Below are 144,179 nucleotides of genomic sequence, written 5' to 3' on the forward strand. Positions count from 1 at the left end.
ATGAGAGATTGTTTTTTACCCTTATAGTAGTAGCTCGCAATTTAGTGAAAGCAGGTGTTTTGTAGTAGTTGATCATTTAAAAACACAAAAAAAAATTTCAGCCAACTTAAAACATGCAAAATGAGAGTGTAAGAAGTTATGAGCATTTTAAAATTGAAATTTACCCTTCTTTTTCCCCCTTTTAGGTTTTCATACCACTGAAAACCCTGCGCATGCCACTGCATCTGTTAAAGATAATGCCAATCAAGGCTGGGAACAAAGTTTTTTCCTACATATTGAGAAAACACCAATATTACCAAGCAAGGGGGAACTACGTTACCTAGAAAGGAAATAGGGTAAATAATTTTAGGATTTTTAAGTGCGTAAGTATTTCTACCCAAGGATCTAAAAGGATAAGACAATGGCCAATAGATTTATGTACATTCCCAATGATGATACACATAATTACCCTTCCTGTAGATTACTATTGGTGGCTGAAACGTTCAGAAACTTACTTTGATTAACCAAATAATCAGCATTTAATAAAAGTCCCCAAACTTGTTAAGGCAATAAATAAATTAAACTTTTGAGACTAGTGTAAGAAACAGTCCAATGTTCCCTCCCTCCTTGATTTTTACCCCCTGCCAATGATGCATGCCATTTTTACGCATTTGTTTTAAGTAAACATTAAGGATAATTATGTCCATAAGTAGAGCAGCAATTAAAACTTAACAAGAGGAAAAAAAGAACAATAAAATGATATACAGCAAAAATCTTTATTATTTAGAAAGGTATAGGAACATGATAAGACAATGAAAGATTATTATATTTGTAATCCCAATAAGGATAATCAAAATTACATCTTCTGTAGATTAAACTTATTGGTTGAAAAGTCTAGACACTACTATTATGAACCTATCAAAGTACCCAAAATTTTAATGCCAAAAATTGAAAAATATGTTTATAAAACTTTAGGTATCGGTATTATTTATTGTCCGATGTTCTCTTCCTTTATGCAAAACAAATGAACGGACGGACATAATTTGCAAATTATATAAGAGCTTGGCTCCCTAAAAGCATGCGTATTTTGCACAAAAATAGTATTGATCAAATATTTATTTTCATTTTTTATGGGAAATTGAAAAAAAATAACATATTCAACAAAATAAAATTCTATAAAATGACGCATTAAAAAATTACTCTAAATAAAGAAGTATTCTATAATTCAAAATTGGCTAAAACCAGCCGCAAAATATAAGTCTTTGTATGGTTTTAGGCTATTTTTCTGCCCATCCCCTTCGTTTAAGAAGCCACTAGATTATAGAGGTGCAGCTTCTAAGTGCATGATAAGCTACCATTAATAAAAGTGGATATTTAATTATGTTCTAAAGATAAATATACTTATGATTAATGAGCTAAAATTAACAGATAGATAAATGGATAGGTATGATGATAGAAAAATGGATAGATATATAATAAATGGAATATAGATTAAAAGATAGATAGAAAGATTAACTACCATAAACAGATTTAATTATGTTCTACCTAAATACTTATGATTAATGAGACAAAATTAACAAATAGATAGATAGATACTGATAGGTATAATGAAAGAAAGATAGATAGATTCATAAATAACATGAATAGATAGACAGATACATGAATAGATTAATAGATAGATAGAAAGATTAACCACCATTAATAGATTTAATTATGTTCTATCTAAATACAAATGATTAATGAGTCAAAATTAACAGATAGATAGATAGATAGTCATACACTTGGATAGATAGATAGATAGACAAACACTTGGATAGATAGATAGATAACTGAAGGTGTGTAAAGGAAATCCCCTAATACGCTGAAATTGTTGTTGTTGTTGTTTCAAAAGCTCTCCCACCAAAGTGAAGGGTGTGTGTGTGTGTGTGTGATGTTGCTAAGGCCCTATATTGCTCCACATCCCACCCCCTGTAATTTTCTCCACTATAAATGGTTGGGAAAGGACTGGGCTGTTGTTTGTATATATGTACGCAAGTCTGAAGTCCTGCTTTCAGATTTTACTTTGAATGTATATCTAAAGAAAGAAAAATAGATAGATATTTAGATAGAAACAGTTTTTGGTAGTTAGTTACATAGATATTTAGATACTTATAGTTATATTAGATATTTAGAAAGATAGTTAGATAGTCAGATAGATATTTATGAAGATAGGCCGTTGATAGATAGATAGTCAGAAGGAAAGTCGGATACAAAGTTAGAGAGATAGTTAAATAGATATTAGATAGATAGTTAGATAGATAGTTAGATAGATATTTAGATAAATAGTTAGATAGAAGATAGTAAAAAGGTAGATAGGTAAAGAATTAAGTGGATATTTCAAAGAAAGATAGTTAAAATATAGATCGATAGTTAGATAGAAAGTTATTTAGATATTTAGAATTATATTTAAGTAAGAAAGATATAGGTTAGATAGATAGATAGTTAGATATATAGTTAGATAGATAGTTAGACCAGATATCTTAAAGATAAGACAATGGACGCTAACTTGACAAACACACATGCAAATGTGGTAAAGTCACCCTTTACCACAATATGTACCTCCTTAAGATATCCCATGAACTAGGGAACCTTATTATCACTAGGTAGGTACTTGGAAGATGTAGGCTGGGAGGACTTCTGGGATGGAAGGTCATCTTGGTGAGGGTTCTTCAGGCAGGAAGGTCTTCTTGATGGACTGCTACTTCCTTGTTATATTACAAAGATAATATTTGTTAAATAACAAAGATTTCTTTGGAGTTATATATTTATTTTGACTGTTAACAGTTTCAAAGCAAATACAGAACTGATTTATTACAATAAATATCTCAGCTTTTATACCCGTCAATTCAAATCAGCTGACAAAATATTGCCTTCATTTTTAAAATGGCTGCTTCCATGATTCAAAATGGCTGCCTTCATATTCAAAATGGCTGCCTTTTGTTACCAAAATTTGAATTGACAATAAGAAGATCAGAACATCAATATAGACATTATATACATCATATACATATCATTTATATACATAAAATTTATGATACTAGTAATCAATCTATTGTGTTGTACTCATTTTCAATGCTAGGATATCAGAAAATGCAGTATGTGTGTATCAGAGTTCATGCATATTGATTTTTATTGAACTTTGCACTTTTTACAATAGAGAATGTGAAGAGTATTAAGGTTATATTGCACCTTTATACATAGTTTTGTAATCACACAAGTTTTATTAAGTTCTTCAATCACAAAGATAAGTCTTTAACCATAAAGGTCACTTCAATTGACCGCTAAGGTCTTTGCACAAAACCACAAAGGTTTGTCCTTGACCACAAAGGTCCCTTGATCAACCACTAAGATTCATCCTTGACCACAAAGGTCCAGTCTATCACAAAGGTCCAATATATATGTCCTGGACCACAAAGGTCCCTTGATCAACCACTAAGATTCATCCTTGACCACAAAGGTCCAGTCTATCACAAAGATCCAATATATATGTCTTGGACCACAAAGGTCCCTTAATCAACCACTAAGATTCAGCCTTGACCACAAAGGTATTACTTAATCAATCTCTATAATATAGTTAACCACCAAGGTTTATTTTATCACAAAACCACCAAGGGTAAATATTAACATAGTATTCAAGCTTGGCAAATATAACTAACTTTTTATATTGCCTTGCTTAATACTCCACTATATAATTTCAATTGTTTAAAATCTTGATAACAGAAATTTGTTTATTTATATGTGTCATGACTCGTAGTTTCTATACAAGGATGCTTTACTACACAAATATGATAGACAAAATTACCAATTATTGCTAGAAAAGTTTCAAGACTGATAGTTTGTATCAACCAATCAAATTGTAGCAAAAGTTGCCAAAATTTATAAGCCTATCCAACGAATAAGGGAACGTATTAAATTAATACAACTTTGGTTAGCAGTCCAATGTTAAGACTTTCATATAGACAAACAGATGGACAAATGGAGACAGACTGACAGATCACTTTTACAGAGATAAAAGCCTAACAAAAGATTTAATTAGAAGCTTCGCTTCTAAAAGAATCTGACGGACTAAAAAGCAATCTGGAGTAGACAAATTGTTGACAAAAAAAACTGACAGACCATTTTGTATTTACAAATGTCTGTCTGTAACGCTAATTTTCTAACAACACTAAAATTGAAATATTTTAAACAACAGACATTTAAGATAATTCTTTCTATTACATCCTACTGTGTTATGGACGTATTTGGCCTTGTTGTCATCAGGAAATGATTGAAAGGGGGGGGGGGGGGGTTGGCAATGCTTGGACAGTAAATTAAACTGGTCATCAAAGTTTTAAAAACACATTATTTTATTGGTTGATTGGTTTAAACCAACAGTAACTAAACCTTTAAAACAATAGTTTAAGTTTCATATACCTGTCATATACACATTAGACAGATGTGGTAATTTTGTTTGTCATCATTGGAAACATCTATTTATCGTCCATTGTCTTATTTCTAGGCTTTAAAGGCATAATTTAGCAAAAATTTGCATATATTGATGTACAGTAGAGTACATGCATGCATGAATATATTTTGATTGTAATTTGTAATATAAAGGAGTCTGATCTATTGATCTTATATCTTAAAATTGGTTACAACTTACAACCAAACTAGAGACGGGAGAATGAATAGAGATACTATAACATGAAATTAGAGGGGCAGGGCGAGGTAAATGAAAGACTATTATACATGGTGGACATTTATACCATTGAAAGAGAAGTGGCTTTTTGCAAATCTTATATTTTCCCTTTGAAATAAATATTTTTCTACCACCCCCCTCCCCCCCTATTAAAATAAAGCCCCTGTCCCTTTATATTGAGTGACATACCAGTATACCGGCTGTGGGAGTAAGAGTACGACCCCCTCCCTTTTTTCTCTCTGTCTCTCTATCTCTTACTCGGCTGTTGCAGATTTTAGGGCTGAAAAGTTTGCAAATATCTACAGAGAGAGAGAGAAATGAGAGGGATGCGTCAGATGGGAGGTGGGCTTTAGAAAGGTGGACGTGCCGGGGAATGGAGAAATTATTTGGAAGGGGGGGGGGGGGGAGACATAACATACGCTTTTATGAAAGGAGGGAAGGCAATTTGTGCAAAGTTGCTTGTTTAGTTAGTTCATGTAATTGGCGCAAGGGGTCTCTCTCACCCCGTGTCTCTCTCTCTAAGTTCTATGTTATATATACACACTACTGAGCGTACACAGACACACACACACACCAACGCACAGACAACTGCGTACACACACACACGCATACACTCTGACAGTTGCCATTCGGTTGTCTGAGTCTGGCATCAAGAAGGGAGAGAGAAAGAGAGAGAGAAAGACTCACAGAGTATGAGGGAGGGAGGGGGATACTTTGGAGAGAGACTACGAAGCCGGCACACACACAGACACCTTACATGCAGCGCTATCAAGTTAAAATTTGGCAGATATGCGTTTTTAAATCTAGAAATCATGTTTTGTATTGCATCTCCAATATAGAAACGAAATTTGGTTAAATTTCAACAAATTCATTTAAATAAATAAGAACGACAGGTAATATATAAGTTTTACAACTTTTAGTAAGAAAAAAATCTACTTTTTACGTTGTTTGCCTAAATCATGATCATTCTGAAAATGTTTTCATTTAAATTAATTCAAAAAATGACATAATACTAATTAATTTTGATAAAATTTATTTATAATATGTTTTTTTGTCGCATAATATTTAAAGCATTACATCGCTTGACAGAACACGACATCCCTGTCCAATGCCCACTGAAGGAGAGAGAGAGAGAGAGAGAGCGGCACTTCTCTGACAGTTGGCATTCTGTTGTCAGAGCAGAACTTCAAGTGACAGCAAGAGTTAAGTCAGTGACGTTAACAAATTTCAAAACCACTCGACAAGTGCAGTGCATTATATCAACGATCTATATGCGTAAAGACTTTTCCAAATTAATCCAATCAGCTGATCTATAACCCCCAAAAATCAGCTGATTTCCATAATATTTGACAATTGTGAATTTTGCGCATTTTTTTCCTACTGTTGCAAATTTTATAAATTCGCACATCCACACACACACACTATATACAGTGAGAAGAGAGAAATTTTGTCTCCGGACAAATCTCCCGGAGACTATAGATTATATTATAGTGAAAATAACTTGATAACGGAGTAAATGTGATTATAAAAAACAGTGATTTTTTATATAAAAATCTTGATTTATTAAAAAGATTTAAAAATAACTTATTTGTGTGAGATTATTTATTATGGAAAAAAGATAGCTATATAACGTTAAATTAAAGCTTAATCTTTAAAAAAAAACAGTGAATTATTGTCATTTTTTGCTAAAAAACTAAATTTATTGAAGAACTTCTTAAAAAGTAAGTATTTTTTATTATTTATTGATTATTGGAATTGAATTTATTTAGTTTACATAATTTAAGTTTCGAGTTATGATTTTGGGATCCAAAATTTTCATATTGGATTAAGATTAAGCTCTGGAATCATTTGAGGTTTAGGGATTCGAACCTGGATTCAAATTAAGTTTAAAGAAGAAAGCGTTTTTTTTTTAAAATTATTAATCTTATAATGTTCTAAACCACTTTTAAGGAGGTATTCCTGTTAAAAGTCTTCAATGAGTTTCGCTATTTAGAATTATTTCTAAAAACCTTTTTATTTCTCGAATATACTTGTTAAACTTGCTTTTTTTCATTTTTAGTTAAAGTTAATATTAACGAATTACTTAGGTACCTAAGCTTTATTTAATTCTAATGTTTCTTTTTTATGATTAACATATTTTTTGGTAATTTAAAAGTGTTCATTATTTAATACCTAGGTATTTTTATTTTTATCTTTATAATTTAAATATTCTTTTATTCAATTATTATAATTACTTTCAGGATAATTATCAATAATTTATCATCTAAGATTATTAAAAAAAGAAAAAAGATTAAAAATTCAACATGTTATATTAAACTTCAATTAAAAAACTGTAAATGATTTCCAAAGTACATTTGAAATTAAAACAATGAGAAAACTATTCATAAGAAGGGAAACAAAAACAAAAGAAATAAGTTTAAAACATGAAAATTAAGACGTAGTTCATTCATGGTACATTTACATAAGTAGCTATTACGGACAGACGGACGGACAGACCATAATTGTAGAGAAGTAAAATTCAAATCTCGGACTTAATTATTTTGTAGAGAAAAAAACAATTAAGATTTTATTATGACTTTTTAGTTCAAACCTGCGAAATTTAAAACCAAAAAATGTTGTGCTTCACTGATATTCAAATAATTGATGTAGACAGACCGACTGACAGACAGACAGACAGACATACATACACCCACACACATACACAAACACAAATTAACATAATTTCTTTGCTCTTTGTAAGAAATTAGAATCCTGTAAACAAACCAAAGTACACGTCATTTGTGGCCAAATTTTGTCTTGGCTTTTTAAACTTTGTTTTCCGGTTGTCTGCAGGCTTATTTGGGTGTTATTAATTGGATCATTTATTTGTTTTTTATTATTTTGAATTGCAAATAACCTTTTTTTAAAAGCCTACCTAACTGTTTTAAAAATAAAATAATCATCATCTTTAAAATCTTTAGCTAGTTAGCAGTAAGTTACCTATTTATTATTTAATCCTTTTATTTAAAGAAGTAAAGGGGCCAATAATTTTATTTTATTATTCGCGGAAAACTGTCCATAATACAATGCGATAAATAATTTTAGTAACATTTTAATTAGCAATTTTATTTTTCAGATTTTGTGAGAGGAGAGGTTTGGTGAATTTTAGTTGGTGAGGTTCTACGCAGCAGCTATAACTAAATATATTCTGACGTACAAACTAAACAGCTTCATTATGTGTAAGTGATTTTTAAATAATTTTTACAGGGAAGGAGGGGACAATAGTGGTTGAATTAATATACATCCCTTTTTTCCCTCATTAACACAGATTATTATAGATTTCTACCCCCCAAACATAAGTATTAAGAATTGAAAGAACAATAAATTCATTTCCCATTGTCTTATCCCTTCAAACCTGTTTTTTACAATTTAGTTTTTTGTACATTATTATCAATTTGTATAATTTACTTTGATTTGCGTATTTTTGTTATAATAAAACTTAATATTTTTGTTTGCTTTAAATAGGAGCTTTTACTTTTTGTAATTCTTATATAGGGTTTTAAACTTAATAGGTAGGTACCAATTATTGAACTGGGTGTAACTTTTAATTTAGAAAATAAGTGGGCAATTCGCACCCCTTTAATATGCACACACCCCCTATTATAAACGATATTGTTTATTTAATATTAGAATTGATTATTTCTATCATAGATCATTTTTAAGAATAACATAATTTTTACCTAAGTAGTTTAATAATACTTAAAAGTGATAACAAATCATTAAAAAAGAACAGTTAATTCTAATACATGGAATTTTAATGGACAATCTCGTATTTTGTGTATGTAATCTTAAGTATATAAAGTAGTAAGTTTTTTTTTGTCTGTAGCTTAAGATTTAATAACTACTCAATGGATATAGATGATGTATGTGTATATATTAACAGGGGAAATTTTTCGTCAACTTAGCTTGTTAATATGTACCTCATTTACGGCTAGTTTCGTTCATCCGATAAGAGGGTGGATGGGATGTATCGTTATTTTAGCCAGCTGCGAGCATCACTTTAGCATCAGAGTACATGAAAATCTTGTGCAACATCCAATTAATAATATATCGATTTGCCACTCGTACTTTGCGTAATGCTTAATCCGCTTACAGCTAGTTGACGACACAATAAGACTCTCATAACTTATTTACATATAGTCAACGAAATATCTTCTGAAGACAAATGGGATGGCAATATACATCAATTAATATCCAATCAATTTAATTTTTAAAAGTATTTGTGATGCTTTTTTTAGGAGACAAAGGCCATAGCTAACAAAACTGTTAGTAATTTTATGATTTTTATTCTAATATTCGTGGAAAATTGTCAAAAATACGGTGGTAAACATGACTTTTCAGTATGGCTGAGAACCGGTTTTAATCCAGCGGATATTAATCAGTTTCGAAGCCATACTGGAAAAAAATTCTTTCATTCTCCAGTCCACAGTTCTTAGTTCTTTTGTTTTACAAACATAACATGATTAAAATGATTAAATATTTGCTTTTATCCCCTTCAAATCCACATTTAAAAGTACAAAACACACTCACACACACTCAAAAATATTTAAAGACACAACAAAAAATAAAGTGGAAAATCTATAAGGGATATAATTAAAAAAAATTTATTTACTATACATTCTTACCCATTGTTAATAAACAAAATTTAGATAAGAATCATTGTTTGATTTAAATCAACAAATCCAGATATAGTAAAAGTAATTTAAGATTTTTTAGCCACCGAATGAGAGAACGTTTTAAAAAACTTTTGGTACCAGTATAATTTACAGTCCAATATTTCCCTTGTCTCCTCGAGAAAAAAATATTCCACAATAAATATTGTAATGAAAATCTAACCCAAATCTCCAATAACCATTAAAGATGAAAAGAGAATAAGGGCTTAACCAATGGTGGCAGAGGATGTTAAGCTCCTCAATGATCAAATTATGATAATTGCTCATCAGAAATCAGTCTAGATGCTCCCACTTCCCCTTTTCTTTTTTCCCCGTATGTTCCTATACTGTTTCCAAAAATATGTATCAATATTTTGTAGTGAAAAATAATTTTACTGGCAAATATTAGGTAAGCAATACAAATTAAGAATTGGAAATTCAATGATGTTTAAATAAATGGCATCCATAAGAAAAACCTCAAATTTTCCATTAAACCAAAATTGAAGTTTAACTCACAAAATGTCTAAAAGTTTAGGTGACTTTAAGTGTATTTAAATTCATAAGATACAATGCATGAATTGTCCCCTTTATAACACTAAAAATTGTCAATATTGAGGGGACAGTGAAAAAAAATGATATATATCACCACACTACATGTTGATTATACATTAATATTCACACCCTTTAACCTTACACACCCCCCAGACCCCCATAAATATTAACACACACATACACACACGCACACACACACACAAACACACACACAGATTATAGTAACTAAAAATCAATAATTCGTATTGAACCTTAATCTGACAAATAAGTTTTTTACTGAACGAGATAAGTCTATATATATATGTAGCTTATATTGCTATGGGAAGTGGGGTTATTTAAATTCACATATACATATGAGGTTTTTTGTTATAGACCATTTTTATTGAGGGGGGGGGGGGTAGTGAATTAGTATAGTAAGATTAAATGTTCGCCTTACTGATTAAATGTGGAATAGGATTTTAAAAGTACACACAAGAAAGTTTTTCTTGGCTAAAATTCTGTCTATCTCCCTGTTTTTTTTATGTTTATAAAATCAATGATAAAATGAAAGGGGTGGGTTTTAATTTGTGTCGAACAGTACGAATCGAATGCATTTAGAAGGGCGATGGCAGATTGAGTAAGGGTCCTATTTTGTACACTATATATTCTGTACTTATGTTTTTTTCTAGCTTTACAAATATATTTTTTAGAGGTTTGTATAGTGAAATGTACAAAACAAAGATTTTTTATAATTAGATATTAATTTATTTTTTAGAAACAGTATTTTTGTGGTTATTTGTCATTGTACTTTAAAACTTGTGTATATTATCGAACTACTGAGTAACTTTTAACAAAGGGCGCATTTTATGTTATTTAAACATTTGTTGGAATCTAATCTTTTAATGGGCGATATACCCCACATTTTTACTGTTTTTTGTTATGATGAGTTTTACAATTTTAATCTTTCTAAGTACCTTCACATAAACTATAGTTTTCATTTCTTATAAAAGTACATTTGGAGCAAGTCGAAAATAATAAAAAGGTCTAAAAAAAAATAAAACGGCTGATTGATTACACAGCTTAGTTTTGCATATCATGAGAACCTACACTATCACGAGGTCTACAAAAATTGCAACGCGAGCGCACGTTGGACATAAACGCGAGAAAAAGACCGGGTTAACGCGCATTTGTACTAGTCACGCGCTGCTTGAATGCAAGCAGCCTTCCTTCGTTTTCCTGACTTGATCCGTACATTTTTCGTAGATACGTAAATATAGAATTTCTTTTTATGTCAAGATTTCTCTTAGTTTTTAGGATAACTTTTACAGCTGCGAGTGTGGGAGGTTATTAGTCACTTAATGATTCAAACCACTTTAATTTAAGAGACTTTTTTCTAAAAACTCATATGATGGATGAACATCTTACTATGCTCATATGTTTCCCCTTTAGGGTACTTAGCCTTTTTAAATCGATTTTTAGATATAATGTACCGAAAAAAAATAATAAAAAAATATTATCAAATAAAGAACTAGGTACCGACTTAAAAAATTCCTATACTTAAAAGATTAAAATATTGAAGTGTTTTTGAATTAAGAGTGTCTGTCTGGTGGGTGGGGGTGGTTAGGCTGGAATAAAATCAATATTTTAGTCCCCACGGGGTACAAAATACAAAATCAGTTCATTGTTTTAATTTAATCAATAATGAAAATAACAATTATATACATAATAGATTCCTTATTTTGCTATATAAACAATCGGATTAGATATTGTTTTGTTAAAAGGTTAGCTCTACAAAAAGGCTTTTATACATTTAAAAAGAATTCTTCTTTTTTACCATATAGTCTTCAAAATTTGAATATTTTTAATGTTTTTTTATGATTTTGACAACGTTTGCTTTTAATTAGTAAAATGCTATACTCCTTACATAGAAATATCCCTTTAATATATCACACTGTTTATACTATAACATAAAGTAGTATATTCTTTTTGCCTGAAGCCTAAGATCTCAAAAATCGCTGGTCTTTATGGGTTGTACTCTTTCAGGAAGGGTTCTAAATGTCTTAAAGTTTATGGCTATTTTTCTGAACAACCCCGCCATCCTATATTGGCTAGGGGTGGAGCAGCTAATAAACATTAATTTAAAAGTTAACAACAATACCTGTAAAAAAATGTAAGAATTTCGCTGACTGAAGGAACGCGTTGTTAAAAAGTTGCATAGGGAAAATAATGTGTGAGGCTATTTATTTACTGGGATTTAAACCCATTAGCTGGAGGAGAATCGGGATTTAAACCCCCTTAAATTTGTAACTATAACAGTAGATTTTCAGTTATTTAGAGCCTGAAAGTTTGCTGTAATTATTTTATAAATATTAACCGCAGAAACGTACTTTAGGACACAGTTAACTTGTGTTCACATGAAAATATATCATGATTATGGATTCTAAGTCTCCAAATTTATCGTTGCAAGAACAAAATTGTTCATAAGAGCAGAGACATATGTTATAATACCAAAAACTGTAATTCCAAGTAATCATTTTAAATAAAATTTTTAAAACAGATGCGAGCACAGAGTTTTGTCAACGGGGTGTACTCATAGAGGAGATAAAAAAAGAAGGCAGACCTTATCAAACTAAATTTTAAGGCGGCGTTGTTGAGACCTCTACTACACCCTCTTATTGGAAACATGAATCATGTAAGAACTTTTGTCCCTAAATGATATTTGTAAACAATTAGGTAGAAAAAATGATTTTATTAGTATTTAATCATTCTTTCCCTCTGAAGTTTACCAGCTACAAAAGACAGAATTTCTCACAAAGACCTAAAGGGGAGAAGGAGATTTTTTAACGACCATTTGCATTTCCCTAAAGATCTATACATGATTTGTAATTTAAGGTAATTTAAGGTATTTTTTGATATTAAAAAAGTGTCTTTAAGGGAAAACGCCAGAATATGTGAAGGTCTTAATGAATTAGAGAGTTGCTGAGAATCTATTAATAAAGAATAGACTGTTCTCTCTCTCTAATAACATTTCACCACAAATCTTTCCTTTCTTCTTTAGAAAGATTTAGAGTCCTGCTATGTTGACTTAACACCCTCTAATGGCCTGCTTGCAGGTGTCCCAGCAATGTTGGCAAATATTAGCAGCCTGAAATAGCTAATTTTGTGATTTATGACCTCTATTTTCATGCTTAATATGGAAGTACTTAAGTAGGTATTATAAGTCGTATTTATTAAGTAGCTACGCTTTTGACTTTTTGCTTTAATATTGATCAAAGTTTGAAACTAATAGAAAGATTAAATCATTTTAAAATAAAAGTTTAAAATTGATGTAGAGATTTTCACATGACATAATTTTTGCTGTTGAGACGGGCAAGCCATAGAAGTAGAAAAGAATTGATTCTGTAAATCAAAGTTTTTTTTAAGGATTTTAGGAACACTTATTAGAAGAGAGGGAGGGGAGGGCTTAGCTTCCTTTTATACTAAACATAATCAACCCTTTCTTTAGGAGACCATTAGTTTTAAGTAAAAATTCCTAAGTACCTCCCCCCACCCCTCCCTAAAAAGTTTCTCAAGGGGTTAAAAAGTTATATAACAAATGTGACAGGACAGCCAGATTTAAAGGGGGTTGGAAGGGTTGTGATTAATTTCCAAATGCCCCCCCCCCCCTAAAAAAACGAAGGATGGAATTTAAATCCTTTTTTATTGTAGCGCAACTGCTCCAAGATTTTGGTCTGTTCGTCTGTGTGTATAAAAATATCTTATTTTGTTATTGTCAGCTTCACCACAAGGGTGACGAGAGAATGAGGGTCTTACCTCACCCAAAATAGTTATACACCTTCCCTGGACCTATTAAAAGCTTTACTGCAACGGAGAACCATATCGGTTCAGTGGTTATTGAGATCATTCACAACACACACATATATATCCTTATTCTTTATTTTAAGTATTTTTTTTCTGTAAATTATTAATATTATTAGTTTGTTATTGCTGCGCTACCTATGAAAATTATTAATGTTGTTATCCCTCTCAAATTTTGATATTAAAGTTAGCAGGAGAAATTTTTGTTGAGTGCACTATCACTTTCACACATCTATATAATATAATATTTTCAAATATGGTTTCGAAACCGATTAATATCCGCTGTATAAGAACTAGTTCTCTACTGAAATATCATGTATAGCATCGTATTACAGACAATTATCCGCAAAAACTTGGCCATCGGCCCCTCGGGTCTAACAAAACTGGTTACAATCTTTAATAATTTTTATTTTTATATCAGCGGAAAGCTGGCTTTAACACTATGCGATAAATAACTATTCATCTGCTTTATACTTATCACTAGCGGCTTCGCCCCTAGCCTCTAGGGGCTTTGCCCCAAGAAAAAAAATAATTTTCTGCACCAGCACCAGCAGCACCAGCTGCACCAGCTGCACCAGCAGCACCAGCTGCACCACCAGCACCAGGAGAATTTTTTGGGAGGGGGGTAAATTTTCATTTTTGGGGGGGTTGGGGGTGTCCCACCCCCCAAGAAAATAGCTTAAAACCACCACAGGACCGATAGGTATATACCCTGAAGAGTAGAATCCAATCGGTTCAGTGGTTACAGAGATCTTAAGCTTCAGACAGACAGACGGACAGACGGACAGACATCAAGCTACTTTGTATTATAGATAGAAGGACATCTCAATTTATTTGTATTTTTGCGCATAAAAAAAACACTATGCGGATGACTTGATATTATGCGGAAACGAATGCACACCACATTCTTGAACTGGTTGAAAATTATAAAATTAGTATCTGTCTCTGGTAACCCATTCTTACCCCTCAACATTTCCGTTGTGTCATTATTTTTAGTAGCGAGGCAAATCTACAATTTTAAATGACCATCCGCCTGTCTGTCTGAAACATTTTGTAGGAAAATTTAATATAGTATTTTTTTCGATGATTCCCCATACCAATGTGCATCTATTATAAACCTTACTTGGACCGTTGTCATGCTACAATAGACAAATTTACACATATCTAAAACGGTTTCGTGATTTTCTACGATTTTTGCTCTTGAACTCACTTTGTATGCCCATCTATGGTTTTCTTGTGCTTTGCTGCTTATGGATGTTGTCATCCTTGTGTCTTAACTTTTTGGGTCAAATGAAAATCTAAATTTAAAAATTAGAGGTTTTCATATTAAATAACACAGATTCTTAAAGTCAAAAACAAGGATATTTGTAATATAAGCTAACGATAATTTTTTAAAGTAAATCTGATGATAACGTGATTGATTTTTAACAATTTGCATATTTTTAAATCCTTAAAATCAGCTAACAAGTAAGGGACTTATTGGTGACTGACATATTCAAGATATAGAGTAGCTCTGTTTTTTTTTCAAAAATATATCTGGCTTTAAATAGAAAAAAAGCATTAACTTACAATATATTCCAATTGATTCTGTTTTTTTAAACGTTTGTATGGGTTTGGAAAAATCACTCCTATGAAGAACTTTTCCCAAAAATTGTTTTTATTTTTAAGTGTCAGAAATTAAGAGATACCTAAATATTTCAATGACTTTAGTTTAAAAATCTATAGGGTTTAGTTTTGTTAAGGTGTATAGGTGTATAGGTGTTTAGTTGTCTATAGGAGTAACATTTCCAGTATAGCTTCTAAACTGAATAATATCCTCTGTATTAGAATATCAGAATCTTTAATATCCGCGGAAAGCTGTCTATTATACGATGCGATAATTAACTATTACTATGTAAAGCTGAATAATCTAAAAAATAGCAAAGATAATTTCTTTTATTTAATTTCTAAATATTTAAAATCAGTGTCAATTGAGAACCGTGCATAGAACAATCCCTTTTCCCCTGATTTTTGGACAGCTTTTTCTAGCCATCTTCTTTTCTCTCCTTTAAGATGAACATGTGTCAAATTTTCTAGTTTTGGATTTGGGTCTGAATATTGAAATTTTTAAGATAAGGATCTTGAAAGAGGTTTTTTTTGGAATTGGGAGATGATGGTTCGAGAGGGGGGGGGGGGTGGGTTAGAGATTTTTTAAAGAAATAGAATTGGGAGGGGCATTAAAAAGTTAGCACGATACATTCCCATGCTCTAGCCATACAGAAGAATTCATCTATCTATTTGTATATCTCTCTAGAGGCAGGGATCTTAAGGGATAAGCCAAGGGCCGATGTACATCCCAAATGATTATTACTCTGTAAAATAAAATTATTGGTTGAAAAGTTTGGTCACTACTAGTTTGAAACCAAACCACCAAAAATCAATTAAAGTACCCAAAGTTTTTAGCACAACTTGATTTTAAAACTTTTGGTACCTCAATTGTTTACAGTCAATTGTCTCCTACCTCCCTGAGCTGGAGGGCTTTCATCTTTTGTACTTTTAGACAAAATGAATCCAAAAACAGTTTCTTGATTTCATATTTAAAAGTTTGTATTAAGGGTTAGGACAGTTAAAAATAGAGTAATTCCCCCTTAATTGAAAATAATTGGGGTGGGGAGGGGATTGGTTAGTTTCTGATATTATTGTTAAAACTTAGTACCAGAAGTTTTTGAAAATCTTCAAATGAGAAGTTAATTTCAAAAGTACATATTACAAGGTCAATCAATGTTTTTTTTTCTGTCAGGGAATTTTTGCTGAGATCTTTTGCAACAAATATTGTTAGAATTTAAGAGTTAACAAGACACAACATAATTTGTAAAAAAAGCTATGTATGAAGTGAATAAATAAGCACCGTTTTCATTTCAGCCAAAAAACTTGTTGTTTAAAAGATCGTGAATTTGTTGTAAAATTTTCAAGTTGAAATACAAGATAGATAGATTGTCTGTCTGTCTGTATGCAGTGTTTTGGCTAGACTTTCTCACCCTCCCCCCCCCCTGCTACTCTTTTCTATATCTCTTTCCTTTCCCTTCTTTCTGTTTCGTCTTTCCCCTCTCCTAGTTTTGAAGTGAAGATAATCTAACAATTGGATACCGTCTGATGCAAAAACTGTTTTTGTGTAAATATATTTGTGCGTGTGAGCGTGTGAGTGTGTGTGCGTGTGAATGTGTGTGTAGTATTATATACTACATATATAATCGTTTTTTAAGTCTATCTCTAGGCTTCACAGACTTATGTCAACGATATACTAACTTTAACAAGTGAATATGTTTCTTTAAAAACACTTAAAACATTTAATAGCAAAACCGTAGCAAAATCGTTTAAAAATCTTATTAGTACCTAGCGAAGCAACAACAAGAAAACAACATTTTTTATTATAAAAGAAAAAGCATTAATTAATAATTCACTTTTTCGTAGTAACGGACGTTCATACTTTACTTATAGAGTAGCTGTGCTATTTTAATAGAAAAGTTTCCTACTCGAAGGAACACCCCCATGTCTTGTATACTTGTACAAAATGTACATACACCTACATAGATAAATGTGTGCGAATTTAAATGACCAACATTAAGCACTAACTATTTCAATATTTATTTTTATTGTTTGTCTTTTTTTCTTAGTGTAATAAATTACCAAAGTCTGGACTTGAGATTTTTGAAATTAAGTGTACAAAACATTCAGCGTTAGGTATTGGTCATCGGATATGTTTGCAAATTAAAATTTTGCCAGGCTAGTCTAGAACATGTGATTCAATACATACATTTAGTCTCAATATATAGATTAGTGTTGCTATACATTAGCAGATATTTCTTTCTTATTTGTTATCAGATTTGTAATTCTGTTTTGTCTAAATCACATCCAATTTAAAGTATTACCACTAAAAACCTATATCTACTCATTGCTATCCTAATTATAACATTATAAGGCTAGATTTATGTTGGAATAATAAAAAAGTTTTTTAAAACAATTTGTTTTATTGAAAAAACATGCAACAGACTTTGTTTCTTTTGCACTAAATATGTGAGTATACTAATAATGATTGACTTAACAGTTGGATAACACGATCAATTTCCTTGGATATAGATCATATGATTAATTTAAGTTTAACTCGGGAATTATTATTCATAGAAATCGCAGAAATAACAAGCTAATAGAAAATTAAAAGTTGATAAATATTCATTCTATGATTGTAGATTTAAAAATCTGCCTTTAAAGAAGAAGTATATCCTAATAGATTTTCTAAACTTATGGAAATTGATCATTTAATTTGTTTTGCATGTCTTTTGACACTATTTAGCCCAACATTCAGTCTATGGCTAATTTGTATGTTAAGATAAAAAGTACAAAAATGTCTAAAACTGAACACTAAAAAAATAATTATCATACTGGGCAAGCTAAATAGATCAATGTGCTTTGTAATAATTGAAAATTAGTCAAATGTTGTTACTGATTTCCTGACTATCAAGTTATTCTGTAAATGAAAAAAATACAGACTTTAGCTGCTTGGATAAAACACCTTCATTTTAAATTATCGAATACACATAAAATTCCAATGACATAGTTTTAGCCTGGACTTTAAGGTATCAAAGCTGCTCTAAAATAAGAAATGTTTGTAGGAACATTTTGGGTTACGTAAATTCCTTTGCTATCAATTAAAGATATTATGACCACTGCTCTATAACTCACTTTATCTGTTAGACACTGACAATTTTTAGTTTTTTATTCTGTTCTAATGGATGTTGTCATCCTTGTTAATTGTTTTCCTTGCATTAAAAATTATACTTTTTTTGCCCAATAGAAATATTTTATCCCTATCTCCATCTCTCCAAGGACATTTATACAACTTGGCTTTTATGTATTTTGTCAATTAAGATAGTTGTGATTAGATTCTTTATTAGAGTCGAAGTTCAATTTTTCCCTTTGGAATTTCTAAACAACTTTGCTTTTATAAAATGAGATTTGACACTATCAAACGCCTTTCTCAAGTCTAAGTGAATATTTTTCACAGAAAGCATTTAAATTTTCCTACTTTCCTGTGTAGGTATTTAAGTTACTTTTCAATCCTTTTTAAGTTTGATTTGGTCCAGTTGGAGTAAGCAATGCGCCTATTTTTTATTTGATTTCCACGTAAATATTTTAACTTTTTTTTCTTTTGATTAACAGATAACATTCTGTACAGAATTTGAGGCCAATGCCCTCAAGAAAAAGCATAATTTTTTTAATATTTGTTTTTAAGAAGAATTTACATGTTTTCAAAGCAGTTATCTTTTAAATGATTGCTTATTTCAAAATCATGTATTCATAATAGATCCTTAATTTTTCTGCAGTCAAATTTTGTAGAAAGGGGTTGGAAAGGAGAAAAACCTTTAAAAAAAATTCTGTGTAAATCATCTTGACAGTTAAGTTTTGAAAACTGATGTTTGAATGATGCTGTAACTCTTTAATAGGTGTGGCACCATAACAGCAGAATATACTATTATTATTAAGACATCTAAAAAGAGAGTTTTTAGAAGGCTATTTGTAGAGATTAAAATTGTCGCATATTCATGTTTTTGTCTTAATTCTGTCAGATATTTAAAGCATTTTTTTTTTTTTTTACGTAATTTTATTAAGTATAGGTATTACTAATTTAAGTATTATTGAATAAACATCCAAGGTTTATAGTGAAGCCTTACCATGTAAGCTGCGAATTGAGAAACTGCCACCAAAAAAAATTCAGATGCGAAACATCTTTACAAGTTCTTATGTCTGATTTATGGTAAACCTAATTTTCCGTCGATTTTGTTTGCTTCAACTTTATGTATTTTATTTTTTAAGGAACTCTATCCCTTTAACGAAAGTTTTGAATCCTTACTCTGCATTTAGGGCCGTCAAGGGGGAAGGGTGCTAAACTTTTAATTTTCAATTTTTGCCCCCCCCCCCTAAAAAAAAAATAATAAAAAAGCTTGGACGTCTTTGTCTTTATCTTTGATTTTTGTCATTTTTTCTAAAACCCCCTTGAAAAAATGGAGCCCCTAGTTTTATATAACACGCCCCCGCCCCCCCCCCCCCTCCTGCAGAAATGTTTTTTCCTGTCATGACATTTCCTTGGCTATAATACTCAACATTAGATTTAATTTTTATGGATATATTGGTAATAGAATGAATGGGATTGTAAATTAAATGTATTATATGTAATATGTATACATAACTAACATAATCTAATCTGTAAAACCTCTAAGGGGTCACCTTTTAAGTATCTAAACTCACCAAATACATTCGATGGGACAATTTGAATGTAATAATGTTTTATCCATGCTTATTATTTCCCGCAATTTTTCCCCTATGTATATGTTAGTGCCACCACTTGCCTCTTTTCTAAAGTGTCATGCAATAATTTTACAACGTGTAAGTCATCTTTTCAAAAAAGGCGGTTCTTATTGCTATTAATTTGACAGAATTACAGTAAATATTTGCCTGGTATAGCCGGTCTAATGATGTTATTGTGCTATTAAAAGTGGGCTAAAGGAACTACTTTTATATCAAGTTGGTAGGGTTCAAAGCTAACATCAAAGGGGTGATATATGGGGTGACAACAATGTTTACATCCATAAATGACGCAGCAAACTTAAATATAAATGCTAGACGAGTATATTTTATAAGTAGAAAAAATATTTTATCTAAAATTCATTATTTTTCTGGTTTTTAAGTGTCAAAAAATACCAAGTAATAATCTAAATATGTTTTTTAATATGTAAAAATGACTAAATAATAAACATGAATTTAGATTTGTTCATCTCATGTTAATGAATATTCTAAATATATTATGTCACATTTTTAAACATATTTAAGACAAGAGATATAGGGATATGATAATAGAAATAAAATAACACTTACTATTGGGGGAACAAGCTAATGCAACTATTATTACTTTAGCTTATTTTTATATATCTGGGAGTAAAAAAATGCCGCTTTTTATTACGTACAATAGCAGACAATACATGAAGAACTGTAAAATCCATAGATTTTAAGGGATTACAGTAGCCATCGAATGGTAAATGATATTTTTTTTGCAAATCTAATGTGTGAATTACTGCCTTAGGTAAATGGTTAACTTCTGAGGCAATAAAGGATTGTAAATTGATTAAACCTACATTAAATAAAAAAGTATTACTTTTGATTTTTCAAAACTAATTCTTCTTGATTACCTGTTGTTCCATCCCTTAATCCATGAATTTAAGAGAAACATTTTAACACCCACATGATGAATTAATAAGCCTTAAGTACTTAACAAAAATTTACACGAAAAATAATTCATTTAAGACGTAAAGAAAAACAAATATACACTAATTTTACTCTTGAAAATTAATTAAACAAAAATTATGAAGGCTAATTAAAATTGGTCTAATTAAACTTCTAAGTATATTTTTTTACAAAGTTAAAATTTGAGATTTTAAGTTTTTAATTTGATTTTAAGCCTTTTTAAATGTTGATAAAAGTAAAAAGGGATAGTTTCTTAAGATAATTTTGTTTGCATTAAATATGGTCTATTTTCACAGATTTAGCATTTGAACAATGTTATTGTTAGTGGAGCCTAATTTTTTAAGCGTTTTTTTTTTAAAACTATAATCTATATACCTATCTTTCAATTAATAATCTTTCCAGTATTGCTTCGAAACCGATAAATATCTGCTGGATTAGAACCGGTTCTCAGCCATACTGAAAAATCATGTAAAGCATCGTTTTATAGACAATCCCATGAATATTAAAATGAAAAAAATAATCCAAAAACAGCTTTCTGCGGATATTAAAATTTAAAATAGAAGATTAAAACCAGTATTTTTTTATTTAATTATCCGAGGAAAGCTGTACCAGACAAACCTATGTAATGGAACAACCTCTTATATTTTCAATGCAAAAACTCACATATAAAATACATGTATTGCATTATAAATGAATGAAATATTCATGAATTTTGTCAGTATTAATTAGACTGCTGCTGTGCAGAATTTAGGCAAACAAAATCATTGGGCTTTATACATTTCAACCAATAAAAAGGCCACTGATATAAAATTTGAGTAGTAGTACCTAGTAATGAACATATAAAGCCCTAAGTTTTTATCAAATTATTATAAATGTCTACATATTGAATTCCTTCTAACTAATTAACTAAAATCTAATTTAGGGGTTAAAGAAAAATAAGTTCTATCTAAAAATTTGCATTTTTGTGAAAACCCCAGCAAAATTTCACATTTGAAATGGCTACAATTACAATTTTTTCGTCTCTCTTTTTACATTGAAAAAAGTAACTGCGCTTGTCAATTGTGCACTTTTAGAAACCTTGCAATGATAAACAAGGTTGGTGGGTTTGGGCAGCAAAAAATTTAAATTAAACATTGACACTGGGTATAAAATATACGTGGATGTAATGACAGAGGATTAACTGTCATCAATTTTGCTTGCTAACATGGAACTTATTGGTTTGAGGGGATTGGATTGGGTAAAGGGGGTATCGTTAGTTTAGTCCGTTGCAAGTTTCACTTTATTAGAGAACATAAAAATCTGGTGTAACATCCAAGTAATAATAAATCGATTACCAGAACAGATAAGATTTAATATTCAAGTAAACATAAATTGGAAGATCATTGAAATATTTTGATTTTTTAGTAGCGAAGCTACTCTATAATTCGAAATGTCCGTCCGTCCGTCTGTCCGTCCGTCTGTCCGTGTAAGACAGAATAGGGGAAACGTGATTTTCTCGGCTCCTATTAAAGATAGACAGCTGAAATTTTTTGACAGCATTCCCATTATTAAGGAGCACATTTAACAATAAAACATCAAGGGCGGTCGGACCCCCTTTTAGCAGGTTTTAGGCTATTTTTGTATGTTTCACATTTTTCTCCATATCTTCAGTGTTAATGGTCCGATTTTCAAAATTTTTTCAGTTATTGATATCAAAATTAAATTTCCTGTCGTTTACAGAAAACAACCATGACGGTCACACTGCCATTTTGCAGGTTTTAGGCTATTTTTGTATTTTTCACATTTCCACCATATCTTCAGTGTTTATGGTCCAATTTTCAAAATTTTTTCAGTTATAGATATGAGAATTAAATTTCCTGTCGTTTAAAGAAAACATCCATGACGGCCAGACTGCCTTTTTGCAGGTTTTAGGCTATTTTTGTATTTATCACATTATTCTCCATATCTTCAGTGTTTATGGTCCGATTTTCAAAATTTTTTCAGTTATAGATATCAAAATTAAATTTCCCGTCGTTTAAAGAAAACAACCATGGCGGTCAGACTGCCTTTTATCAGGTTTTTGGCTATTTTTATATGTTTTAAATATTTCCCCATATATTTGGTGTTTTTGGTCCAATTTTCAAACTTTTTTGGGATAAATACACTTTAAATCTACTTTTACGTATTTCCATCCACGATTTTTTGTGCTTCGCTACTTATGGATGTTGTCATCCTTGTTTCTCATTAAGTTTCCCCCCAATTTTAGTGGCTTTTTCTATTTTGCTTCTTTGGAACCACAATTGAAAATTTAAATATGCATATCCTTTTCATGTATTTTTAATGCTACATATCTATAAATTTTAGGGCTGGTAAGAAGTTAAAATCTTTTATTTTTTTCTATAGGGAGAGATATTGGTCTAAAATAATACCCTTAACCAATAATGAATCTTAATGGTTGTATAGACGTGCAATGGTAGGGTTAAAGGGGGTATTTATCCCCGCAAACGTTGAAACCCCTCAAATAAAAAGCTTGGCTGCCTTACAAACTAGCAATGTCGAAACTTTAGCACCAATAATTTTGATCTATAGAATAATAATTTTGTCCAGAGTTCATTTTCTTATCCCTTATTATCCCTGATTATTTGGGTCTGCTCAGAAAGCACATTGTCTTCCTTGTTTATTGTTGAATTTCTATCAAACAAATTCACAATTTTAATTAAATATGTATAAGAAAAATCTAAATTTTAAATCTTTTTTAATAAGGGGGTTGTTTTTAGGAGTTTTTTTTTCTTTATATTTATTAAATAAATGTTTATTGCTATTAATTTAATCAGCAACTCCTATAATTGCTGCGCTTCTAATAGATTGATTGTCCTTTTTTGTATGTGCAATGTGCATTTAATCCAAAACTGTTACAAAGCTTTATCCATAAATTTAATCCTATTATAATAAAAAAATGTATGTATATTCATACTTATGGATAGAGCGTTATTTAAAGAGGTAGATTTATTGAAAGTCTGTAAAAATTTAATGATTTACCATCTAGGTATCAAAATACACTTTTGTTATTCAATGAACACTTAATGTAACTCAAAAAAATTATTGTTAAAAGAGGAAAAGAGGGAACATTGGGCTTTATATACTACATTGGTACCCATAGTTTTATACCTAACCATTTTATCCATTGGCTTAATACTTTTGGGCACTTTATTTGAAATTTATGATGGTTCCATACATTTCAACCAATGATTTTGTTTATCATCATTGGGGATATAACTATAATCGTCCTTGTTATAATCTCTGATTCATGTTTTGTGTCCTTCTAATGAATTACTAGAAAAAATGTAAATGAAAATTATCTTATTTTCTCTACAAAACACATTTAGTTGCAAAAATAGGGATTTAACTTCTGAAGAAAAGTTTAGTTAAAATGATTAAGTAACAAAAGTGGTAGTTGCTTAAATGGGCTGAATTGCGTCAATATCATAAGAATTTATAATACATTTCTTTAGTAACCAGTTAACGCTATTATCATGACGAATGAAAATATGGCAAGCGCACCAGGAGGGAGGGGACATTGGACTGTTTATTACACTAGTAAGTTTTATAATAACGTTTTCTTATTCGTTGGCTCAACAACTTTAGGGATTTTTATTGCATTGTTTTGGTTGGTTCATTATGTTGAGTGCCCAAACGTGTCAACCAATAATTGTAATCTACAGGAGAAATTTTGTGCATCATCAACGAGGACGTATGTACATCATATTATCGGCCATTGTCTTATCCCTTTACTAGCGGCTACGCCCCTAGAGGCCTCTAGTGGCACTTTAAATGTTTTTGTTTGTTAAAGTTAATTTTTTATGTACGATACCACCTTATTTGACGTTGAAGTCTCCCCTAAATTTTTAAAAATTTCGATTTTTTTGTCATTTCTCTTGGGAGGGTGGTGGTACCCTCCCCCAAAATAGTTATAAACCTTCCCGGGACTTATGAGAAGCTACCCTGTTAAGGAGAACCCGATCGGTTCAGCGGTTAGCGAGATCCTTCGGTACAGACACACAGATACACACCTAGACATCCTGTTACTTTAGTATAAGGATATCCCTGCTGCAAGGGCATCAAGCAGTTTTGTTTTTGCTTGGTGAAAAGTTTGAGAATGTTTATGCCACTCCGCGAGAACTCGAGTCACTTTTAACTGGGATAAAAAATGTAAAATGTTAAAATGAATGCACCCTCAGGGATTCAGGGATAAGACAATGGTGGAGTAACTAATCTCCTTCCCTCTTTCCCCATTTCAAGTTAGATTAAGTTCTTGATTTTATAGATTAAGCATATTGAGGGAAGATTGGTAGGAATATCAACTTCCAGAGGCATAACATCATAAATGATAATTGTCTTATCTCCTGTCTCCCTGTTCCTGCATACCCTGAATCCTGTGCACACCCTGCTGCATAACCTTCCACCCCCTTTTTTGGCCCACATTATCTGCCTAATTTATCTTTCTATCTCTACCCTTTATTTTGTTATTACACGGAACAACAAATTATGAGTATACAAACAGCCACAATCCTGCCTTGTAAAAGTACAAGCCACGCCCGTTAAGTCACCTATGAACAAAGGGAGAAACACATACAACTTCTTAAGAGCTTGTTGTTGCTGTATTTATTGGTTGTATGAAAGAAACACCGGCTCATGTTCTACTCTTTATACTCCCTTTACACTTTTTTCTCTCTCTTGTTGCAATTCAAATTGGTGTCCCTACCTAACCGTCAATAAATTCAAATATCGTTGGAAAAATAAGAGGCGAATTAGGTTTCTTAAAAGTATTTTTATCATATATAAATTACTGAAATTAGTTGTCTAATTATAGCTTAAATAAAATCACGAGTGGATTTAAACATGAAACCATTAAATTAGATATGAAATGTGCTAAAAATTATGTTGGTGAGAAGTGTATGAACACTTTTGCATTCAAAACAATATGCATTCTCTCTTTCTGTGGCTCTCTACTGGCTGTTTCTATTATTGTTTAATATAGTATAATAACATTACAATATAAGCCTTAGGTAAGCTTGTTATTTTGCTGTTTTGAATTAAAATTAATGGTTGAAAGAACCTGGCAAATACACTATCTGGTGACTTTTTCATGGCTAATTAGAAGCCTATGGGTCAAGGGAGTTGCTCAGTTTACATTTACTGCTTCAACTATCTTTTTTTTTCTGATTATAAGATTAATAGGAATTTGCTTCTGCATAACCCAGTTTCCTATACCTTTAACTGTAAATGGGACTAAATATCCTCACCCCTTCCACAAAAAAAAATATTTTCATCATCAAGATAGCGTTATATGATAATCATAATTTTAACTTTTCATAAGTTATGAACTAGTTGGACTCAATGCCGACTATAAAAAGCCTTAATAATGTAATTAATATTATCATTACTTCGACTTAAAAAAAAACTAGTTTCCTCACCCCTAGCATCAGGGGGGGAAAAAAACTGTTACTTCATATTATAGGATAGCATTTGTTTATAATCCACTTAAATCATTAAACAAATAAACCCTCTTAAAAGGATCGGGGGTTATAAAATTGGCATATGGGAAACAAAATGGATACCAACCCGCTTTATTGTCCCCCTAAATGTCGCGGTGCATTATTGCACTGCATATGTGAGTGTGTGTGTGTTAGCGCATAGCGGATCTAGTTTATTATGCACATAGACAGGAAAGGTTACTATATAAAAACAATTTTTTTTTCTCGTTTAGTAGTTTTTAAAATTATTATTTTAGAAATTAACTAACTTTGTAAATTGATGCACATTTTACACCCCAAAATATGATGGACAATATTGCCCATTCAAAACATTAGATTCTTGGTGGAAAAGTTTAGACACTTCTAGTTTGTACAACCCAGTAAATATTTAACCATGTATACAGTTTTTATATCCAACTAATAAAGAAAAGTTTTTATAGAAAAAAACTTTAGGTGGAAAAATGTAAATTCACTTTAACAAAAACTGTTTTAAAAAATAAGTATTATAAACTTAACTAAAAAATATAAGAAATTATCCTTAAAATTAATGGGTATCCAAAACCATTACATACCTTTTATGGAACTTTTCTTTTTGCATTTTTTCTTCAATTCTTTGCAATTTTACCATAAAAAGTCCTTGGCTATTGAAACTACTCAAAAATGCCAAAAGCTGTTTTTGAATTGGTCCAAAGCAAAGCAAAGTATAGTTACCTACTCAGTACATTACATATGTGGGTAGAATATTGCAATGGTTACCCCACAATGTACAATATTATTCGTGTTATAAATATAGCGAATGATAAATTTATGTCCGTCTGTTCATACTTTTGTAAGTCCTTGGAAGTTAAAATCATAGACTGAAACATTGGTAGAAACTTTTCGATTTCTTTTGTTACATAAAATGTTGACTTCCAGTTATTGCTGCGCTACTGATGTGTTTAAACCATGGGCGATATTGCGGAAACGTCAAGTATATGTAGGTATGGGCATTAAAGCATTGTGTGTGAATATACAGGGTCCGATATAAGTTGTACTATTTTTAAAACAGTGAAATATGCTTGAAATAAAGAAAAACTTGATTTTAAAAATCTATTAATAATCTTTACCTAATATCTTTATTCAAAGGTGATACATAAAACATTTAAATACATTTAATACTACAGCCTCAATTAAAGGGACTTATTATCAAGAACATCTATTTTTAAAATATGTTATAGTAAAAAATGAAAGAAAATGAGCCACCTAAACTAGCATTCTCTGCTACTGGTCAATCCATGTAATTCTGATATATATTTAAGGCATATTTTATTATTTACATATTAATGTTTTAAAAATGGGACAAAGTTTTAAGACACCCTGTAACTATACACTCATATACACCTTTCAAAACTTACATGCACTTCTGTCCAACACATCTGGTTTAACCATTCTCACATAAACAGGGGCATACACGTACTTTTTAAGTTGGTGGGGGTGGGAAGCGCAGTAATATTTATTTTTATTCGGATTTTTTCAAATCTTATTGAGACTTTTGGCCAACAAATACCTATAAATAAATTGTAATCAGGGCAAAACCTATTAAAACGTTGGACTCTGATTTAGTAGAGGGTGTCCGAGGGATGGGTGGTGGGGTCATACAACCTCCCCCAAATACGCCTAGCAAAGAACCATATACAAGCACCAGGAGGCGATAAAGAAATCCTGATTTAATGCACTAAAACTTTGCAGTTTAGCCCCCAAACTTTAATTCCTTTTTTTCAGTAGCGCATCTGTTTCATAACTAGGGTATGTACAGTGTACATACACATACACATATACAGACTAGTATACACATACAAACAGATTCTTCAATTCCAGGTTTAAAATCAAATGGTTAATGCTTGACTAGGAGTCATTTCAATCAACTTGTAAGGCAATTATCTTTATTTTTTCTGTATTACTCTTTACTGTTCTTTTTTTATATAGTATAACCCTTCATTGAACTTGCTTCGCAGTTTTTTTGCTTAAATGCTTATATAATAGTTTGCATCTTAGTATATTGATTTATTTCATTAATTTTAGCTGACTATAAAAATAGAAATTAATGTTTTAATTAGCGCAGCAATATTTCTTCTGCAGAAGTTATTAGCTTGAAATGAATGACGTAAGTTTTGTCATGTTTTGTAAGGATATTTTGCAATTTTTTTATGTTTTGCGAACAATGAACATATTTTGATAATAAACTTACTAAATATATATAGATTTCAGCTAAAAATTAAAAAAAAGTCTCCGCTAGTTGTCGGGAAGGGAATTGGGCTAAATACCTGTTTCTACATCTACTATGTCAGGTGCTTGTTGCCTAGGGAGTCTCTATTCAAAGATTGAAAAGATAGCTTAAATCCATCCCTAGACTTGAATCTAAAAATAAAATAGCCTAAAACCATTCCGGCACCTACGTTAAGCTTCCCTAAAATGAAGAACTCGATCAAAATCTGAAGCTACAGTAAAAAAAAACTTACTACTTTATAGGATAGGATATCGTATAGTTACCCCAAAGTGATAATAAATATATTTTTCCTACTTTTGTTTTGTTCTCGCAAGATGGTGCGAATATATAGGTTCGGTGTTTTAACCTTACTGCTCATTAATAGTTGATGGAATAGCTAATTTAAGAGAAAAACCTGTTCTACTATTTCAAAAGAGGGAGAGTATTAAGCATTATTGACATTGTTTTTGAGAAGATTTTGGCCATATGAGTAGGAGCTATTATCTTAATACAGATAAAAGGGAACAATGGGCTGTTTATTTCATTAGTCCCCAAAGTTTTATAATAACGTTTTATTATTCGTTTGCTTACCAGCTTTGAGGACTTAAATGAATTTTGATTGGTTGATTGATAAAGTTAAATAATCCAAAGTTTCAACCATTAATTGTAATCTACAGAAGGGGTAATTTTTTGTTTCATCATATGGGGTGTACATCAATTTATCGGCCATTGTCTTATCCTTTTAGATTCCTGATCTTAACGCGTGACTGGCTAATTCAGGGAAATTTAAAAGTATGTTTTGAATGAACACCAAATATATATTTGTTGAAACTTGTCAATTTGTCAGCATGATGAATTTTCACCTGTCTTACACAAAACTTTGCCAGCATCCCCAGGGATACAGGAATATTGCGCTGAGAAAAATTTCACACTGCACTAGATTAAAATGAAATAATTTTTCATGATTAATATGGACATTAAGGTTATGTAAGTAAGGGATATTTATCAGGGATTAAAAGGGATATGGTGACAAAATGATGTACACACAAAATTACCCCTTCTGTAGATTACACCTAGTCGTTAAAATGTTTGGACACCTAACATAATAAACCTACCATTCGATTCTAAAACCAATAAAAGTCCCCAAAGTTATTAAGACAACGATGAAGAAAATGTTATTATATAATTTAGAGGACAATTAAAATGAACAGCCCAATGCCCCCCTTCCCTTATTGTGGATCTTAATGCCTAAATTGGGGACAAAATATTTTCTCTTGAGTCTTCGAGTGCTATATCCCTTAGCTTACCTAGGTATATAGTGATCTAATCTATTTAAATCATGTGATGTTTGAAATTCTCTAATTTTCTAATGCCACCATTCAATGGGGATGGGGGATAGTAGCTGAGATTGAAAGAAAAACATTTCAAAGCGTTCACATTGCCAAAAAAAAAAATCATGTTTTAACTAACTTTTTTATCTATTATTTCCTATTTTAGGTAAGTTGATTTTACGTGTTTTAAATGTTCATTGGTTGTATAGCCTGTTATTGCTGCACTATTTAAGGACATTGTACACCCTTGTTAAGAAAAAATCACGTCTAATGTCCTAGCCTATTGCATAATAGAAAAAATACACAAGATAGATAAGACAGTATACGTACATTTTGCACGATAAACATAAATAGGAACTAGTTTTCAGTAATATGAATCATGGAGGGTTTGTGCTTATTTCTAGTATAAATGCTTTTTAGATGGTTTTAGGCTACTTATTACCCACCTTTTCACTCTCCCCTACATCCTTAAGCGGATTTACATAGTGTATTATCAAAGTACACGGGAGAGAGACAGTAAAAGTAGTCTAGAACCCTTTTTTTCTCCCAATGATTAAGTTATTAGGAGAAAGATTATATTATCATCCATTGTCCAATCTCTGATTTTGCACACTACATGTACAAATGGCCACAAAAAGTAGTTGACAAAAATATTTTCACAGTTTAAATGAATATTAAGAGGAAATTCTATGGCTTAGACATGTAATATGGCAAACATTGGACACCTGCCATTTGCATGCTAATAGTATTGACACACAATCTCATTTGGTTATGTCGATCATCAAAAATTTAAAAAAAAACGGTAATAATTGGCATTATTAGCATGTTTCACTGTAAAGAAGAACCATATCGGTATAAGGGAAATGAATCTAGCCCCCGCAGCTATTCCATAACTGAAATAAAGACTATAGACGTATGTTGATACATGAACAGCATCCTTTCAAAGGCGCAAACATGTGTGTGTGTGTGTGTGTGACAAGTCGCGTGTACAGATTATATACTCATCAAGTCTGACCTATATATAAAGTAACACGAAATCTGCTAAAAGAAAAGAGGCTCAACGTTTTTTCAAAGCATCAAAGAAAAATGCGTAAAATCTTGCCTAAACATCTCATCTCAGCAATGATAATTTTTATCTTTGGTGTTTCTCAGGCTAAATATAATAAACTACACAACCCTTCAATTAAAGTATACTTCTTTGAAAAGTAGCTGTTTTAAAAGTTTAGCCAAAATGTATGAACACATTAAAAACAGAAAATGAGCTTATTTTGGGTTGCTGTGTGTCTTAGTTAGGATAAATAGACTTTGCTGAGACCTTTTTGTTCTCATGTCCAGGGTTACAGGGATAGGTCATTAGGAAACAAGAAAGATTTTTATTTTCTCTAAATTAAGAAACGAATGTCAATATATGCATATGGGAAACAATTATCTTTTAAAGCAATTTCATGAAGTAGATAAATATATAGAAAAAAAAGGTGAATTATAGAGTAGGGAATCTTCACAAGAAATTTCAGACGTCTATCTTTAATACTTTAAAAGAGGAGATCAATTTGTCTTACACTTACCTATCCTTACAACCTTTCAGCCTAACTTGAGAGTTAGCAAAAATAATAAATAGATTTTAAACTCTTTATAACACTTCTTAATGATGATTTTTTCATCATTTAAAAAAGAAAAACAAAGATATATTACCTATACTTTCAAAATATATTTTAAGATGGCTTTAAAGTATAAGTTATGGTTAAGCCATTATTTGTCTTATGAACAAGGATGACAACATTTAAAAAACAAGGATTTTTAACTGTGAAAAGTACCTTGTATTTATTTGACTCACTATATTGAGATTTTATATCCCACCCCCCAAAAAAGCACGTTTTCTCATTCGTTGGCTAATACACAAACTAGCAGTGTCCAAATTTCAACAAACAACTTTTATTTTAATAGAAATGTTAATTTTGTTCATAATCATTGGGGGTGTATATCAATTAATCGTTTCTTTAGACCCCTTTTTATTTCAATAATAATTTCCAATGGATTGAAAACAGAATGTTATAGCTGCTACGCTCCTAATAAAATACAGGCATGACAATATAAATGATTAGCCTGTCTGTCCGTAGTGCCCAACAAGACTAAGCAATCACTGTAATTATACAATTCAAATCTGATGCGCTTAAAAAGTTTACCTTATATGGGTGGACATGATAAAAAGGCTTAGAATATATGAATTTTTAGTAGAATTTCTCCCCCTCCCACCTCTTTCCAAGCCTTTTCCCTTTTTAGTTAAACTATCGATCTTTTTTACCTTTTATGAAATAAGTCTAGTATAAAGGCATTTTTAATCATAATCAAGCACCTGAGACTTTTTAATACAATTACAAAGATATTTTTATTTATTAATAAACAAGGAAATTACAGTCATTCTTGCTACCGAACATAACAAAATTTTTCTCTATTCAAACTGTCTGACAGTAAAATGTTCTTTTTAAAAATCTTTCGTCAGCTAAGTGTTGCTACGCTAATTTTTATTGACTTTTTATGGCAAAAGAATTCTTAATTTACAACTATTTTGCATGCCTTTCATTACTGAATTATGATCCTAGTTATTCTATATGAAACACGGGTCAAAAAGGTTCTCTACATAGATTTTGTTGACTGTGCATATAAAACTGTAGAAAATTTTTTTGATAGCAAGGATTCTTAGAATTCTGACTTGTAGGAGAGGAATAAAGGGATGTAGATTTATAAACATAATAGAAATAGAAATTATGCTTTTGCTCCTAACATTTCTGCTATTTCCAGTATTTTTGTTGATTAAATTAAGCTTGTTTGAGTCAAAAAGATATAATTTAATTTGAGAGAAAATTGTTGAAAACTGAAGAAATTTTAGAATCAAAATAGTATCAAGCCATGGTAGCATATTTTGAAAATTCTGCTATTTTCTGACAATTCTTTTTGTTTTGTATTGTGTGAACACTTTTTTAGCTTGCAGCCATCACTCTACATGAATATATTTTCTCCAATAATTATATACTTTTACAGTCTTGCAATTCATTCAAACTCTGACTTTAGCTTGGAGGATAGAGATATGTCTACTCAAGATTAATTTATGAGCCTTATTTTTTTATATCATGTAGGGAAGGGACATTGTGCTGTTTAAAATACACTGATCCCAAAATTTTATAATACCGTTTTTTTATTCGTTTGCTGTACTAATTTGTAGACTTAAAAAAAAAAAAAATTTCTTCAGTTGAGTGTCCTAACGCTTCAGCCAATTATAGTAATCTACAGAAGTAGTATCATCATTTGGGATGTTAAGGACTAAGGTATGTTTCAAAGCATTGCATAGTACTTGTTGAAGGATTTAAAAAGAAAGGATTAAAAGTATAAGTATAAAATCACAGAATCAAATCTTTTTCATAGAACAACCCTTTTACATTAGGTAGGTACCGTATACTTGATTTTTAGAACACTTATTATCAGCCAATTTTTATATGAGTTAATGTACATATAATTATAATGTCTTAACATGTTAGGATTAGTTAAAAAACAAGGGTGACCATGAATACTTTCTAAAAGTAGCGCAACACTTTTTAAATTTAGTAAGGTTACTAATAGACTGGAAGTATCAGAAAAGGGTTAAATAGAAACTTTTTAGCTTTTGAATGAAATTTTTTGCTATGCACTAAGCACTTTTGTATAATGAATGAAAGAGATATAGAAAAGTAAGGAAATAGAAAGAGAAAGAAAGGAAAAGAGAGAGAGAGAGATAAATAGATAATATGATGAGTAACGGGAAATGCTTGAATGCAATGCTTATTCATATTTTGATGTATTTAATATTTATATATATATAATATCTATATTTATGTGTGTCTGTGTGTGTGTGTGTGTGTGTGTGTGTTTATTTATGTTTATAACATATCAGATTGAAAAGTTAGATTTAAATAAAAAACTTACTTTATAAATTTTGGGGTTTAAAATGATAGGTATCCAATCTAAAGAACAAATACTATATCATACTCTTTTTGAAAGGCCAATTAAGATATTCTAGGTTAGTTAATATTAAGATAAATTTAAAGGGTTGATTTCAATTAGGCACAATGTTTAAAAATGGAAAGGCAATTCCCTATTTCAAAACATCCCCCATTCTAAGTAATTTTAGGTAATATTGTCCATTTTATATTCTTATGCTTTTAAAATAAGTCATGGTATTTGAATGAGTTGGCAAAAAATTTAATTTTTTTAAATAGCAAAAGATATACAGGGATTTTTATTAATTTTAATCTTGTTTTTGTTCCTTACTTTGATTTCAATGAAATTAATTGTTTTGGAAAAAAAATTATTTCCAATGAACAGAGTAATGTTTTTTTTATTGTATCAATATAAAGTGAATTATATAAAAATGTTCTGTAAGCCACAATATTACCCGAAGTAAAAAAAGAGCTTTTGCTCTGGTCAAAATGCCTACAGCAACACTAAAATTAATTTTTAAATCCCCCCAAAAAAGTTTATCGGGGACTTAATTCAAATTTGGGCTCTGCAGTCTGATTCTATAGGTGTCCTAGTATATTTTTGACCCCATATTCAAAAATAGGTTAAAAACATCTTTAAAACTGTTTTGTCATTAGTAATTCATTTAAGCTTAATAGCTTAAAACCTGTAAGTTCTTACTAGACATACTTACAGCTGAACTTACAATGTATTACTTCAGCATTTACAAGTGGATACGCCCGCAGGATTTAGAGGCTCTCTATTTGAAGAGGAAGGGAGTTGAGAAATAGCCTAAAACTATCCCAGGACCTATTCATACCTATCCAAACTTGAAGATCTTAATCAACAAAAAAATCCTTACTACTTTTTGCCATAAAACAATTTTGGTGGTATGGCAAAAACACTGAAAAATATTCCCTCATTAAAAATGAAACTTTTACTGTATTGTATGATAGGGTTACAGAATAAAACAGAGTTCTTTCAGTTTTAACTTGATGTACCAGCAAATTTTAATTGTATTTATGTGACATAATATAATCAGACAAGTTATAGTTACCTAGTGTTTATAACATTATGCAAGGGGACAATGGACTTTTACTTGTTTTGGTACCCAATGTTTTTCACAATATCTCATTGGTTGCGTGAAAAACTTTGGGTATTTTTGTTTATGAGTTGTATACACCATGGTTGTCCAAATTTTTCCTCTAAAAATATAAATCTACAGAATGGTTAAATTTATCATAATTGGTGGTGTTCAACAAATTATCTCTTAAGATATCTAGCTAAAAAGGTAGAATTCTATTAATGTAAATATCCTTTTCAATTTTTTTTATAAATAAGTACTTTACAATCTTAACTTTGAAAAAAAATGTGAAAAAGTACATGTAGTGAACTGGAATAATAAGAAGTAGATTTAGTTTTAAAGGCGGATATGTAACCATAAAATTAGTTTGAAAAAGAATAAAAACAACATACCTACCCACATAAGTAACAGAACAGGCAGACAGGACAGAACTATTGAATAATTTTATACATCTATATTTGTTAGCAGCATAGATAATCATAATCATAGAAAATCTCATGAGCAAAGAATAATCGCATGCCCGCTCCTTGGTCATGGGAATATTCACGAAAAATGAGAAAGAAATTCCTTTTTAGCTAAGAAAATTGTTTTCCTCCCTGAAGTGAGCATACTCACAGACGCACAGAAGAACTTTTAAAACTAAAAGGTTATTCGCTTCCTGAATTATCCGTAGTACTTCAAAAAAATATTCAGAGAATCTCTCCATATCCTTTATTGGAGTGATGGTCTCATAAAATATTCCTTTAGGGATGAAAACTCCAACATAAATCAAAATTCTCATACGACTGTATGTGTGACTTTTTATTCAAACATACGTTGGTAGACTTTTTAAAAGATCTAGTGGCATCGCCCCAAACATTTTCGGACCTTTTGTTGCCTTCTTATTCATTGGCTTAACAACTTTGGGGACTTTTAATGAATTTTGATTGGTTGGGACATTAAGTTGATTGTCCACACGTTTCAAGTTTAATCTATAAAAAGGGGTTATTTTATGTAACATTGTATGGAAAGTGCATCAATTATCGGTCATTGTCTTATCCCTTGTTAATGAATATTGGGATAATGGAAGGGGGGGGGGGGGTGGTTGCTCACTTTTTGCATTTACTATTACTGAAAAAAATAGCCAAAAAAACTTGCCAATATATTTGATTTTTAAGTTGGAAAGGTTTTGTGAAGTTCTTGTGACAGTATGAAATCAAAAAATTATTTTGTCAAAAAAAAATTGCGTCAAACTCAAAACACAAACGCACACACACACATTCGTAAAAGATGAAAAGAAGAGAATCTAAAATTAGACAAGAGAGAGAAAGAGGAATATTTTGAATGGTAGATTCCCTTATCATGCAATTGGACCCGATCCTTCCTTTGTAGATCTTTTTCCTACAGGGCTTGCCTAACCTTATTTAAATTTTTTAAACGAGCAGCTGTGTTTTGTATTCAGATACCCTATATTTGAAGGGGATGGAAAAATAGCACTAAACCATTTCAAGACATAAAATATAAAAATATAAAAGCATCACTAATAATCCAAGGACCAATATAAAGCTTCCCTAAACTGAATGATTTAAGATATTATAACCGCAATGAACATAAAATACTTTGTATAATATGATAAGTAATTTAAGGGGAGATATTTTGGATGTTTCAGTTTCAAATATGGGATTTTTTTCCTTCTTGACTTCAAAGTAACATTCTCGTACAGTCAGTAAAAACAATGGATTTATTATTACTTGGATGTTGCACCATATTTCTATGTACTTTGATATAGTGATGCCCTCAGCTTGCTAAAATAACGATACCCAACATCTATCACCTTTAACAAATCCTCTTCCCTCCTTCAGGATGAACGAACTGACCATTAAATGATGAGGAAAGTTGCAACCCAAATTGACGACGATTTTTCCCCAGTCAATATATCCACGTATTCTATATCCATTCTAGAGATTGACATGTCGACAGGGAAATGACACCTCAAAATAACTTGTTTAACGCTATTATTTTTTGTTCAAAATTGCAGTTTATTAATAAAAATGTTTTCTTCTTGAATGGCCGAAAAATTAAAGTGGTGTTTTTGGCGGTTTCTTTTAAAGTGCCTTATCCACCACAGAAACTTTCCTCTCATTTTTTGTGCACTGGGTAGCCCCGCATGGTTAGGGTCCCGCAGCTATACGCCATCAAAATTAGGGCCCCACAAGTGGTTCAAAAAATACCCCGTTTTTTTTATTTTCAAGTTATTTAAAAAAATAACATGGCGCTATGTTGAACTGGCACTTGTAGGGAAAGCACAGGTGTTCGCATTCTTTAGTTTCTACAGTTTGAGGTACTATTTAAAAAGAAAAAAATGTACATTTCTTAAAAAAAACACAAATTAGTAGGTAGGTCACAAAACTGTACAGTTCCATTATAAACAACTAAAAAGTAACACTTTGTTATAGGTGTCACAGTCGTTTTGCACCTTTATAGACTATTTTCTAAATAAAGATAGTTAAATAAGTACAAATTTTAAGATTATTAAAATGAAAAGAAATGAACTTCTTTATAACCAATTAAAAGTTTTAGATTTGTGAATATGCAGAAAAAGATAAAAAAAAACATTAAACAAGGATGATAACATTCAATAGATTATTTACTGAAATAACAGTAAGACTGACAAATGGAGTTATATATTCTGGTCAGGAGAATCTTCTTAAAAATATTTAATTATGGCTTCAAAACCGTTTCAGATCCGCTGGATTAGAACCGGTTCTCAGCTGTGCTGAAAAATCATGTATAGCATTGTATGACAGACAATTTTCCACGATATTATAATAAAAATTATAAAATTTTACCAGTTTTGCTAGCCTCGGGCTTCGGTCCCTTGGAGCTAACAAAAATGGTTTTAATCATTTTTCATTTTATTATCCTCGGAAAGCTGTCTATAATACGATGCAATAAACAACTATTATTTCCCAAAAAGACATCCATTTCCTTAAGAATGAAGAAAAAAATCTTTGGTTTTGAAAAATTGCACAAGAAATTTAAGAAGTCTATCTCATATACCTAGAAATTGTGTAGCTAGTTCATTCGGACAAAGTAAGTTGTGGAAAAGATACGCTACTTAAAACTTATGATGTAAGTTTACGCTTATAAAAATGTGTTTATAGTTGGGTTTAAAAACTCTTTTCTTTACTTAACCTGCACACATGTTGGAAATGCAAAATAATGCCAGGAAAATGGGGGGGGGGGGGAGCTTTGTTGACTAACACCGTAATCACTGAGCTGTGTTTACCCCTTTATAAATGTTATAGTATGTGTGTTTCTATGTTAGTTTTCATATAAGCTACTTATTTTTAACTTTTCAAGTAAAGATACCTATAGAAAAATCACCTAGATTTTTAATAATACCCCCCCCCCCCCACACCATCATAAAAAAGGATAGTAAAGCTCCCCAGCCCCCTTCTCTTAAACCTTAGTACCTTTATTGAATAAGGTAGAGCTTTCTTATATTTTCTTTATATTTCTTGACTGGCATAAGTGTCTGAAGGTACCAACCCCCCCCCCCCCCCTAAGCAAAAAAAACTCTGTTTACGAGTTAACACATCAACCTCCTTCCTTTTCTATCGTGCATCATGTGTCTAAACGTGTGTGCGTGCTTTTTGTGTGTAAATTTTCTTTAAAGGAGTGAAAAGAGTGTAGTAACATTTTTATGGTTAGGTACACGAAATCAACATGGTCTACTAAAGGACTTGGCGTCTATTCCTTAGTTTTCATACCTTACTGGTTATGTCCCCCCCCCCCTAGTGTTAAGTTTTTTTTTATAATTTGTTATTAAATGAGCTGTATATATTATTAAAGTGTAGGAATTGTCCCCTCTCTGAGTAAAGTGAAATGAGTTCGTGGACCTAGCTGCGTATTATGGGCGTTTTTGTGCTTGTGTTAAAAGGAATAAAGTTACTTCTCCGAAACAAAAACATTGTAAATCCGCAGTATTAGTAAGATGAAAAGCTCCTCCCCTTAATTCTGAATAATCCCCTTCTTTTTCTAGAAGCGCAGCTACTCTAAAAATTATGCGTTCTTGTCGGTCTCACTTCTTTCCTTATTCTTTCTTCCATTCCCTTTATTTGTTTACCTCCAGTTTTCTTTTTACTTTTGCTCTCTCCTTTTCTTTTTACTTAAATGTTTCTTCCTTTTCTTTTTCCATTTTCTAAAAATAATGATATTTAAATTTCAATTTGTCCTGTACTGTTATATTTTGAAAAGCTCCGCTTTATTTGATACACAAATGTTCTTGTGCAAAATACCCACCCCCTTTAAACGCCCGTCCATACATAAGATGTAAAAATGTCCCATTCTTTTCTGCTTATACATAGATGACAGTTGCCATCAAAAATTCCCCTTTAACTTAAAGCACAGCTCTTACTTAGTTTTAACAAGGTGAATAAGCAGGGGTTGAGGGATAGGGCAATCGACTATTAAAAATTATCATCCTATCTTATATGTGTGATTTCTAGTATGCCAAGTATATGGCAAAAAGTATGGGGAATGCCTTTGCTCATAAACAGCAGCAACTCATTTCCATGCACAGTTAAAAACTATTAGACAAAGGTCGTGCAATCAAAAATTAAAATAGCCGCGGTTGTCTTATCTCTTTCTGAATAATATGCAGGCATATACATACTTATTATATAGATGCACCTGATAGGAGCTTAAAACTCCTTCCCCTTTTACAATACAAGTGTTGATACAATGGAGAAAATATGAAAAGTAGCCAAAAGCTGCAAAAAAAATAATCTTAAAAGTTCCACGATTGAAATTCAACAAGTTAGGTAAAAAAATGTAACCTAAAGATTAATTTTGGTTTATGTTAGATTAGAGGCTTAGACGTTGTTGTAGAAAAATAAAATTCTTAATTTGATAAATAAGGCTCATTTAAAAATTAAAAGTTACGTAGGTATGTATGGAAGTATTTTGAATCGGTTTTATTAGCCGAAGTATCAGGCTAACAAAACTGATATTAATCTTTTTATTTTTATTTTAATATTCTTGGAAAATTGTCTTTGATACGTTGCTATATAAGATTTTTCAGTATGACTGAGAACCGGTTCTAATCCATTTGGATATTTTTCGTTCTCAAAGCCATGCTGGAAATTGATTTAATCTTTTCTGTAATATTCTATATGTATTTTTGACATTTTATGAACAACTAAGAAAGTATTCCCACTTTATGACTGTTTAACATTAAGAATTGTTTATTTAATTGTTCTAGTACCTACATGTAAGTACATCTATACATTTCAACCAGGGAGAAAAGGGATCGTCATTTTGGGGTCAAAATGTATTGTTTAAAATATTGAATTTTTTTTGGAACTATTCGAAGATATAAAGATGAAAGGTTTTTTAGATTATTTGCTGGTCGAAATGGGTTGTTCTTTTCAGGGAAGCTTTATTAATATCTTGGGGTGAAATCATGACCTCCAATACTCTTCCCTAGGAAACAACATGTTATTTTTGACTGATTATGCAAATGTAAAAGTTAAAATTTTTACGACAGTTTTGAAATTTGAATCTTGTAATATTTGTGGTACATTATTACACATTACCTTATCCCTGTATCCTTGCTATAACATATATAACAATAATGTAATAGAACACTAAACATAACATGTTAGAATATAACCTTGGAATATAGTTAGGGTTAGGTCAGAATTAAAACCTAATTAAACAATGACAATTAAGTTCAAAGTACGGCAGAAAAAAAACAGACGTAAAAACATTCAAAAAGCAGTCTAACTTCTAATGCTTTTTATACTTCTATGGCAATGGGAATCTACACACAAAATTTCAAACGTCAATCATACTCTACAACTAAGAAATTCAATTTCGTGTGAATGCTGATGAAACAAACATATAGATTACATTTAGTGGTTAAAAAATTTGGACATTGAACTCAATGAACCAACCATTCAAAGTTCAATAAAAGTCCTCAAAGTTGTTGAGCCAAAGAAAATGCTGTAATAAAACTTTGGAGACTAGTGTAATAAAAGGCCCAATGTCTTCTCATTTCGAATATTCAATCTAATCCTAAAGAAAGGTGTACAGTTCACTTGGGGATAGTTAAGCAAATATTCTTAGCTTCAACACAACAATAATACAAAATTTCTCTTCACCCCTAGGGATACACAGGGGTAGTACAATGAAAGATATATTAAACTTCTTCCCATTCAATTTGAAGTGTGGAAATCTGTTGGTAAATATTGGGAGAATAAAGAATTGTAGATTGAAATTTAATTGATTTATTTAATTTGAATCATATAAAGTTTTTTTTTACACCGATTCCAATATTTGAGCACTTTTATTACCCTTAATGCTTAAATCTTTTACAAACATTGTACACCTATTAATATTAATGAATTTTCCCCTAAATTCGCCCTTTTTTCATTCTATTATAAAAAGTGCTCCTTTTTTTGAGCTAAAATGTAATGATAAAATAGCAAAAAAAGTACATACATTGAAAAGGGGGACTGCCATTTACACATCCAGCAAATTTACAGTGGATGTGTTTTCGCCAGTGCAATGGATGTATTTATGACAAACTGAATTTTTACTGTATAAGTGACAGTAAAATCGATTCTCATGTCATAAATACATCCAACACTGGCAAAAATACATCCAATATTTTCATACATATGTCAAAAATACATCCGACACTGGCATTTACACATCCATACTTTTTCAATTATATGTCATAAATACATCCGACACTGGCATGCTTAAAGCTAAACCTAATAAAGAACAATAATTCAATATAACTCCAAGTTGTTCATTTTGTTGTTATAACTGAAAAGGAAAGAAGTATTGAAGTTTTGTAGGGAGCATCTTGAGAAAAAGGGAAGTAAATAGGGGGAGAGTAACTAAAATTGGACAAAAAATTAAAAACCTATACATACTGTACAAAATCTAATTAATTGTAAATAAATATTCTTATAAAGTAATCTAGATGTATATTTGCCAGTGTTGGATGTATTTATGACATATAATTGAAAAAGTATGGATGTGTAAATGCCAGTGTCAGATGTATTTTTGACATATGTATAAAAACATTGGAAGTATTTTTGCCAGTGTTGGATGTATTTATGGCATGAAAAAAAGGAAGAAAACATTTTGCCAAAAATACATCAACTGTAAATTTGCTGGATGTGTAAGTGCTATAACCCCATTGAAAATGATGCTTTAAGGCACTTTTTTGATAAATTATCTTGATATTATAATTTAAAATGTTGTCAATTTTTTTCTGCAAAATACTCTACTGATTTTTTTATCCTAATATTGTTACTTGTTCTAGCTGCACTATTCGTGGACCTACATTTCTGTTGTGTCACATAAACACTAAATATATTACATAAAGTTAAGTGAATCTGCAAACAAAAAATGAAATGAATTAACAAGAACGTGTTTGTTCACTTCCAGTGTACAATAAACCAAGAACAATCATGTGCACAAGTAGCGCTGCAATAACAAGCATAAAACACTAGTGCAGTTAGAGCTCTGTAATGTGAATCTTACTTAAAATGGTGAAATTATTAGGTTTTCGAAATCTTATGCTACGTACATAAAAACTTTCCACTTTTTATATGTACAAAATAAATTATAGAGTAGCTTCGGTAAACACTAACATTCACATAATTCAACAAAGGCTCTTTCTAAAGACTATAACACCAAAAAAACACAACAGTAGACTGATTTTCTGCTGTTTATTAATATTGATAATGGGAATCACGCCTACTTTAATAAATTTTGCAATAATTGGTATTAATAATGATTATTGTATTAAACCAGTACACCATTAAAATAGTGGACACTTATAATATGTTCCAAATTACCCATTTTAACTTAATTCATATTGTTTTAAAAAAGGATATTTTTGTCTCAGAAAAACTTTGCAATAGCTACCCAATTATCTATAATTTTGATACAGTTTTGTAGGTATTGTAAATAAATCACTAATCTTGACTCATGTGTTTGATATCATTGATATTTTAAAGCATTTTAAGATCAAAGTATTTAAAATACTCTAAATTATGAACTTTTTAAATCTTAAAGTAAAAACCATCGACGATAAATTACAATACACCCTTGTTAAAATACCCCTTTTGTAGTTTTAAATAACTAGTCTAAAAGACTTAAATCTGCTAGTTTGTATAACCCAATTAAGATTTGACAAAAGCCACCTAATGTTTTATAGCCAACGAATGAGAGTTTGTGAGAGTATAACATTTTAGACCAGTATAGTTTATAGTTTTATGACTCAGTAAAACAGTTAATGTGTTAATGAGAGGCTAGTCCTTAAAAAAATAACCTGTTAACTTATTAGTTTTATGTTTAAAAATTGACCTCCTTGTTTCACGCCTTTTACAATAATTGAAAGTTAATTATTTTCCACAGGAAGTTGGGAAATATAGATTAATCAGTGGGGCGTTTGATTGCACTTTTGTTTACCTGTGCGGATAGTAGCGGAGCTACTGTATAATTAGGGTATTCTGTCCGTAAGTTCGTCACACCGTATATTCAGTAAATTGGCTGTATTCTATTAAGAAAGTTGGGAAATAAAGATTAATCAGTGGGGCGTTTGATTGGACTTTTGTTTACCTGTGCGGATAGTAGTGTAGCTAATCTATAGCTGGGGAAATCTGTTCGTAAGCCCGTCACAACTAATGTTCAGTAACTTGGCTGGATCCTCCTTATTAATTGACACATTTTAGAAATTCATATGTAGGTTAAAAAAAGAATATAATTTTTAGCGAATTATTTACCTTACATATCATTAATGTAAATTTAGTCTTACAATTAAGGCTTCACATAAATTCTGGCATGGTTTTAGACTATTTCTTTCCCCTATACGCTTTGAATTCAGAGCTTCTATATGCTAGGGTCGCATCTACTAGTTAGAAATAGCAGATAACACTAGTTGTCATCTCAAATGCCATACTGTTAATCGTCTATAACAAGCATATATAGAAAATTGGAGTCTAGAGAAATAATTTTAAAATCTTAGGCAACTGGCAATCAATTGTTGAAGAAACTTCTGTGCTAATATCTTAGCCACACTGAAAAATCATATATAGCATCGTATTACAGACAATTTACCAAGAATGTTGAAATAAATTCATTTTTATTTTTCATTTTAATATCAGCGAAAAGCTGTCTAGAATAAGATGCGAAGATAAATAACAATTAATGTATTTGAATTAAGTAATATTTTATTATCTTAAACCTTAAAATCTATGATGTTTTCAATAATGCTACTAATGTAAAAAGGTCAATCTAAAGTTGTATTTTATTTTCTTTTTTTCTTCTCATTTTTCTCTCTTTATTCTCTCTGCTAAGATAATTTTGTTCAACATTTATGTAAAAGTTTCAGAGCTTCCTTTTAAGGCCAATATATACGTACTCTACTAAAACCAATATTATGAGAATATAGTAATCATTTATGTGTGACTATTTATCAAAGGATAGGCAAATGTACGTTAATTTAGTCTTAACCCTAATTATCTAATGTAAAATTTGCGCATAATATTAATCATTGGGGAAATCAAAGGGTCGTAAATTATTTTTATCGCAATTGCCCTCTACCTCCCTGATATTTGTACTTCAATGTATTATAAATGTACTCTAGAGTACACAAAAGTACAGGTTAAAGTAAAAATAATCATAGAATTTTTCCAGTATGGCCTCGATTATAATTCATTGGATTAGAACCGATTCTCAGCCATACTGAAAATCATGTATAGCATCGTAGTACAGACAATTTTCTATAGATTAAAAATAAAAATGCTGTCTATAATGCGATGCGCTAAATAACTACTACTATGTACAACTTGTATCTGGTTCCAAATTAACAAGAACACTATTTCAGATGGTGAGCGGGAGAGGTACCCAAGCTCCAGTACAGATGATCATTCCAGCAGTGAGGAGACACCCAGGAGGAGCATACCCAGACGAAGGAGGGGGAATCTACCCAAGGATTCTATAAAGGTAGGTCAATGATTATGCAGGATAAGACAATGGACGATAATTTGATATACATATCCCAAATAAACAAAATGACACTATTAGTTTAGAACCAACCAATCACAATTTAACAAACGGGGGAGGCAGGTTGTGCTAAATTTCCGTAAATGTGTGAGTTTTAAGGCTTTAAAATATGATTAGAACTCTAAAATTTGTATGGCAGTTTCTCTAATATAGTACAATATAGTACATATCCACCTTATACCCCAATAAAGCAACTGCCATTCCAAATTTTAGAGCTCTACTTTTATTTTAAATTCTTAAAACTCATACATTTACGGGATTTTATCACATCCTACCTCCCCCTTTATTAATTTTGTTTGTTATCATTGGAGAATGAGATACACATCAATTATTCGACCTGGCATTGTCTTATCACCAAAGATCCCTGAGCTAAACTATCAACTTGTTGTTATGTTTAAAAAAGGAAATCGCATTAGTTTTGGATTGTTTATTTGGTAAAAATAAGGTACCTAGTTTCTGGGTAGTTTGAACTCTAGTTTCTGGGTAGTTTGAACTCTAGTTTCTGGGTAGTTTGAACTCTAGTTTCTGGGTAGTTTGAACTCTAGTTTCTGGGTAGTTTGAACTCTAGTTTCTGGGTAGTTTGAACTCTAGTTTCTGGGTAGTTTGAACTCTAGTTTCTGGGTAGTTTGAACTCTAGTTTCTGGGTAGTTTGAACTCTAGTTTCTGGGTAGTTTGAACTGGTTAAAATAAGCCTAAACTTGATAACATCATGCTCCTTAAATTCTGTTTCACTATAAATCCTATTTTATTTTTTATTTTAGTTCATTGACACGTTTAAGTAGCGTAGCTGTTTAATAATAGTCCATTCAGATTGGGCATTTTAATTTTATTATCTACCTATCTGTTATTTTTTTAGCATCCCTCCCTAGGCATAAACTTAAATTAAAATAGCTTAATACTACTGCACTGGGGCCTATGTGAAGTTACCCTAAAATCGGTCCAGTGGTTAGTAATAGGTATCTCAACGAACAAACAAACAAAAATCTTATTATCTTTATAAAATAGGATTGTTTATTTTTCTTTCATGTGTGTTTTTACTGCGCTTTCAATGGTAATTGTTTTCTCGTATTTATTCGAATCCGGTGGATAGGAACCGGTTCTCATTAATACGAAAAAACTATGTCTAGCATTGATTATATCCAGCTTTCTACGAAGATAAAAATGTACAATAATAAGATTAAAACCAGTTTATTTAGCCCGTGCCTTCGGCACCTCGGGGCTAAAAAACTGGTTTTAATCTTTTAATTGTACATTCTATATCCGCGGAAAGCCGTTTATAATACGATGAAAGAAATAACTATTCCTTGTTTTGATACTAGTCTTTGGAACTTTTAGATTTGTAAACTATCATTTTTACCAATAAAACAGATTGTTTTTATTACAGCACAGGGTTACTAATATTTATATACATAAAATAGCTACTAAAATGCATAATATAATTAAGCCACTAAAAATGATTTTATAGTATTAAAATATTCTTATCTGAGAATGAATCTTAATTAAAAAATGCAATATTATATGAATATTTCATTAGTGAAATTGCACTTATTTCAAATGAATAGCACACTCGCTATTGCCAGGGATCTAAAGGGATAAGACAATCGATGATAAATTAACATGATGATAAATAAAATTACCCTTTTTGTAGATTAAAATCATTGTTGAAACTACCAGTTTTGAACCAACTAATTAAATTTCAATAAAAGTATCATAGGTTACGTAGTTATAAAATTTGTAATGTACACTGGTACAATCAAACAACCCTTTCTTCCCTTGGTATTGTCATGCCTTGGCTAAGACATATGATGTTAACACAAAACATCTACAAAAAATATAAGTGCATATGAAACTTTACTTTTCAGAAATTCTTATTATCGTATCGGAATATTTTTAATTCTTTTGATGTATTAACTTTCGTTGAAAACATTACTTAATAGTTACTTGATAAACATGATAGTTATGCTATTTTTAAGAATCATTTTGTACCTGTTTTGATTGAACACCTTGTGGGGTCATGACACAAATGTAATATTAGTGCAGAAAAAGAAATTGGCTATAATATTAACTGGAATGTAACTAGTATTCCCTCAAAACAACACAAAAATAAATTGGCTATAATATTAACTGGAATGTAACTAGTATTCCCTCAAAACAACACAAAAAGAAATTGGCTATAATATTACTGGAATGTAACTAGTATTCCCTCAAAACAACACAGAAAGAAATTGGCTATAATATAATATTAACTTGAATGTAATTAGTATTCCCTCAAAACAACAGAAAAAGAAATTGGCTATAATATTAACTGGAATGTAACTAGTATTTCCTCAAAACAACACAAAAAAAAATTTGCTATAATATCAACTGGAATGTAACTAGTTTTCCCTCAAACAACACAAAAAGAAATTGGCTTTAATATTAACTGGAATGTAACTAGTATTCCCTCAAAACCACAGAAAGAGAAATTGGCTATGATATTTACTGGAATGTAACTAGTATTCCCACAAAACAACATAATAAATTGGTTAAAAAATTAGTAGTGTACTATTTTGATTAAAGCACACCAATAGTATCGTTAAGCGTATTTTTTTTGCTATATTTTAGGGTTTTTTTTGCTTAAATGAACGACCACCAATATAAAACTATTCCTAAGAGACAATTGGTGCAAAACGAGCGCATACTTATTATGTAAAGCCTATTAACAAAAATCTGTATAATTAACCAGGGCCGGGAGGGAGAGAACAATGGAGGTTAAACTATCCATGGAAAAAACTTTTCTTATACAGGGAGGGACGGGACATTTCACTATAAATTGTGGTGGTTCACAAAGTTTAATAAACACGATAAATCATACTTTAGCTTTAAAACGTCGGTGACTTCAATAAATCTCGATTAATTGGGTTGTACACACTTTTTCACCAATGATTTTAATCTACATAAGGACTAATTTAGTAACATTTACTGAAATACTCATGTTTCATGAAAGTTTTTAATTTCAAACTTTGGCATCTTAAAAAATAAAAGCCCCATAAAAGTCGTAGAGACATATTTAGGGGGCCCTAAAGAGAAATTCGTGTTCATTTAAGCTGAACCTTTTATAGCGATGCAATTTTGTTTTTATTATATATTATATTATATACTTAATATATATAAATGTTGTTTTTATTAGTTTTAACAATTGTCATTTCCTAATGAGCACTTTCCCAAGACTTTGATGACGGTCCTACAAACTCGATAATTTTTTTGCTGTTTTTTTTATTTATTGCAACATTCGTCGTTTATAATTTTTTAGCAAGTAGTGACCTAACAAATCAAAGTATAAATCAATAATGCTATTTTATACTAAAGTACCTAATTAGGTACTTCCAGTCTTTTTATTTTGAGGTTGGTTAAATGAGGGGTTTCAAAGGTTTGAAGAGGGTAATCTAATGTGTTTTTTAAAAATCATGGGTAAAATGAGGAATTTCAAAGTTTGAAGTAAGTAGACACCACTCCACCCTTGGACGTCTATATACCCAATAAACATGGGATTTTAAAAAGATTATCTGGAGAAATTTTATTATCATTAATTTGTAACACCCCCATTTGTTGTTATTTGTGTTGGCCAACTGGCAAATAAGAATTGATGAGTAGGTACTTATCCAGGGTAGAGGATCCATTATAATAAACATGTGTTACTATATAAGTTATTTGCTAGTCCTTATATAAAGTAGTAAGGTATTTTTGTCTGAAGCTTAAGATTTCGATAACTTCTTAACTGATTGAGTTTCTCTTGAGGAAAGTTTCACATAGGTCCGGGGATGGTTTTAGGCTATTTTATTTTTAGATTATAGATACTAGGGGCACAGATGCTAGATTAAAATGATGTCCTTTATTACAATTTATGTACTTAAAATGTAATAACCACATAAAAGTTTTACGAGGTGTATTCTAAATGCTTCGGCTCCGTAACTCTGGCACCTATCTATACACAGAAGTATAATTTCAGTCTTATCATTTTTAAGCACTTAGATAGTCAGACAATGTTTCAAAAATGGCTTAAAACCATTAGAGGACCAATAAAAATGCAATTTCCTTTTGGTAAGCCGTTTTATTTATCTTATGGACAAATAAGAGAGATAACTTTAATTTCTTTAATAAAACCATCCTTCGTTTTGAGTACAAAATCAGAAATCTTTTATTATTTTTGACTGATTTTTATTTTCCCAATTTTTATTGAACACCTAGTTTCGTAGCTACCATATGCTTCTAGGCCTCTTAGCTTTTGCATTACGCTCAAGTATTTTCAGGGATGAGGGATAAGACAATCGAGGAAAAAATTAATGTATCATATGATTATAGGGGATTGATAATGCATATGATAACAAACAAAATTACCCCAACTGTTATAACTTATTACACTTTGGGTACCAGTTTAAATTTCGCTCCAATGTACCTTACCTTTGTGTGCGCGTGTGTGTGTGTGTGTGTGTGTATGAGAGTGTGAAGAACCTTTGGGCATGATGATTTCAATTGTTGTTGTTTACGTTATTGCAGACTTCATGTAAGCTCTGCTAATTTTATACTAATGGTGTTTATACGTTATTGCTTAGTTCCCATGAAAACAGCAAATACAAATGATAGTAAGAACAAAGATAGAGAGGGGGGACAATGGGCTGTTTTTTACTTAGTCCCAAAAATTTTATAATAACGTTTTCTTATTCGTTGGCTCAACAACTTTGGGGATTCTAGTTAATTTTTATATTTGATTGGTTGGATCATTAAGTTGATTGTTCTAACGTTTCGATAACTAATTTTAATCTACTTAAGGGGTAGTTTTGTGTACCATCATTTGGGATGTGCATCAATTTATCGGCCATTGTCTTATCCCTTTAGATCCCCATGAGAAAATGCCTTTCTCCTATCAATTTTTGGTGTTTTACAAAATATTAAAGGAATGATATAATAGATTTATTTTAACTGTTATTATTCATTTGTTTAGCTGTTTCTATGAAACACTACATTTCCATCTGCTATTACTCCTCTTTATAGACACTTACTTAGATCATTGAAATTTCAACTGTTATTGGATGGGCAGGACAGACAAAGTAACGTTGATTGATAATTAGCAGCGCAGCTACGAATACTAACAGCAGTGTTTAGGAAATAATGCTTAAAAATTCACCAAAAATGGTTCTTTTAGCCAAAAAAGATGAGCAAAGTATTAAGCGGTTGCGCCTCTAGTATTAAGGAAAGGAATGGCCGGGACCTATATAAAGATTTCTTTCAATAGAGAACTTAGTTAGCAAGATATAAAAGAACAAACAAAAAACCTTACTATGTATACTATATTAATTGTGTTATTTTCTGAAATATTTAAGAATTTAAAAGAATATTTTATTATTGTTGTGCTTGATACATAATGTGACCATCCAATTTTACACTTATAATGACACATTCAAACCCTTATTTAGCCCAAAATAATTAAAATAATAATAATAATGGAATACTAGCAGCCTGCTTTATCCATGACTTTTTATTCTAACATATAATAGATTATTATGTTTTTTTTGGCGATATCACCAAAAGTGACTTTTTGTAGCTAAACATACGGTTATAAATTTGCAAGTTATTATTAAATGACAAAGACATAAAATTTATTTATATATTCTTGAAAAGGGGTAAATTCAGGGAACAAACGGATAAGACATTCCCAATTACAATAAACAAAATTACGTCTTTTGTAGATTAAAAGTATAACCATTGGTGGAAAAGTTTGATCACTGAAGGATTGTACATCCAAATAAGTATTTGATAAGATTCACTACAGTTTTTTTAAGGCAACCGATGAGAGATCGTAGTTATAAAGTTTTAGGGACTAATCGAATTTAAAATAATATCTTCATTCATTTTTTTGTTTATATTAAAAACTTAATTTCCTAGGTGTTTAGATTTTATTTTTAAAATTAAAAAAAAAAATTATATGACATCGTTTTATCTTCATCTAAAAAAATGCTGAGTATTGTCAAAAAATTAGGACAAAAAATGTCGCAAGCAACAAGACAAGTAAATTAATGGATAAAGTAAACGTGGACATATTGTTGGGAGAAACTTGGTCCTCAATTTAGATTGCTAATATGGAACTCATTTTTTGGTCAGTTCATCCAGTAAGAGGGGAGGGGATGGGATTATCGTTATTTTAGCGATTAATAAGATTACATGAAAATCTGATGCGACATCCAAGTACTAATATATCGATTATTAAATAAGTGTAACTAAGCCCGCTTAAAGATAACTATTACAAGGATAGGTATTTACAAATAAGTACAGCAATAACTACAAATGAAAAGTCATTTCCTTGAAATATAATTTTTTTTCTCTTCAAGTTAGATTATATACTTTTAAGTAACCTTAAACATGTAAAAAATAAGGAAACTATGACAATAAAAACGTACCTTTTAAAGATATGTTATTAGGGATAATATTATTTTTCGTTTTCCATGGAATTGTAGAGTAGCTTCGCTGTTCGACGTTTAATTTTTGTTTAGTTCTGCTGTCATAGTTTAATCATTCATTTGCGCTGAAAGGACTTACAAAAACTGCTCTCATTTCACCAATTAATGTTCATTTGCAGCAGCAAAAATAACTGCTACTTCTAACAGCAATTACTGCTTATTAGCAGCTGGTAAAATAACTTATTTTTTGCTATATACTTTTTTGTCGTTTGTCCAATAAGATCTCTGGAAAGGTTATGCAATATAGAATATTATTTCCATGCAGACTAAACTATACAGTGACCACGTAGTCTGTACAGTTTCTCTTTGTATACAAATGTTTATGTATTTTACTTTATTATGGTTAATCTAAAATATTGTTGATTTAAAGTTTCTAGGCTAGTTATAAAGAAAATCTGTATTATTAAGTGCTTTTAATTGATTTTGGTTATACAATGTGTGGGTTTAGGTGAATTGTAGAAACCTCATGGAAATTTTAGCAACTGAAGTGAGAAATGCTATCCTTTGCATTTTTAACTTTTTCTTGTCTTATTTAAAACAAAGCTACTCTGTGCACAAAAATTTCTTTGGTAACATGACAGTTTGTTTAAAATTAGAATAGAAAAACATCTAAATATTTTCTGTAAACGATGAATCATTGTACATACCCAATGATGATTAATAAATAATGTAGATTATAGCTATTGCTTGAATTGTTAGGAGACTGCTAGTGCAACTCCATCAAGATTAAATAATACTTTGGTACCAGTCATATACGACCAAACCATGGGTGGGCGTAAAGAGGAGTTTAGCCCACTTAAACTTTAAATCTCCTCATTCCCCCCCCCCCCCCTCAAAATTAAATAGCTTTGACGTCCCTAGTACCAATATAATCTATAGCCCGATGTCCCCGCCCTCCATGGGTAATATACCTTTTTTGTTGATTCTATCGCTAACATGGTTGTTGTCCTTGTCACTATTTTAACACATAGGTGCATATTTAAAACTAAGAGTTTGCAAGTTGTACTAAGTAGATATCAACAGTTGACTTACAAAACTGTTAAAAAAATATTCTAAAAATTAGCGAAATATATCGCTGTTAACTCGACCGAAAAGAACTGTTTTGCCTTTAATCTATCAGCCTGTCAAAATTAACAACTATTTTTTTATTTATGACAGCATAGTATTGTACAATAAATGACCAAATTAATCTACTTATTCGCTAAATTTTATAACATACAAAATTAGTGGTTTTATGAAAACAAGGACATAACGTCATCTATAGAAGTTGACTCCCAATATAAACACTGAACTACCTACTGTCCAAACACTTTTAGTGGTTTCAGAAAATAATTTTAATTAGTAATAAAACAGTATGTTAGAAGGTTATTTAACTGTTAAATAGTTGTTAAAAATGACTCTAAAACTAGCAAGAAATATTTAAAAGTGACTAAATCATGCTCGCGTCATTAAGTAGCTAAGAATGATAATCTGTCGTATTATCCAGAGAGGAAAGTAACTTGGGACTTTAAATTACAATGGTATCCAAAGTTTTATAACCACAATATCTTTTCCGTTGGCTCAAAAAGTTTGGATACTTTTTATTGGTGAGTTACAGACTAGCAGTGACCAATCATAGCAACCTATACTTTTAATCTACAGGAGGGGTATTTTTATTTATTGTCAATGTCTCCTTTTTCCCTGAGCACTATAACATTAAGTTTAAATTTAGAAGGATTAAGTATATTAATAAATCCATATTTTCTTCTTGATTTAGTTAGTAATAGTTGCTACGCCCATAGAGGCCTCTAGGGGGCACTTGAGGGATGAGAGATGGGTGAATGAACCCTTGACTTTCAATTATAGTATGAAGAATATCATAAGAGATTGGAGAAACCGTCCCCCAAAATAGTTAAAAACTTTCCCTGTACCTACAGACTATTCACTCTAGTTTTGACTTGTTTAAACTACCATTGTCCAAACTCTTCAACCGATTGTTTTAATCTACAGAAGGGATAAATTAGTTTCTTATCCATTAATATCCCTGAAATTTAGAAAGTAATATGTAAAAAGTTTTATTATCTATTCAAAAATTTCTTTTGCTACGCATTTATTTTGTTCTTAGAAATTTCCAACTCACTGACTTACTGTATTAAAACTATTTTAATTTCTTTAAAAGCAAAGCTTTTGAAAAATATTATTTAGTTGTTTATCACATCGTATTATAGACAGTTTTCTGTGGATATTAGATTTTCTGTATTGCGATGCTATACATGATTTTTAAGTATGACAAAGAACTGGTTATAATCCAGCGAATATTAATTGGTTTCGAAGCCATACTGGAAAGTAAATTCTTGAATAAGTATTTTTAAATAACCCTTTAGAAGAATTTAAAGAAAAAAAATAAAACAACGCAGCAACCCCTAATTTACAAAGTAACATATTCAGCCTCGCTTTCACAGATATTATCATCCTTGTTTACCTGTCTTCAAATTATAACTTCAATTAACAAATTAAAGGAATGATTATGGAGATTTGTTAATACTTACAAACTTTTTATTTGCGGCGAAGCTAATCTAAATTAGGTTCTTTCTGTACGTCCGTCAGTCTCGCAAAGTTATATACGCTCATTACTGCAAATTGAAGTCACAATTTTTTGTCATTAATGTTAATTTATTATTTAAACGGAGTACTGACTTTTTTGAACTTTTTTTTATTTTGTTCTAATTTTATTATTGGTTTGCTACTTATGGATATGGCTTTGATTGTTAAGATTTTGGAAATAAGTTAAAACGGTTGTACTTATATACGTATTTATATATTGTACAGATTATTCTATAAAATCTAAAGATAAAATTCTGTATAAAAATCTATATTTCTCAAATAAACCCCCCATCATATCAGTAAACGAGTGGTTAACATTTAAAGGGGCTCAAACCATGCACGTGAGGTTTGATCAATTGACGACAAATTTATTCACTACCCCAATTATGATAAACCAAAATAGACCTTCTGTTGAAATTATCGGATGGAATTTGGACACTGAATTGTAAATTTCACTGGCACCCAATGTTTTAACAATTTCGATGTCTCATTTGTTGGCACAAAAACTTTGGGTACTTTATTAAACTATGATTGTGCCAACATCAGTTTCCAAACCTTTCACAAATGATTTTAATCTACAGAAGGGGTAATTTTGTTTCGGGGTGGGAAATTTCTGTCCACTTGCTAAACATGTGGGGTATTGTCCATCAAAGTCTGTAGGTGTAACCTGAGCCAATAAGAAAGATAATATTCCCAAATCTTCTGAGGTATTCAGAGTAGTTAATGTCGTATATACAACAAGGATTAGACTTATACAGAGCACCTGCAAAACTGCTCAAATTTTATCCACATATTTAGCTACATAAAAGTAAAAGCCATAGAAATATTTGACTATATTATTACTTGGATGTTGCACCCAAATTTTCATTAACTCCAATAAAGTTATACTTGCAGCTGGCTAAAAAACAATAAACCCCCACCATCCCATTTACCCTATCCCCTTACTTCCTACTATACCGGAAGAATGAGTTGACCAATGAATGAGGTCCTTAATAGTAACCTAAATTGACTTAAAATTTTTCCCTGCCAATATCTCCACGTATTCTATATTTATTCTTAAATAAGAACTACATTAAAATTCTTAAGTTACTTTCACGAACGAAATTTGTTAGTTTGTGGCAACACTAAAATTTAGATATTACAAGTATTTTTTCCACAAAAAAAGGGTTTTAAAATATTTTTTTGGTTAAAACTTCTCCGATATCAAACTAATATTTTTAAATCTCAGCACCTTTTCAGCCTAAATGGTCGGATAATGGGTATTTAGCAGGGTTACTAAGGGATAAGACAATATATGATGTATTTTGTACAATCCCAACATTTTTATCCCTTCTTTAGATTAAATTTATTTGTACATAAATTTAGACATTGCTATTTATATTGTAACAGGATTGCATTATTTGATTAAAGTCACAAAAGTTTTTAGTCTATAGAAAAGCTTTGGGTACCAGTGTAATTTATAATAGTGGTCCCTCCCTCCCTGGTATTTAGGTAGAATTTTGAGTACAAAAGGGTAACTTTATACCCCTTTTAAAACATTTTAAATATTATTTAAGGTTCATTTTATAGGATTTACACTTTCTATGGGGTCAAAGTTTTCATATTTTCTTAGGTTTGGGTAGGAAAGTCAAAGGTTCGACACATCTAAATTTTTCCTTCTATTTCTCATATATCTGAAAGGTTGTAACCTTGTCATTACTGCTCTACTTATGAACAATAACATATTTGTTCCTGTTGTTTAACCTTCTTTATGTTTTATCTTTATCTGAAAAAATTTGGTAAGAAAGGGTAATGTTTGTATATTTAAGTCTAGTTGGTATCCAGTTGTTTTTGTTTTATGTTACTGATATACATGCTTTTTCTTTACCCAGAGTACCTATAGGATATCTTTTTAGTAGAGCAGCTACTTCTTAATTCACACATTTATAGCATGAGAAATTAGTGGCAGAAAAGTTAGGACGCAAATCTTGATCACAGTTATGTGGGAGGAAGGGGATATTGGACTGTACATCATAAAGATTTATGAACCCTTCACTCTCATTCGTTGGTTTAAAAAAATTTAGGTTGTCTAATTTTGTCAACCAACAGTTTTAATCATCAGAGCGGGTAATAATTGGTAATTGGGGATGTACATAAATTTATCGTCCATTGTCTTGTCCCTCTTGGTCAGGTTGGGCTATGCAGTTTATATGGAAATAAACGTGCTTGTTATGTTTACTTGTAAATCTTGTTGCTATGATTATTTAAACAAAGACTTTTTGGTGCTCATAAAATGTAGCTAATTTTCTTAATTTAACTTATTTAAAAAGGAATAATTAAAGATCATTAAGCAATACTTAGATCTAATTTACATTTAAAATTTAAATTGAAAATAAGTATTTTTTTGCATTATTACATAAACATAAAAATGTTAATAAGCATATCTCTAAAATATTCAAAATATAATGAGTTAAAGATAAGAATAAAGTTGATTCTTTAGGTCATGTTTATTGCCATATTACATTAAGACATTAGACTACTGAAGGCTTTATTTCTAATGTTATTTTATGTCATGAAATATCTCTAAAACTAAACTTAATAAGTGGACCAATATTGCGCAAATTTTAATGTTTGTTTATCAGGCAAAGAAAAAAAGTTTATGAAAAAGGTAAATAATACTATGTTGTAATAGAAACCTTTTTCCCGCTTTCTTTTATGTACATTTTTTATTACACTTTTCCGCACTTTTAACCAACAGTTTTTATTTTTATTTCTGTCAACAAAAAATTGTTTGTAATAGATTTAAGGAGCATTTTTTTGTGAAGAAAAAACAAAACAAGACATTGTTTTTAATTGGTTTAAAAGTTAAAATATCCTTACATCCCCTTTTAAATTTAGGATGACCACTAACTAAAAACCTCAATTTCAATTTTGGTTTTGGGGGAAGAAAGGGTTGTGTTACTAGATTAAACTAATCAATATTAAATATATTTTTAAGGAAAATAATACATTCTATCCCTTGTTCTAACTAATTTGTATTAGAAACTTGTTTGAATAATTAGTTTTCTTCTCCATTGTCCAATGCATCTGATTCCTTATCAATTGCCATTAAAGCGTTAGAAATATTTTTCTCCATTACATACCCTGGTTTTTAAGAGTTAGCTACATATGATATTTATCCTCAATTGTTGAATCCCTATATCCCAGGTTTCTAACTGGTTGCTATTAAGAAAGAGAAGAACTTCGCCTGTAGAATTCAAATATACTACGCCTGTGGTTTTTGCAAAATTTGCGTGGGGAGGGGAGGGGGGTGTTGAAACTCCCCCACCCTCCATCTCGCAATCTCTAAGGAATGGGACAAAATTACTTCTTCTTACCTAAATGCATCTGTTGGACCCAAAAACAGGGAATGGATGAGAAAAAAAAATAATTTTCACCCTCTCCCCCCCCCCCCTCATTAATATGGTTAAATTTTGCCTTTGGTTGTCGGTAAGCATTTTGGGGAGGGGAATTCAAAATATATTTAACCGTTAATTTTTCTTTACCTTCCTGGTTGGACTGATAGTGGTTTCTGAGGAGGGGGGGGGGGGGTATTTGCACCCACACCTTCTTCCCCAGAGGTGTTCTGATTGAAGAATTATAGTGGTTTAACTTTGGTAGAGGGTGAGGGGGAGGAATCTTTAGGTGATATAATAGCTTTAGGAAAGGAGGGAGGGGGTGAATCCAGAGGTGATATTATGGCTCTAGGGAAAGGTGTGTAAGTGAATTGGATTTACTGATGCAAGCACAGATTGGGAGTGGCCACAACACAGCAAAAAAATTGTTGGTTGTAGCTAACTATTAAATCTGGTAAATCCTGAATACTTATCCTAAAGAATTACATTACTTTTGTAGTATTTTGTTGATTTAAAAATACCAACATTTTCTTCATATGTAATGACTGATTTAATATTTTTTTTCAGGTATGTATGAACATCTGCAAAATTGCACCTCCGAACCAACGGAGGAAGACCCCCCACCTCCCCCTGTTTCTCTAGATAGGTCATAGGATTGCAATTCGGTGCTCTTACAATTTGTTCAATATTTTTAAAAAGCTAATTACATGTCTCTGCTTTGAACTTTTAAAAGATAGCGTTTTAAAAGGGAGTTTCTACTAAGGGTATTAAACCGTTTTAGCAATAAGTCCTTTTTAACAGTTTTGTCGGAGCACTTTTGCAATTCTTACCCCCCAACCTTCCATTCTCTCGTTAGAATGCAATTTCTCCCCCCTCAATTTGTTGGTTTGCTTCTTTCTCTTTTTTTCCCTCTCTCTTTCTCCTTTTATCTCTCTCTCTCTTTCTCTCTCTGTATTGGGTTGCTTTTAGTTGCTAAGGATAAAAGTTATATCAGGATAAATAGGTCACATAGAATATGTTTGCATTTAAAGTGTTCCCGCATTTCCAACAATTCTTATTGAAATTATAATTAGCCAGGGGAATACAGATAGGTCAGTGAAAGATAATTATGAATTTACTGACAGTCAGGGATGTAAGGGATAAGACGAAGAATTATATATTGATGTGGAAAGGTTAGGACACGGCTGGTTTGTACAGTCTAATCAAGATCAAATAAATGACCTTAAAAATTTTGGATACTAGGTAGTATGATTTAAAATTACAGTCTAGTGTCCCTTCCCTTACCTCACTACTTTTAAATTGAATTGCTATTCCCTCGGTTTATATGTATTTGCTTCATTATAAGAACATATGATTTTACTTAGCTCTTTTACCCCCCCCCCCCTCCTTCTTACCCCCCTAAATTTTCCTATAATATGAAACATGCAAAAATAAAATTCAAGATTTAAATATTTTTTTTATTAGTTTTTGCTCTTAATACATCTTATAGCCGTTAATGTATTATCAGAATTGCGTTATTTAATGCTTAAGGTTGAACTAAATGTGGACATAAGAATTACAATTTCTTTTAAAGCGATTTTTATGACAAAAAAAAGTTTATATTTTGATAAATATTGAAATTTCTCAAATTTAGTGTGTTTATGTTAAAGTCATGTATCAAACTAGTTTTAAACATTGCGGGCTCATGTGTTTTTAGTAGCAAAGCTTTTCTTTAATATACTTTGTCTGTCTATTCAATATTCATTTCTCAGATGTTTTTTACTGAGGTTATGGGTTGAGTTTATTTAATGGATAAGACAATGAACGATATTTTGATGCATGTCTTTAATGTTTATAAACAAAATTATGGGTTGAAAAGTTAGGATACTGTTTGTTAGAATTAACCAAAGCACTCAAAGTTTTTAAGCTAATGTATGAGATGTACTTGATTTAAAACTTTGGGCACCAGTATAATTTAAAGTCCAATCTCCATTACATTTATATTTTTTCTTGGATACTTATGGATGCTGTCATCCTTGCAGAATATTTTTGTTTATATTAAGTATTTATATTGATAAATGGGGTACAATTAATAATATCTCGTTACTTAACTTGAAAATGTACTTTTAATACTGAAAACTTATATTTTATAAACATGAATTTAATAATATTGAACTATTACTCTAAGGATTTTACTCCAATGGACAAGACAATGGACGATAAATTTATGTAACCTCCATTACGATGAACAAAGATACCCCTTTAGTTAATTAAAACTATGGTTGGAAAAGTTTGTAAACTAAAGATTTTTAAAAACCACATTAAGAACAATAAATAAAAGATACCAATGTATTTTTAAAACTTTGGGGACTATTTTAACATATTAATGGATGCAATTTTTCTTAAAGTTTTTAAGTTCATCTATTTTTTTCCTCCAGTATGCATTCCCTTCTGCAAATATATCCCATAATCGAATAAAAAAATGTATTAAGTACAGATGTATATTGCATAACTCAGACAACTGCTTGGGTCCAGATTTAGGGACCTCATTTTGTCTGCTAGCAAATTGCTCTCTGCGATTTTGTAGCGACTTGGCTGGATGTTTGGTTGATATTTAAAGACCCAATTGAAAGTCGGTACAGGGTCTACAGGGAGGGGACATACAGTTATTTACCCCCCCCCCCTATTGTTTTATTCTAATAAGTAATTATAAAAACAGCATAAATAGTTCCCTTCCTTCCGCCTTGCTTTATTAGCATAAATAAACACTCACGCCGCCTCTAATGTTTGTTATTTTGTCTCTTTGAAAAATATGCATTAATTCGCGGAAATTATTGCACACTGTATTATAGCTGTTGTGAAAACTTTTAATTGAAGTACTAAACTGATTCTGAGATAGTGTCACAGCAAAACAGTCAAGAAAACTCGCGGTTACTCTATAATATGTCCGTAGGTACATTCCTAGACTAGTAAAATCAAACAGATACTAACCTTAAAGCATATTTGAACAAAAATTATATTGGTCTCAAAAATGTTGAAAAACATTCTCTCATTCGGCGGCTTAAAAATTTAGGGTAATTTTATCAATCATAATTGGGTTTGACAAACGAACAGTGTTCAAACTTTTTTTTTACTAATAATTTTAATTAGAAAAGGGATAATTTTGCTTAGGTATCCTAATTGGGTTTGTTCATCAATAAATAGTACATCACATCTTCTCCCTAAATTAAGAATTCTTTGAGTTTCTGTTTTAAAAGGTTAGGCTAGTCGTGTGAAATCGATTTTTATCGACATTTAATAAACACTAAAATGTTAGAAGAGACTTGTTGTAAAAGCGGTGACTACGACACCACAAGGAGTTGTAACCCTGCATTTTACCCCAGGGAGAGGGAGGGGACATTGGAATTGGAGTTACACTAGTACCCAAAGTTTTATAAACTCCTTATAAACTTTTGGTGATATTGATTGATTGGTTCCGAATTATCATTATTAAAAACTTTCAACCAATAATTTTAATACCTAGATGGGGTGATTTTGTGTATCATCATTAGGGAATTTTATCAATTTATCGCCCATTACCTATCCCCAGGTTAAACCTTAGTTATACAGTTGACATACAATTACTTGTCGACTATACGTGGCAATTTATTTCACAAGGGATACGACAATGGCCATTGAATTAAGGTACATTTCCAATGATTATAAAAACTGCCACTGTAGAATAAGGTTATTGATGGAAAAACTTTTCTCGTATTCATTCGAATCCGGTGGATAGGAACCGGTTCTCATCCATACGAAAAAAACTATGTCTAGCATCGTATTATATCCAGCTTTCTACGAATATAGAAATGTACAATCATAAGATTAAAACTAGTTTTTTTAGCCCCGAGGTGCGGAAAGCCGTTTATAATACGATACGAGAAATAACTATTACAAAACTTTGGGTACCAGTATAATTTACAGTCCAATATTCTGTTAAAAATTAACTCGACAACATGTTGAGCAAAAAAGTACAAATACCTTTTAAAATTACATTAATATTATGTAATATTTAATTATAATTTTTATAATTGAATAATTGTATAAATGCGTACATAGCAACTGAATAATTATACACTTTTATGATCTTTAACTTTTCATTCTTATAATAACAAGGATGATAAGTACATTAAAGCGAAGCTAAGTATACCAGAAAAATTGGCCAAACGGACATGAAACAATATGAACTCAAGATGGACATACATAACTTTTAGACTTAAATATTAAGATACCACGCTTATATCAACCTAATATCATACCTAATTTCCTTATATATCACTACTGGATGCTATGCCCTTGGCTTCCAGGGGCTTTGTATTAAAAGGGGCAGAGATGTCGTAGAAAAAAACCCTTCTCAAGACTTATGTCTAAAAATAAAATGGCCTAAAACCAGCATAGAACCTTTCTTATATATCTTAGACAACAAATACCTTTATAGTTTATATAATTGGATATCACAGATCAAATCAGTGGTAACATATCATGTCTAATTGATGTATCAAGTATGGACGTACGGACATTTCCTAGGTTATAAAGAGGAGCTTCGCAGATGAAAATATAAAATTCCCATCGAGTAATAATACATACTTTTGTGTGAAAAGTATTAGATAATGTGGGTGCTACGCGGAAACTGCCAAAAATTATATATTTTCAATGGTATTGATATTTTTGTTTGTCGAGTCTACTTTATAATTATTTATAGGTATGTCTGGTCACGACCGTCTTATTCGTGATTTGTTGGAAATAACAGCCAAAATTAGACTATAAAGATGACACTTTAAACCTTTTTATTGAATCAATAATGTTTGTGTAAATGCTTTGCTGTATAATACTTCACTCTTCTTTTATTTTCAAGTCATCTTGTTATTATATTACTGCGCTGATTATAAAATAGTTATCCTTGTTTAGATTCAACTAAATTATCTAATAATAGATTTATTATTACTTGCATCTTACGCAAGATTATCAAGCACTCTAATAAAGTGAAACTTGTAACTGGCTAAAAATCGACCCACCCCCCTTTCCCCATCCTTTACACTTACACAGGATAAATGACCAATAAGTGATGTCCATGTTAGCAAACTAAAATGACGACATGTAATAAAATCCACGTATATCTTATATTCATTAGTTTAATCAAATTTTGACCCAAATGTATAAACATTTATAAAAGTTATTAAATGAAAGGGGAAATGATTTCATTAATAAATGTACAACTCTTATTCTTCTGTTATTAATCTGGTTGCCTTGCAATACAGCTTAAAATTATATAGTAAAACTTTTCACAAAATTCAAATTTTGTTTAATAAAAATCTATTTCCTCTAAAAAATCATTATGATTATTTTGAACATGGTTATATTAATTTCGTCCTATTAAAGAAACTCACTCAATTGCTTTTTTAAGATTAATATCGTAACATTGTAAAACAACCTTACTATTATACCCAAACAACAACTTTATATATATTTTATGTAGCTTTATTACAAAAGTAATGACTTCATTCAGCTCCACTATAAATTGAGGTATAACCTTATAATTATTGGTATTCTGTTTAGGTGATTTTAAAGGACATGTTAGGCCTAATTTGGTATTTTTTAAGGTGAAAGAAAATTTGGGTATAGTCCTTTCCACGACATCCCTCCATAAGGAGCGATTCTTCGTATTTTTTACAGTAGCTTTTCTCCTATTTCTAGCCCCTGCTGGGGGCTCTAACCCTGCGGGGCCAATTACCTAACCCTGTGGGGCAATCACCTAACACAATATAACCTAACCTAACCTAAAATAACCTAAAAAAAGCCATTTTAAAAATACGAAGAATCGCTCCTTATGGAGGGATGTCGTGGAAAGGACTATACCCGAAAATTTTATGATTTTTAACTATTGTTAAAATACCTCTATAGTGCAAAATAGCCTTAAACCTTACCAGGAACTGCACATACAACTTCCCTAAAACTAATATTAATATTGGTTTTGCGGTTTTAGAGATATTATGGGACATACTCACATTCTATGGAAATTTTTTTTATCTGTTTAAAAAATTTAGCCTAGGTACACAACATATATTATGAACATTGGGGAAAAATCCATTTTAAATAATTTTATTTATTTAATATTTGCATCAAATGCAACTTAATATAAGTGGGTTAAAATCAAGAAATACACCTACACAATACATGAATAAAATAACTGTATATGTATCCCTTATTCATGAAAATGATAGCCCTTATTAATCAGAGAATACAGAGAGAGAGGGGACTTTGGACTCTCTTTTACACTAGTCCCCAAAATTTTATAATAACGTTATCTTATTTGCTGGTAGTATAACTTTGGGGACTTCTATTAAATTTTAATTGATTGGATCATTAGGTCGAGTTTCCAAACGTTTCAACAATTGATTGTAATCTACAGAAGGGGTAATTTTGTCTTGTCAACATTGGGGATGTTTATCAATTTATCAACCATTGTCTTATCCCTTTTATTTTTGTGCCCTTATTAATCAGGTAGAATATAATATTTATGTGAGCTAATTAATATATTTCCGCTCTATACTATCATCAAAAGTTATCATACAAAATTGTTAAAATTATTAATAGCGTAATTTTAATGACTTTTTAAGGACTTTATTATAAAACTTTCAAGCTTAAGGGGGGGGGGGTGCTTTGGTGTTTAAAACCCCCCGGGGGGGAAAAAACCCTTGGCCGCCACAAGTTTCAAGTCATCATATTTTCAAAGCTTCATTATTATTTCATAAATCGTCTAAATTTTGAAAACTACAAAGTATAAATTAGTAAATCCTTTTTATTTAAAACCTTTAGTATTTGCTAAAGGGAAATTTACTTTAAAGAAGAAAAGAAACACTTTATTTTCTCTTACCCTTAATGATTCTTAACGTGATTTATAACCTGAAATCACAGTAAATATTTCTTCATATTCCGACCTGTAACTCTATTGATATGTTTAAGATAATTTGTTATGGAAACCTTCCCTTGTATATTATTAATGAGCGTGTTAATGATGATAATGAAACTGCAGCGAATAATGACGCACTACATCAATTATATTTGATTTACGCCGTCTTATTAGGCAGGGAGGCAGTGGACATTGGACTGAAAATTATTCTGGTACCCAAAGTTTTATAAACATTATCTTTTCTTCGTTGGCTTAAACGTTGTGGGTATTTTGATTAAATCATGATTGGTCGGCCAAAATAGCCACAAATAACTTCAATCTACAGGAGGGGTAATTTTGTTTATCAATTTTTCATAATATGGTCCGTGTACTGTAGCTGTACCTCACACTGTTCCCTTAAAACAGCCAATGAGAAAAGGTTATATAACATTTTTTATAGCTATCGTTTCTTATTGTTTGAACCTAAGAGTAATGGGATAGGACGAGACTATAACCACTAAAGCGAGTTCAAGCTTAACGTCAATTAAAATGGAGGGCATTGTCCATAAACCACAATTTTTAGGAATTTTGCGACAACACTTAATTTTCCTACTCTGCTATTCTCTGTCATGATTTTGGTGTGCTCACACATCCACAAATATTCTAACATTAAATCAGCAGATAATTATATTGTTAACACAGCACAAACGGCCATTTCTCCTTAGCTACAAATTCATCACCAAACTTTACCTTTAATTAGTTTGGTATTGTGTCTTTTTTTGCGAATATGAAACACCAATGCGGATGTAATAATATGCGGGCGTGGATGCACACCCCCATGATTACACTTAAGACATTTTTAAGCACCTATTGTTCTACACAGAATGTCTGATTTACTGTATATTTTGGGGGGTTTCAAAATTATAATAAAATTTTTTTAATATATGATCAGAAATTATTCATTTTCACAATGAAGTTTATAAATAATGTCCAGTAATCTTAAAATTTTCTAGTAAATTTTTTTAAAACAACTTTATTTATCTTTAACCCCCCTTAACCACCTGCCCCCAAAGAAGGCCTCTTGAATCCCCCCAATATAATTTTCTAAATGTCTATTTTGTCTATTAAAGAATGCAAATCAGCATTTTCTATTTTTTATTTACAGCTAACAAGCAAAGTACAAATCGCTTATGCTCCCAACAAAAATACCAAGAAAACATTAATAAATAAGAAAAAATCTTCGAAAAAATTTTTTTTTAAACTGTTTTTAACCTATTTTTAAAACACATATCAAAAATATACTATGACACCAGTAGAATTAAACTGCAGAGCCTAAATTTGAATTAAGTCCCCAATAAACTTTTTTGAGGGGATTTAAAAATTAATTTTACTGTTGCTGTGGTCTTTTTTGATCAGAGAAAAAGGTCTTTTTTTATTTGGGTAAAATTCGTAGCTTTTAGAGTGTTTTGCTTAATATATATAGTATTCTGGTATAGAGTAAAATTAGGCCTTTTGATTTCATCTAAATTAATTCATTAAAAACTTAATTCTTTACAATATATCAATGAATTAACTTTATCGTGCTTGTTTTCCATCACTTATTTAAAACACAAAAAAATTGGCTTAAAATTGGTTAAATAGAGAAAGATGACAACAAACGTTTACGCAATACAACAAATTTTTTTTTGTCACATATACAAATATGACAAAATATAAGATTATTCAAACTTATTTTTTTAAATATTTTTAAAAAGCATGTATCTTTTATGTGTATAGTTTCATTCTTTTCATTTTAATTAAATAAAAATTATTTAACTACATTGGAAATAAGTCACTTTGTGAAAACACTCTTTTTTGAATTGTAAAAACTGAAATGAAACAAGGCTTCTAATTGGTTCAGACTTCAGAATAATATGTTTTAATTTAATGTTAAATTTCTTCTATATAAATTATTGTTTTAGAAAAAAATTATTTGCATCGAACAGAGTAGAGTTTTTATTATTGTATTGATATAATCTGAATCACATCAAATTGTTCTGTAAGAAACAATTTAACCCCAAACTAAAAAATGCTTTTGCTTCCATCAAAATGATCACAGCAACATATAAAATTGATTTTTAAATCCCCCCAAAAAAGTTTATTGGGGACTTAATTCAAATTTGGGCTCTGCAGTCTGATTCTACTGGTGTCATAGTATATTTTTGATATATGATAAAAAAATAGGTTAAAAACAGTTTAAAACTCTAAAATTTAAAATTGCTCTAAATAAAACTTCATAATAAATTTTGCTATTCTTTTAAATTTGAATGGAATATATTCACTACTTTTTTGTAGAAAAATACTTGAAAAAGTACATACGCCAACAAAAAAAAAATATGTTTAATGTAAATAAGGAGGAAGAAACTTTAGACTGTAAATTATAATGGTCCCCAAAGAAATGTAAAGTCTTGATTAGTTGTTTCAAATAGGCCAAGTCAAAACTTATGAACCAGTAATTTTAATCTACAGAAGGGCTAATTTTGTTTATCATGATTGAGTATGTGCATCAAATTATCGATAGTTGTCTCAGTATAAAGAATTAATTAATTTTATTCTATTTGTTTTTATTTAGTTTAATTACATCTTACAGAGTTTTACTTTTCCTTTATAAAAATATAAATGTCCTAGACTCCATAAAAATATTAAGCTGGACAAAATATGCTTTTATAACCTTAAAAAAAGGGTATAGTATTACACCTTTTTGTGGAATGTAAAGCCCTAAAAGTTTTAAGACAGAAAAAGGCTTCTTGAAAAAATGTATTAGTGTTAATTGCAACATATTATGTCTTGTCTGATATTGTTTTAAGTGTTCTAGCAATATCGAAAATAAAAATATAACATATAGTTCTCAAAAAAAAAATTAAGAAATATTCAATATTTAATTGCTTTTCAACTTGTAATAATAACCTTAAAATCAATTTATAAGATTGACTATAGTCTAAAAGAATCTTTAATAACCTTTAAAAATCTTTCATTATACAAGGGATTAAATGCTGTTTTTGTGACTTGATACTATAAAGGAACACCCCGCGTCTAGACATTTATATACGCTTTATTATGGGCGTCATATTTTTACGCAAAAAAGTGCGTCGTTAAATATTTAATTATCTTGCTGAATGAATTAATAATTAAAATATGCTGTGTATTATTACTATGTTCTTTGTATTGTATGCAATTTTAATGGAAGATTTTAAATTTGTAGAAAATATTTTCATTTTCTTTCTTTCTTTTAAAATAGATACAAAAAAATCCTCCCATTAATAAAAGAGATATAATCTCGAGTGACAACTTGGCAAGGTCTTCCTATTCTGTGTTGCTTGTTTTTTTTTTACATGAAAGGACAGTAAATCTTTTTTTATTTCAAAAAGGCATCTGTTTTTATGAACACTTATCTTGTCATAAATTTAAAAGACTTCAGGCTAGCGGCGAGACAATACCCTTTGATTGAATAAAATTTTCATACAATTCCTAATCAGTGGCGTGCGAAGCACTTTGTCTAGGGGGGGGCATTTTGAAGATTTTGTAAAATTTTGCCCCCCCCTAAATCAAAGTGCCCCGGGGGGGCACTTTGCTTTAGGGGGGGGCATTTTGATTATATATACTAATTTTAAATAAGGGCGTTTTAAGGGGTGGGATTATTTGATTATGGGCCTTATAGTCCTTATCTCTTCTTCCCCATCCCTTCCCCCATTTCTGTCCCCCATCTCTCCCCCCCATCTCTTCTCCCCTATCCCTTCTCCCCCATCCCTTCTCCCCACCCTGCAATGACTAAAGGGATGGGAGCTAGAAAAAAAAACCAGATGATAATTCAACCCCCCCCCCCCCCACAACAAAACATATTCATATTTTATGGGTGGAAATGGATGTTATAAAATCTCAGCAGGAAGGATGATGAATAACCCCATTAAAAAAAATTAGGGGGGGGGGGGGAGATAAAAACACTCATTTTGGAAATAATTTACCAAAATTTACCTAATATGTACAACTGATTTCAAATATTTCTTTATTGTATGACAACAAGGCCGGATGAATACATCTATAAGTAGCAAAGCACAAAAATTTATTGATAAAAATACAGACAAGAAGATTCAAAGAGCATTTGTTGAAATAAATATATATTTTAGGTAGAAAAAGTCACAAATCCTTTTTCTTGTATGTTGTGTGATGACAGTCAAAGTAAATTACATACTAGATGCTCAGAACAACAAGAATTTTTTTTGTTTGATATTATAATCCACAAAAAAATTTATCATACCATAAAAACCAAAGATATAAAGAACTATGTTAAAAATAAGAATAAATACTTGTCCTTTTATCTACAGATATAAAAATCTCTTGGAAATATGGAAAACTTTGGGGTATAGTCTCTTTCGTTGCAATGCCTCTTAAGGGGCAGTTCGTTGTATTTTCACAGTAGCTTTTAATAGGTTATTAAAGGTTAAGTTAGGTTAGGTGGTTTCCCCGCAGGGTTAGGCAATTGGCCCCGCAGGGGCTATAAATAGGGGAAAAGCTACTGTGAAAATACAACGAAACGCCCCTTAAGAGGCAATGTCACGAAAGGGACTATACCCGAAATTTGATTTTGATACCTTTATCTAAAAAAATTTTGTAAATTGGACCAAACAATGGGGGAATTGTGAAAGATACAAAAATAGCCAAAACCGTCCTAGAAAGCAGTCCGAACTCAATGAATTTCTAATAGTTAATTATACTCCATAATGATGGGAATGTTAACATTAAGTTTTAGCCTTCTGTCCTTAATTGCAGTTGAGAAAATCACATTTCACTCTTAGTATTACGAACTGACAGCCAAAGTGAACTATGGAAAAGCTAAAAAGTCAAATGGCACTTTAAAAATCTGTCAATTTTTCATGAAGTTGTGTTTCCAAAAATGTATTAGAGACAACAAGAGTGACGTATTTTATATAGTTAGGAATATAGAGTGTAGTTAGTTTTAAGGGTATTTAATGAAAATTGCCATAAAAAAACATGTCTTTTTGTAAGGGTATGTACACAAAAAAATGATAAACTTATCCTAAACATCATATGACATAATTATAGTTATTCATTTAGAAAGACATACAGTGTTGAGAAAAAGGCTTAGATAAATATCAACGCTGTTTCTTTTTTATATAAAATAACTTTTCGATTAAATATTTGATGTTTATAAATGTTTTTGTAGAAATAACAACAAAATATACAACATAATAAAAAGCAGAAACCATTTGGAAGGGCGCGAAGCATAAATTTTTTTCTTCAAATATGCAGGGAGGGAGGAGTTATTGGGTTTTTTCTTACACTAGTCCCCAATATTTCATATAAACATTTTTTTATTCGTTGGCTTAACAACTTTGGGGACTTAAATGGAATTTTGATTGGTTGGTTAATTAATTTGAGTTTCCATACGTTTCATCCAATAATCGTAATCTATATAAGGGGTAATTTTGTGTATCATCATTCATCATTGGGGATATACAAAATTTCTTTGGTAAAAAGTTTATATTATACAAAATAAAATACTTCCTATTACCTGGTTTGTTATGTTCAGCAAAAAGAGATTATAACCTAATTTCTACACTAAAAATTTGGCAAGGTGAAATGAATAGTAACTGTATGTTTTTTTTGAGTAAGTCTTGATTTTTTTTTTTGGAAACTTGGACAGTTTTGCTTTTAGTAGGGTAGGGGGCAAAAAGGGGCATTTTTGTTTACCAGGGGGGGGCAAAATGGGGCATTTTTCAACATTTAGGGGGGGGGCAGGGGGGGCGGTGTCTAGGGGGGGGCAGGGGGGGGGGCGTTTTGGTCGCTAGGGGGGGGGCGATTGCCCCAAATGCCCCCTTCGGTTCGCACGCCACTGTTCCTAATCATTAATAGTAATTATTTGAGCCTGAATTTAGCCAAGGTATCATCCCTTTTCTCAAATCAAACCACAAAAACTGAAATATTTGAGAAATCCATTTTTAACATGTTTAGTTTGATGTGGTAAAAGACAATGAAGCCATAATGTTATCAATCCCAAATATATCTTTTCTCTCTCGTCTTGATGAAGTTTTGTTTGTTTACATTATAAAACTTCTAAGATTTATAATTGAGGCTGATACATACAATTAAGTTTTGTACTACACAAAATATAGATTTTTGTTTGGTGGTTTCCCTCAAAATACTTAGTCGAGCTCAGAACAAAACAAAAAAAGATTTTCAGTTTCATCTTTATTTCATGTTCTACGATTGCAATAAAAAAAGATTTTGCATCCTCTAGTTAGAGAGTGAACAATGTTGCTTAGATTAATCTTCATTTCTTTTATTCCTACAATAATTATTAGCTATCAAAAGCAGGATTTTACACATTAGAATTGGTTAAAAGTTTGAATTACAACGAATGTTGCAAAGGAAAGCTGCAATAAATTATTTTATTGCAAAAACTGTCCCCTGGATCCCTGCAGGTTGAATGGTAAAAATTTGCACTTACACCTTTTAATTACCCCTCTCCCTGGGAGTAAAAATATATGCATACATATTAGAGTTAGTAATAGAGTAAGCAACAACTCTCTTTAACTATAGGGTTACTTTATCAATTATTAGAGTTAGTTATAGAGTAAGCACACTATTCAACTATAGGGTTACTGTACCACATACTAGAGCTAGTTATAGAGTTAGCAAAACTCGCTTTAACTATAGCGTTACAGTACCAAATACTAGCGTATGTGAAAAAAAACCTACATAGAATTAAAACAGCTGTTATCTGGGATAATAAAAGGGAAACAAATATTTTTTTTAGTTAGAGTATTGATTGCCTAATATTTTCAAGTCTAATAAAATATGCAATTTTTTACAAAAGTTAATGTCACAACTACAAGACATAAACCTAGTGCAAACATAATTTTACAAGCGCAACAATTCATTTCTTATATGTCTGCCCTTTTTTATTGATTTTAGAAGCGTGGACTCTTTGTAACTAGGGTTTGTTTGTTAGTTCGTCTTTCATAGTTCAAAGTTCATTATAAATGTTGTGGTTAGGGGGTCATTGGATAGTAGTTTTCTAACCATTTATCTTGTTCGTTTTGAATTTTGATTAATTGGTCCCAAAGTAGGTGTGACAAAATTTTAACCAATAATCCTTATCTACAGAAAGGGTAACTTTGTTTTGCCTCAATAAGCCCTATTTCATAGGATTTTTTTAAATTTTAGAATATTTTTAGCGTGTTGATGCTTTGCTATTTATGATCATTTTTATCATTGTTTTTGTAATTTTTTGTTAACAAATTCTGTTTATTTTAGGTGTTGAAGAAATGGTTGTACGACCACAGATACAACGCTTATCCTAGCGATGCCGAGAAAGGATCCCTAGCTAAAGAGGCTGGTTTAACAGTTTTACAGGTACACTTCTGTTTTAGTAGCGATGTCACGCTATACTTATAGTTTGCCCATCTGTATAGCATTTATAAATTCTTAAACACTATATTAGATTAGTGAAACGTAGAAAAGCAAGTCGTAACTCCTCTTTGCATTTTATTTTTTTATAAGAAGAATTGAACAAAAAAAAATTAAGGCTATTTATTCCAGGGGCGATTTCTCTTGGTACCCTAACCCAAAATATTTATGACCGTTCCCTGGACAAATAAAAATCTTCACTTCGAAGAAGAACTATATCAGTTCATCAGTAAGCAAGATCTTATTCTAAAAACAGATAAGCTTCCTATTGCTTTTATATAAAATTAAAGTCATTTAGACATGAGAAAAGCGTTTAACTAATCAGCGCTAGTAATTTCAAGATTTCTCCGCTTTTGTAATCCGACACATAAATATTATTGTTTCAAATATTACTGCTGGCATAATAAAATTATTACATTTAGGTCATATTCTTTTAGTTTATAAGTTAAAGAATTCTAAACAATCAACATTAAAAATTCCATTGATTTTACAACTAATTCTTTTTTTAAAAAATTGTACTGCGTATTATTTATTTTATTAAGTAGGTACATTTATGAGGGGAAAATAGACTTTTTAGTCCATAATAGTCCACAAGTTTTATAATAACGTTTTCTTATTCGTTGGCTCAACAACATTATGGACTTTTATTGAATTTTGATTGGTTGGTTCATTTAGTTTGGTGTCAATTATAATCTACAGAAGGGATAATTTTGTGTATCATTATTGGGGATGTACATCGGTTTATCATCCATTGTCTTATTCCTTTAGATTCCTTATTTATCCATTTGTATAGGTGTGCAATTGGTTTATCAACGCTAGACGCCGAATTCTGCCTGAGATAATCCGGAGGGAGGGTAATGACCCCCAAAGATTTACAATCTCTCGGAGAGGCACCAGAATCAGGTAACTATTTATTAATGGAAAACATCCACAAAAATATTTAAAATAGGTACTCTAAATTGGCACTTGAAGGGGGGTGGTGGGGGGTAAGCTGACTCTTCAATTTAAGTTTTCAAAAGATGGTGGCATTTTTTTCCATGGGTAGTTTCTCTGTGGTGATTGGAGGTACCTTTCCTCAAAATAATTATAAACTTTCCCTGAATCTATAAGAAGCTTCACTGCAACCATATCGGTACAGCAGTTAGTGATATTATATATTATGCAATAGACAGACAAACATTCTATTACTTTTACATAAGAATTTTATTGTTTCAGATCAATTGAATCTCGCATAAAAAATTTGAATAATGTAAATAAATATGAGAAAAGTTGGGTTTTATTATGCGCTCAATATGTGCATGGGAATTTAATACAAAACTGTTCAAAGTTTTCCTCAAAAATTATTTCTTTAAGTTTCTCTTCTCTCACTTACTGAATAACTCATTCTCTAAGAAAGATGAAAACCATTACATTTTCATAAAATTTACTTTGGATGTGGTTTTTTTTACCTCTTGTTTGCTCTTTTCAATGTTTATGAAAATGAATTTTAGCTATAAATAAAATATTCTGTTATGTATTCACACCCCCCAATGCATTATTTAAGACTATGGTATAAAATATGAATAGAAATATCTCTTACACCATACTTTACTTTAAACAGGGAGGGAGGTGACATTGGACGCAAAATTATTAAACTAATTTTTATTTGCGGCTAAAAAACCTTGGTGGAGTTCTAAATTAGTGGTGTTCAAAAATTAATTTAATCTATACAAGGGATAATTTTGTTTAACATCATTAAACAGGTATTTATCGTTCATTTGCTTATCCCTTAAGATCCCTGACAATACAACAATATTGGGAGAAAAGGAGAGAGATAGGGAGGGCAATTTTACATCCAGATTACAAAAATACAAGAAGGGTGGAAAAATTTTTTTTGATTTACCAACTTTTATTGTGTTTGACTTATTTCATGTGTGGTGTGATTTTGACTATAAAACACATAGAAGTAACACCCATGTTTCAACCAACTCTTTTATTGCATGACTATTTTTTTTTTTTTTTAAAGAAGACACCAGCTTAGGGCCCAGGCTTTTACATTGAATTAAAATTTTTTCATAAGACCTTTTTTCTCCATTTCTATTTTTTTTTTGTTGGTTCACACTGTATAAAATGTTTATATTTTATTTTGCTAGATATTGATAATATATATTCAAATATGAATGCCGGCACTGCTTTTTATTCAAAAAGATGCATTTTCCACAAAATATGCCTTTTTTTAAAAAAATCTGGAGAAAATTTGTACTTTTTCAGGAAATATTAATTTTCTTTTCCTTGTGGTTTTTTAATAATTTAGTCTTAATGTTGTAGGAATGGATATATTATTACTTGGATCTTTCACCAGATTTTCATGTTCTCTAATAAAGTGAAACTCGCAGTGGGATAAAATAATGATACCCCCCATCAATCCCATTTGCTTCATCCCCTCCCCTCCTACTGGATGAACGAACTGACCAATACATGAGTTCCCTGTTAGCAAGCTAAATTGATGACAATTTGTCCCCTGTCATAATATCCACGTAAATTCTACATCCAATGCTGTAGAGAAAACTAAATTGGAAACTAGACTTCAGACTTTGGGTCATACTTTCTGACCAAGTGCTTTTGCATTATTGCAATTTTTTTTGCAATATTAAAAATGACCAGTTTTTTACTTAATAAACTTCGAAGAGAGGTTGAGTTTCAAAAGATTAAATGAATTACAATCTTCAGTTTAAAATTACTGAAGAAGGTTTTAATAGTTTTTTATCTTTAGAAAAAGAACATATTAGTTGATTAAATAATATACAATCTACTTTGCTTCAATATATGTACACTACAATTTTTGAAAAATATTGCTTCATTGCCAATTGTATTATCCCTGTATGTACTTTGGTAACTTTGTGGCTCTTATTATTTTCTTGCTGTTTTATAATCCAACTGCTGACCGTGCTCCTTCTATGTATTCCAAAGTCTACCTCTCGCTCTCTTCTTAATATTTTGTCAACCAAAAAGTTGTTTTGTCACATTGTTATCACACCACGAAGCCACTTTATAGGAGACAAAATTTTATTGTGATTTTACATTTTAATATGACTTAAAAACTCGTACTTGTGAACATACAATCAAGGGAGCGGAAAGAAAACTATTTAATATTCAACTTTTTTTTACCATACGAACCCATTGTATTAATTTTGTGGATTATTCTATTCAAAGCGACTATGACCCTATCACCTATTGGCTCCTTATTCGAAGGTAGGAGGCAAAAAATAGCCTTAAACCATCCCAAGACTTAAGTATAATAATGCAATTGCTAAAAATTGCTGAAAACAATCATCATTCAGAAATCTTCCATTGAAATCGATATTTTTTTCTGCGAGAATTTTGAGACAAAAAAAAATTTATCTGGTGGTATATCCTTGTCCCCGGCGTAAAGGTCTCGAAGAAGATGCCCTCTAACCTCCCCTCCCCCCTCCCCAAACCTCAGCCACTGATAATTCCCTTCGTCCGAGGACAAATTGTGAGTATGATTACAAAACAACAAAATAACCATTCTTAAATTATTTATAAACTTAAATTAGAATCTTCATAATACAATTTACTTTCAGAATAATATCATAAACCCTATTAATTATTAGAGATCTTACTAGATATTGATAATCTGAAGTTTGATTAGTAAATATAGCATTATACAGTCAAAATGGCTATTCTTGCGTATTTTCTGTTACTACATTGTAGGCACATCTAAATTGTGTAAATGTAATAAAATATTCTAAAAGGAGATAATTCGGTGAGTCGAGGGGGACAAACTTTACCACTTCTAGTTCCTTTTTTTCCTTAACAGACAGACAGACGGACACAGGGAGGGATATTACTTCATAAGAATATTTTATTCTATTATGGCTTCGAAATCGATTATTATCAACTAAATTAAAACCAGTTCTTAGCCATTCTGAAAAATGGTGTATTGTATCGTATTTTAGCTTTTTTTCTACGGATATTAAAATGAAAAATTATAAGTTAAGAATATCTAGATCAAAATTATCTTAAAATAAACTATCCCTCTTTGAACAGATGTAATATTAAACTAGAATATTTTAATAAACAATGAAGGAATAGACCAAACAAAAACACAATCTAAACTTTTTTTTGTTGTAAGTTTTCTGACATTTAAACTTTATTTACATACCCATGTAATGCAAATTAAAGAAATAAATAGACTTTCAATATATGGGCTTAGACGAGCATTTGTGCGTTAATGAGCGTAGCTGTAAACGGTAAAGTGACGTACAGCCCAAATTGTTAAATAGAAGCGCAGCTACAATAAATAGGGTCATTATGTCTATGATTACTCTTATAACTATTTGTACTTTAATATACAGAGACAAACATCTTTTATATTACATTATATAGGGATTTTTTTCTTCACATTAAATATAAAAGGGTTGGTAATAAATTTTGTTTTGAGGAGGGAAAATTCTGTATTTTTCCTTAAATTACATTGATTTTTGATTATCGAATTCTTATTTATCTTTGTGGGATGGGACATAAAACTAAAAAGTCTATTTTCCCCAAAGTTTTATAAACACTATATCTCTTTCGTTAGCTCAATATCTTTTGGATTTTTATTGGTTTATACAAACCTTAATTAACTAAAAATTTTCTATAAATGATTTTAACCTTAAGGGTTTTTTGGTAGATCATGATTAAACTAAATTGAAAAAAAATCATGTATACTTCTTAAAATGTATTTCTCTAAATAAATCTTTGAGTCATAAAGTCTCCCAAAAAGTATTTAAAAATCGATGGAATTTCAATTTCATAATGCCTACCTGCAAAATGGGTGTTTTTTCAAATCAACATAGATTTCAGATTCCTAAATGACTTCTGCAAATTACGTTTTTGTAGTATGGTGTGATAAAATGTCAACTTTATCGTTGGACAAAGGGCTTTGCGATTTGTTCACCACTAAGACATAAAACACTTTAATGTAAAAAGGATTGCTCAATTAGAAAGCAATTTTTATTAATATTTTTTCCGTGGAAATTTGCGAATTACAGATATGATTGAACATCTCAGTGTGAGATGATTACGAAGTTGTGTAATTAGCATTCCTGTAAAGTTTTTTTTATTAAATCATTTTTTGTTCCTCAATTTTTACAGACATTGGCGACAGGCGTTTTAATCAAACAGCCAATTTATATTTTATCATTATAGGCATAAACCAAAAAAAATCAAAAGTGTCTACTTTGGTACAAAAAGCACATAATTATGCTTCATAAAAAGGTGCAATTAATACCATAAACAGAAATTTTGTACAAAAAAGGAAGATTGTTTACTGTTGGGCATTAATATCATAAGGGCTGAATATTTTACAAGGCAAAAAAAACTAAGAAGGCTGTGCTAATGAATAACATACATAATTTACAATGAAGGAACACCAAATGCAATTAATGTTTTAAACTTGAACATTGCATAATACATAAAAAAATAGCATGCTAATAATAGACACAATAAAAATTATTAATTCCTTATATAAAAGAGGCTGGATGATTGTCTGTCTGTTTGTTTTGATCTTACTAATTACCATACCGATATGGTTTTCCTTTACAATGAAGCTTTTCAAAGGACCCTGCCCTAAAAAAACACATTGGAGGTGAAAATTGCAGCCTTTTTACCTATTGTTTTAAAAAATAAAAAAAAACGTTTTACTTTTTTTGCGTTTCAACGTTAAAAATGCAATTATGAAAAATTTGCACTTTTGTCTTGTTATCAATTTTGATTAATGAAATATTTTATTTATTAATATAAATAATGCATATTTTACATAATTTATTAATAAATGACACAAAATTTAATGATTAAACAAATGAACAAATATTCTTATCATATTTTTGATAGAAACTGATAAGACGAGAGAGGGGTGTTTCATGTTTAAGATTTTGTTGATTCATAATAGTATATTTTTACTAGTGAAGCTTTTTTCATTCAATGTTTGTTTGTCCGTTTGTCAGTAACGTGTAGTTCTGCTCGTAAAAGCGTCCTATATATTTCAAACCTTGAAAGAGGATTCCTGTGATATTTAGGTGTAACTGCATAATATGTAAATATTTCATCATCAAATAAATACTATAATTTCTTGATAAGATAACGATTTTAAATCTAAGAAAACTTATGAAGAATGAATTATTTATGACTCTATAAAAACATTATAAAAAAATAAACAAAGAAAATGCTTAATCGACAATATATGAAACGTTTTTTTTATTTAACTAGGGTTTGTAATTTCAGTCGATATGGATTGTTTTTATTTCATCATTATTTTGCATCACATAATGTATACGTCAGCTTAAAACTGGTCATAAGTTTGTCCTTTTTATTACGTGGATTTTTCCAAGATCCTAAGACGCAATATATTGGTTAGTGTTCACAAATCGATGATTAATTCTTAAATCAATAAAGGTTATATAATATTTACGTATTGAATGGTTTTAAACCGTTTTTTTCCAGTGGAAATTGATCGGATGTGATAAAAAAAAAACTATACCTAGTCCAGCTAGTACAATCCTAACCTAGAAAAATCGCATACACAGTGTTTCATTGCAAATGCAATTCATGTATCTCATCCCACTTCATGTTTAGGTCTCCGAGAGTAGAGTCACGTGACCACGAGTACTCTGAGAGCATCACTATGTACCGTGGGGAGGACAGTGGCCCGGAGTTCAGTGAGGAGGAGCCGGAGTACACAGATATCAAAGTTGAGGTAAGCCTCGCCAATAAAAATAGTACATCTAGATCCCTAATCAGTACATAGATTTGACAAATGAGAACACAGTGCAGGAAAAATCTGGCCATAATACTGACTTGAACGTGTACTGTAAACATTTTGATAATAAATGGCAGTTAATTTTGTAATTGTCATAAATAAAGTAAATTGTACAATAAGCAAAATTACTATTTTGAACTGACAAAAAAGTTACTGACAAACCGTCTAATGAGCCCTTCTGTTTAAGTTATTTATGAACTAAATTAGGTATTTTTTTATTAATTCATTCAATAATAAAATCATTTTAAAAATCAGTGGCTAAAAAACTTTCTAGTAAAATGTAAGAAGCAAATTTTGAATATGTGAAGAAAAAAGGATTTTGAAATGAAGTTGGCAAATGGATACATGACTAAAGCCCTAAGGGCAATATTGTGTCTTCATACATTACTGCAGATAATTTGCTTTTAAAATAGCAAAAATTAATAAGAAAAGCACTAATAAATGTTTTTTTTTGTGTCAATGAAAATATTCAATATACCCAAAAGTGTCAAATAGATAATTAAAACAAGTTTCTAATACTGTAATATTTGGAATTCACTACAAATTAAAATACTAATTGTTATATTAAGTATTTTTAAAGTTATTCCTTACCAAATATTGATATAGATTTGCTATTCTAAATTTTGGTTTTATTATAGAAGCTGTTAGAAATATTATTCTGCCTTTTACAACGTACAAATTGTCTCGGGAACATTACATTTCTTTAACCAAAAATAATATTTTATTATTCTTTTCTTTTGCATTAAAACTTTCAACATAATTGTAATATTTTGATAGGAGGGTGGGATAAATATAAACATTAAGATAATAATGGATAAGTCAATTGACAATACAGTGATCTTTTTCAAATTATTACGTGTGACTTTCAGCATTTAGTAGCCTTTTATAATTGGGATGAAGAAAGATGTGTAGATTGTTTAAAGTATTATGTTTTACCCTTAACCCTAAACTAAGAAAATGCCCTATATTTAGAATTTAAAACAACTTTTAAATTATAATAAAATTGAATATATTTCGCGACCTACGTGGTAGTACTATTACATGTTCGTATTAGTCTGTCCGTGTGTCTGTCTGTCTGCATGTCTGTGATAGGATAAAGATTTCATACTCTGATAGAATACCAACAAGGGGGGAAAATTGTCGTTGAAGGAAATTGGGCGAGAGAAAATATCCAGGGAAAAAGTAAGACTTGCTAGATTTTCAAATATTATTTTCAGATTAAATTCCTTTTTAGAAAGGGGCTTGAATTTGAGATTCTTGAAGAATTTTTTTTAAATGGATTAAATCATACATATCTCATAATTTATGAGTTTAAAAAGGTTGTAAAAAATATTGGGCCTAGGATTTGTTTAGCTGATATAATCCCAGTTTTGTCCACCGTCAGATAAATATCAGATTTACAATAGCAAGTATTAGTACATTTTAGTGGATTTTTGTGTTGGTCTTTATTTCAGTAATGCATTAATGTAAAAGAAAAAGGGAGGGGGGGGGGGGCACGAGCTATATGTAACTCTACCCATGGGGTGGGGAAACTGTTTCCACTCTGTATTGGGTCTTTACCAATTATCTGGATTGTACATCTTTTTTCATAAATATATTGGTATTACTTTTATTAGAAATGCGTTGTTTTTTTTTGAGTGTGTGAGAATATTTTCTGTATTATACTGTATTGTTATGAAAATCTAAAGGCATTAGATAAATTTTTTGTGTTCCATTTTACTTCAATTGACAAAGTTGTTCTCAATCGTATTTATTAAATCAATATTTACTATAAACATTCTTTTTTCTGCTTTTTTCTAAAAACACTGCAAAAATATTTTTTTGTTTTAACAATTGTGATCTTTTTTCCCTATTTAAAAGTGCATTACATTTTTGAGTACATCAGAAAATGTAAAAAGTAAAAGGTCAAAGGCTCTGCATGTTGTAATTGTAGGAAAACAATTGGCGGAAAAGTAATAAGCAAATAAAGTTGCTATATAACCGCATTAGGCTGTTTAATGTTTATTACACTAGCGCCCAAAGTCAAATAATAACGTTTTCTTATTCGTTGACTTAACAACTTTGGGGACTTTTATTGAATTTCGATTGGTTGTTTCATTAGGTTTAGTGTCAAACGTTTCAACCAATTATTGTAATCTAAAAGAGGTATAATATTGTGAGTAATCATTGGGGATGTACATATGTACATTTATTAGTACATTGTGTCATCCCTTTAAATCCCTGTAATTAAACTACTTCTTTTAACACTAAAGTATGTTAGCCATGATCTAAATTTAAAAAATCCTTAACATATAAAGAGTGAAATTTTCCTTTAAGTTGTTTGCATATTATACAATAGTACAAACTAAAAATACAAATAAAATCTAAACTGAAGTCTATTGACAATTACGAATGGAAATTCCGGGTATAGTCCACTTCGTGGCAACTCCCCTAAAGGGGCGATTCGTCGTATTTTTAAAATGGCTTTTGATAGGTTATTTTAGGTTATATTGGGTTAGGCAATTGGCCCCGCAGGGGCTAGAACTAGGAGAAAAGCTACTGTGAAACTACGAAGAATCGCACCTTAAGGTGCGTTGGCACGAAAGGGACTATACCCGAAATTCCCAAAGATCCATAGGGAACCCCAATAATAGAATGTAAGAAAAAGTTAGAGATATACCCAATTATAATGAACAAAAAAATATCCTTTGCATATTAAAATTATTTATGAAAAAGTTTGGACACTTCTAGTTTGTGGAAACTAGAAAAGATATTAGAAAAGTCCCCAAACTGGATTGTAAACTTTGGGTACTAGTATGATTAATATCCCCTCATTACTTAGAGATCGAGAAAGGTTAAAATAGATTGTTGTTAATATATCATCACAAATAAATGGTCTAGATTTCATAATCAGAATAATTTAGATTAGATGGCTAACATAGGTTTAGTGAAGAAATGATTTATGATTAGCATAAACAAAATTTAACGTAAATTAGCTCATTGTAACATTATGTTAATAAAAAGCAGGGAACTTAAGGGATAGAGCAATGATGAATCAAATTACTCCTTATGATTTTTTTATTGTTGATAGATTAGTTTGGATACTGCTTGTTCGACAAACCAATCAGCACTAATAAAAGCCAACGTGTTTAAGAATCTTTGGAGATTAGTATAATATACAGTCAAATGTCCCCTCCCTCCCTGCTAAATTTCAACAGTGCCCCCTCAAATATATCTGTGTTTTAAATTAAAAATTGTAAAAATATTATCTTAATCAGTAAAAATGTGGAAATCCTTACTAAAGTAACAGGATGTTTGTGTGTCTGTGGATCTCGTTAACCGCTGAACCGATCGGGTTCTCCTTAATAGGGTAGATTCTAATAGGTCCCAGGAAGGTTTATTACTATTTTGGGGGAGGGTACTACCACCCTCCCAAGAGAAATGACAAAAAATCGATTTTTTTTTTAATATTTGGGAGACTTCAAAGTAACATAAAGAGATATCGTAATATAAAGAATTATCGTAGAGACTTTAACAAACAAAAACATTTAAAGTGCCACTAGAGGCTAGTAGTAAATAATATAGATAGAGCAGGGAGGAAGGGGGCATTGGGCTGTTTAGTGTTTAATACACTTGCTCCTAAAGTTTCACAATAACGTTTTATTGTTCGTTGGCTCAACAATTTTAGGGACTTTTATTGACATTTGATTGGTTGGTTCATTTAGTCAAGTTGAGTTTCAACCTCTTAGAGAAGAGGTAATTTTGTGTATTATCATTGGGGATTTACATCAATTTATCGGCCATTGTCGGTATTTAGATCCCTGGTTATAGAGCTGTAATAATAATGTCATCACATAAATATTATTCCCTTCCTCCCCCCCTCACTAAACTAGTCACAAATAATTAGTAGACCAATCATAGTTGGTTTACTTTCATATTTATTTACAATTTAAGCTAATTAAGAATATCTTTAAAAATGGGGAAGTCCTATATTACATTATTGATAATATTCTTAGAAGAAGTGACATTCGGACATACTCTAATAATATAAATGCTGAGCTACTAAAAAAAAAAGTTAATCACTCTTTAAAAATAACTCAATTGTCTTTCCTACTATACACAACATAATACATTTCTTAATTTGGTGGAATTTGATGAGCGTGTTCTGATTAATGTCTTTACGTGCACATGACACCATTGTGCACAGTGGGATAGGACTGGTTATTTTCATGTTTTCATTAATGTCTTTACGTGCATATGATTCCAATTTGCACATTGGGGTAGAACTGGATATTTTCTAGCTTTACGGCAATATACTTAGGGTTGGATATTTTTCAAGTTCTGATTTTTCAAGTCTACCTTTAAAATCTTCTTGGATTGACCCTTGAACAGAAAGCATAGTTTTGCACATTATTATTTGTTTTAGGCGACTGTATAGGAAGGAATAGTTATTTCTTTCACCGTATTATAAACCGCTTTCCGCGGATATAGAATGTACAATTATAAGATTAAAACCAGATATTTTAGCCCACGAGGTGCCGAAGGCACGGGCTAAAAAAACTGGTTTTAATCTTATGATTGTACATTTTTATATTCGTAGAAAGCTGGATATAATAAGATGCTAGACATAGTTTTTTCGTATGGATGAGAACCGGTTCCTATCCACCGGATTCGAATGAATACGAGAAAATGAATTACACAGAATTAAGATATAATAATCTTTATATGTGTCACTTTATTATTATCTTTAATTTGACACCAATCCATCTTAATACCTTTTGAGTAGATTAATATAGAAATTATAATATTTTTACGCATTTTCGTATCACGCAACAGCGTAATAAGGAATCTTTAATTATATAGTATATACTATATATGTAGGGATAAGACAATGGCCGACTAATTGATGTACATCCCCAAGGTTAATACACAAAATTACTTCTTCTGTAGATTACAATTAGTGGTTGAAACGTATTGACACTCAATCTAAAAAAAACCCAGCCAATCAAAATTCTTTATAAGTCCCCAAGGTTGTTAGGCCAAAAAATAAGAAAACGTTATTGTAAAACTTTGGGGACTTGTGTAATAAACAGCCCAGTATCCCCTCTTTCTCTGGATTTACAGAGTAGCTGGATTTTTAAAAGCAAAGCTTTTCTATAATTAGGGTCGGTCCGTCCGTCCGAGATAGATAGCTTTTATTCGTTAATTTAGGCATGTTAGAATTGTCCTATCGATTTCAAACTTTGCATGATGATTCCTGTAGTAGTTAGGTACGATTTAGAAAGCGTAGCAACTCTATAATCATTACCAGAATGTCCGTACGTCCATTTTAAACATGTTGATTTTTCTAATTTTTTAACAGCAAATTTTTATGTGATCTAATTATCCGTTTGATCTGATTCCTGGGACAACAAAGAACAATATTTTAAGCGAAGCAACTCTATAATCAAATCCTAAAAATGTAAGTATGTCCATAAACTCAATAAACATTATCCTGTATCAAGAAGTTTTTCAACAAATTTACTTACAATTTTGCTTCGACTCTATACTTTTATATTCTGATAATTCAGTTTAGACACTATACAAGTGTTAATGTCCGTTTGTCCTACCGTTTCAGTGCTTCGCTTTTATGGATGTTGTCATCCTTGTTTGTACTATGTGAAACAAACGCCAGGAAAAGCACGTCTTCCTTGTTTAGTGTTCCAATTTCAGTTTTGTTAAACAATCAATATTTTATTACTTGGATGTTGCACCAGATTTTCATGTTCTCTGATCAAGTGATACTCGAAGCTGGCTAAAATACAATACACCCTTATCCACATCCTCTCCCCTTCTACTGGTTGAACGAACTGACCGATAAATGAGGTTCATATTACAAAGCTATATTAACGACAATTTTCCCATATCAATATATCCACGTATATCCTATATCCATTTGTAAAACGTACTTTTATTGGTGTTAAATTCAGAATTTTTTTTTTTTCATTGTATGTATTTGTGTGTGTGTGTGTGTGTGTGTGTGTAGGTGTAGGTGTAGGTGTGTGTTTGTGTGTATTGTTATTAAAAAGAGGGTTGTAATTTGAGTGATTTGTAAACTTTTAAATCAGCTAATACAAGAAAAAATTTTCCTTACATAAGCATTTAAATTTTTGTTTTGGATTAAAATTATAAATATTCATGAAATTAAAGAAATCTATTATAAAAATAATATTACTTATAACAGTTATTTCTCGCATCGTATTATAAACGGCTTTCCGCGGATATAGAATGTACAATTATGAGATTAAAACTAGTTTTTTTAGCCCCGAGGTGCCGAAGGCACCGGCTAAAAAATTGGTTTTAATCTTATGATTGTACATTTTTATATTCGTAGAAAGCTGGATATAATACGATGCTAGGCATAGTTTTTTCGTATGGATGATTCGAATAAATACGAGAAAACTTAATATGTTTTTTTCACTTAAAAATACCTAAATTTATTGATTGGATGGTTCAAACTAGCTGTATCTAAACTTTTACATGAACAATTTTAATCTGCAGAATACCTTTGTTTATCATAATTGGGAATTCACATAACTTTATTCTGTATTGTCTTATTCTGTCCTGAATTTTATTAATAATCTCTAGATATTACAATGAATAGTTTTTTTTATATTTTTAAATAATCTTTATCTCTTACTCATCTTTAATTCTTGCGGTAGTATTTTTAATTGGGTATTAACGCTAAATATAAAATTACGCCATTTTTGTTTTATCAAGATTTTTGTGTCTTTGGATGTATTAAGGCTATAACCTATTCATTTTATATAAATCTAATTTCAATATTGATGATCTCAATAAAATTATATTAGATTATTGATTATAATTTGCAAATAATTTTGATTGTTTTAATGTGTATAGGTGTATGTTAAATTAAAAGGACCCCGTATTATTTTTGTGTAGTCTAATGAATTGATTAAGTCTGATCTCTTCCCCTCTCCTTCATAATAGACATACGAAATAGACTAATCATAGAATAGACACGAGGATTCATTCTATAACCATGTTTTGAATTTTGTGAAAGCGTTTGTAATTTTGGTATCTTAGACTTAATAAAAGCGTTTGATCTCCGAAAAGAATATTTTTTTTACAATTTTCAATATCGAAAATGTTTTGAATGGTCCCAAATGACTAAGTTTCAATGCTTAAATTAGATTACAAGTGGTCATGACTGACAAAGTATCGACATAAAGAAAAATGTAAGTTATTCTAAAAATGATTATCTATAGCCTAATATTGATATAACAACTGCATGTCAGTCTAGTATAACCTAACTCTAATGTGACACAGCAAGATTAAGAAGCTGGGGAATTTTATATCTAATTATGGGTTGATTAGGAGGCTATACCAGATTTTATATGCACACAAAACAACAAAATAAAATCTACATATTTGTTGGATGATAATGAGTTGATTAGAAGGCTAAGCGTATAAAACTAAAAAATATCTACCTTTTTTAGGGTCGCTTGCTAATGAATTGATTTAGAGGCTATACGAGATTTTATATGTAGTTAAAACTGCAAAATAATATGGGTTGACTAGGTAGATTTAAAGATGGGTTCATATAGTTGATTATAATTGAATATGGTTTGGCTATTGGTTGAATATAATATTGGTTGATAAGGGTTGAAGATTGGTTGATTTTTAATAATACTTATAGATATGAAAATATTTTAGCTATTAAAAATTAATTGTAATAAGATGAGACAACCACACATTTTCTTACTAAATTCTCCCTTTTCTGCTACAAAAAAATCTTTGGGGAATTTATATTTTGCAAAAATGCTTACAGATGTTGTCATCTTATTTTTAGTATTTTTTCTTAATATATTTAATTATATATTACATATTGATCTTTTTTGTGCTATACAAAAAAAAAGTATTTTTTAATGAAATGAAAAATGTTAAAAAAGAGGTTTGGGGAATTTTATGCTAAAATTAAATATGTTTCTTTGAAAGCGCAATATTTTGCTTTTTTATGATTTAGAATCGCGCATAAAACTAGGAAGAGGGTACTTAGGACTGCAAATAATACTAGTACCTTAACTTTTATAATACAAGAACATACGTTCTCTGATTCGTTGATCCTGTGAGACTTTATTTAATTTTTGATTGGGTGATACAAACTAGCAGCGTGAAAACTCTTACCGTAATAATCTATAGAAGGTGTATTTTTAATGATGATTTACATAAATTTTTCGTCAATTGTCTTATCCCTGTAGAATGCTTTCATAATAGCAACAATTCTAACACACCTGGGGAACTCTAAAATTGTCGAGTTGAGTTTTTTTCTTCTTGGAATGACAGATTTTTCCTGAAACCCTATGAGTCTTATCAACTTAGAATTTCAAGAATTCAACTCGACATAAAAAATCACAAAAGTTCCCCTGTTAGTTAAATCTTGGTTCATTTCTTTAGGTAAATATCTTTTTGAGATAATTATTTTTTTAGAATTGCTCATTTTATTTTGCATATTTTGGAGCTGAACTTTACTTTCAAACTTTATTGTAAGAACTGGTTTTTTTTTGAATTGGTAATCTTCATTTAACTATGTAAAATTTAATAAAATAAAATCGTAATTATTTATACCTATTCAATACATGGAAATACTTAGATTTAAAGACTTGATTATAGAGATTCTCTACTTATAAAATAATACCTTTTGGTCCCAGGAATCTAAATAATAAAGATTAAGAATGATAGAATATTGTGTTCAGTAAAAATAAAAATCATAATGTATAACATAGACACACTTTCTTTCTAGTAAGGATTATAGAGTTGCTACGCTTTCTAAATCGTAGCTCACATTTACAGAAACTAACATGAAAAATTTGAAATCGAAGAGACAGTTCTAACCGTTACGGACGGATCCTAGAAAAGCTTCGCGCTAAAAAAACATTTAAATACCTTTAACCCAGTATGACACCTGCAAAAAAAATAGTTTAAATTATTCGCCAACACTGCAATTTTCACTCTATTGTGATGAATGTATTGTAAAACTAGCAGGGGGTGTAGTGGGGTTGGGGGAGGGGAGTTTTACACCCGCTTACTTGCAATTTTGTTTAATTTTATTGATGATATACACAGCTTCACACCTTCCTGTACTCACACACACACAATGGATGTATTATCACTTGGATGTGTTACACCAAATTTTCATGTTCTCTAATAAAGTAAAACTCGCAGCGGGCTTAAATAATAATACCCACCATCTACACCTTTCACCCCATCTCTTACTCTCCCATTGGAAGAAAGAACTGACCAATAAATGAGTTCCATGTCAGCAACCTAAGTTAACGACAATTTTTCCTTGTCATAATGTCCACATATATTTCATATCCATTTTACAAACACAATTAGACAAAATTCAGAAAAAGTAACCAAAATTTTAGGCTAACTAATAAGATTATGCACACTCCCTGCAATAAAAACATTTTGTAATAAAAAAAACTATTTCCTTTTACAAATTCATCGTAAAAATGTAATTATTCTCTTTTCTGTGAAATAGATTTATCAAAGTTATTCTTGAATTACATGAATGTTATTAAATATGAAATGTAAAATAATAAATGGTTATGCAGGCAATAGGATATATGGGGGGTAAAATAATAATAGAGATGCCTTTTAAAACAACCAATTTTGTCCCAGTGATTTAATAGCTCTCATATTTTGCTTAATTGTGCATCTCCATTGCTGATAAACAAAATTATCCATTCTGTAGAAAAGTTTGAATTTACTAGTTTGGAAGCAACCCATAAATATTTAATAAAAGTGCCCAAAGTTTTTGAACCAACTAATAAGATAACTTAAATGTACATTTATAACTTTTTACCATTGTAATTTACAGTCCAATGTCTCCTCCTTTCTTAAATAATTTTATTATTGAAATATTTGCTAATTGTGGCACAAACTCTATGCTGTCTAATTGTATGAACACCTGTATGGTGAAAATAAGATTTATCCCAGATATTTTACAGTCAATGAATTTTTACAGCTTTTGCAAAGACTGGTACATCCTGTCAGCCCTCCAGCCCGTGCCCCTCACCAACCCCCCGCTGCTGGTTGCCAGTAAAGACGTGTTGTGCCATTTATAGGCAATTATCATTCAATATTATCGCTCTATTTTTCACAGTTTCCGAAATTGGTTAATTCTGTCTCAATTGCAACCCCTCTTAGACCAAAATATTTATATTCCAATTGTACTATAAATAATATGAAAAATAAATCTTTTAATCATGAAAAAAAATTATCTATGTCTAATTGTACTATTCCTTTATTTTTATAGCTATTAAAAGGATTTGGTTGTGATTAAACCTTTTAATATTAAGCTTAGCAAGGAGGCTTTTAAATTGATCGAAACGCATTTAAAGGATGTTAGCGTCTATTTTTGGCAAATCACCCTAAGTGTACTATAGATATACGATATGGATTGCAAAAATAGTTTACACATTTCCTATTGGTTTTATTCATTAGGTTTTGCTAGAAAAATACATATAATGCAATTATTTTTTTAGCAAAGATACTCTTTAACACTTTTTGTCTGCAATGCTTGGGGAAAAAATTTATTCTGTCAGAAATGCTATGGTAATCTCCTGCTTGAGAATTGGATATTGAATATACGTGGATATAGGATGAAAGTTTGTCCGACTTAGCTTGCTAATATGGACCTCATATGTAGGTCAGTTCGTTCATTCAGTAGGAGGGGAGGGGATGTGTTAAAGGGGGTAGATGGGGAGGGTATCGTTATTTTAGTCAGATGCATGCATCATTTTATCAGAGTATATGAAAATCTGAAAACATGATTCAAAGTAATAATATATCGATTTTTGGTTTAGAACTTTTTTACTATTTTTTTTTGTTTCAGTGTGTGTCTAAGCAGAGGTACGACAGCGGCGAGTCTGGCGTCTTCTCCAACAGTTCCAGCTGTCCTTGCGGCTGCAACAAGGAGGACTCTTCCTTCTCATCCTTGTACATACCTTCATCCTACATAACCTCCAGGTATAGTTGTTACAGGACTCATCCTTCTCATGCCTGTACATACCTTCGTCCTACTTAACCTCCCTTAAAAGTAAGGACCTACAGACAAAAAATCGTGTAGTTAAAGGATTGGACAGAGACAATTATAGGTTATCCATTTCAAAACACTGCTATTTGATTATTTATACATTAATTTTTTTGCTATTTTTAATTTCCATATAATAAATTTATAAATATAAATGGCTGGAAAAGTGCATAAAATTGTATGCCTACTTTCTACAATAAAATTATAATTATTTATTCATGAGGGTCTACACTAAGTTTCTTACAAGGCTCGGCACACGCGGTTTTTTCAACAGAGAACACCCTTAGTCTAACGGTACTATTTTTGTACTATTTTTAGCCGCAGCAAGCTTAAATGGCAGCTGAATACAGCCATCTCTTAATCTGCAGCTACCATTATTGTTTTTTTACGCATTTTTTTTATTCAGCCGAACTGCATTAAAAATTGGCGGCTGCCAACCATTAATAACATTTTACTTCTTGGAATTTTATGTATAATTTATTTATAATGTCAAAGCAAATTATATGTATGTATATATAGATACGTTAACTTGCAATATTGTAAAATGCAATTTGGTGATAAGAGGTTTTATAAAATGATTTTTAATTTAAATAACGGAGCTACTTTATAAGTCACTTCAGTCTGTCTGTTGATAAGGTTCTTTTTATCCATCCTATCTCCTAAATCTAAAAATTAAATAGCATAAAAACCATCATTGGACGTATGTGAATTTCCCTAATAAGGAGAACTCAACCAGTTTAGTAGTAAATGAAATTTTATGATTCAGACAAAAAATGTCTTTGTTTTGTCTATTGAAAAGACAAAGCTTCGCAACTTGTAAACCTAATCTTTCTTGTTTAATTTATGTTATTGTTGTTAGATAAAAAAAACAAATTATCATAATTGAAAATATAATGGGTGAATGATGCTGTACTTATTTTTACACTAAATTTTCTGTACTTTTCTTGTATCTTAAAATATTTTTTTGTTGCAAAATTCAAGAATTTTTAGCCAAAAATGGATCTTTCAGCAAGGTTTTTCGTCTAATGCAAAGTCTCTAACATTTTTATTCCAACAATTAGGTATTTTAATGCAAGCTTCTAGCTTTATATAACGATATTTTTTGTTTCCAAAATAAGGCAAAGTGAAAATAAATGGATAAAATAATATATATAGGCTTGATATTTTATATACACTTTATACATAAGTACATTATAGATTCTGTCAATTAATATAGCGAACACGTATTAATGTTATTGCTATGACCTTCTAGCTTATTGATTTTTTCTGCTCTGACGCAAAGTAGAACTAGAATAATAAATATCCATAAGTACTGCAGCAATAACAATTCAATGAAAGTAATACGATATTTGTCTGTCTGTCTTTACTGAAAGATATTGCTAACCGCTAAACCGTTTTGGCACTTTTTAGTAGCGAAGCTACTCTATAATTCACAATGTCCGTCCGTCTGTCCGTCCGTCCGTCCGTCTGTCCGTCCGTGATTAATGAATTGGGGGAAACGTGATTTTCTCGGCTCCTATAAGTGATATAGAGCTGAAATTTTTTGACAACATTCCCATCATTAAGGAGCACAATTAACTATAAAACATTAATGGCGGTCGGAGTGCTTTTTAGCAGGTTTTAGGCTATTTTTTATATTTTCCAAATTTTCCCCATATCTTTGGTGTTTATGGTCCGATTTTCAAAATTTTTTCAATTAAAGATATCAAAATTAAATTTCCCGTCATTTGAAGAAAACAACAATGACGGTCAGACTGCCTTTTGCAGGTTTTTGGCTATTTTTATATTTTTCACATTTTTCCCCATATTTTCGGTGTTTATGGTCCGATTTTGAAATTTTTTTCAGTTAAAGATATCAAAATTAAATTTCCTGTCGTTTGAAGAAAACACCAATGACAGTCAGACTGCCTTTTTGCAGGTTTTTGGCTTTTTTTCTATTTTTCACATTTTAACCCATATCTTTGGTGTTTATGGTCCAATTTTCAAAAAAATTTCAGTTAAAGATATTAAAATTAAATTTCTGGCGTTTTAAGAAAAGAAACAATGACGGACAAAATGCCTTTTAGCAGGTTTTTGGCTAATTTTATTTGTTTGACATATTTCCCCATATCTTAGGTATTTTTGGTCCAATTTTAAAACTTTTTTGCATTAACAGTTTCAAAATATTTTTTCCCAATGTTATGTGCATCAATATGTAATTTACTTTAACCGTCTTCATCATACAAAATAAAACAAGGTTTATTTTCTGCAATAAATCTATTCTTGATTTTAATAAATACACTTTAAATCTACTTCTACGTGTTCCCATCCACAATTTTTTGTGCTTCGCTACTTATGGATGTTGTCATCCTTGTTTTTATAGCGAAGCATCTTACAGATCCTGGGAAAATTTTATACTATTCTTGCGCAGGGTACTCCAAAAATAAATAGCCCCTAGAAAAACAAAGAAAAGTCTCCCATTACAATAACCAGGGACAGATTTACCCTATCTATAGAGTAGCTGCACTCCTATAACAATATTTAGTGGGGGTTAAGTCTGATACCGATTTTGTACAATATATCTCTTGTACAATTGGTTTTTTCTCGAGTCCTGAGATTCCAAAACTAAAAATCAAAAACAGTTTTTTAGTGGTTACTTGCTCTTGTACTTTTAAACTTTTGTACATTTTCTGTCTACTGAGCTGTGTGTCTATCAGTCAAAATGAATAAAGAACATGACAATAAGGGTTTTATGTCTGTTTATACATTAATCAGGGAAAAAGGTCTAGAAATAAAATCAAGTTTTGTAAATTTTTATGTTGTTTACAGACCCTCCCCCTTATTTTAAAATAAATTAAAAATTTATGGCTAACCCATGCGGCAGCCCTAAAACTACGTGTTTTCCCTGTACCCTAACTTCCGAAATATTTTTAAATTAATATTTGCCATTGCATATCCGCAAATCCCTGGATAAAAGCAGGTGTTTCTAGTTTATTACTAATGGAATAAAAAGGCATGAATCATACTTTCATTGGGGCTTAAATAAATATAGGCCAATGGGAAATCCCTGCCTAGTATTATTAATAGTATTATGAGAATAGCGTTTAGGTTTTGAGGTTTAAAATGTGAAGTTTACATTTATTTATCCTACATTATATATAATTAAGATTTTTTTGTCTGTAACTAAAGATCTCAAAAAATTCAGATCCAAATCTGTTGTATTTTTCCGAGAAGCTTCACTAACGTTTAAGGGTTGCAGACTTTACACTATTTTCCTGTCCTTCTCCAATTTGTCTTAAAATGCTTTTTGTTAATGTGAACATGTTTTTAAGTTAACATTTTTTATCGCATCGTATTATAGACAGCTTTCCCATATATTTAAATGAAAAATAAGATTAAAATAAAAATTGTTAGCCCGGGTCTTCGGTTTGATTTTATGATTTGATTTTATTATTCGTAAGAAATTGTCTGTAATACGATGCTATTAGGATTTTTCAATAATGCTGAGAACCGGTTTTAATCCAGTGTATATAAATTAGTTTTAAAGCCATACTTGAATATTTCATTCAAATATTGCAAGATTAAAATCATTAAATAGCTGTCGATAATTTTCTATGAAATATTTAATCTTTTTATTAATAAGACTTAATTATAGCAAACCATTAGTGTTAACCAGGCACTTATTAATCAGGGAGGGAGGGGTCATTGGGCTGTAAAATATACTGGTACCCAAAGTTAGCTAAAAAACTTTGGTGCTTTTTTAGAATTTTCATTGGTTGGTCCAAAACTTTTCCAACAACAATTTTAATCTACAGAAGGGGTAATTTCATTTATTATTTGGTTGTACATTAATTTATCGTCCATTATCTTATCCCTAATGGTCCCTGTTGTTAATGCAATCATCAATGAAAGGATATAATTAATATTTCCGGTATCTATTTATAGTTTTACCTAAATCATTGTCAAAAATGCGCAAATTATCAAAAAGAAAAATATAATATTTTTTTGAGTAAAGAATTTCCTATTTTTTCATCAAAAGTTTAAAATAGATAGAACAATTGTAACATGCCTAAATGTACGAAAAGAGGTAACAATGACGTACGGACTCTAGTAAAGTTATTTTGACGTACGGATAAAATCCTAAATTGTAAAGTTTCTACTCTTCTAAAAAAATACGCAAAATATCAAAATAATAATAAAAATAAACAATAGAGGGGTCAAAATAATAACCCACCAAGGGGATTTTTATTTGCGTTTAGCTAGCGTAGTAGAGCGAAGGGATAGGTTAACCAAAAAAGATTAAGTCTAGAAGGTCTATAACTCGGATTTTTCATGGGGTTGTATGGGAAGGCAGGGTTCTCAATATCAATTTTAAGGGGGTTGATGACACCCCATATCACCCCATTATATATCTTTATTAATTGATTATTTGCTGAAATCTTAATCAACAATTTATTTATTATAATATTTATTTTTGCGTATTATACTTTCAATTGAGGTTTAAATATAGTGTAAGTAAAATCAATATTGACGTTTATACAATAAAGCTAATATTACTGATATGATTAAATGACAACAATTTTATATTTTTCAAGACATTTTTATTATACCAGGCAATACGGTTTTTTTTGTTCGTTAAGATCTCACTAAACACTGAATATTAAGTTCTTCTTCGCTTGGAAATTTTACATAGGTCCTAGGATGGTTTAAGGCTATTTTTCTGACCTCTCTTTCTACCGACGAAAATATAGATGCTAAATGCCTGAACATATAAGAAAGCATACTTTTGCTTATATATGACTCATATGAGAAGATTTAATTATCTTTCATTGTCTTATCTCTAAAATATTAACTATTGTTTCCATAGTTTTTGCGCAATTATACAAAAAAAATAATCGACCAACTTGTGGGAACACCAACTATATTTGTGAACATTTGGTGTTGGTTACCAAAGATAGAAATTAGTAAATAGATATCTAGACGAGTAGATATCCATTATTTTGATAGATAGATAGATCAGGGAGGGAGGGAGGGGACATATGTCACACTAGTCTCCAAAAGTCTTATGATAACGTTTTCTTATTAGTTGGCTTAACAACTTTGGGGACTTTCATTGAATTTTGATTGGTTGGTTCATTAAGTTGAGTGCCCAAACGTTTAAATCACAAATTGTAATCATAATTTTATGTATCACCATTGGGGATGTACATCAATTTATCGGCCATTGTCTTATCCCTTTAGATCCCTGATTATTATGATAGATAGATAGATCAATATTGAAGGATAGTTAATTTTGTGGTAAATTTCAATAATAGTTTACAATATATTCTATTTTTGTGTGATCAATATATGTCGATGTGTACTAAGAACTAATTTTTTGTACTCTTTATTCAACACTGAGATCCCATAACACAAAAAATACAAATATTTAGGTATCTATATTGATCATCAAATGTTTAAAATAAATACATGAAACAAAAAATTGATAATAGAAAATAAAAACAATAAAAGTATTTTTTTATGTGAAGTGAATCATATATCAAACCTTTTTAGGCTTTCAGTTTTAAATTAATACCTAACTTTTTATGGAACACAGTCATATATTAACAATTTTATTCATATACTGTTTAACAAAATTACTTTTTCTGTAGAGTACACTATTGATGGAAAAAGTTATACACTACTAGATTGTATCAATCAATCAAGATTTTTTAAGGGTATCTAAAGTTTCAAGCCAACGAATGAGAAAACTTTTTTATTAAACTTTGGGAACCAGTCCAATTGCCCCCTTCCTCCCTGAGTATTATACACATTCTAAAGTTCACATGATTGAAATGGATTGAAACCGCTGAGTACCATTCCCTGCTTACAAAATCTGGAAAATATTAGTTATGTTCCTCATGAAATCAATTATATGATAAATAATGAATAGCTGGATGTATCTAAACTTACTATAAACCAGGGAGGAGGGGACATTAAACCAGTACCCAAAATTTTAGCTTAGGCTCAAAAAGTTTGGGTACTTTTACAGTGATTGGTTGTTCCTAAACCATAGTGTCCAAAAATTTCTACCATAAATTTTAAACTATAGAAGAAGTAATCTTGTTTATCACCATTGGGGATGTTCAATTTATCGTTTATTTATTGTCTTATCCCTTAAGATCCCTGACTGTTAATAGATAGATATATTTGAAATTACTATATTTTGATGGAAAGGGTTTCAACTGTGAAGAGTCGGGGGCTTTTTGACGTTTTGATTTATTTTTTGGAGGCGTAGCCACACTAAATATTATATCTGTCCGTCTGTCGGTTTTCTTTCTATTAAATATCTACATACTACTTACTAGAATCTAGGGGCTCTGTAGTCAAAGGGGTATGGAAGGGCAGAAAATAGCCTAAAACTATCAAAATTTATTCTGGGACCCATGCGAAGCTTTCCTAAAACGGATAACTCAATCGGTACAGCAGTTATTAAAATCGTAAGCTAAAAGATCTTTAATACATTGTATAAAAGAAGGAGAACGTAATAAACTTATTGTAGCTGCGCAATGATAAAAATGGTCGTCCTTGTTTTTCCATCTCCTGAAATTTGTTCGTTTTTGTTTGGACTAACAGAAAAAAAAGATTCAATCTTGAAATGAGACGACTGAAGAAACTTGACGATGTTTTTACAAATAAGCTTAACAAAGCAAATTTAAAATAGCACATATTCACTTTAACAAGGATGACAACATCCATAAAAGCGAAGCTCTGAAACGGTAGGACAAACGGGCATTAACACTTGTATAATGTCAGAACTGAATAATCAGAATGCGAATGTATAAGAGTCAGAGCAAAATTTTAAGTAAATTTGTTGAAAAACTGCTTGATACAGGATAATGATTATGGACATACTTACATTTTTAGGACTTAATTATAGAGTTGCTTCGCTTATAACATTGTACTTTGTTGTCTCAGGAATCAGTATACCAAAAATCAGACCAATCGGATAATTAGGTCACATACAAATTTGTTGTTAAAAATGTAAAAAATTTAACATGTTTTAAATGGACGTACGGACATTCTGGTAATGATTATAGAGTTGCTACGCTTTTTAACTTGTACCTAACTATTACAAGAATCACCATGCAAAATTTGAAATCGATAGGACAATTCTAACATGCCTAAATTAACGAAAAAAGCTATTTAAAAAAGTAAAAAAATCAACATGTTAAAAATGGACGTACGGACATTTTGATAATGATTATAGAGTTGCTACGCTTTCTAAATCGTACCTAACTACTAAAGGAATCACCATGCAAAATTTGAAATCGATAGGACAATTCTAACATGTCTAAATTAACGAAAAAAGCTAACCGTGACGGACGGACGGACGGACGGACGGACGGACGGACGGACGTACGGACGGACGGACGGACGGACCGACCCTAATTATAGAAAAAGCTTCGCTTTTAAAAAGAGAAAATTATGGCATTCTATCGGTAGGAATAGTTTTTTGTTTGCAAATATATTTGGCCTTTACTTACATATTATAAATAATAATCCATCGTATTAAGGTAATTTAAATTTTCAACTTTTAAAATTTACTGTTTTAATTTTTCATGTAATTTTAAGTAAACGTCATTAATAGAATGAGTTAAAAAAAAAGGGTTATATGCTTTACAAGGGCCTACTCATCACCCACCTCCACCTCCCTCTCGACTGCATTTTTAGGGCGGGTCTCTAAATTGTGTAAGGGCGGGGGGGGGGGGGTGTATAAAAACTGACATCCATCTTGCCCAATTTAACAAGGATTTAGCTAAAGATACAACACACGTACATCTAACAGAGATAGATAAATAACAGAACTTTCAATTATTCTATTTACAACAAATAATAAATTTCAAGTATAAATTCTAGTTTAACCAAAGTGAATTCTTAATGTTAAAGATTATATATTGCTTGCGACTATATAACTTTAGTGATTTTATCACAATACCTGTCAAAAAATGAAAATTTGTCTTTTCAATTTTCATAAAGAAGGTGTATCAACTTTTTTTTTATAGCTAGCCGGTTCTTTTAGTAAGTAGTAGATGTAAAATTTTTCATAGAATTCAGATATGCAATCGGTTTTTTTGTAGACCTCTTATTTTTTAAGTAATTTAAGTTTTTTAAAAAAATAATTAAGTCGGTTTTAAGGTACTAAAATGCAACAAAATAAAAGAAGAAAATGGCCAGTAAGAACAAAAATAGTAAGATCTTTAAAATGACACCTTACTTTTAAAATTCTGTTGAGTAATTATTGAAAAAATCTATTTTTTTAACCTCGGTTTAATAAAAACTTTAGACCTAAATATTTTCTCAAACAGACATAAAAACATGGGTTCATATATACCTTTAGAATCAGAAAAATATTACGAATCCATTGTAAGCAAAATTGAAAAAAAGTAAAAAAATAAAAAATTAAACAAATGGCCAATTGTATTTTTTGTTCAGGCAACACTATCATCTTCCCTTTTTTACCCCCTCTTTACCCCTCTTTACCCCCTTCCCATTTTTATACCCAATTCAAGAATTAAGACGTTGCCTGTACAATATAATATGATATTTTCATATAATTCCTTTTATTGTAGTTTATATACTATATTGTAAACTTTTTTTTTCAATTTTGCTTACAATGAAATCGTAATATTTTTCTGATTCTAAAGGTATATATGAACCCATATTTTTTTACCTGTGAAATAATAAAATTAAGTTCAAAGTTTTTATTCTCGTGGGTTTAAAAAAATCGATTTTTTCAATAATTACCTGACAGAATTGAAAAAGTAAGGTGTCAAATTAAAGATCTTACTATTTTTGTTCATAATGGCCATTTTCTTTCTTTTTTTGTTGCATTTTAGTACCTTAAAATCGACTTAATTTTTTTTAAAACTTAAATTACTTAAAAAATAAGAGGTCTACAAAAAAACCGATTGCATATCTGAATTCTATGAAAAATTTTACATCTACTACTTACTAAAAGAACCGGCTAGCTATAAAAAAAAAGTTGATACACCTTCTTTTAATGATTGCAAATATCAATTTTAAAAGCTACTCTATACTTCCCTTCGGTCAGTCCTTATGCAGTCCCAAACGCTTTGGGTTAAAGTTGATTTTCTCAACTATACTATTAAAGATAGAAAGGGGGGAGGCGGATGTGCCACTTTTTGAAACCAAAACTAAAAGTCAAAGGAACTCAACTAAAAAAAGAGTTACAGGTCTGAGATTTTGCATGGCAGTTGCTTTATAGGGTTACAATATGGAACAGTGAAGAAACGGCGGCGCATCCACCGAAAACCGCCGAGAAATTACAAAAAAAAAATCGGCGGGAAACGGCGGTTTTCGGCGGTTGCGCCGCCGTTTCCTCACAGTTCCATATTGTACCTCTATAAAGCAACTGCCATGCAAAATCTCAGACCTGTAACTCTTTTTTAGTTGAGTTCCTTTCTTGACTTTTAGTTTTGGTTTCAAAAAGTGGCACATCCGCCTCCCCCCTTTTAAGCGAATATTTCTATAAAATATGCGCATCTAGCCAATATATTGTTTTGTCCGTTTGTCTGACGCTCTTTCTTTTCTTTGTTATGAAAACTAAACATCATCTCTTACCTTGTCCGTTTGTCAATATTTTTTGTGTGCTTCTCAATCGCAACTAATGGATGTTGTCATCCTTGTTTAAATACTTGTAGCTGTACTTTAAATTAACAACTAACACTGTTATCAGTTTTCAGTCACTTAAAAGCATATTTTCCTATGCCTTTAATTCCTTAAATGTTGACCTTATTTGGAACTACAGGGTGTATCCCTAAAAGTAGTAAGCTTTTTTGTCTTTATAGATAGGTCTGTGTATGGTTTAAGCTATTTTTTACACTTCTACATTCCTTTGAAAATAGATCCCCTTGACGGTAGGGGCGCAGCTGCTAGTTCATTAAAAAGTCTGAAACTTTGATTTCTAACGTTGGAGACAATTTTTGTCATGTAGCCTTTATTAGAAATATCTTTTAGTCTTATATCGAATCGTCAATAGCCTCGAAAAATAAACTATTCCTACTTTTTCGCTAGTCAAATTTTAATATGATTTTTCCTATAATAATTGCCACCAATATAGTTTGTCTCAATTATCTTCATTACACATTTTTAAGGTTTAAATGTTTTATTTTAAAAAGTCAAAAATTTACTATTCCTTTCCCACAAAAAAATATAAATTTTAAATTTTACAAATTTTCAACAGGCTGATAAGAGTGTGCTCAGATTTAAAAATTTAAAACACAGCTTTTCTGTTCTTATGCCTTTGGAAATCACCCTTTCAATAGAAAATGCGACGACTAAAACTAAAGAAATTGTGTTACTTTAAAAGAGCTAAAAACGCTTTAAAACACAGCATACTTTTATAGACTTTTCAGTAGCTTAAAGCTTTGAACGATAGTATTTTCTTACTTCAATTCAATCGTTATTCCGTCAAAATAACTTGTCTATTGGTAGATTTAAAAATTCTTCAAATAATAAAATTCAGCTGCAATGTATGAAGTATTAAAGAAACTAATTTTCAATGTTTCCCTTCTAATTTTCTCTTTCTTTGAGTTACCACCCTCTCCCAAGTCAAATTGTATACCTTTCAAAGTTACAAGAGTTTCAGTGGTGATACAAATATAATAAATTATTACATTAAAACAGCCAAAACACAAATAATCATTATTATGACAAAATGTGTAGTTTTTACAGAGAAAAGACAATGGGCGATAATTTGATGTTAATCATCAATGCAATGATGGTAAATAATCGGTTGAAAAGTTTAGACATTGCCAGTTTAAATCAACCAATCAAGATTATATAAAAGTACCCAAAGTTTTTAAACCAACAAATGAGAGTATATCTTTTAAATTTTTGGGTACCAGTAGCATTTACATGTTAATATCTCCTCCCTCCCTGAGTTTTATAGATTTGTAAGACAAAAATGATTTATGTTTTGATTCAGCAGGACAATTCTACCACTTTTGTAGGACCTCTGGGTAGGTTACCTACTGCGTCATGTTTTTGTCCCATTTTAAAATGCATTTAACAAAGTTTTACATAAAAATATCAATATTATATTTCCCTCTCTCAAAAACTTTAAATTTGGATATAAATTCACGAAAAAATAGCTAAAATAATAGAAAGAAACTTTTTTACTATAGAGTTCTGAATTAATTTTAAGAAATTAATAACAAATATATGGGGGAGGGCAGGGGGATGGTTAAAATGAGTTGTTTAAAAGGTTTAAGAGGGGGTAAAATAACATCTATATTTTTAATAATTTTGAAGGGGGTTAAATAATGGGTTTCTAAGTTTACTCCCCCCCCCCCTCTGGATTTTTTTTCTACGTCAGCCTGTTCTACTTTTATCCACCCACATCAAGTAAAAAATTTTTTGTCTGTTTTCATTTTCCATTTTACTTTTAAGACTACGCATGACAGTCCCAGCATAAAAACACAAAAGGTTTTGAAATGAAGGGAGGGAACTGCTGTCAAAATACAAGTGCTCCACACAATATTATATTTACACATTTTATTACGTTTATAATAACAAATAAACATCTGAAAATTATTTAGAATATTTATAAGATAAACAAGGAAATAATAATATTGATTAATTGCAACGCGATAGTATTATGCTATTGTTGTCTAATATAGTGCTATGGTTCTTCAGTGTGGCTGACAACCAGTTCTATTCCACTGAATATTAATCGGTTTCGAAGCCATACTGGTAGAATAAATAATTAAGAAATAAGCTTCTGAAAATAAAGGATTTGTCTTAGTCTAATAGGCATCAAAATTAAAATCATTCTGTGGTGATTTTAAAAGGCAATAGATTTAACTTAGGGCATAATTGATAAAAACAAAATTAAAATTGGACTTTCAGTAAGCAAAACAAACAGTATAAAACAACTAGGATATCATTGATAGGTAAATGGAGAAAAATAAAACATCAATTCAACAATTTGTGTTTTTTTAAATGAGGGTATGCGAGACACATCTTGTAAAACCAAATGTAGGATCCTCAATTTAAATAAAATGCAAAATCTTTTTTTTAACTGACCTTGGTAAGACCTGTTGAAAACAATGTTTCTTACATGGATGTTTCTAAATGTCTCTATTCTCCATTCTCCTTTATTAATCTATCCCTTTATTCCTTGAAAATAACTGAATATTATTACTCTGTCTGCAATTGATTTTTACCAATGAGAAGATACATTGAATTCAATTATACCTCTACAAGGAATTGGTACAGTTTATCAAAAATTTCAAACTTTCGATAATGATAGTGTGTAATTATACTTTTATCAAGGATAAGTTTACCTGTTAGTAGCGCTACTTTTTATGAAAAAGACATCAAAGTATTAATATAAACAAAGAAATTTTAATAAAGTAAAAACTCTTACATGTTACCAATATAAAATGACTATCCCTCTTCGAAAATTGAATAATGAAAAATAATCAATTAAATTCTGGGTCGCAAATGATTCGAAAGATTGATTTTTGGTTGATTAATGATATTGTTTGGTGGATTTAACAAAAAATGGTCCGAAACAGGGGTCCAGGGAAATGACAATGAACGATAAATCAATATGGCCCTTAAGTTACTTTCTAGACATTTTTAAAGCAACTCTTAAGATACAAAAAATTCACCTTAAGATTTTTTAGTTTATTTTCAATTGAACCATCTCAAAATCCCTGATATAAAAAGTAAAGTACAAGTCTAACAATGTTTAAAATAACTTATTTATCAGATAGACCTAAATATATTGAATAACAAGGATGACAACATCCATAAAAGCGAAGCACTGAAACGGTAGGACAAACGGACATTAACATTTGTATAGTATCTGAACTGAATAATCAGAATTTAAAAGTATAAGAGTCGAAGCAAAATTGTAAGTAAATATGTTGAAAAACTGCTTGAAGCAGGATAATATTTATGGACATACTTACATTTTTGGACTTGATTATAGAGTTGCTTCGCTTATAATTATGTTCTTTGTTGTCCCAGGAATCAATATACCAAAAATCAGATCAAACGGATAATTAGAACACTTGAAAATTTGTTGTTAAAAAAGTAGAAAAATCAACATGTTTAAAATGGACGTACGGACATTCTGGTAATGATTATAGAGTTGCTACGCTTTCTAAATCGTACCCAACTACTACAGGAATCATCATGCAAAGTTTGAAATCGATAGGACAATTCTAACATGCCTAAATTAACGAATAAAAGCTATCTATCTCGGACGGACGGACGGACGGACGTACGGACCGACCCTAATTATAGAAAAGCTTCGCTTTTAAAAATAGTATTAGAATTATATTTTTTAAGTTATTGTTATTTGCTCTCTTTATTTTATTGCTTTTCCCTTTTGTATAAAGCCAAAATTTGTTATTAATAAAAATCAATTTTTACACCTTTTGAATATTCATAAAAGACTTGAAATTTTCTATTGTTATTTTCTTTTCCTATCCGAAGCGAAGCTACTCTATAATTTACATTGTCTGTCCTTCAGTCAGTCCGTAACGCCATAGGTGAAATGTAATTTTCTCGGCTGCTATTGAAGATTTAATATTTTCTTTTTTAATTTAGGTTGAGTGAGGTTGCCAGTAGAGAGTTGAAACCGAATAAATTTTGCCAAGACAAGTCTCGCGTATTACTCGGAGTACCTGTGCACGCCCCTGCCACCCCCAACCACCAGCACCCCCACACAGACCAGTGTACCAATGCCGCCAAGACGCTGTTGGCTGTGACCACCGCCCCAGCCAACAGCAAGCCATCCTCGCTAGTACACTGTACAGCGCTGCCTATCCAGACAACTACCAGGCAGGTCACACAGCAGGTTACTGTTAAAACAACTAAAGTATTTCCAGCTTCCAGTGGCAACGTTGCGGCCAAGCCGCAGCCGCAGTCACCGCCGGTGGCGGTCACAACCGCCATGACGACCAACAACACAAACAACAAACAATGTAACAACAATAATAATAAGACAAGTGCAGCAACAATTATCAGTCAATCAGCAACAAGCAGCACGCCCATGGACATATCTGAGGAGGGTGACAACACAGCGGCGGCTGCGCCACGCTGCCAACGGCTCCAATGGGAGCAGCAGCAGCTGGCCATTCGCCAGGAAGAAGTGTGCAGCTCCAACAACACTTCAACACAGCAGCCAGAAAACATGGAGGACGACCAACCGCTGGATATGTCAAAGACCAGCCTGACCATCAGTCACAGGCAGCACCGGGAGGAACAGCAGGATGACCAGAAACAGCTGTTCTCTGGCCTCTATCTGCTGGTGGACACTGCCATGGGACTCTTGGAACAACAGCAGGCAAACCACAACATCCACTGCAACCCAGTGGTCGCATAAAGACATGGAAGAAAATATTCCCCATAAATTTTTACATCATCCCGGAAAAAAACCTGACACTGAACCCAACACTATCTATACTATCAACCCATCCCAGTTATTATTAATATAATATTCAACACCCATTAATATATAATATAAAATTATATAATAATCAATATATTATGTTTGGTGGCGTCTGGATTGTGCATTATAATCACATTTATACAAATATTTAATCAACAAAAGTTATGTATGAAAAAAAACTTTATAAAAAAATAAGCTTAAAAATAAAATCCTTCCTTTTGAGATGAGCTTGCTAAAGAAAAGAGAAAAAGAACTATATAATGAGTGATGAAGGCCATTAGCAGAATTACAAAAGGACGTGGATTCCCCCAAATGAGTTACCTGAAAGTCAAAAGTCGGATATTGAACACTTGAACCAGTGTTAATAAAGCATAAACTTAAAGTTATTAATTAAAGAAGAGAAGTCAAGAAAGTTAAGAAGTGCTGTTTATCGTATGGTTCTTTTTTAGCATCAATAAACCTAGATCAATAAAAAGTCAACAAATATCCGACAGTTTATAAAAAAATTATATTTTCATTTTGTTTTATAATTTAAAATTGCTTAAAAATAAAATGAAAGCAATTTTATATTATTTTACATGATGTTCCTTACCAAATATATTAATGTAGTACAGTTATATATTATTACATTATATTATTATTATTCTATATAAATTAAATATATCATATACGCTTTACCCCTTAATTTGAAAAGCGCAATTTTTGTCCTTTTGCATTAGAGAATCCTGTTTATGACTTAAATTTCCTAAGTAGTAAAATCTTTCCATAAAGAACATATTTTTTGGCTAAAAAACATTGATTTTATGTCAATTTAAAGGGATTAGGCGCAAAACAATTGATGTCTATTCCCTTTATATAGTCTTTTTTTTCCTGAAATAATTAATTAGCATATTGCCGAGTTGTCAATCTTATCAATCGTAAAGTTCTGTGATCTTTCTTTTCAGAAGGAAATGATACACAACAAACAGTTCAAAAACACATTATACAACAGTAATGTAAGAAACAGAAAAACTCACAAAGTGAGAAAAACGTGTTTTTTTGCTTTTTTACCCTATTTTTTTTCTTTGTGAAATTGAAAGATTCCAAGAATCTGTTTTGTACCGAATTATTATAATTATTAAAAAAAAATGTTAAAGTATGAAAAAAATAATATAATCATTAATCAGCTACTTTTTAAATAATCCCGAGCTTAAATTTTAATTGAAAGGACAATTACTACAGTTTTTTTTTATTGGACAAAATTTTATGTTTATTGAGAATTTAAAAATTCTTATTAAACAGACATTGTACCTGCTTAATTGGTCCAAAAAGTTTGACTTCCCCTTTCAAAGGAGTGTAATGTACATGTTTAACATATTTTAATTCATTTAAATCATTACAAAAGACCATCAAAAAATTGCATATTTATTTCTTCTAATAAGTATATGAAAAAAAAAGAAAATCTATTTATTTTCTAAAGTATCCCACTTTATATTTTTAAGTATTTATCAAAAATAAAGCAAGATATTTATTTTTATCAATTCTTTTTTTTTTAAATGCATTCACTCCTTGTGTATTTTATGAAAATTAGTTTATAGTGCTTTAGCATATCTTCCCATATTTTAACCTATCCTAATCAAAGTATAAACTCTTTTTATACTCAGTAGAAATTTTAAGTATTTTGTTATAAACATTTTTTTTAAATCTGAAGAAAAATCTTTAAAAAATACCACATTTTCGCATAGGCTTAAGATATGATGTTCATTTTTCAACAGACAGTAATATGATATTATTATGCTTTTTCCATATGTTTTAAATCCATTGTTTTACTGGAATGTCTTTATGTAACCTCTCATTAGGTCTAGTCCTTCTAGGGATATTAAGAACATTTAAAACCATCAGTATCACTAAAAAGATAAAAAAATTCTGTTATTCCTAAGTTTTTACATCCACTATTAGGGAGGAGGGTAAAGACACATTATTCCTACTGGAAAATATATGTTTTTCAATCATTTAAAATATTGATTAACTCTCCTGATAGAAGATTTTTTGCCTTTAGGTTTGGAATTATTAATCTTTTGTATTAGTGTGAAATTAGTACTGCAATTTATATATCACATAAAAATATATCCTCCATTCACCTATCCCAGTATTGCCTGACCCTAATCCTGCGGAAATCTCCAGCCAGGCGGACACATTTTATCCTGCTTACATGTTCCTTTTCTCCCACTGGGCACAATTCATTATTCATTTACTTACACCAACACTTTTAGAGCAGCGAGGCTTCCCTAAAATTCACAAAAAAAGTCTTTTTGAAATTTGGTCTTTGGTAGTATAAGTGGTTCTTAGCCACACTAAAAAAAACATTTATAGCTTCGTATTACAGAGACTTTTCCACAAATATTTAAAAAATCTTAAAATTTAAACCAGTTTTGTTAACCCGGGCCTTCAGTTCCTTGGGGCTAATGTAACTGATTTAAATCCAAGAATTTTACTTTTTTAATATCCGAGGAAAGAAATACAATGCGATAAATAACTATTCCTACATTTTTCTAAATTCTTAGAATAGCCTAACAGCTTTGGAATAGAATCGTCCTTGATTATATGTTTCACCCCTTTCTTCAATTTTATAAAAGTATTAATATAACAAAATGTACAAAATGGTTTAAAAGGATGATTGTCTCAAAAAAAGAGTTTTCTAAAACTAACATACTGTACAAAAATGAATAAATTCCTAAATATTTTGCAATTAAACTAAATGCATAACGAGAACCCTTTTTTGTTGAATTTAAGATTTAAAAATTTCTTGCGAGCAACAGATTTAGACTTTAATTAATCAAATTGAACAAACTCGAGCTCTCTTGTCATTTGAAATTTTAGTAAAAGCTGCAATTTTTGGGATGAAAAATGTGGCAGATATTTCTTCTTTACTAGCCATGTGTTATTTTGCATAGCTTTACAAATGCGGCCCAAATTTCATAATTAATCTTTGTAAAACAAAACAAAAAACTAAAATTTCTACTGAGTATAAATAAAAATGTATCAGTGTGATATTTGGATGGATTTCTGTTCACTAGAGCGGCTTTTTAAAAATTATTTTCTTTCATTGTAATTTTTCCAATAATAGCCCTAACTGTTTATCTGTAATGAACGGCTAGAATAAGACAGCTAGTTGTATTATTACTTTTTATTAGAAATCAGCAGCTTAGCCGCAAAAGTAACTTAAATCTATTAAATATCAATATCAAAGCACTGATAAATAAACAGTTATAAAACGAGAATGAAAATGGTACAAAAAATTATGTTTTATATTTGATTTTTGTTTGTATGGATGCTATGAGCTTAAGCTTGAGATTTGATTGTTGATGATCAGCGTTAATATTAATATATAGAGAAAGTAACTTTTGTGAGAAAAAAAATAATTAATATTTGTATTTTAGTGCTAAAGTAGTAAATTTAAACACATATTATATATCTATCTATCTTGTCATCCTTGTTCAGTAGTAAGCAAACTGTTAATTAAACTGGTTTAGTTTTGATTTTCATGAATAAGGCTCATAATTCAGAAAAAAATATTTTACAACATTTGATTGGTCAGAAGCCGATTGATGTGTTTTTCTATTGGATTGTCAATAGGACTAAGCTCTGATTGGCCAGTTGTAAATTTAAGAAAACTCCCATTGGTCAGTTGTACAGCAAAGCAAGCTTTTATTGGCCAGTTAAACAACAACAACAAAAAGCTGTTATTGGTCAATATTGAAGCTGTTATTGGTTAACTAACAACAAAGTTATCTCTTATTGGTTAATTTAAAAAATAAAGTTTGTGTTTAAAATGTTATGATTTTACTGAAAAAAAAGTCTTGAGTCATGAAAATAAGGATGAAAGATTGCATATTTGATCATAAACAATATTCTAACTACTCAATAAACAATAATTTTTCTTCTGCTATTTCTAAATAACAGCCCTTTTACAGGGTGATCTCTAGTCATTACTTTATATCAGAAGAATTTTTGGATTACAATTATGTTGCGCAAATATTTTTTTTTTCAAAAAAAAGATATACAATTTTGTTCAAAGAAAACTAAATTTCAAAGTAATTATAATAGCCAAACTTTTTTGTTCAAATTTTGCTAATGCTGTAAAGAATTTGTTACCTGTGACCACTTTGAAATCTACAGGGTGTCCCATATAAAATTTCCTATTAAGAAAACTACAATTAAATTTTTTGTTTTTTATCAAGTTTTTTCGTTTTTTTCAAATAAAATTTTTACATAAAAAAATGTTTTTGTGGGCACCCTGTAAGTTTTGTAACACCACGTATTGATAGCACCATACTGCCAGATTTAAACTTTATCATACCTTAATACATACAATATTATAAATTATTCACATTTTTGCAATTTTTCAATAGTTCATATACATATTCATAGATATACAACAACATAGAATCAATAGTTTTTTTTGATATACAAACATGATGATCAGAACTGTTAATTGATACACACTGTTGTAGCAATATAAAACTTACCAAACATTCTTTGAATAGTGTTTGAGGAAATTAGTTTTTTTGTTGCCTTTGAGACAAAATGTACAAATATTTAGCCTCCAGTTCTGATCATCCAAAGTATTGACCTCTTATGCAACGGATTGCTGCATTTTAATTTTTTCAATTTTCCTTTAAGATTCAATAGGTAATGAAGAAGTAGCTTTGAATAACTGTATTTTTTTCTGAATAAAATTTTGAAAATGGTCTATGATGCATCAGAATTTAAGTACAAATTGTACATTATTTTAAGTATCAAAATTTTATTATTTTTTATATATAAAGATAAATAAGATTTTGATACTTAAGTTAGTATATGCATATTATATTAATTAACATATACCTAAAATATATAATCATCTATATTTATATCATAACATTATTCCTAAATCTTGTTTAAATAATTTTCTTTGTAGTCAGTTTAAAATTCAATTAGAAAGGAAAGACCCTTTTTAGAGAAAACAGTTGATACTTTATTATTTTTTCTTCAAAATGTAGACAAATTTAAAATAGCTACTTCATATTTTGGTCTTTTTTAGAAGGCATTAAAATTTTTTTGTTGATTGGGATGAAAGTTTTAAAAACTTCTTTTAAAAACATAACCATTTCAAATATTAAATTCTTTTAATGCCTTTTTTTTAATAGCAATTAAATTACTACTCCCTAGCCCAAGCGAATGATTTAAAACATGGTATTTATCTAACTTAAAACTGCCTAAATGCTGCGGATTTTTTCTCTGCATAAAAAAACAAGGACTATTTAGTCCATAAGAGGAAGGAATGAATGTAAAACCAGTTGTTAGTGTGATATATTATAATCTATTTTAAATGCTTTGTTTGAAAATAAATTAGAAAAATAGAAAAAAAATTTGTTTTTAATTTAGTGTTGAAAAAAAAGTAAATTATGTGAGAATTTCACAAAACAAGGATGACAAAATCCTCAAGATTTATTAGCATGCTTAAACATAAATAGATAAATTTGGTATGTGTGGGCTGTCAAATAAATTTATATTATTGATGTTTAACCAGAATTTTACCTGGATCCCACTGTTAAGAACCACTTTCGTCTGCTAGCAAATTGCTTTCTTCACCATGGCTGTGTTAATATTCCAGACACTTTTGGTTGATTTTCAAAGACCCAATTGAGAGTCCGCACAAGGTACTTGGGATGGGGACATGCAGTTATTTAACCCCTTCCCCCTCTATTGTTTTACTCTAATGTTTGTCTTTTCGAGTTGCCTGATAATTTTCTTGGTAGAGGCGCGGTCCTCTCTGACTACTAGTGATAGTATATAGACCTCAGGCATCGTTTATTTGATGTAAACGTGTTGTTATATTACCCAGAAAAATAAGTTAAGTGATACCCAACAAAAAACCAACTCTTTGATTGCACGACCTTCGTCTAAAGGCAGGGGTTTAAAAGAAAAGACAATGACCGATAAATTGATGTACATTCCCTATGATCATACACAAAATAACCACATCTGTAGATTATAATTAGTGGTTAAAACATTAAACACTTAATTGAATAAACCAGCAAATCAAGATTCACTAAAGTCTCCAAAGTTGTTAAACAGCCTATTGTCCCCCCCTGTCTGTTATCCAAAGTTTCATAACAACTTTTCTTTTTTATTGGCAGATACGATATAATATTTCTAAAAAGGTTTTAAAAAATTCGGCGTGCTTCGCGCACTATTTTAACCTCTCAAATAGGAATTACACCTCTATTAATATTTTTCACTCCATCACACAATAAAACTTGGACATCGTTGCTCATTGGCTCAAAAAATTGTACTTTTATTAAACTTTGATTGTTTGGTTCCAAACAAGAGGTGTCAAAAATTTTCAACCAATATTTTACATCGGCATAAGTGGTGAATTCTTTATCATCATTAAAGATATAAATGTAATTATTTCATTGTCTTTTGTCTTATCACTAAAGATTCCTAATTTTACAATGCATTTTTTGCAACAATCTTCTTCTATGTGAAAATTATAATTTTTGCATGAATGAGAAAAGCTGTTTGAAATATATTCTACTTTATAACAATTAATTCACTTTTTTTGCAAAAGTGAAAAATTACGTTTTTTCATTAAAACCAATTGTTATTCTATTAATTCTGCTAAGAAACCACTAGACCGATCGGTCTTTTTACTTTAAATTTTGGTTTTGTTTTTTTTTATTTCAGGTTTTAAACTATTAATTGAGGGGGAAGAAAATCGACCTTTTAAGATATAGGCCATAAAGAAAAAAAGTAGTTCCCATGAGGTTTATTATACTTTTTTGATAAATTTTTACAGTAGATTTTCCCATATTTCTATATACTACGGAGGGCCTTATCCCTGCGGGATGTAACCTAAAAATAATTTTTTATATGATCTGATTTGTGGAATACTGATTCCTACAAAAACAAAGTATAGTGCTATCGGTGAAGTATCTCTGTAATCTAATTATGATTATTCAGTTTGGACAAGTGTTAATTTATTTTTGTCCCGCCGTTTCAGAGCTTCGCTTTTATGGATGTCATCCTTGTTTATTTAAAAAAATTGAGTCCGTTTTGTCCTTTTGTGGTAGTCGGACAGACTGTCACTTCCCAGAGCATGCTACGCTCCGGGGTTCCCGATAAAACACGCAGGTGTTTAATCCCTAACCACCACATTCCTAAGCCAACCCTTTCTTTTATTGACCGCCAGATAATGCGGTCAATTCTACCAGCCGCCGATGTGGGGAAGGGGTTGCCCCTCCCCCCTCATGTTCCAGATAACCTACCCTTTTCCGGGGGACGCCAGCCTTACACCCACAGGGGCCTGCCCTTCTGCCATTCACCTGGCCTGCAGTCCCCCATTCTCTCCACACCCATTTTCTACCTAACCCAATATTGTAATCTGTTGTATATAAAGCCATTAATTTGTTATGTATAATCAGTTATAAATAAATCTTCAAAACTGTAACTACTTGGAGTATTTTATTGATAGAATCATTAAGGCTAGGGGCTCTTTTGCCGGACTCACGAAATAGGGTTGAAATGCTTCACCCCTATTACACTTTCTCGTCACCTTTGAACAGACTCTGCGTTTTTAATCGCAGTGTAACGCGCTTAATCGCCCAAGGTAACACCAATGAGACAACCAACTCTTTGATTGCACAACCTTTGTGTGAGAAGTCCTACTCCTAACTATGAATGGTGATAAGTTGCACCTGTTGAGGGCCAACTCATTTCCCCAACTCTATTTATGTCGCGCATCTCACATAGCAGCAGTAGGAACGATTTTTAACGTCTTTAGTTATGACGCGGTTTTGGACTGAGATTTAAACCTATCACCTCCCCGACGACGAGCGCGAATTAGCTGCACAACTTACAATCAGGGAGTAAGGGAGGGGACAATGGATCGAATATTCAATTTTTAGGAGTCTCAGACTTTGGGGACTGGCTTAAAAGGAACATGCAAGGATTTAGCAGTTTCTAACCAATCTTGGGGACCAATTATGAATGACGTCACGCAAAATCATGCATAATCTCGCGGCAAACTAGCGCGTCAACAAAAAGATAAACAATAACAAGCAGACAGAATATTTTGATTTTGAAAATTATTTTGTAAATTGAATCATTACATTTTTTTATATCTAATTCTTGTTTAATGTTAATTCATTCCTATTAGTGCATTGTAGAAAGAAATTATATTAAGATTATTAGTTATTATGAGCAAAGCCTTCCTATAATTAGGTCCCGCACATTTGTACGTCCGTAACGGTTAGCTCTTTTCATTACTTTAGACATGTTAGATGTTTCTTATTGATTTAATGTAAAGGCAAAAGTTTTTTGTCTTTAGCTTAATATTTCTGTAATTAATGATCCGATTGATTTCAAAATTTTAGGGAAAATTCACGAAGTCCTGAGTTGTTCAAGGTTTGTTTATCATTAAAATCTCAAGATGGTGTTATTTTATTTTTCTGTCCTGGATGCTAGAGGCGCAGATACCAGTTATCCTAAGATATGTTACTTAAACCTTAAGATCTTTAAAATTAAGATGTACTTATGTTCTCAACTTTTTTATTTATGTAGTATGAAATTTTGACGCAAGGTATCTCATTTTTATTTCATTAAATGAAATAACTTGAGTTAAAAGTTCTGTAGGAAGGTAATTGTTTTAGTAAGTTTTGAAATATAATTATTTAAGGCTTTTTCATGTCTAAGCTTTTTAATAAATACAATAAAAAAATTTGGGTAAAAGATGTTGTAAAAGTAAAATGGTATGTTTCCTTAATTTTCCGAAGTTTAAATAATAACAATTATAGAAATAAATTGTATACAAGGGTTTTGATCTCTAGAATCAAAGGCTTGTAGTAAAGCATCAGTTTAAGGATGGTGCATTTCGAATTAAAAATAATTCAAAAAGTCAAAAATTTCCACTAAAGGTTGCTATATTGCAAATACTTGTTTTATCTGGAAATATCTGGGTTTTCAACCTTAAAGGGTCACAACTATAAAATTGAATTAACTGCCCATTGTCCCCTCCCTTACTCCCTGACTTACAATACTACCTAAAATAATTTTGTGAGCAGCAAAGTCAGAACACCTTTTGAAATAAATCATCTCTGCAACGAGGTCCAATTAAATTCGAATCAAACTAGATTTTATATAAAAAAAATCCGCGGATAAAAAGATTAGTTGCATAAAAAGATAAAATGAACATTTCTGTTTTACATAAAAATAAGAAGTCTACAAGTTTCATTTTGGCTCCGAATCTTACTCTTATTTGATATTTTGAGTTTGAAAAAAACCATTTCCTTATTTAAAAAAAAATAATTTATACGAGCAGTGTCCAAACTTTTCTACCAGTGATATTTTTCTACAATACTAATTGATAATTTTGTTCATCATATTTGGGGGTGTACTGTGCACCAATTTAAATAACCATTATCTTATTTTTATCATTTACGATTCCTGAGTTTCATAATTTTCTGGGGTTACCCAATTTACCACCCTAAATAACTCGAGAATTTCCTAGAGGCTAAAAATTTGCCCGCAGACTTTAAGTCCCCGAAGGCTTGCAAAAAAGCCGCGCAAAAAAATATGTAGACGGAATAATAAGCAAAGTCTACGATTTGTACGGTATATAAATGGATGTAGAATATACGTGGATATAATGACAGGGGAACCCTTTTCGTCAATTTAGCTTGCACACATAAACTCATTTGTTGGTCAGTTCCTTCATTTATTAGGAGAGAAGGGGATGGGGTAAAGGTTATGGAAATGGAAATAGGACGTTATTTTAGCACAGTGCGTGTTTCACTTTATTAGAGAACATAAAAATCTGGTGTAAGATCCAAGTAATAATATATCCATTTATTTATAATAATTGAAGTATTGATTGATAGAAGTGCATCTACTCTATAATTTATTTATTTATTGTCTGTACATAAAGAAAAAAATATTAAGTCGGTTTCATTAACACACATTTATTGGATAGTAAAGATGAAAATGAAATGGGTTGTTCACACCCACCTGGAGATTTTAGAAGAGTGTGGGATTAGCTACACCAATTTTTGACAGGGCTTTCGCACGCCTCTTGAGGCTAATCTACTCTTAACACAACTGGAACTAACCGTAAATAACAGGGAGGGGACATTGGGTTGTTAATTACCTGGTACCCAAGATTTTATAAATACTTTATCATATTCTTTGCCTCATAAATTTTGGGTACTTTTAATTAACTTAGATTGTTAGTTCTAAACGTATGGTGTCCAAATGATTCAACTAATAAGCTTAATCTACAGAAGCGGTGTTTATTATCATTAGGGATGTATATCAATTATACGTCCATTTTCTCATCCCTGTTAAATAAAAATATATAATATAGGCTAATCATAGTTAATCCAGATAAATGGCAAAAAAGTGAAAATGCAATTCTTTTTAATGCACCTTTAAAAATAGAAATTAAAAACATAGTTTGTATCATCCTTATATAAAAATCTGTAGGTGTGTTTGTCTGTGTGTATCAAAGAATCTCGCAAACCGTTGAACCAATATAGTTTACAATGTGGCTTCTCATAGGTTCTGGGAAGGTTTATAACAATTTTGGTGAGGAAACTTCCACCCTCTAAAGCGAAATCGCCCATAGAAAAAAACTTTACTTTTCATTCTAAAACTAAAATTGAAATTTGGGGAGGGGGAATTATTAAACTCCCTTCCCCGCCCCCAGTATATCTCAATTACCCTTAGATACCTCTAGTAATATATAAAATGGTATGGTTTTTGTAAAATGTATTAAAAACCTATCCATTAAGACTTCATATTAACATACTGCAAAATTAACAGATAATGGAAGAGTGATAAGAAAAAGAAGTCAACTCTTCAAGATTGATTGATAGCTTAGCTTAGCTTTTAAAACAAGGAAGAAAACCTCCATAACTGCGAATAAGAAAGTCAGACAAACAAGCATTAGCACATTTATAAAGCCGGCGAAATCAAATTTAACGTCATTATTAAAAGTCTGAGAACATTCTGTATAAATAAATCTTCGCTTGTAACATTATACCATATCGCAATAGGAATTCATATTGTAAAAATCAAGTGCATATGTTGATTACATTATATAAAATATTGTTTTTAATTAAATATAAAGATCTGCATGTTTCAGATGACTTACGGAATTTCTGGTAATGATTATTTAGGAAAATTCTAACATGCCTAATTCAACGATAAGAGCTATATGTTACAGACTAACGAACAAACGGACGTATGGACCGACTGAACTTAAATTTATTAAAGCTTCGCTGTAAAAAAAAAAAGTATTTATTAGTTCATCTATTAATTCAGACTTAATATAAACAGATTGCAAATTTAACTGATAAAGAGCCCCGGGCAAATATTTCAGACAGTGCTTTTTGTCATCAGATTAAGAAGTTGTATTTTTAGACCTTCTAGCTAACTATAATTGCTTTGTTAGTACCGAATCTTCTCTACAATTTTCGTCTGGCTGTTTCTCTCTGGTTAAATAATATTTACTCACAGAGAAAGAGGGGATGTTTATTACACTAGTCACTAAATTTTTATAATACCGATGGCTCAACAGCTTTGGGGACTTTAGTGAATTTTTATTAGTGTTTTAACCACTAATTTTAGTCTACAGAAGGGGTAAATTTGTGTAACCTCATTTGGATGTACATCAATTTATCGTCCATTGTCTTATCCCTTTTGATCTCTGATTTACTTAGCTGTTATTGAAACCAGAACTCTAATTTTTCTTGTCAACAATCCCATTAATGACGAAGCCCAAAATACATAACTTTTGCACCACGTCGTCTTCCTGTGACGTCATAAAATGAGGGAGATGAGAGGAGAAGTGGGAAAGAAAATCCCTAAAAAAGAGATGAAGAATATGACGTCACAGAAGACGACGTGGTGCAAAAGTTATGTATTTTGGGCTTCGTCCCATTAGTATGGAGAATATTCATTTAGTCCGACCTGGTTTGGTTAAATTGGGTACTTGGTAGCCCTGCTGGGTTATTGCATTATAGGTATAACCCCACATTTTGTTTCAAAAATAAGGGAGGGAGGTGTGGTAATAAGTGCTTTACCGGCCATAGGTTTTCTTAACATAACATATCTTTTAACATTATGTGGTCACTAATTGTAGATGTTATCATCCTTGTTAATTATTTATATTCAATTATTTACGAATTTTTACTTAACATAAAGTTCTTCGATAAAAGTAGTCAGGGCTGACATATAATTGTTTACAGTTATCATTATATTCTTATTTAGAAAATACGAGGTGTTTCAGAGATTTTAAGTATCAAATATAATTTCTATATCTTCTTTTGAAAAAAGGACTTGTTTAAGTTTAAGGTCTTGATACATTTATCGTTTTTTCCTTGTTAAACTTTTTGTTTTTATTATATCAACTTAAGATTAAATAATGTCAGTATTACAATGAGGATAAAGAGTATAATTAACTGTATATTATACAGGTGCCCAATGTTTTATTATAATGCTCTCTCATTCGTTTGCAGAAAAACTTTGGGTACTTTTTTGCATCTTTATTGGTTGGTTGGAACTAGCAGTGTTCTAACAATTAGACCAAATAATTGTAATCTACAGAACAGGCAAACCTAAATGATAAATTAGCTACTATTACAGTTTGTCGATAAAATCAATGAAACTATATGTCAGCTACATGCCTCCAGGATTAGCCCTGGCTACGTATATCCGGGGCTACGCCCAGAACTCATCAATCTCTTACAAAATTCGCAATGCCCCCCCCCCCCCACCCAACATCTTCTCTATAAATCCTCCTAAGAGTGTTCTTATAAGCATGAAATATATTGAGTGAAATTTATATGTAAAAATAAATTATATATTATGTCTTTTGTAGCATGGCAGACAAACCAAATGATTTGTATCCTGGATACCATTTGTAAAAAGGGTATCTTCAGACAAAAAATCATGGGTCAACTCTAATAAGATATTTTCCATAGCATTACAGACTGAAGGACAGATGGACCGACAGACATAGTGAATTGTAAAGTTTATTACTTACTGAAAAAAATTCTCATAGAAAATTTTTAAGGCAATGGAAGAAAAATTTATGTGATCCCCAATTTTGAATTTTGAGACACCTATTTACCAGTATCCTATAACCAGATTCCTTTTTTGGGGTACAATCTTTTGGGTAATTTGTAAATTAAGACTTACAAAATTTGTCTTAAACACTTAGAGATTTTGTAACAGATATACCAAATTAATAAAATTACGATTTTTTTTTATTTTCCACGGGGGGTATCTCTCATATATCTACTGACAAGCCTAAGTACAAAAAATAAAATCCTTGTAGCAAAGTACATCTAAAATGTATGCCACTAACCCTAACTGTGAAATTTCTCCATATAAAAAAGTGTTTGTCATGATACCAACAAATAAATTGATTAATTTTGCGGGAACACCCCTCTTATTGCAACCTCCCCCCCCCCCCTCCCCTATCAGTACCAATTTCTGCCCCCTTCCTCTTTATTGCAAGGTTGCGAATTTCATCCATTCATGCACTTACCACCCCCCCCCCTCTCATCCCATCCAATCCCTCAGTTTACACACACATACCAACACAGATACAGACACACACACACACACACTCACCAACACAGATACACACACACACACACACACTCACCAACACAGATACAGACACACACACACACAGACACAACGCAAAAAAAACATCTAGGTTGGGAAAATTTGCAAGTTGGTTGGCACAACACACAAAAAAGGATGTTTCGACATTAAAGTAAAATAATAGATTGTAGTCTTTGGAATCATCTAATAACAATTTGCTAGCAGACGTAAAGGGTCTTCAACACTGGGGCCAGGTTGTTGTCTGGATTATACAGAAATAATTAAACATTTATTGTTTAAACAATCTGGGTTTTTTTGAGCGAGAATACTCCAACAGAATTTGTACATTGGTTGATTATGCCTTTTTTTCTAATACATTAATCTAAGTATTTTCATTTTCTGTTTTTGGCATTCTCCCTACTCTAATTATTTATTTCGCTCACATGACATAGCAGCACCAGGAACTATTTTTTAACGTCTTTAGTTATGACACGATCGCAGTCCGAGATTTGAACTTATCTCATTCTCGAAAACGAGCGTATGCGCTTCTAGTTATGTTAGAGTTAGCTTAAATGTTTAATTTCATTTTTCAAGACAAAGTCAGTTCTCTCTTTTAGAGAGTAGTGAAAATGTCATCAATAATTGGTTAAATGGCAAAAACATTGCTATCATAATATGGGAAGAAGAATTTAGCAAAATATTTTCACAAAATAGAGGTAAAATAGAAAGATAACCTTGTGTTTTCCCCAAAATAGAGGTACAATAGAAAGATAACCATGTGTTTTCCACAAAATAGAAGTACAATAGAAAGATAACCATGCGTTTTCCCCAAAATAGAAGTACAATAGAAAGATAACCATGTGTTTTCCACAAAATAGAGGTACAATAGAAATATAACCATGTGTTTTCCACAAAATATTTAGGAGTACAATAGAAAGATATCCATGTGTTTTCCACAAAATAGAGGTACAATAGAAAGATAACCAAGTGTTTTCCACAAAATAGAGGTACAATAGAAAGTTAACTATGTGTTTTCCACAAAACAGAGGTACAATAGAAATATGACCATGTGTTTTCCACAAAATGGAGGTACAATAGAAAGATAACCATGTGTTTTCCACAAAATAGAAGTACAATAGAAAGATAACCATGTGATTTCCACAAAATAGAAGTACAATAGAAAGATAACAATGTGTTTTCCACAAAATAGAAGTACAATAGAAAGATAACCATGTGTTTTCCACAAAATAGAGGTACAATAGAAAGATTACAATGTGTTTTCCACAAAATAGAGGTACAATAGAAAGTTAACCATGTGTTTTCCACAAAACAGAGGTACAATAGAAAGATAACCATGTGTTTTCCACAAAATAGAAGTACAATTGAAAGATAACCATGTGTTTTCCACAAAATAGAGGTACAATAGAAAGATAACCATGTGTTTTCCACAAAATAGAGATACAATAGAAAGATAACCATGTGTTTTCCATAAAATAGAGGTACAATAGAAAGTTAACCATGTGTTTTCCACAAAACAGAGGTACATTAGAAAAATGACCATGCGTTTTCCACAAAATAGAGGTACAATAGAAAGATAACCATGTGTTTTCCACAAAATAGAGGTTCAATAGAAAAATAACAATGTGTTTTCCACAAAATGGTGGTAAAATAGAAAGATAACCGTGTGTTTTCCACAAAATGGTGGTATAATAGAAAGATAACCATTTGTTTTCCACAAAAAAAAGGTACAATAGAAAGATAACCGTGTGTTTTCCACAAAATAGAGATACAATAGAAAGATAACCATGTGTTTTCCATAAAATAGAGGTACAATAGAAAGTTAACCATGTGTTTTCCACAAAACAGAGGTACAATAGAAAGATGACCATGCGTTTTCCACAAAATAGAGGTACAATAGAAAGATAACCATGTGTTTTCCACAAAATAGAGGTACAAAGAAAGATAACCATGTGTTTTCCACAAAACAGAGGTACAATAGAAAGATAACCATGTGTTTTCCACAAAATAGAGGTACAATAGAAAGATAACCATTTTATGTGTGTTTTATGACTGCCAGATTGGGTAATTTTATTTCTACCTGTGGTGTTGTAACCCTGCTCGGCACCCAATATAACCTAACCTATTTTGACCTAAATTAATAAACGAACAAATGCAAAACTACTCCATCCCTTTACTTATTTTCAATTTATTTAAAATATAAGAGTGGGAGAGGGTTATTAGTGCCCAACAAGGTACTTTGAGTGAAAGTACCTTTGTAAAAAAAAATTATATTCCAATAAAATCTACTTTAACTAATGATTCATCTGGTTAGACAGACGGCCACTCTTGTCTAAACAAAGTCTAATATTATCAGACTGTTAGACAATGAACGATATATATGTATACATCCCCAATATTATCCCAAGATTACCTCGTTCGTGGAAATGTTCCGTACTAGTTTGAACTAACAGATAATAAAAGTACTCAAAGTTTTTATGAATGAAAAATCGTGTATAATGAAATTTGGGTACTAGTTTTATTTGAAGTCCAGTGTCTTCTCCCTCCCTAAATATTATTTACAAATGGGACAAATTAGGTCCTCATTATAACTTGCAACGGCTAACAGCAGACAATTTAACCTTTAAACTGCAGATTACAGTGGGGTCATTGAATTGATTACCGTGTAATAAAGGGAAACAAACAGGGAGAGTGTGGACATTGGGTTGCGTTTAACAATAGTCCACAAAGTTTTATAATAACATTTTCTTATTCGTTGGCTTAACATCATTGGGAGTCTTTATTGAATGTTGGTCGGTTGATTAAGTTGAGTGTCCAAACTTTTTAACTTAATCTACAGAAAGTGTAATTTCATGTATCATAATTGGGGATGTACATCAAAATATTGGTTATTGTCTTATCCCTTTAGATCGCTAAAAAAATCAATATCTTTATACAAAATACATACTTCTAAATCCGCATAACCTTATTCTTCCATTTTTTCATTTAATTTTTTACTTTTTTGCCTTCCTGTCTGCAATGCTACAATGGGCTGATTCTTTTTATTAGTTGTAGGGAAATCTTACTTCTCTCTCCTCTCTTATATTCTACCTAACCCTACCCTTTATTTCACATTTTCTCTTCATTCCGTTCCGTTCTGTTCCCGTTAATTAGCATTTAGATAACCCACTCAATAACACTATAGTCAATACAATTTCCTCACTGTCATATTTTAATTTTGTCTAATGGTTTATGGCTTGCTATTAGGTGAACAAATATTTTTATAGAAACAAGAATATGTAAATAAGTAAAGGATAATAATAAAATAAGATTTTTTTCCAATGTGGCTTCGAAACCAATTACTATACTGTGGATTAGTACCGGTTCTCAGTCATACTGGTAAAAAATCATGTATAGAATTGTATAGCAGACAATTTTCCATGAATATTAAAAGCCATGAATGATATCATTTTCATATCCACGGAAAGCTGCGATGCGGTAAATAACTAAAGAGATATTTTTAAGAGACATAACTATAAGGAGTAAGGCGAAATGGGCTGTAAATTGTACTGGTTCTCTCATTCGTAAGTATGTGTGTATCTAGACGTGTTAGTTGAACATTCTACAACCATATTGTAGTTGCACTGCAGAAATAATTCTTTATACTTCCTTAGAGTAAAAATTAAGACAAAATAATGTAAAGATAAGAAGATGATTAAAGTCTCTCCACAGATTATGACGTCGTACGATAAAATAACTAATGAGAGGCCAGCATAAATTTTACCATTGGTTAATTACATTGTATACTGGCCTCTCATTGGCTATTCTATCGTATGACGTCATAATCTGTGGAGGGACTTTCATCATATTCTAAAAATAACTTGAAATAACTAAAAGAAAAGGTTATTCTGTTTAAAAAGATAAAAGATAAGAGATTAATATTTTCAGCTTAAAGTTAATAAATCTTTTTAAAAGTGAAAATCATTGTTTTTATCTTTAACATACTTTCCATCATAAATATTAGTAAACCAGTAAAGCAACCATGCAATTAACATGAAATAAAAAGCAATATTTGCTAAAAAAAAAACAATGTCTTAGAATAGTGTATTTTTTAAAAAATAGTTTGAAAAACATACTAACTGTAGGCCTTACCTGGACCTTATATAGACCCCCCCAAAAAACCTATTCATAAAATCTAAATTCTAAAATAGTAGTGTTAACACATTTTTTTTTTGGGGGGGGGGGAGGGGTATAAATAGTCTGAAGTTAAATAAAGAGATTTTACCAAATATTTTAATATTCTAAAATGGGTTTTACCATATTTCCTATAGTTCCTTTTAATTTACATAAAATTATGGTAAATGATTATTATTTTGTTATCATGTCTCGTTCAAATGGCTCCTGGTAACCTGGAAGTATTTGTTTGACATACAATGCATTGCTTATTATATCTATTAAATTGTATCCTAGTATTAAAGTAGCATTATTTCACCCTGTGTGTAACGAAGGATCTCTTAAACCGCTGGGCCGATATGGTTTTCCTTTGCAAAGAGTCTTTTATAGGGAAGTTTTATAACTCTTTGAGGGGGGGGGGAGGTAATTGAAAAACATCCCTTCCTCCATCATTTTTTCTTTTTTTGGATGGTCGACTGTTCCCCCCCCCCCCCTTCAAGCGTCCCTAGCCTATAGTTTGTTGATATAATTACAGCAACTACATATAACATTTATATTTATAATATTTAAAATATAATATCCTCTATTTTGCTCTAATATCCTCCTAAAGTAACCTCCGAGATTTTTGCAAGTTTGTTTTATGCGTCATTTTGTGTGAAAAATGTTAAAACTATTTCTGTTATGAAATTATGTGGGTTTTAATTTAATTTACGGGGAATTTTTTGTTGACAATATTATGCGCGACACTTCTAAAGAACAGCTTAAAATGCGTGGTGTAATATTCCTTAATGTCTATTAAATGTTCGCTCACCACTGAACCAATATGGATCTCCTTACAGGAGAAATCTACCCTAGAAAAAAATAAAGTATCTGCCCCCCACCCCCCCCCCCAAAAAAAAATTATGTTTTACTTTTTATTAAAATTTAAATTGGAGGGTCGCCTCCTTTCCCTCACTCCCCTTTCTCAAGTGTCACTAGAGGCCTCTATGTGCGTAGCCTTCAGTAAACGAATAAATTGTTAAAAATAAAACCTTATGGTGATCTCATTCTTGTTGAGTTTAATTGAAAATATTTAAATGTCTGAAAGTTTATTTGTATCAATATTGATTCTTTAAACTTATGGTGGGATTGATTAGCGGTTATTTTACTTAAAGTTTCAAGAAAATCAGGTCTAACCAATTGATATATTATCACATGGATATTATCATGTGTGTTTGAATCTTCCTCCGATTACACAGGTCAATTCTCTAAGCACCTGATAGTGCCAATAAAATAATGACGTCATACAATACTAATGACCAATCATAGGCCAGTATACATATTAACATTGATAAATTAAAATTAAGAGTCTGTCTGAGCAGCTGATAGTTCCTATAAAATAATGACGTCATACAATACTAATGACCAATGATGGGCCAGTATACATACTAAAATTGGTCAATCAAAAGTAAGTGTCTGTCTGTCCCAAGGATCTCGCTAACCAATATAGTCCTCTTTGTGGCTACTCAAACGTACTGCGAGGTTATTTACTAATAGGGAGGAAACCACCACCATCAAAAGAGAATTTGCCTCCAGAAAAATCAACCCCCCCCCCCCCTACCCCAAAAATTATTTTTTTCTCTTTTGAGGCTAGTATAAAATACTATCAAACTTTTTGTTGCGTTATCCTTGGCTTAAATTAGTGCAAACCTTTTATGAAGAATAGATACTGCCCTTTTTACCAGAGGCGTGCAGAAGGGGGAGTTTAACTGCCCTTTTGGAACAGAGGCGTGCACAGGGGGAGGAAAACTGCCCTTTTGGAACAGAGGCGTGCACAGGGGGAGGAAAATTGCCCTTTCTTAACAGAGGCGTGCATGAGGGGGAGGCCAATTGCCTTTTTTTTAACAGAGGCGTACAGGAGGGGAAGGGAAATGCCCTTTTTTACCAGAGGCATGCATGAGGGGGAGGCCAACTGCCCTTTTATAACAGAGGCGTGCACAGGGGGAGGAAAACTGCCCTTTTAGAACAGAGGCGTGCATGAGGGGAGGCCAACTGCCCTTTTTAACAGAGGCGTGCAAGAGGAGTGGGGAGGGGGTAAACTGCCCTTTTTTGTTCATCAAAATATAATTAGCCCAGATGTTGACCTTAGTCAACAAGCATTCTAAGAATTAATACATTTTGGTTAGGTTTTTTTTGTATTGGGGCAAAGATTTTAAAATTATCTAAATTCACCTCTCATCAGAATCAGGTATGTAAGTTTTATTTCTATTTAAATGAACGAAAGTGGAAGAGAAACGTATTATATATAAAAGAGAATGACTTCGCAAATACATTCAAAAGCATGGGGAGAGTTAAAGGTAAGGAGAAATATTTTTTGAAAATTGATTTCAGATATAATATTTTCTTGTTTACATTTTTAAATACCTATAAAAATACTAAGGGATTTTAAGTGATAAGACAATTGAGTTCAAAATTGTGTACAGTTTAGTTAAAATTGAACATTGCTACTTTTGTAATATGATTATTGGTAGATAAGTTTGGACACTGCTAGTTTGTATCAACCAATCAATATTTATTAGAAAACCCTATTAGTTTTAATCAACGAGGGAAATAAAACTTTGGGTACTAGTATAATTTACAGTCCTCTCTTGTTTAAAACACAAGAATATGTAAAAGTATAATACAATTTAGAATTATTATTTTTTTTCAGAATAAATATCCCTGTCTAATACACACACACACACACACACACACACACACCATGGCATTTTGCGAACATTGCAATTTTTTTTGCTTACTGTCTGGCTGAGGTTTATGTTATCATATAGAAAGGATTTATACATAGATATGGAGTGGTCCAAATTAAGGGGGGGGGGGTACATCCTCCCCCCCTCCCAATGTTTAGTGAGGGAGTGTTTATTTAAGACTCCGCAGGGAGAAGTTATTAGTAATATTATGGCAAGGGGGGGGGGGGTTAATAGAGGTAAGGTAGAATTAAAGTTAATATCAATTATAACAGTTATTAGATTGGCAGACATTTGTCTTAAAGTCTTAAATTATATAGTTATAAGACTTGTTGTTAAGCAAAGGCACGCGACTTACAAAGCAGCAGAAGAACTAGCTGAAAGATATGTTACAGCCGAGAGAAAAAAATTTGATTGGTCTAAATCTGGCAAATTTTTTTTGTGTGTCTGTTTGTGTGTGTGTGTTTGTATGAAAGAAATTGCTTGCACAAAGTGATTAATGATTTTAGTCTCGACGTGAATGAACGGGGGGATCCTTCACCTCTTCTCTCCCCACTAAAAAAAAGGGTAATGATTCTATAAAAGGAACTTAAAGAGAAAAAGTATTGAGGGGGCATGGGGGGGGGGGGGTTCAGATAACCCTTTTGTACCCTCTCCCTAGCCTTCAATATATTGAATAAAAATGGAAGGAAAATTTTTGCACAGAATTGCAAGTTGTCTACACACACACTCACACACAAGCTATTTCAGATACACACACACACACATAACCTTCAATTTATAAACATACACACAGAAGCACACACATACACACAAAATAAATAAAAGCATGAAAAAATTAGCAGAGCAAACAAAATAGACACTTACACACACTTGTAAAAAATACATAACACACAGACACACACACACACACAATTGAATGTACACTTTAAACTCCCAAAAGTGTGTACACAACACACCCACTCACACCCAAGTTTAACCACCTTAAACCTTTACACCCACACACACACAATATTGGGTATGAACATTATACTCCTAAACGCAAACACACACACTAACTCACACACAGAAAAAAATAGAGACGTCAGAATCACGAGCAATTCTTTTTTTTACTACAGAATATTTAGGTTAGGCATGTAGTTGTCATTAGAGAACAATTTTAGAAACTTTATCTAATAAAAAACAACATTAGTTTGGTGGGGTATAAGGAAGGGGGGTGTAGGGAAGGGTTGCAATTTAAATTTTGCATGGTTTTGAGCAAAGTCTATTAAATGCTGCTTTTTGGTCATTTAAGTCTAAGGGCAACAAATCTTTAAATTTTAAACCATTTGAATTATTAAAAGTTTGTGTTAAATAAAGTTTTCTTCCCCAAAAGAGGAAGAGTTTTAGTACGTTAGTAGTTACACCCATAGAGGCGTCTAGGTGCACTTGAGGAAAGGGAGGGAAGAGAATCGACCCTCCACCAACTTGCAATTTTAGTTTTAAAACTAAACCTCTAAAAATTTTAGAGATGGTTATTTTTTTCTTGGGGCTATAAACGCACAAAGACATCTTGTTACTTTTATAAAGATTTTAACAAATCTTTAACATTCAATTGGCAAAAATTTGTTATTACTAAATTTTGGTATGGTCCCTTTCGTGACAACGCCTCTTAAGGGGCGTTTTGTCGTATTTTCACAGTAGTTATTGTCCCACAGGGTTAGGCAATTGGCACTGCAGTGTTAGAGCCCCCACAGGTGCTAGCAATGAGAGAAAAGCTGCTATAAAAAAACGACGAAACGCCCCTGAAGAGGAGTTGTCACGAAAGGGACCATACCCCTAAATTTTGATGATTAATTTCGACTATACGTTATTAAAAAAAAGTAGTCGTTAATGACATTATATCGTCATGCAAATTTCAACCATATGAAGTTTTTTATGTAGACTTTTTAGAATGAAATAAAAGTATTGTTAGCTGATATACCAATAATAGGCCAGTATACATTGTAATTGACCACTGATAAAATGTATACTGGCCTATCATTGGTCATTTGTATTGTATGACGTCATTTTTTACTATGCATGTGTTTCAAATACACACTTGTGTAAATTTTTATAACTTATATAATAGCAGCACATATTTTTAGCAAGGACAAATTCTATTTTCAACACAAGAATAACACGATCCATAAGTACAGAAATAAGATATCAAGAAAATATGGGTTAGGAGAATCTTCAAAAGTGATTTTATAACGTTAGCTTCACAAGCATACGTGTCATCTTAAATTTAATTTCTATCCGTAATTTCCTCTTCTGTAGATTAAATTCATTGGTGAAAAATAATGGACACTGCTAGAATGTAAAAAAGCAATCATAATTTAAGTCCAAAACATGTTTTGGTCAACGAAATAAACGTGTTTTAGGTACTAGTATAATTTAAAGTCCAATGTTCCCTCCCTCCCTGCATAAATATCATGCTAAAGTTCACAACAAATTTTTTTTTTCTAAAATGAAACATTTTAGTGTTCTAATCCATGATTTTTATATTCCTTATAGATTGGATGTTAAAAAAGTAGAAAAAACAGCTGTTTAAGTAGGTATATTATTGTAATCTTTTATAGAATTAAAATCAATAAAAAAACTGTTTACTCACATTTTGTTCAATTATTAATAGCAAACACTTTTTGTTATTATGATGTGTTTTATCTAGGTTAAAAGAAGTTATAATTTTAGCAAATAATAGTACAATGAAATTATTATTTTTAAAAGCAAAGCATTTATATAATAAAGGTCAGTCTGTCCGTCCGGATAGCTCTTATGGTTAATTTAGGCATGCGAGAATTGTCCTATCGATTTCAAATTTGGAATGGCGTAGCAACTCTATAATCGTTACCAGAATGTCCGTACGACCATTTCAAATATGTTGATTTTTTACTTTTTTAACAACACATTTTTGGTGATATAATTATCCTATTCATTTGATTTTTATGTGTAGTCAAAACGATAAAAAAAGGCTGTTTTCCAAATTGTGAGATATAATTTAAATCATTTAAACTAATTCTCTAAATCAGTTATGCAACACCTTTTAGATTTTACCGCTGAAACAGACCAGTGACATATCTCCTTGTTAAAAGATATCCAATAATACAATGGTATTTTGTCAAATAGACATGACATTGGTTCATTATAGCGGTAAATTCTTACTTTTAAAGTTTCAAGAGCCAATAAGATCTATAGAGATAAAATGATACGAAAAAAGTATAATTTTTTTCTCTATACCTATCCAGATAATTTTTTGTGCACTTACCATAGTTTTTAGGGAAGCTTTGGAAGTCTTAAAGCCCAAACAAAAAATAATTTTTGAAAAGATTTGCTAGTTTTCTAAAAAAATTTAAAGTAATTGTAACAAAAAAAATATTTGTACTTTGTAAATTAAAATATTTGTGACAAAACATTTGAATATTAATCTTGTATTGTGTGGTGAAAGGTTTGAGCTTGTTAAGACAAGAAAATTATTTATCATTGCCTGCAAAAAAATATTTAAACTTGGGGTATTTAAACAATGCTGCAAATTAAATATGTATTTTTTCATTTTAAAAGAATAATAAAAGGTTGATGAATTCTTGCATAGCTTTGTACACTTTACAGATGTCCGGGGAAAAAGTAAATAAAATTACATGTTTAATTTTCTTTTTTTAAGTGCCTTTTCTTTAAAAAGTTCAACAAAGCTCCGCTAGATAGGAATTTGTGTTACTAATCATAAAAGGTTTGGCAACAATGGATGTTATACGTTAAAAGCAAAACTTGGAGTTATGTCTTGGCATATAAACAGGCATTACACATCTCTATAAAAAAATATTTTTAAACATTTTACTTTTTTGCACATTGACCGAATATAAGAATTAACAGACAATTTGCAATTAAAGGCTAGATTTCTTTTTGCTTTTCTCCTCCATTTATTTCATTTACTAGGTATTTAACTTTCGCTAAAGTTTTATTTTGCTATTTTGTTAGAAATCTCAAGTTGACTAAGTATCACCTTGCTTTAAATTTAAGGTGAATGTGCTAACAATAAACCTAGCAGAAAAAAGGGTTACAGTTAAAAAATAAATGAGAATGAAATATTAAATATATTAAATAAAAGAGAGATAATTGACTTAGTATCAAATTACTTTAAATTTAAGGTGAAAGTGCTAACAATAAAGCTACCAGAAAAAAGGGTTACAGTTAAAAACTAATGATTAACTTAGAAGCAACTTGCTTTAAATAGAGGTTAATGCTCAGACAATAAAGTTATTAGAAAATAAGTTAATAACCTAACCTGAAGTAATAAACAAACTAATGAATTTTTATTTCAAAGGGGGTTAGTCTTCAACAATAATGTACTTTGTGTAAGAGTTTTATTAAATAATAGTAATGGTTGACTTAGTATCAATTTGCTTTAAATTAAGATGAATAAACAGACATAAAAGTAACTAGGATAGTTGTCAATAAGTAATTAAGACTATTTTTAATAAAAATTAATCTTGGTCTATAACTAAGGTACATTGACAGAATATACAACTGCATTTTCCAATTTTCTAAGACAACCAGTAGGATTTATAAAAATCGTGTTTTATATTTAACAAAATACACAAATCTACTAAAAAATCATAAGATCTAATTTCTAATTTTGGGAGATTTAAAATAAATTTGATGTATTTTTTAAAAGAGAAACAGGAAAAACAAAGTCTATTTTTTCAATCCTGTAAGTTTTCGATAAAGAGAAAATAATGACCCTCTATTATGTAATATTGATTAGGTAAAACAGCTTGCAAATTTCTGGACACCCATGGTGTTCATATTAATAAAATTCTACTAAAAAATAGCTATATTACAATAATTTAATTGTTTACTTTGGTAGTTACGTCGATATTATGTTTAAAACTAAGTGATACTAAAATTTTATATCAGCCATCTAACGCTTTTAAGGACTTTCATTATCATAAAAGGTGCCAGTCAAGCACTCAAACCCATCCCCCTTTATATTTGATTATAAGGAGGTAGGAGGGTAGATTTTTTTCCTGTTCTTTTTATCCAATATAACCTAACCTAGCCTGACCTATAAACAAACGAAAAACGCCAGATTTCCTGACAACTTACTGAAAATGGAAAAATATACTTTTCATTTTATATGAACATCTTAGTTTATCTATTAGTTGAGAGACAGACTGTACTACGCGTAACCAAAAATGACGGCGAAGGTGCTTCTATCACCAACATTTATTTTATAGATCATAGATAGTATACTCTTATCTAATGAATTAATTTCTGCAGCTGGTTAAAATAACGATATCCTCCATCCACTATCCTCACCCCATCCCCTCCCCTCCTGCTGGATGAACGAACTGACCAATAAAGGACCCTTGAAGCAAACTAAATTGACGTCAAATTTTCTACTGCCAATAGATCCACAATTAATATATTTATTTTTTATCTTTACTTACATATAGACTTTTATAAAAGGTAAATGGACCTTTTCCTTCAAAGTGTCTTACTATTGAAATACAAAGGGGAAGATTTTCATTTATTTATTAATCATCTTAAGTCAGGTTAGGTTAGGTTATATTTGGTACAGTGCAGTGTAGCACCACAGGGTTTTGGCACACAAGATATTAAACCCCTATTATATAAATTATTTACTAAGTATATTTGCGATAACTTTTATTTAATAGATTCTTCCAATTTTTAACATTTACAAAAGGGCCTGCTTTATTGCTTCAAGATCCATGACAGATCTATATAGGAAATAAATGTCTATAAATGAGCTCAAATTTTCCAAGGAATAATCGTTTAAAACTCATAGTGCTCCCATAATCCACAATAAACTCTCATTGCCCAGAACGATAAGACCCATTATTTACTTTATTATAAATAAATTTATTTTTTTTTCATTTCATGTTGCTATTTACATTATATTGAAGTATTTAATTTATAATCATAAAAAAGAAAATTTAAATTTTTAATATAGTAAATGTAAGAAAACTCTGTTTTAAAAGAATTCGATTGTGGCGACACTTCATGTGTGTTCAAATATTGAAACTAAAATTTTAATCATATTAACCCTTTGGTGATGGTAATCTGAAAAAAAATATAATTGAAGAAATCTTAAAATCATTTAAATTATTAAATTAGTAATGGCGGGGGCGGAAAATTGATTTATTGAGAAACAGATAAATAGATATGTACTTATAGAACACTAGCCAATAGCGAGAGAGTTATATCGAGCCAACTCTAGTTATAAATATGGGAAGGTTTTTTTTTCGCTTGCTACTTTAAGGGAAACCATCAAAAGCAAAAACTAATTCTAATCTCTCCTAGTTCTACTTCTATGGCATATTTTTTTTAATTGCAAAAAAGTATATTATTATTATGTTTTTCATATCTGAAAATAATTCTCGACGATCTGATGTGATACAGCACATCTAGATTTAAAATAGTTTCCAGGGACATTTGCTTCTGATAATCACAGTAATCCGTAGTGTTAAAGCTACTTGTAATTATGCTGTGATTACAGTATAGCTTGTTGTCTGTAGGGCTGAGTTCTAGCAAAAGTACCTAGACAATGACAGCTAGATTCTAGCAATCTTTCTAGCAGCTAGACAGAGACGTCTCTCATTACAAAGCGGTTCTTCACCTTGCACACTGAGACAAAATGTGCCAAAAAAATTTTTTATCAGTTTTCAGTATGGCTCCAAATTTGATTAATTTTTGCTGAATTAAAACCGGTTTTACGCTATACTGAAATCATCTATAAGACTTTTCTCATTACAAAGCAGTTTTTCACCTCATTATGGAGGTAAAAATATAAAAGAAATAATTTTTGGGGACTTTTATTGAATTTTGATTGGCAGATTCAATAAGTTAGATGTCCAAACGTTTCAGCCACTAATTGTAATCTACAGAAGGGTTACTTTAGTAAATTTACGTCAATTATCGGCCTCTGTCTTATCCATTTAGATACCTGTATAATTTAGTCTATGCTAGTTTGTTTACAGATAAATTGCAAATTAAGTGTTGCAATTGAGGATGAAAAACTGCTATTTTCTTGTAATCTTTGACGTCAAGATAGTGACTTTTTCTTTACAAAGAAGTTATTTTAATATCTATTTCATGAAAAATAACTTCGACTTCTTATACCTAAAAATAAGATTTTTAAATTTTTGACCCAAAAAATCATATTTTAGACCAAAGTGTAAATTGCATCTTTTTTATTTAGAATTAGAATTGCAAGTTGTCTCAAATCAACCATTGCTCAGACCATGAGATTAAACTTCATAGGACACTCTTTTACTTCATCACATCAAAACTTTTGTATTAGTATGAAAAAATGAGATTTTCAGGGGGTGGGGGTATATATTCTCTGAAAAATGGCTTAAAACCTAACTCTAGTAGAAAGTCCAGTTGTAAATATTATCTTTGTTAAAAATGCAAAGACTTTACACCTTTACAAAAAAACAATCTACTCAAACATTTATGTCTCTGGGGGCGTATCCGCTAGAATAAATTAAAACTACGAGGATACTTTTGAAAATTCTATTGAAATTGCTTAATTAAAAAAGTATTACATAACAAGGAAGAAATGCTTCAGTGGTTAATGGCAAAATTGTACAATAAAGTAAACAATAGCAGATTTACTTTTTTCTTTTGGGGGTCGAAATAATTTATTTTTCTTCTTAAACTGTAAGTATATTGAGTATTTAAGTAAATTTGGGATAGATTAATACAAAATTATCGTTGAAACTTCTTAATGATATTCAGTTTTGTTGACCCCGAAAGGCTGAAGGACGTTGCCAACAACCCTGGTATTGAATTTTATTATTCGTTGACAATTGTCTTTAATACGATACATGATTTGTTAGTATGGCGCAGAACGGTTCTAATTCAGCAGATATTAATCGGTTTCAAAGCCATTCCAATCTATGGCTGATTTTATGCATGTTCTATTTATTTTTCACAATACTTGTTCACAAGGCTTATTAAAAAGCTGTTAGTTTATTTACCTTGCACGGGCAGACCCGACGTATAGAAATTTGCAAAACCGCACCACATCATTATTTATTTGCTTAACAAGGGTAATTATGTCCATAAGTAGCGCAGCGGTGGAGGACGGAAAATAGCCAAAAACCTTTCAGATTTTTCAGACAAACAAAACCTTACTACTTTATATAAATACTAGCGACTACGCCCCTATTATCTATGGCTCTGTATTCAAAGAGTTAGGGAATGCGCATAAAAATAATCTAAAACTATCCCAAGACTGAAATCCGAACAAAAATATAGCCTAAAACCATTCCATGACCTATGTAAGGCTTTCATAGGATGAAGGACTCATGAATTGTTTCAGTAGTTATTGAAATTTTAAGCTACAGATAAAATAACTTATTACTTTAAATAAATACTAGTGGCTTCGCCCCTAGCCTCTAAGGGCTTTGCTTCAAGAGGTGATCAAAAGGATCAAGGAAATCTTCAAAAAAAGAAATGTTTTTTTTTGTTTTTGGGGGGGTTGGCAGTGTCTCTCCCCCCAAGAAAATAGCCTAAAACCACCACAGGAACAGTAGGTATATTCCCTGAAGAGTAGAATCCGATCGGTTCAGTGGTTACCGAGATCTTAAGGGACGGACAGACGGACGGACGGACAGACAGACGGACAGACAGACGGACAGACATCGTTCTACTTTGTATTATAGATAGAGAAAATATTTGATAAAAAAGTGAGAGCTACTTTAGAAAAGTTTACTATGTAAGACAGACAGACGAACATTTAGTTAGAGTACCTTCGCTATTATGAAAAAAGATAATTTGTTTATATTAATAGTTAATTTATTTTCTGCTATTTTCAATTCAATTTTAACAGTTCTAAAACATAAAATTGAATATTATTAATAATCAAAAAATGCAAAAATATCGACGGATCGAGGACATACAGTTATTTAGATATTAAAATAGATTCATCAATAATTAGATCTTACACCAGATTATCATGATCTCTAATAAAATGATGTTTGCAGCTTGCTAAAATAACGATATCCCCATCCACCCCCTTCAAGCTATCCAATCTCCTCCCACTGGATGAACGAACTGACCAATAAATGATGTCCATGTTAGCAACCTAAATATGTTTACGTATATTCTATATCCATTTATGTATAGATACATCTATAGACACAATTACCGACAAACAAATATATATGTAATAAGACTGATGGACAAAAAGACATTTATTATAATATTTCATATTTACATTGAAAGCATATAATTAGATATGTTTAATTTGTATGAAAAAAGTGCTTAAAATTTTTATTTTTGCCAACTTGCAAAGACAGTTCTATAATTATATAAAGAAATCTGTGTTACTAGGTGATTCAAAACTGTCAAATTAAATTTTCACAAAAATCAAAAATGAAAAAGTAACCTTCATGATGCTTTTACAATTGGGTTAGGTTGGGTACATGGTAGCCCGCCAGCTTGCCTTCAGGAAGGTGTCGGATTTGAATATGGATCATGGTGCCTGATACTTTACCTTTAATAATGGTTCCTACTGCTGCTATGGCATTCACGTAATACTGATAATTAGAGTATTGAAGGGGGGGGGGGATGACTTTGGCATTTAACAGGCTCAGATCATTACCATGCACAGAATCTACATATAAAAATTTTGGATGTTGCATATGATTTGTATGTAACAGTGATAAAGTGATACTCCGGCTGGCTAAAATAACGATATCCCCCATACTATTTAGAATCTGTTTGCACTGAGTATTTTGTCTGATTGTCCATCTAAGTTAATAAATCAACTAACACCCAAATTTATCAATTTTGCAGTTTTTGTGTCACCATTAGATTTAGCTGTTCTCAGCAATACAAAAACAAGGATGGTAACATTGCGAAGCTCAATGTTGAAATGATAACATCAAGTGCTACTAAACCTTGATCATAATTGAATTATAGATAGATTACTTAATATATACAATACATTCCTTTTGTTTATAAAAAAATAAAGTATATCCGTCTTCTGTCTGTCCATCAAAAGCTTAAAATCTCGGTAACCACTGAACCAATTAGGTTGTACTTAGGGACAAAAACTACTAGTTCTGTTTTGCTAAATACTTCATTTATAGATCAGCTGCGCTGACGAAAATGGCCCAGTCTCGTTGTTTCTAGCATTGCGACGTACAGACTCTAGTTATATAGTAGCTTCGCTGCCAAAAATGGCAGAGTCACGCAGTTTTTGGCAATGATATCTAATTACTAATAGCTGAAAATATAAAATAACTTCTCTATTGTCAAAAATAAATTGCAATTTTTTTTGTTTTGTTTGATTTTTGTTAATGGTAGTACGTTTACTACATACAATGTAGGGTATTTTATTTTTTATCTCAATAATTTGAAGTTTATGTCAATCAGTCTCGTTAAAAAGGGTAAATTTGATGTAATTAACGATTGACCTCTGAAATTTTGTTCGTTCGTCCGTCAATATGAGATTTATCTTATCACTTAGTTCATAAACCTATGATATAGTTTTTTCCACTTTTTCAAAAGAGATTTGCCTCAAACATTCATTATAGATTGCCGCAATTAAAAAGCCGGCCTTCACTTACACCGTGATAGAAAGGAAAATTAAATTCTTCGCTTCCCTGTTTGTAGAGTTTGTCATCCTTGTTATCTTTATATAAAATGTATTTTATATCTTTATATTAATCTTAACTTTTTTCAATTTTTTTATTTATCGTTATCTGTGTACTTAATTTAATTAAACAAGTAGGCAGACATCCTGTTACTTTTTTATAAGGATTTGTTGGATAATATCTTATTACTTTCTAGTTGATAGATTTAAAAAAAAAAATATGGCAACTATGATTTAATTTACAGATTTAAAAACGACTAATTTTAATTTTCTTGGTCTAAAGGCGTTAATTTTTCATTAGGGTTTAAACCTAAAACTAAAATGATTTTGAAAAGAATTATATTTTTTTCTTTTTTTGACCTATTTTGGAAATAGTTATGATGATATTGCAAAATTAAAATCAATAACAACTTTTTTTTATATCTTGTGCTATCATTTCCCCATGATTTAAAATTTCGAAAATAAATTAGAATATTCGTGGATATTATGACACAGGAAAAATCATCGTCAATATGGAACTCATTCGTTGGTCAGTTTGTTCATACTGAAGAGGTAGAGGGTAAGATGGGGATATCTTTATTTTAGCCAGCTACAAGTTTCACATTTTCAGAGATCCAAGTAATAATATAGTCATTATTACGACCAATATAAGAATAGTTATTTCTCGCATCGTATTATAAACGGCTTTCCGCGGATATGGAATGCACAATTATGATTGTACATTTTTATATTCGTAGAAAGCTGGATATAATACGATGCTAGACATAGTTTTTTCGTATGGATGAACCGGTTCCTATCCACCGGATTCGAATGAATACGAGAATAGTTATTTCTCGTATCGTATCATAAACGGCTTTCCGCGGATATAGAATGTACAATTATAAGATTAAAACTAGTTTTTTTAGCCCCGTGGTGCCGAAGGCACCGGCTAAAAAAAATAGTTTTAATCTTATGATTGTACATTTCTATATTCGTAGAAAGCTGGATATAATACGATGCTAGACATAGTTTTTTCGTATGGATGAACCGGTTCCTATCCACCGGATTCGAATGAATACGAGAATAGTTATTTCTCGTATCGTATCATAAACGGCTTTCCGCGGATATAGAATGTACAATTATAAGATTAAAACTAGTTTTTTTAGCCCCGTGGTGCCGAAGGCACCGGCTAAAAAAAATAGTTTTAATCTTATGATTGTACATTCTATATCCGTAGAAAACTGAATATAATACGATGCTAGACATAGTTTTTTCGTATGGATGAGAACCGGTTCCTATCCACCGGATTCGAATGAATACGAGAAAAGATTATTCTTATATAGGCGTAACGGGATGCCTATGTGTATGTCTCTAGCTTAAGATCTCGCTAACAGCTGGATTAAGATGATTCTCTTTTGCAGTGAGGCTTCTTATAGGTCCAGAAGATAATTATAACTATTTTTGGGGAATGCCTTCACCCTCCCAATCACGACAAACCCCAAAATGTCCCAGTTTTGAGCAAGACGATTCCTGTGACGTCATATAAAAAGGGAAGGAGGGAAGAAAATCTCTTCCCGTTTCTCCCATCTCTTTTGAAGAGATTTTCTTCCCCCCTTCCTTTTTTCTTTCCCGAAACGTATATGACGTAACTGGAATCGTCTTGCTCAAAACTGGGACAGTTTGGGGTTTGTCGAAATCACCCCTACTTTTTAAATCTGAATTAGAAAACCGAGGAACAATTTAACTTCCACCCCTACCCTTCCCTTAGGTGCATTTAGAGATGTATCCACTAGTTATTGCATATTGTAGCTTTATTTGAAATTTGGTGGTTAAAATTCATGCGGAATTGATTGTACACCATATTTTATTTTTATTACAATACATCCCATTGTATTTATATTATTATTGATTTAGTTTTGTGTACTTTAATCTTGCTAACAGGAATATGTATGCTGAAAAAAATACTTTATTCCTAGATTTATAAAATTAATAGGACGTGTATGTGTGTGTGGCGAAAGATCTTGCTAGCCGCTTAACCAATATGGTTTCCTTTATGTTAAAGCTTATTCATAGGTCATTGGAAGGATTATTACTATTTTAGGGGAGAGTATATCGCCCCTGAAAAAAATTACCTCCTCGCTTTCCCCACCTAAATAAATTCTTATAAAATGGAGAATTTACGGTTAACATGTTCACATGTTAGGGCAGTAGCCCCGCTAGTAGTAAATTTAAAAGCATTTTCTATTCGCTATCTATCAAAATAATTGGTCTTGCGGATTTTCTTAATTGTTCAGAATATTTTTATCTTTCATTGCACTATCAGTAAGGTTATCAATCACGGTCATAATATTATATTCGATGGCAGGCAGAGTAAGGGCCTGATTTTGTAAGGAAATAATTATGTAAATATTGGTTTTTCTCGTATTCATTCGAATCCGGTGGATAGGTACCGGTTCTCATCCATACGAATAAACTATGTCTAGCACCGAATTATATCCAGCTTTCTACGAATATAAAAATGTACAATCATAAGATTAAAACCAGTTTTTTTAGCCGGTGCCTTCGGCACCTCGGGGCTAAAAAAACTAGTTTTATTCTTATAATTGTACATTCTACATCCACAGAAAGCTGTTTATAATACGATATACGAAATAACTATATTCTTGAATTTTGTAAAAATAGTTTTTTCAAATATCAAAAAAAGATTTTAAAAAAATTGATAGATATTTAACTTTCACATGCAGTATTTTAATAGTTATATTTTCCCTTGTTCTTATAAGTTAGCGTACAGTCTCGTACTACTGAGTATCTGTCATCTTAAATTCAGCAGCTTATTTTTTTTTAGAAAGATTTAAAAGTGGAAAAGCCACGATAAAAAAACGGACGTTTAATTAATGTGCACCCAATTATAAAAAAATTACCCATTATGTAGATTATAGTCTTTGGTAGAAAAATTTGGACTCTGTCCTATGCCAGATTTCCAGAACGTGTTTATTAACTTTAGAAATAAACGCAATTGCCTCTCCCTTCGTGTGTTTTTGTTTCTTTAGCGTAGCCACTCAAAATATGAGCATATATGAAGGGATCCAAAGGGATAAGACAATGGCCGCTAAATTGATGTACATTCCCAATGATGATTAACAAAGACCCCTTCTGTCGATTACAATTAGTGGTTGAAACGTTGGGACACTCAACTGAAAGAACCAACAAATGAAAATTAGCTTAAAGTCACCAAGTTGTCAAGTCAAGCCATTGAATCAGAAAACGTTATTATAGAACTCCGGCAATTAGTTTAATGATTAGCCCAATGTCCCATCCCTCCCTACCTGCATATATGTCTGTCTGTCGATCTGTCATTCTTTCCTCTGTCTGTAGTGGTAGTTTTCTTTAGATATGTTTATGGACGTGTTGACTAATCTGCAAAATTCATTTTCGTTGAAATATTTATGTAACAAGATGAATTTTTTTGAATTGAATAAAAGAAAAATTTAAAGTCTTAGTAGTTTTTCTTCAGATGAAATAATCATGGATCATGTAAGGCAAACGAAGTAGCGGATTTCATCGTATTTTCACAGTAGCTTTTCATATGTTATTTAATGTTAGGTTAGGTAAATGTTATTATTGATTACACAGCAAAGTATGGAAATATGCCAAGCAGGGGCTAGAAATTAGAGAAAAGCTACTGTGAAAGTTCTACGACGGAACCCACTACTTCGTTTTTAATCCATGGTCAACAATCTTTTCTGATTTTTATTATTGTGTCGATATTTGTAATCCTACACCAATTAAAAACAAAATAAGAAAAGGATGACAATATCCTTTAATAGATAACCATAAAAATAAGTTATTGAGTAGATGTAAATTTTTTATGGAAAATTACCAACTTTATTTGCTTCTATCTATCGCTTATAGCAGCTGAGAAAATCATATTTTCCTTAACTATGTCTCATTAACACAAAACAGTAAAATTATATGCATCTACCTTGAATAGCAGTCGAGAAAATCAGGGTTTACTGCATATTTTCCAATTACTGTGCTACTAGCAGAAATAAAATCATAATTAGAAAGAATTAAGTACACGAAGTACATAGAGTATGGTTGTATATTGATATATAATTACTTGGATGTTGCACCAAATTTTCATGTACTCTAGTAAAGTTATACTCCCAGCTGGCTAAAACCCCTATCCACCCAATTACCTCATGTACTCCCCTCCTACTTGATGAACGAACCGACCAATAAATATCAGCGACCTAAATGGACGACAAAATTACTCTGTCCATATATCCACGAATTATATATCTATTTGTATATCTTATTATAAACTATTTTACAATGATCATGCTAAAATTACAAAATTACAAATATACAATTTCTTAGTAGACAAATTAGTTCTAGATAGATTTGTATTTAGAGCATGGTTTTATTGACAATTGCCCTCTAAAACTATAAAAGGATAGAGGGGACAGGGGTTAAATAACTTTTAGAGTTGTGGACTCTGAGCTGACTTTCAAGTAGGAGTTTGAATATTAGCCAATAGCGTCGTAAATATTAACACAACCAAGTTGCTACAAATGAGCAGAAAGCAATTTGCTAGCAGACGAAAAAGGTCCCCACTACTGGAACAAGGTTGTTGTCTGGGTTATACATCTCTATACATTTATTGATACTACCATAACAAGGATGACAACCTCAATAAAAGCGAAGCTCTAAAATATTTCAGTAGGACAAACGAACACTAATACTTGAAGAGTATTAGAGTGTAATAAGTAAAATATTAAGTTAAAACTCTCAACATGCAAAGTATAATATCAAAATGACAATTCTAACATGCCTAAAAATGATAAGAACTCTCCGTTACGTATGGCCCAACCCTAGTTATAGAAAAGCTTTGCTTTTAAAAAATCCATTTGATTTTGAAGGACACTCTACTTGTAATAAATCTATTAGTGTTTAATAAAGTTTTCTGCTTTTCATTAATACATGAGTTTGCACCTTTGTACTTATTGCAAAGATACACTTTTAGAATATTTGCACAGCAACTCTATAACTTGTAGGTTACTCATTTATTTTATCCAGGAAGGGAGAGGACAATGGAAAGGAAATATTACTAAATTACTTAATAAGTTTCCTCATTGGTTGTCTTCAAAACTTTGGGAACTCGATTGGTTAGTGAAACTTGCACTGTCAAACTTTTCAAGCAATGATTTTGATCTATAGAAGGCATAATTTTGTCTATCATTATTGGGGATGTGGTATATCAATTTATCATTCACTAGTGGCTACGACCCTAGAAGCCTCTAGGGGCCCTTGAGGTGGGGAGAGGAAAGGGGGAAGTCCAACACCAATTTTGATTGGTTAAAAAAGAAGTCTCCAAACTTTTCAACTAATAATTTTAATGTACAGTAGGAGTCATCTTTGTTGGTGTATACCAATTTATAACCAATTGTCCAATCTCTTGAGATGCCTGGATTCTCCGTTATGAAGACCTCAATGAACACACATTATATATTGATGAAATTTGTTACGTAAGGACCACTCACTCCAAGTTTTAGTTTGATTGACGGTAAACCTTGAGCTGTTTACTACATTATTAAGAAAACACAAAAATTTGAAAGAGAGAGAGAGAGAGAGAGAGAGAGAGAGAGAGAGAGAGAGAGAGAGAAAGGAAGAGATACAGAACGAGAAAGGGAGAGAGAAAGAATAGTAAAAGAGAACATGGATAACAACGTCAATTAGGGGCAAGCTCATAAAAATAAGACAATTTACTTAGAGTATCCAAACAAAATGACTGACGAGGTGAATTGTAGAGTTAATGCTTTATGATCCAGATCATCTTAATAAGAAATTTCAAACACCTATCTTTCATTAAAACACATCCTCTAAAACAGAATAATGGAAGGCTGGAGTGGCGGGTAAAGTGGCTCATTCCCTATCAGAAAATGGTATTTTTAGTAATATTGTCAATATATGTCGATAATTTGGTATTATTTTTTAATAAAGCCACATAGCCATCATATTTACGTCGAATATTTATTGATACATTTCACAATTTCGACACATCTACAGTATATTGACACTATTTATTGCTAGGGTTGTCATGAGAATCTTTACAATAAAATTCAGCTGTCTATCTTTTATAACAACCAAGAAAATCAAGTTTTCTTAATATATAGTCCAACGGACAAAGTGAGTTATGGAGGGATTGAGAAGGATAGATATGAAGAAAGAGTGAGAATGAAAAGAAGAAGAGGGTTAATGCAATAAAATGCAATGAAAATATACCTACAGGATGATACAAAAAAAAACTCTAAAAGATTAACTTAAAAATCAAGTTATAAAAATGTTTTTCAAAATACGATTTGATTAGAGAACTTAAGGGATAAGACAATGGATGATAAATTGACATACGTCCCCAAGGATGTTAAACAAAATTTTGTCTTTTGTAGATAAAACTTAATTAAAAGTTTAATAAACGTTTACATAAAAGTGAATGGTTTATTAACTTTGAGTAACAGTAAAATTAACAGTACAATGTCTCCTGCCTCCCTAGGTTTAGGCAGAAAACATCACCAATAATAATCATATTTCCCCCCTAACCAGACGCATGAATAGAAAAACAAAAGTTATAGAAATGTATTGCTCAATAAGCTTTGATTTGTAACAAAACAAAGTTGACAACATCAATAAAAGCGAACCTATAAAATCAGTGGTAAGGACAAACTAACAATAACTCGCGTACAGCGAGAATTTAATAAGCAGATAATTAATTTGTAAGTCTCAACAAAATTGTAAATAAGTTTTTGGCAAAATTGCTTAAATACAGACTCAGTAAAAAGACATACTTTCATTAATGGCTTTTGATACCTTGCTGATGATATTGTACCTTATTATCCAGGGAATCATTATTCCATAAATCAGATGAATAGGATAATTATATTAATTTTAAAATCAGCATGTTTTTAATGGACGTGCAGACTTTCTGGTAACGATGATAGAGATGCTACGCTTCCTAAATTGTACCTAACTGTTTTAGGAGTATTCATGCAAAGTTTGAGGTGAACTGAAATTAGTTTCCGAATGTGAACACATTTTCCTAGGTGTTTCCCAATCCTATCTCAATATTTGCTACTAGCTAAAAAACCTTCAAACTTCAAAAAAAAAAAAAAAATTTGAATGTATTAACGATTTATACATTATACATTCAAAGTTTTAATTTTTCAAATTTTGATTTTTTTTTTTGGAAGTTTGAAGGTTTTTTAGCTAGTAGCAAATATTGAGATAGGATTGGGAAACACCTAGGAAAATGTGTTCACATTCGGAAACTAATTTCAGTTCACCAAGTTTGACATAGAAAGGACAACTTTAACATGTCGAAAACCATATTAATTCCCGTTTTTAAAAATCACCCTGTATGTTATTTGAATGATAAGTTGATTATGTACAACTCAAACTATTTTTTTAATGCATTTTTTATTCTGCCTTTACACTTCTTTTTAAACTTCACTTTTTAGCGGTGCAACTTCTATGAAACTGGAGAATGTCTGTACGTCCTTACAGCTATCCGTCTGTGAACGCCAAACACATGGTCACATACTTGCTGGAGTAAATCACTCTAATTCTAATATAAAGATAAAAATATTCTGTTACAATATGTTTAAAACTAGCGGATTTGCCTTTAGCATATATTTAGGGGCTCTCTATTCGAAGGGAGAAGGGTAGCAAAAATAGCATAAAACAACCTAAGAATTAAAAATAAAAGGGCCTAAAACCATCCCGGGGCCTATATTAAGCCTCCACAATATTAAGAACTCAATCGGATCAGTAAGGATGTCGTTGTAAGTTTTAAATATTTCAAATGTCTTTTAATAATACTGTATGATAGTCTATTGTTCTTATTTAATCAATAATATTATTTGCTTGTTGTTGCTACTCTATTGTTGAATATGATTGTCCTTGTCAAGTCTCAATTCTTGTACATTATAATTATATAACTTTGAGATTGCCTTTTTTTAAATCTTGAATTGGTGCGGCCATCCTTTCTACGTCAAAATCAAAGTCAAAATATTTATACTTTTTATTTGCTTTAATTCTTTACAGTACAAAGATATAAGAGGATAATAGTTATTTATTGCATCGTATTAGACAGATTTCCATGGATATTAAAAAATTTAGATTAAACTAATTTTATGATTTCATTTTAATAATCGTGAAAAATTGTCTGTAATTCGATTCTATGTATGATTTTTCATTATGGCTGAGAACCATTTCAAGGCGTTTTATTTATCTTTCATTGTCCCCTCCCTGTATCTCTGAGGTTATTAGCTAGAGACAAGACGTAATTGGACGTCCTTGGGTACACGGTTCATTGTTTTCTTTCATTGTCTTCTTTCATTGTCTTATCACTGTGTCTCTGAGATTATTGGCTAGAGACTAGACGTACATGCATGTCCCTTGATTACACGGTTCATCTTATCTTTCATTGTCTTATCAGGTATGATTTCTTCTTAATGAGATTTTATTATTCTATTGACATATCCCTATATATTTATGGGGTTATTAGCCAGAGACTAGACGTATATAGAT

General features: G+C 31.0%; 1 protein-coding gene across 1 annotated transcript; it reads left to right on the top strand.

Annotated features, from left to right (window-relative positions):
• Positions 1-5,803: 5,803 nt before the first annotated feature.
• Positions 5,804-109,831, top strand: LOC145313821 (uncharacterized). The gene is made up of 10 exons (XM_080153461.1): positions 5,804-6,417; positions 7,812-7,914; positions 45,107-45,225; positions 71,958-72,056; positions 72,904-73,013; positions 78,729-78,849; positions 89,795-89,928; positions 103,598-104,873; positions 109,274-109,506; positions 109,610-109,831. The coding sequence occupies exons 2-8, from the start codon at positions 7,911-7,913 to the stop codon at positions 104,373-104,375; spliced, it is 1,365 nt and encodes a 454-aa protein (XP_080009587.1). The 5' UTR covers positions 5,804-6,417; positions 7,812-7,910; the 3' UTR covers positions 104,376-104,873; positions 109,274-109,506; positions 109,610-109,831.
• The last annotated feature ends 34,348 nt before the right edge of the window (positions 109,832-144,179 follow it).

Source organism: Acartia tonsa, chromosome 1 (genome assembly GCF_053477335.1).
Source record: "Acartia tonsa isolate MP-2025a chromosome 1, ASM5347733v1, whole genome shotgun sequence".
NCBI lineage: Eukaryota > Metazoa > Arthropoda > Copepoda > Calanoida > Acartiidae > Acartia > Acartia tonsa.

What these genes read in the sequence shown, in the direction of transcription:
- LOC145313821 (XM_080153461.1), top strand. An exon ending in TACCCAAGGATTCTATAAAG is followed by an intron (nt 45,226 to 71,957) that starts GTAGGTCAATGA and finishes TGTTTATTTTAG; the next exon opens with GTGTTGAAGAAATGGTTGTA. An exon ending in CGGAGAGGCACCAGAATCAG is followed by an intron (nt 73,014 to 78,728) that starts GTAACTATTTAT and finishes CTTCATGTTTAG; the next exon opens with GTCTCCGAGAGTAGAGTCAC.